The following is a 131,879-nucleotide window of genomic DNA, read 5'->3' on the forward strand; positions in this document are numbered from 1 at the left end:
CCACTCGGGGGGCTGCTGGGGGGCAGGGCTGGGTGGACTTCAGCTTTGTGCAGAGCGAGGTCGTGGGGCCCATGTCATCAGTGGGACCTTGGACTGTCCAGTTCTGGGGACGGGATGGGACGGGACTGGCTGTAGCCGCGGGAGCTCCCTGGTTTCATTCTGGTGGGCTGTGGGGTCCTGCTCGCCTGTCCCCTCATCACACTGCATTTCCTGAGGGGTGGGGCCCCCGAATCGTCCACACATCCCCCCATACCCACGTATGCAGTAGAAGGGCTGAGGTGCTGTCCTGGGGTCCCGGCGGGACCCGAGCTCTCTCAGCCCCCAGCCGGTCGCCACACAGCATGGACCCTCAGGGGGAACGCTCTGGGCCAGCCTTGAGTCTCAGGAGCAATTTCAAGGTGGAGGGTGACAGACTCAGTGGTGTTGTCCGCAAGCAAGCTGTCCCTTGCCCCAGGCCAAAAAATAGTAAGAGACAACCGAAAAAATTTATCTCAATGTGTTCCATTGTTTCCCGAAAGGGGGAACACAGGGCCGAGCAGCCCTTCAGAGGAAGCCTCTACGCAGGGAGCAGGGCGCTGCTGAAAACCGAGGCTTTAACAAAGGTCAGACCCGCATTTTCATTAAGGTTTCGTACTTGGGTGCAAATTCACTTACGATCGCTCCCTTACTTTCCACCTACAAGGTTCAAAAAGTGTACGGCCTCGGCTCAACATACGCAAATCAATCAATGTAATACATCACATCAACAAGAGAAAGGACAAAAACCACATGATCACCTCAATAGATGCAGAAAAAGCATTTGATAAAATTCAACACCCATTTACGATAAAAACTCTCACCAAAGTGGGTACAGAGGGAACATATCTCAACATAATAAAAGCTATATATGACAAACCTATAGCCAGCATAGTACTCAACGGTGAAAAACTCAAAAGCTTCCCACTAAAATCTGGGACAAGACAAGGCTGCCCACTATCACCACTCCTATTCAACATAGTCCTGGAAGTCCTAGCCACAGCAATCAGACAAGAGAGAGAAATAAAAGGGATCCAAATTGGAAAAGAAGAGGTAAAAGTGTCACTATATGCTGATGACATGTTACTATATATAGAAAACCCTAAAAGGTCCACACAAAAACCACTAGAGCTGATCGAAGAATTCAGCAAGGTTACAAGATTAACGTTCAAAAGTCAGTTGCATTTCTTTACACTAACGATAAATCAACAGAAAAAGAAAGTAAAGAAACAATCCCCTTTAAAATAGCACCCAAAGTAATAAAATACCTAGGAATAAATCTAACCAAGGAGGTCAAAGAATTATACACAGAAAACTATAAACCATTGATGAAGGAAATTAAAGAAGACTTTAAAAAATGGAAAGATATTCCATGCTCTTGGATTGGAAGAATCAATATTGTTAAAATGGTCACACTGCCCAAAGCAATCTACAGATTTAAAGCAATCCCTATCAAATTACCCAGCACATATTTCACAGAACTAGAACTAATCATAATAAAATTTATATGGAACCATCAAAGACCTAGAATTGCCAAAGCATTACTGAAGAAAAAGAAAGAGGCTGGAGGAATAACTCTCCCAGACTTCAGACAATACTACAGAGCTACAGTCATCAAGACAGCATGGTATTGGTACCAAAACAGACATATAGACCAATGAAACAGAATAGAGAGCCCAGAAATGAACCCACAAACTTTGGGTCAACTAATCTTCGACAAAGGAGGCAAGAATACACAATGGAATAAAGACAGTCTCTTCAGCAAATGATGTTGGGAAAACTGGACAGCAGCATGTAAATCAATGAAGCTAGAACACTCCCTCACACCATACACAAAAATCAACTCAAAATGGATCAAAGACTTAAACATAAGACAAGATACAATAAACCTCCTTGAAGAAAATATAGGCAAAACACTATCTGACACACATCTCAAAAATGTTCTCCTAGGGCAGTCTACCCAAGCAATAGAAATAAAAGCAAAAATAAACAAATGGAAACTAATAAAATTTACAAGCTACTGCACAGCAGAGGAGATCATAAGCAAAACAAAATGACAACCTAAGGAATGGGAGGAAATTTTTGCATATGAAACTGACAAAGGCTTGATCTCCAGAATACATAAGCAGCTCATATGACTTAATAAGAAAAAAACAAACAACCCATTCCAAAATTGGGCAGACCTAAACAAGCAATTCTCCAAGGACGACATACAAATGATCAATAGGCACATGAAAAAATGGTCCATATCACTAATTATCAGAGAAATGCAAATCAAAACTACAATGACGTATCACCTCACACCAGTCAGAACAGCCATCGTTCAAAAATCCACAAATGACAAATGCTGGAGAGGCTGTGGAGAAAGGGGAACCCTCCTCCACTGCTGGTGGGAATGCAGTTTGGTGCAGCCACTGCGGAAGAGTATGGAGATTCCTCAAAAGACTAGGAATAGACTTATCTATGACCCAGGAATCCCGCTCCTGGCCATATATCCAGAAGGAACCCTACTTCAGGATGACACCTGCACCCCAATGTTCATAGCAGCACAATTTACAATAGCCAAGACATGGAAACAGCCTAAATGTCCATCAACGGATGACTGGATAAAGAAGATGTGGTATACTTATACAATGGAATTCTATTCAGCCATAAAAACCGACAACATAACGCCATTTGCAGCAACATGGATGCATCTGGAGAATGTCATTCTAAGTGAAGTAAGCCAGAAAGAGAAAGAAAAATACCATATGTGGAATCTAAAAAAAAAAACCAAAAAACAAAAACAACAAAAACAAAGCATAAATACAAAACAGAAACAGACTCATAGACATAGAATACAAACTTGTGGTTGCCAAGGGGGCAGAGGGTGGGAAGGGATAGACGGGATTTCAAAACTGTAGAATAGATAAACAAGATTATACTGTATAGCACAGGGAAGTATACACAAGATCTTATGGTAGCTCACAGAGAAAAAAATGTGACAATGAATATATATATATGTTCATGTATGACTGAAAAATTGTGCTGTACACTGGAATTTGACACAACATTGTAAAATGATTATAAATCAATAAAAAATGTTAAAAAAAGGGTGTGGCCTTGTGAATCCATGTCTGTGTGCGTGTGTGCACAGATATTTAAGCTGCCAAGTCAGGTTGGCAGCTTTTCCTGTGGAACATGGATGTTCAACAAAGTCTCCCAGGATGTATTTAATTCACTTTTATTATCAGACTGTCTCCTCCAAACATAACCACCACACAACAGTTCCACAGGAAAACCTAAGTGTAAGGTGAGGCTTTTAAAAAAGGTTTGGAAAGGGGGAAAGGGTGGGAAAGGAATCAGCTAGGCACTGAGGATTAGCAGACACACACTACTGCATATAAAACAGACGAACAACAAGGTCCTACTGCACAGCGCAGGGCACTGCGCTCAGTGTCCTGTAGTAGACCGTAACGGAAAAGAATGTGTGTATAAATGTATGACTGGATCGCTCTGATGCACACCAGAAACTAACACAACATTGTAAATCACCTGCGCGTCAGTGAGAGTACATAAAGGCTTGTGATTTGGTGTCTGAGGAGATAAGAGCTCAGACCTTGGCCTTGTCTTCAAAATGGAGCACCTGGGATTTACTCCGTTTTTGCAGAGACAGGTAAACCCCTAAAGGCCTTGGCGCCTAGGGGAACATCGTGCTTCAGCTGCGACTTCATCCCTCAAGCTGTGGTTCCCTGCACCCGAGTGAGAGGCCCTGTTTGCAGGCCAGGGTCCGTCGGCCGCGTGCTGTCCTGCAGAGCAGAGTGGAGGTCGGACATCACGCACGGACAGTCAGAAGCAGCCTCAAGGCTGGTCTAACGGCCTCAAACGTGTTGGTGGAAACACCCTCGAAGCTCCCCGCGGGGCCGCAGTCTTCACTCCGCGGAGGGTCGCGACCAGCACTGACCCGGTGCCTGGCGTGTCTGGGCCGAAGCCGTGTTCATCACCACCTTAGGGAACGCTCAGCACCCTTGTAACCAGGGATGTCATCGTCCCACCTTTCAGGGAAGCAAACTGAGGGTCAGAGAGGGTAGACAACTTCCCGAGGCCAGACAACCCAGAAGTCTGGCGTCGTTCTTCAAATGCAGTGCTCACTAAGTCGACGCTTCCCGCCACGGTGCTCTGCCGTCCTCCTGGTGCGATGCAGCTGTGGACGCCCCTGTTCTGGCTTTCGCTTCGTGGAGAGCTTGCTGGAACGAGGGGGCACTCTCATTCCTTACAAAGACGGTTGCTACCCTGTTTCCTCCGGGGGGTGTGACTCCATCTAGGGGTTGATAAACACGTTGCTGTGTTAACGCGGATCCTTTCGAGTGACCGTTTCCCCCAGAAACACCTTGGGTTGGCAACGTCTCGGGTGAACTGCAGGGCAAACCCTTGCTCAGTGGAAACTGGGACTCACAGGCCCCCGGACCCTGCCGGAACTTGTGGTTCTGCGTTGACACGGAGGAGGAAGCCAGCTTCACGAGCTGCGCAGATGACAGGCATCAGATCTGCCCTTTCCACTCCCGTAGACGCAGGGGCCATTTGAGTTAAATTTTAATCAGTGAAATAACACAGAGTAGAACCCAGCCCCCCACCCTGCTGGTCGCGTTGGGGGTGCTTACCCCAAGTGGTGGAGGGACCACGCGGGCAGCACAGATGTAGACTCTCCACCCTGGTGGTCGCGGGCAGGTGATTGCTTTTCTGAGTCTAGTGCTCACGCTAGAGGGAGAAGACCCTTCGAGGGGGAGCACAGACGAAAGACCAGGTCTGGACGCTGAGAGACTTGGCTCCTGAACTGGACGGGGTCTCCAGCTGGCAGCCTCGACCCCCCGCTTCACAAAGTCTACACCAGGCCCCCACCTCCTCCCAGGTGCTCAGGGAGGTGGGCTGTGGGGGAGCCCCAGAAGGACGCCCCACATGTGGACTGCAGACCTGTCAGCAGCGGAGGAAGGGGTTCTTTGCCCTTGGTGTTTCCATGTGCATTTTAGAGGCAGTTTTCCAATGTCCAGGAGAGACGTGTCGGGCCCACACGTGCTGCTCTGGGGAGACGTGTCAGGCCCGCACAGGCCACTTTGGGGAGAGTCGGCATTTGTATAATTCCGAGTCTTACGATCGAGAACACGGTGTGTCCTCCGTTTCCGTCCGTCTGTCCTTCACTCCCTCTCAGAAATGTCTCCCGGGGTCTGCGTGGAGGACTTGAACCTCCTGTTGGTCTGTTCCCAGGAGCAGCCGGCTGTCATTGGTTGTGGATCCCGAAATTTGCAAATGTGCCTACTTGCTAAAATTGATTTCCGACTCCAAAATCAATACTTGCGACAAAAAATTGAGTCACTCAACGCACATTTCCAGCTGAGGTCACGTGGGGTCATGGCTGCCTTCACGGTCCAGCTCTCATGCTGTGAACAAGGATCCCTTTCAAAGTCTATTTAGGCCACACTTCCCACATTTTTGTTTTTTTTGTTTTTTTGAGGCAAGGGGGAGTGATTTTGCCATTTAAAATGGCCCCAGTCAGGCTGAAGTGCTGCCCGCTGCCCCAAGTGCAAGAAGGCTGTGACGCGCCGTGTGGAGAAGACGTCTGTGGTAAATGTGCTTTGCTCAGGCTTCAGTTATCCTGCTGCTGGCTGTGAGTCCAGTGTCAGTGAGTCAAAAATATATATTAACTGAGTGTCTGTAAACAAAACACACTCAGAATAAGGTTATGTTCTGAGCCATTGATGAAAGTGTGACCAGAGTCTCACAGGAAACTCAGCCTTCATTTCTCCAGAAGAGATCTGGTGTCTGTGGTGACTGAACGGAGCAGAACCACGGCAAATAATGAGAGCCGACTGCCTGACACTGTCCGTGCGATTCTAAATGTTATCTTTCGAAATTTTCAGTTTAAAATATTTGTTACTGGTACTAAGAAGTCCAATTATTTTTTCACAACTGTAATATGGTTTATTAAAAATATTCAGCGAAGAGATTACATTTGAAAATTACTGATAAATAACTGTAACAATTCTAGGAAATTTGTAGTATTTATAATTATTCCCTTCAAAATCTGTATATTTTATAATATTATTTTGCAAAATGATACAGGGTTTAGACAGATAAAAATTTATCAATCTTATTTTTAAATGGGATTCAAACTTTCTAATGCGTCATTACCTCGGGATCTGTTAAAAAGGAATAAATACTAAGTGTGGTAAAACTTTGTAAACTAACGATAGAACGAATAGGTTGGAAACCTGACAGGTAAGTGTCGGGGAGAAGCCGCTGATGAAGGCGTGTTTTTCCCCCAGTGCGCTGAACGGTTGACCTCGGGACGGTTGGTTATGACCTTTGAGGGGCAGTTCACACTTCTGAGCACTCAGTAAGCTTGATCTTTGGGGGGCTACACAGTTCTATGAATGTTGGCACAGGAAGAGACAGTGTAGCTGCCACCACGGGCAGGACACGGACCAGGATCTTCCTTGTGCTGCCCCGTCACAGTCACTCTGCCCAACCTGAGCAATTACCCATCTGTCCCCCACTTCAGTAGCTGTATGTGTTTGAGGCTGTCAGATAAACACAAGAGGAAAAGACAGTTTTTCACGTCCTGGACTTTGACCATCACTCGAGCCAATCACTTAATTTTATCTCAGTCCTGTTTTTCCTTCAAAATTTGGACAAATGTCATTTCCCTGGAAACCGTCCCTTGGCCTCGGCTCGCTGTCATCAGGCCAATTGTGTGTCCTTTCTCTGGGCTCCCGCAACATCCGGGGCCCCTTTCTCATCTACCTGTTTAATCTCGGTTAGATTCCAGGCTTCTTGGGAGGCAGAGATGACGCCTTATTCAAATTTCTTTCCCAATTGCCCATCATAATATATACGTATATGTATACACACTCGCATATGTGTGTATCATTAATTACTTATCAGACATTTAATGACTGGGTGAATAATTAGGAAGGATGTGAAGAGGGTGGCACTGCATCCGGAAATTCGGGTGTCTGGATGCTGGAGTTAAGAAAAAATTAAAGCACAACACACAGTAACTTTGAAACACAAGAATTTGAGGAAGTTTCTTAGAAAGCCGCCGCAGGTTCCATCATTTAGTAGCTACTGTAGCCCTGCACTCATGCCCATGTGGTCCGGTGCCGGCGGTTGTAAGCACAACGGGAGCCCCTGCGATGCAGCTGAGGCAGGTGGGTGAGGGCAGGCTAACTTCCTCAGGCCAGACGTTTTCAGACTGTCGTCCATCTCTCAGGTCTAAGAGGGGCTTTAGAACCTCCTCCAAGATCAGTGGGACTGGCTCGTGGGCCCAGACCCCTGCCCTCAGGTTTCATTGGAGGTTTGCTTTTGTTTCAATCTGAAGGAGGAGTTCTGCTGCTTGAGAGAGTGCCAGCTGGGGCAGCTCTGCCTCAGGCGGAGCAGCCCGCATCCGGCCGGCGCGGGCCAGCCTCTCCAGACGCGCTTCGGCTGCGGTGTCTTTCATCAGATCATTTTCTTTGGCGTTTGGTCCTATTCACAGTTGGAATCCGCTCGCGTCCTTCTTTCTGGAATTCCTGCCATTAGTTTGGGTGGGTCTTTGGGGGTTTGTCATGGTCTTCAGCCAACTCCCGAGACCCTTCAATAGCCAGCAGGCACTTAGTCGCCCCCTTCCCGCGTCCTCTGCAGTGAAAACCCTTCTCGGTGGATAACCTTAGCGGTCAACATCCTTTCACTAACACGGCTCATTTGTACTCGCAGCGTTCCTTGTGTGGCACTAAATGGTGAGGCATGTAAATAACACAGGTGGCACCACCTGAATTCCGAAGTCAGTTTCATTACTATTATGATTCGACACCTTGGCAGCTGTGATGGACTCAGCGTGTCTTTGACGCAGTGTCTGCCTTTGAGTGGGAAGGGAGGCAGGCGATCACCGTCAAAGGAGGGAGTCAGGGAGGGGAGGATGGGCAGGCTCGGGAGCAGGACCTCCTCACGAGGAGGAAGAGCAGGTTCCGTGGGTGGACGTGTGTGGAGGAGGCAGTCAAGACAACTCCTGTCGGGAGAGGCTCCTCCAGCAGGAAGCTTCTGGGGGTGGAGCAGGTCTGAGTGACAACAAGATCGAGGCTGTGACTCTGCTGGTGGGCGGCTGACGCCAGGCGAAGTTGCTGGAGCTGAGGTCAGCTTGTGAGGCAGCTGCCCAGACGGGCTCCCGATGTGGCTGCTTTGGCCAGTTAGCTTTCTCCCCCAGGAGTGTTCTCGGTGCTGCAACAGGAGCCCGTCCCACTTTCTTCCTGGCAACGTTCTTGCTGGACCCTCTGCCCCCTGTCCTCCGCCGGCCTCCAGGCTGATGCACAGCCCCTCCCTGGAGACCTGCCTTGCCTCTCGGGTCTGTCGGGTCCCTGATTCAAGGACCCACGTCCTCCTTTCTGTGCACTCCTCATTTTGGTGGAGAACATACTTCAGGAAGCTCCTGAGGAAAGGTGCACAGGAGAGCACTGTCTCAGTCCGCTCTCGACTGGTGGTTGAAGGCAGTAACCGTCACCTACATTCTGAGGAGGCTGACGAGAAGCCTGACGTCTCTGTCTGCTTCTCATCACGTCCTGAGTCTGCCCTCAGCTGCGCTCAGTCTAATCCATTAAAGGGCTCCTCTGATTTGACGCCACGTTTATTTAAAGACAGGCAGAGACTTAGGCAAATAGAGCTCCTGCCCCCAGATGGGCGTGTCCTCTGTTAGGTCTTGGAGGGGAGGGGCAGCAGGTCTGGGTTTTGTGTTTGCACCTTCAGACATTCCTCCTCTCTTCCTTCACCTCCGTCGGAGCTCCGCTCAGACACCCCGTCTCGGGGGGGCCTCCCTGTCCCCCCGCCCCTCCACCCTACCCCCGGCTTCGTGTTTCTGCAAGCGCTCGGGACCAGGTGCTGGTCCGTGGGTCTTACTTGCTTTTCCTCTGATTTCCCCACAGAATGTGACCCCCTAAGGGCAGGGAGCTTTTGTTTGCTGCAACATCCACAGAGCCTAGACCAGTGAGCAGCATGTCACAGGCACAGAGGGAAAGCAGGGGCTGGCCTGGAGGTCACCCCAACGTCCCGGGACTTGATGGGGATGTGCACCACTCTCTGAGGTGAGGCCACGGCCCCGGCAGAGCGGGTAGGGCGGAGGGAGGCCTCCTCCAGCGTGCTTCGTGCCACACATCCTGGGTGGGTCGATCCGGTGACACCCACTGACGTTTAATGACCGGTTAGTGCTGTGTTAGGGCTGGCGGGCAGCAGGCTGGGCCCGGGGAGGGGTGTGGCGGGTGGTCAGATGGTCCTCGTCCTCGTGTCTGCGCCACCTGCCCGCCTGCCTCCCTCTGCGCCACAGGCAGGGCACACACTGCTGTGCCGTCTTTAGAGAAGAAATGAGTCTCAGAGAGGCTGGGTGACATTCCAAAGCCCCAGAACCAGTGGGACCAGCCCTGGGCCCTCTGACCCCACTCTGCCAGAGGAGACCTGGTGCCAGCTCCGGCCTGTGCTGCCACCTGAAACCGTCTGGCAAATTGCCTTTGGGGCACAGGACCCTGGCTGCCCACTTCTGATCAAAGATAACCCAGTGTAGCCAGATAAAAACACGCTAAAAGATAATAAAAGGGCTGATCCCAAAGGAGGAATCACACACGTGTCACCTGCGAGCGCCCAGCACCTGCTAGAACGGTTCTGGGGCTTTGGGTGCATTTCCTCCTGAGAGCTGCACGGAGGACGGCAGTGACATTCTCATCCCGCAGATGGAGAAACTGAGGCTCAGAGGGGCTCCGTTACCCACCTCGGTCCCCACTGCTCCAGGGGGCCAGGCTTTGACCTGAGATCTTTCTGGCACCAAAGTGGCCCCTGCACGACAGCAGAGTGACTCTAAGTCAGGGTTATGTGTTTGGCTCTCTCCTCCTGCTTTATCAACACTCAAGAACCCCAGGAGAAGCGTGTGGCTGGAGGACAGACTCTGCCCCAGGCCGTAGCCCGGGCCAGGCCTCAAACACAGAGCGTGGGTCTCTCCTGCCCGTGGGGTTTGGGTGTCATCTGCCTCTTTCCCCACATTCTCTTGCTTGGAGCCTCTTTCTGCTTGCTCCGTCCAGTGGACGTGCCCCTTGAGGAGGAGCCCTGCCGTTACCCGGGCGGACTGGACACTGGTGAGACGAGAATTAGGAGACATGCACTTAAAGCGGACGGTTGTGCTGGGGAGTGTTGACCCCAGTGGCTTTTGGACAACATGCTTCACGTCGGCTGGTTGTTTTCAGTGCTGAGCGCAGCCCAGGAGGTCCTGCCAGGGCCTGCCCACAGTGGGACTTCCGACGTAGCCCTGCTGATGGGCTTCACGACAGGGAACGTCCTTGTGTGAGTTTTAGCAGCCGATGCTCACAGGATCTGGTTGGGAAGACTGATTGGGAAGACAGTGCGGGTGCTGCAGGAGGGGTGTGTGGGTGACTTAGTAAGGGGTGCGAGGCCTTCTGAGTCCATTCTGAACGCAGAGCTCAGGTGACATGCCAACTGCAGGGCTTGCCAAGGGGCCCAGCCTTTCCCCAGCAACCCTGGTGGATACTTTATTTCCGGGGAAAATGCCATGTGCTTCTGATTGTCATTCATAATACCATCGAGAGGCTGTTTCATATGAAACGGTTCCTTTTATCACATGTAACTTCTATCACTTGGATACTTTGGGAAACAGTTAAGAAAAATTTAGCTAGTGTCTTACACTCGGACACAGTGTTGGGAGCTATAAGATGGTACAGACCTTTAAAGGGTTCAGCTCAGGAGATGGAAGACACATACACACACCACACACAAACACCACACACACACACACACGCACCCCCCCCACACCACACACACACCACACACACACCCCCACACACACACGCACCCCCCCACACCACACACACACCACACATACACCCCCACACACACACGCACCCCCCCACACCACACACACACCACATACACACCACACACACAAACACCACACACACACACACCGCCCTCAGTTGGAGTGGTTCTTTGGCTTTGTCTATGATTATTACACGATCAGAAAGATCCTCCTCCTTGGGAAAAAAAATCGATGTCCTCAGTGACACACCTGGTGGACCAAATGCTGAGGTCCCACCCTTGGGACTTCTGCCAGCACTGAGCTGGCTTTCTCCACCCTCCCCAGCTTTCTGAGAGGTGTTTCAGTCTTTAACGCCTGACCCATCCTGTGGGATCAGGGGCAATCTCTCAAAGAATTGGGATCAACACACTCTGTCCACACTGGGGCTGGCGGGCAGGCCGCGCATGGGTGGGGGATGCTGGGTGCCTGGGCTGGGACCCGGGGGTGCACTGGAGACGCACCTTCAGGCTCTTGGAGGAGAACTTCTTTGGAGGGGGCGCGTGGGTTAAGAGGGAAGCAATGAGGCCCCGGATGGGGCTTCTGGGTGGATCTCTTGTTCTTTCATGAACACACAGATGAACACCTGAGTCAGTTCCCCAGACCTCTCGGGAGACCGCCTTCATCCAAGCTAATCAACCAGCCGGCTCAGCCCGAGACCACCACCAGGTCCATGGGAGAGAGAGGAGGAGGGGCAGAGACAGTCCGCAAGGAAGCTTGTGCACTTTGATCAGAGGACAGGGCCCCTGACCAGGGCCTGCGGGTTTAGAATTCCACACAGAAGTGGGACCCCTGGCTTCACCCCAGCAATTACATCTACAGACACAATGGCCCGAACATCAGAGATGTGGGAGGCGTTGTCGGACGCTCCCAGGGGGTCGCTCCCATGAGGTCAGAGTCAGGGACCAGCAGCTCTGACACCGGAACTCAGGACTTGTGTGAGGAGGTGAGCAGTCTGGGTGCCCCAGGAACCCGAGGGCCTTGCTTTGTTCCAACACAGCCTGGTGGGAACTGGGTGGTGACCCGCACCATTAGAGGTGAATTATGCCCATGCCTCACTGTTTGAAAGACGGGATTCACATAATATGTTACTAATATTTTTAACAAGGTGAGTACGACTATTTTCCTTGTTCTTAGAGACAAACCAGCGATCTCTGGAAAATCTGCTTGGGTAGGTCAGGCCATCCTCAGGGAGGCTGGACAGGGCTGTGTCACCGGCCTACAACATGTCATGTTGAGGGGCCTCCATTGCCCGTTATCCATGAGGACTTGCTGAATCCTGAGCCAGGGCCTGAGACGGTCAGCTCTGGGTTTTCAGGGAATGTCTGCAGAGCCGTGAGGGGGTGGGCAGCTGGAGGCGGCTGCTGCGACATTTGGGGACAGAGGGCCTGCACCTGAGCGGGGGTAGGTTGCGGAGGGAGCGTGGGGCAGAGAGCGTGCACTCGCTTGGGCACTCGTGGAATAAGCCCGGGTGACGATTGAGAAGCAGAGATAATGGAGGTGTGACAAGTGGGGGGGACACCCCAGCTGGGGACTTGGGGGTGGGGCTGGAGGGGCGGCACCGCGTCTTGGCGGCACTGAGTCTGGGGCACCCACATGTGTCAGCCTGACTGGGACAGCTTTGGGGGGGTGACAGTACATAGCCGGCAGGTGACTTTGTGGCTGTAGGAGAGGGGTTCCAAGGGTGGGTGTAAGGACGGGAGGGAGAGCTGAGAGAGGAGAGCTTGAGAAGGAAAATGGGGCCATTTCCACCAACTCTGTCTTTGGGTCAGAAACAGGAGTAAAACCCCCATCGCCTCAAGGTCCCTGGAACAGCAATTTCTCTCCCTACTTAGCTGAGCGCCTCACGTCTCACTGAGCATCTCACATTTCACTGGTGACTGTCTTCCCTTGTGCCTTTTAATGCTTTAAATTACACCAAATGCTTTTGGCAAATGGGTGAGGCATAAATTACAAATTATAAGGAAAGATATCAGTTTCTTGATTCTGGTAGATTTTATGCCTTCGTTCCTAAATGTGATGCCTAGAAGGGCCTTGTGTGGAGTTCTGGTTATACCCCAAACATAAATTACAAATTATAAGGAAAAATATCAGTTTCTTGATTCTGGTAGATTTTATGCCTTCGTTCCTAAATGTGATGCCTAGAAGGGCCTTGTGTGGAGTTCTGGTTATACTCCAAACATAAATTACAAATTATAAGGAAAAATATCAGTTTCTTGATTCTGGTAGATTTTATGCCTTCGTTCCTAAATGTGATGCCTAGAAGGGCCTTGTGTGGAGTTCTGGTTATACCCCAAACATAAATTACAAATTATAAGGAAAAATATCAGTTTCTTGATTCTGGTAGATTTTATGCCTTCGTTCCTAAATGTGATGCCTAGAAGGGCCTTGTGTGGAGTTCTGGTTATACCCCAAACATAAATTACAAATTATAAGGAAAAATATCAGTTTCTTGATTCTGGTAGATTTTATGCCTTCGTTCCTAAATGTGATGCCTAGAAGGGCCTTGTGTGGAGTTCTGGTTATACCCCAAACATAAATTACAAATTATAAGGAAAAATATCAGTTTCTTGATTCTGGTAGATTTTATGCCTTCGTTCCTAAATGTGATGCCTAGAAGGGCCTTGTGTGGAGTTCTGGTTTTACCCCAAAGGAGCCCCAGCTGCACAAAGAATCCCAAAGGTGGGGTGAGATGCACCCGGGGCCTGGGCTCATCACACAGATCAGACCTGCCCTCGTGCAGCCCTGCTGAACTGAAGGTATCGCCTGCATACACGTCCCGATGTCAGAACCCAGACTGTTCTCTTGCAGCAGAAAGCGAGCGCCTGAAGCCGGTGGTGTGTGGAAGTGCAGATTCGTGTGGTGTGGCTGGTGCGGCCACCTGTGTCAGGGCTGGGGACCTGTGCCCCGTGCATGGGGGATGCGTGGTCCCTTCTGCAGCCTGGGCAGCGGCCACATGCGTCCCTCTCGATGGGACCACGCGCAGTTCAAAGCACTTTCATCTACTGTTGAGAAAGAGGGGCTTGCTGCAGACCCAAGGGGATACCCAGGTCTGAGTTTCTTCCCTAACTCCCCACCTCTGTCGCCTTATCTCCTAATTAAGTTTGCTTCACAGACAAGGGTGGCCTGGGCTTTGGAGTAGACCCCCAAGGGCCTGCTTGTGGCCCCTGCTCTACTGACGCTGCTCCCCATAGGATGAACCCCACCAACGCTGAGACCCCAAGAACCTGGAATTCCCCTAGCGGGAAGCATTAAACCCCAAGACAGTCCAGATAAATCCTTCCTGCAAAGCACGTTCAGCCCCTTCCACTTCCTGCTTCTGCAGGTAAGAAACTCTGAAGCCACCGCTGTTCACTAAAAGCCAGGTAAAAAGCCAGAAAACTGAAAAATCAACAACTCTCCTTAGAGCCTTGAGAGAAGGGAGGTCATGGGGAAAACCAGTGCCCCCCAAAGTGGGAGAGACCAACAGGAGAAACAACTTACCGGAGCAGAAACCCAGAAACAGGAGGCCGTGGGACCACGCGGAGGTGACGCCCCACGCTGTGCTTGACGCTGGGCCTCCTGGGCATCTCAGCCTCCAAAACTCCAGGGTAGCCAGTGGGGGGAGTGTCCCGGGACAACCCCCGCGTGCTCCCTGCACGGGAAGGAAACGGAACCACTTGGAAACACACCTGAGCGTTTGGTTCCTCTTAACAAGGCCTGATCGCAGGGAAACTAGGAGAAATCAACAAATACTTCGAACTGAAAGAAAATAAAAACGCAACTTATCGAAGTGTGGGGGATACAGCAAAAGCAGTGCTTGGAGAGGAACTTACAGCCTTGAAAGCGTAGATTAGAAAAGAAGAAAGACCCAAAGTCAACCGTCTAAGCTGCCACCTTAGGAAACTAGAAGAAAAGAGCAATCAAACCCAAAGCGGGAGGGAGAAAGGGAGCCAGAAAAACCAGAGCGGAGTCGGCGACACCGAACCCGGGAAACCAACTGAACACAGGAAACCAACAGAATAAACCGACAAGACCAAAAACTGGTGTTTGAAAGGGTGGATCAAAATCAATTAGCCTCTAAGAAAAAAAGGCTAAGAAAAAAAGGGAGGACATACATTTCTAGCATCAGAAATGGAAGAGGGCCACCACTAAAGGTCCCAAGGACGCAGAAAGAATGATCAACACGACCGTGAACAACTGCGAATTCTATGGACAGCCCTGTGCCCACAAACTTGATAAAACTTACATTAAATTAAAACAACGAATGTGGTTTACAAACTCTCTTTGTTATCAAATGTCAGAGGCCATCTGATAATGCTTTCTCTTCTGAGTCCTCCCACTAGGAATTTTTTACATAGTGTCACCTTTGTTTAGTGGAAACTCCAGCGCAAGAAGAGAGAGAAAACAAGGGGAAAAGGAAGCTCCTAGGCTTCGTGTCGAAGCTTAACCTGAAGACAAACCTGCAGCGAGCTGGGCGGAGAGGGTAGGAGCAGAAAGCAGCAACCACGCGAGAAAAGACAGGACGAAAAACGCTTTCTCAAAATGATCACTTTTAAACAACACACCTTTCCTCCTCTGGAGACATTCACACACAAGCACCTGTCTGAGTCCCTGTTTTCCACTCTTTGGGCATAATCCCTGGCAGTGGAATCGCTGGGTCATGTTTGTTTCACTTTCCGAGGTGCCACCAGGCAGTTTCCCTTTCACATTCACACCTGCCACGTACGAGGATTCCAATTTTTCCGAATCCTCAAAAAAAAAAAATCATGCTAATGGGTGAGAACTGAATTGCACACCCAAGAATAGCTAAAATGGCAGATTTGTTATATATTTATTTACCACAACTGAACAAGTAACACAATATTCCAAAACCAAGGAATTGTACACTTTAAATGGGTGAATTGTTTGGTACGTAAATTGTATCTCAATAAAGCTGTTTCTAAAAAAAAAAAGACGTAAAAGCATTAATTGGGTGAAACAAAGGTCTGCTCTTGCTGGACTTCCCGCGCGCGGCCTGCGCGACGGGGGCGGGCGGGGCCTGGGCCTGGGCGTGGGCGGGGCTGCTCCTTGGCCCCGCGGCACAAAGCGGCCTCGCCTGGGCCCGGGGGTTGCCCGGCTCCAGCAGCGCTTTCGCTTTCACAGATACTGCTGAGTCAGGCACAAGTGTCCGCATCCATCTGTATTTTGCTTGGTTTTTGCTTTCTTACAAAAAAGGACAATCGAGACAAAAAAGCAATAGGTCCAATTACTGCTCTTCATTTCACCCCAAAGCAAAACAGGATGAGTTCCCAGTTGCTGTTTGGATGGAAAGCAATGCAGGTCTGATATGACGTCCTCTTCATAAAAGAGGGGCTGGAAATGCCCCAGAGAAAAGCACTTTTCTCCAAGGGCAAGGACTCTACCTGCGAGGGGTTGGTGTCAGTCACTGCAGGGTCTGGGGACAGACCCAGGCCCTGGTCCCAAGAGTGCCCCCTTGTCAGACCGCCAGCTGCAGGATCCCCTAGAGTGCTTGTAATTCTGGGGGCGAGATCGGGAGTCTGCGTCTCTAGCCAGCGCCCCGTCAGCTCCCACCTGGAGAACCTGGTGTGGGTGCTTCCCCTCCTGCCCGCACCAGGCACACAGTGACTTGGTGGCTTGGAGGGCAGCACGGCCAGGGTGCACTGGCAGGATGCTTGTGGACAGGTGACCCAGCTGGAGGGCCCCCCACCTGCCTCCCGCCTGCCTGGTTCCTGATCCGATCCGACTGGAACAACAGGAGGGCGGGCCAGGCTGTGCTCCTGACCTGCCCTGGGCCCCAAGCATCTCCACCTCAGCTTAGGTCCGGGGCTGTGTCCCACCCGGCAGGCCGCCTGTCCCCAGGTGGCGGCCCTGGGAAGAACGTGTCCAAACCCCAGACTGGCGTGGAGCAGGACTGCAGACACAAAGGCTCCACCTCCTCGCCCATTTCCCTCTTCAGTCGCCCCTGGAGGTGCTCCACGTCCCAGCAGAAGTTTTCTGGGATGCAACCTATGAATCATCCAGGCGCCTGCTGACTGTGGACAGTTTCACTTTTATGAATGTCATTTAAAAACTCATTTTTTTAGTTTCTTTATTTTTATTTATTTATGATTGTATTCTTTAATTATTTTTGGCAGGGGGAGGTAATTATATTTATTCATTTTTAGTAGAGGGACTGGAGGGTTGAACCCAAGACCTCATAAAAACTCATTTATTCAACAGATGTTCTGACATCCTGCTTGTGAGGTACTCAGCGAAGCACTCAGTATTCTGAACGAGGCAGACGTGGGCGGCGGGTGTAGACAAGGGGACCGAGTATCCGCCGTGTGCGGGTGCAGAACCGTGTGAGGAGGGGGTAGGGTGCCTGCAGAGCCCTTGGGGTGGGGGCGGGGACTGGTGAACTGTGTCTCGAGGACTCAGGGAGAACTGCTGGAGAAAGTCGCATCTAGACTGTGGTCTGAAGTTGAGCAGATTTTAATCCAAATGGCCTTAGGCCGGACAATTTCCCGAAACAGGAGTTCACTAAACGGCTCTCTTTACCTGTCTCTTTGTGCTCTGAGTTAGAAAGATTTTCTAAAGGAACAATTACCTAAAGGCGAAGCCCATCGAGAGGAACCTAAGGGACCCAGATCGTGGATTCACGAGAGACAGTTCAACGGTTAGAGGACGCGAACCCTCGGGGCGCCACTTGCTTCCGCAGGAGTGGGGCTGTTTCCTTTTTTGGTACCATCATGTCTCTCGCCTTCAGAGGAGCAGGTAACAATAGTCTTTATGAGTTTGTAATTTTTTTAAAAAAGAATTAGCTGTCTTAGGACACTGGACTATTCCCTGTTGGTGACACGCTCTCTCTGGGGAGCAGTTTATCCCCAAGGGAAGGAGCCCCACCAAGGGGAGCACGTGAGGTCACACATGGAGCTGCTTTCACAGCCGCTCTTTATTTATGAGGGAAATACGAGCAGCAGCTTCAGAGTTGAGTCCATGATTATTAAAAAAACCCATCAAACTGAAAGGCCAAAGACACACAGTCCCTCTGAAACAGCTTCTCCAAGATGCATAGCTTACTCCTCGTGCTCAAAAAAAATGCTAAGAACAAAGAAATGAAAGAAAAGCCGCCACCATCTCCAAGTGTAATCTGACCGCCTTCTACGAAACGCGACTCGTTGGCCTCTGCGTCTTTGCTCTCAGACGTCAGAATGCCCGTTTATTAACCCACTTGTCACAGTTTTTCCTTTCTCAGCATCATTCTGAGAAACACCGAAGACCTGGTGACCACAGTCCACCAAGGAGCTCGCCAAGTAGAAACGTCAAACGCTTGGGCCCTGTTTTGCGTCAACGACCACAAAACCCTGAAAACCAGGAAAGCGATGAATGAGCATCGGCAGTAGCTGTGCTGGGAAGTCGCAGAACCACGTCTGCAGGGCCGTGGGCCCAGATACGCCCATCCCTGCAGACATCACGCCCCAGACGAAATGGGGAATGGTCCGGAGGGTGGGCTTCTCCCCGAATCCCGTGTTTCATTGATAATCGATTCAAGAATATCGATGAGGCGAAAGTCTGTTTGGCCATCGAGAACTTCAGTCAACATGTTCTTGTGAATGACAGGTTGTTCTGATGGCGTTTTCACTGGTGTAAATCTTCCTAAATCGGCTGTTGAACGAAACAGAGGGCCTGAGCTTGGGAAAGCCCAGGGAAAGGCAGCCATGAAGCCCCTGCTCCCTGGGGCACCGTGCAGGTGAGGAGCAGTAACGCCGTGGGGCCGGCTCTGAGCACCACACACACTTCCCTGGAGCCCCGAGCCATCCTCAGGGAGATGCAGTTGGAGTCGCCCTCACAGGTGATGAGACTGATTCACTCAGAATCCACAGGTGATGCAAGTTTAAGGCTGGGGTCTGCAGCGTGCTCTTGGCCACCCTGGCTGCTGTTTCTCAGGGAGGTTAGCCGTCAGATGGAGTGGAAACAGGTCTCTGGCTCCAGTGTTGGTTCTGGTGCCAGTCCCTCTTCTGGCTGGATGGCCTTTTGGGCACTCAGTTCTTATGAATTCCCTTCTCCTCTGGCTAAACATCCCCAGGCCTTCCAAGCTCCTCAGACACCAGAAAGACCAAGCCTGTTTGTCACCTGCTTGCCCAGGACACAGGCGGTGACAGCTTCAGCCGGGGGCACAGCCCAGCCACGACCGGGGCGCAGGGCAGAGGGAACTTACACGCAGTGATGGAATCAGGGGGTCGGGGGGCCACGGTCCAAAGTCACCGGCAGGACTCAAATGGCGTCCACTGAAAGCGTGCTTTCCTCTGACATGCCGCACCATAATTGCGCAGCTGGTCTCACGAGCGTGAGTGCGGGACGCGCTGTGGCCACTCACAGAGCACAACCTGATAAATCCAGCACAGAGTTCTAATCTCTCTTAGTATTCAAATCCCGATCCCTTAGTCTCTTGTGTTTCTAGCTGTTGGCGTGTGCAGCCCCACACGGTGGGAAGAACTTAGTTCAAGGTCATCCTAGTTCAAGGTCATCCTAGTTCAAGGTCATCCGAACCTGGGTTCAAATTCTAGTTCTGCCGCTTACCAGCCATGCAATCCTGGGTGGCCAAGGCATGCACTTCACCCTGGGGGCCTTCCTGGACGCAGCTCTCGAAGAGCAGAGAGAGCACCTCCACACCCGGGGTTGGCCGGAGTCTGGGGGAGGCAGAAACAGGTGGGGGGCAGTCTGCTCGGAGGGCAAAGCATGACCAGAGGAGACCAGAATAGGGGTCCAGAAGCTGCCAGGGGGTGGGGACACCACTTTCTGGAACTGCCTCCCCAGCATGGATGAAATCACACCATGACCCCTGAGCCCCGGACACCACTGCCATTTGAGGGCACACTCCTCAGGCCACTGTCCCAACACAGATGAGGGGCCACCCGAGAGTCCCGAGCTGGGTCAGGAGCATTCCGGTCCCAGCGGACCCGCTGAGCTGGTGTCTGGCGTACACACGTTAGTCTCGGGGGGCTTCACAGCGGGTGTTGTCCCCGAGGGGGGCCACTCTGGGACCCTCCACGCTCACCCGTGGGGGGAGGCCTCCTGAGGACCCCCGATTCCTGGGTGGATGCCAGCCTCCTCTCCTCTTCCTTGGACCTGCAACTAGCTGCCTTTTTCCTGCCTGTAAAGATGGAAACACCTCGGGAGACAGGGACACCATGTCCTTGGTGCAGCTCTGGATGCCAGGCACCTGGGCACCCTGACGCCACCGGCACCACCGCTGTCAAACAGCCCCCTGAGGACCGGGCCCGCGCACACGGACCCCTCCCAGCGGCATCGCACCCCCCCCACCGCCGCCCCGGCCCTGCGTGCAGCGCTTACCGCCCTCGCTTCGTCGCTGCCATCCTCCGCCTGCACTGCTCTCTGGCCCGCGTGGTTCTGGAGGGCACCGGGCTGGGGTCCCGATGGAGCGTATTTACACACCTCCCTGGTCTTCCCGGCAAGCCTATCGAAAACAGAAACGGTTTAGGGCGACAGGACCCTTTTTTCCCCAAACAGGATGCACATCAGCTACGTGTGTTTGTAGAGGACCTCGTTAGAAACCTGTCACAGAACGTTTCCAAGATAAACGTAAACACAGGATAGGGTTTTAAAAACCCATTTTTGAAAATTAGATCCCCACGTTCCGAAGTCTGGCCTTTCCAGTTCTTCCCTGTTTCCTACGATTGTCTCTAAAGTTCACAGTGATGGGGTTACGCTGGCCGCAGGGAAGCCCCGACTGCAGCCTGTCCAGCCAGGGGGCTTCGGCTGTTTTAGAGCTGCTTCAGACTCTGTTAAAATCTCTTTAAACCCCAGTTTTAATGAGAAAAACAAAACCCCTACATTCCCTTTTCCCCTTGGATCTACCCCCTTAGGCCATCCTGGCATACTTTGCTTCTTTCCTTTTTTTAAAAGAAAATTCACTCCATTATTTTTATAAATGTTGCTGGAGTTTGTGATATAAAGTACAAAAATGCAGCCCCTAGAAAGGTGGAGCTTTAATTACCCACTTCCACTCCCAGAGATGACGGCTGTTGACACGGCGTGAGCGTTACACAGGCCGCCCCAGGCACCACGGAGGGAGCGAAACACACTCAACTGTCATTATCAATGAGAGTATTCAATCTGATTTTTCTGAATTTAATAGAAGAAAATTAAACTGAAGGTGCTTTGAAACTCAGAAGTTACTCTAAGAGATACTCTTTCCTAAAAATCACCCTCAGCTGAAACGGAGAAATTACGAGATTTAGAGGAAAGGGGTCGGTATTGCTGGTTCTTCAAAGGGTGTGTTCCGGTTTTGGACAGTGTTTGTCAACTCTCGGCTTCGAGAGGTAACAGATGCCCTTTCGTGTACCCCTCTCTCTGCCCCCTGTTTTGCGGCCACGTTCTGCTCTGCCCTGTGCAGGCTGTCGCTCCCCGCGCCGTGGTCAGCAGCGCGGCTGCGGGCCTGCTCACGGGCGGCCCTGGGAGCGTGGCTGCTCCACCGCGGTCCTTCCCCACCTGCTCCCCGCTTCCCTGGGGGTCCCGGGGATGCCTGGGGCCGCCCGTGTCTCTGGCCCTGGCTGCTGCTGTGGGCACATTAGACGTCAGATGGATTTGTTTTTGCCTTGTAGGTGTTTTGATTCTTCTGCCTGATGCCTTAAGAATTCATTCTCCACCTTGAAATGCAACAGCTTAATTCTGTATCAGAATTTCCTGAAATGTGGTTCTTTTGATACAAAGTTCTGTTCATTCTCTTTTTCAGGAAAATGTTTCTTGTGTTATGTCTTTGACTGCATCTTCTGTACAGGGCAGGGAGCCCGGGGGTCAGCGGTCCGGGAGCTCAGACTACCTCCTTCAGGTGAGGGGCCAGGGGTCATACAAGGCTGATCAGAAGGGTGAGAAAGGGGCAATCTGATTCCAAAGACAATGAAGGGCAGTGGGCGCGGAGGTCTCCGACTGCGCCGCACGGAGGGCACTGCCTTGTTCCACACACACACTCTCACATGTACACACACACTCACATGTACACACACATACACACTCACACTCGCACACACATACACGCAATACACCCACACACACACACATACACAGACTCACACACATACACACCCATACACACTTTTAAAAGTTTTGGAGTCACTGCTGCAGAGCTGCTGTCCCCCCATAACGCCAAGAGTGGCCCCCCACACAGGACGTTGGTCCGCTGGCAGTCCCCCACGGGCCCAGGGCGGGGGGTGGTGAGGAACAGTGGCTTCTGGAAACACAAGGATACGCGTGTCCACATGGAGAAAGGCCCAGACCCCCAGGGATCAGGGCGGTGGCGCTGGTGGTCCCTGCCGGCGTCCTGGGGCCAGCTGGGAACAGAGGGAGGCCGCTGACCAACGTGGCGTGTGACTTCTGCCTCTTCCTCCAGCCTTTTCCTGGGCAAGACCCTGTGTTGACCTTCCCGTGCCTTCAGGAGGCTGCTGTTCACAATTCTGAGGGGTCTGATACGGGGACGTCCCACTGTTTGCAGTAAGAGGTGTGAGTGTATGTGTGTCTGTGTGTGCGTGTGTGTGCGTGTGTGGACACTTCAGAGGACGCAGGTGGAGACGGTTGCCAGTGTGCATGGTGGGGAGGGGACCCGCCTGGAGCGCGCAGCCCGAGTCCAAGGGCAGCAGAAGCTGCTCACGGGAAACCTCGCCTCATTTCCACACCCAGGAAACGCTGCCCGGAGCCACCTCCACGGCCCACGGCCGGCGCCCTGTGCGGGTCTGAGCGGGTGGCCTCCACTGGAGAAGCGTGTGGGCAACATGCCCCAGGTGGAGAGCAGGCGCCCACCCGCTCAAGGCCACCTTCTCGCCGGGGACCCCAGGCAAGTTACTTCACTTCTCTGGGCCCTGGACTTCTCATCCTTAATTGGGGTCGTTATACCCACCCACCCACCTCCCAGGGCTGTTGTGAAAGGGTGAGCTGGGTGCTGAATCACCAGAGCGGTGCGGTTTTTATTACTATTATTAATCCTAGTAACAGCCTTGCCAGGCAGGCAGGACACAAAGTCGTTTTGCAAATGAGGAGAGAGGGGCGGGCGGGCCTGGGCTGAGTCACCGGCTGCCGGCGGGGACGGAGCCGAAACCCGGGCTGCGGGAACCTGGTCCAGTGCTGCCTTCCCTCTCATGCAGGCGACCGTCAGCTGACATTTGACTGCTGGGTGATAGTTGAGATGTGGTCAGGGCTGCGAGCATTAGATCTTCATTCTCTCCTACACCTGACGTGAGGCTTGGAGCCATGTATGCCGTTCCTTCCGTAATCGCTTTTCCAGCAAAGCCATACATAGTCATGTTCTCTACAGGGGTTCTGGCAGCCCAGTGGCCAGTGAGGGACCAGAGAGGAAACAGGAAACTCACTGACAAGACTGCTAGTAGTGCGGAGTAGTCACGAAGTCTCTTACGATCATTAACTTTGTAAAACTTCCTTCTTCAAAATCCTTGGGAAAGTGCCTGGGGGTGATAGGTCCTCAGTGACTGCTGATTGAACGCGTTATTAGTGGAGCTGGGTCGTGCGGCCCTAAAGGTGTAAGGAGGACCCGGCTGTGGACACGGAGCAGGAGGTCAGAGGCCTCGATTCCAGCGCTGGCCCTGCCACCTGTGAGGCCCTGGCTCCGTCCGGTTCCACCATTTAGTCTCCGCAGGCCTCCGCTGTAGAAGGAGGGGGTCGGACTCCACGGGGGGCAAGCAGGTCTCCACCCGATGTAGCAGTCGGCAGGGGTGCCGGACATGGTGCCTCTGAGGGGTGGCCGGGCTCCGGGCAGGGTGCGCGGGGGTGGGGCCCCCGTCTCCCGCGGACTGGCCGCAGGGCACACGTCTGCCACCGCCGGACTGACTCGTCTCAAGACCTGTAGTGCGAGGAACCCGTAACCAGCGAGGGGGCTTGGATTGAGCAGACGCTGAATTTAAGAATTAAGTCAGGCAGCGCTGTGTCATTTCTGTGTTTTACGTGGAAAAGCTTCTTTCCCCGTGGTTGTGAGAGGAAACAAAGACTCAGAGGACCGTGCCTCAGGGCAGAGCCGGGTTTGTGGGTTCAGACGGCTTCTGCGAGTTCTCCGACATCTTGAGGACGGAAGGGAGCACGTATATTTGTTGTGTGTATAAGGAGAGGACTTGAGTCCCAAGGGCAGAATCGTCTGCCCCAGGGCATTTGCAGGTCTAGGCACATATATAGGTCACTTAACTCACTCATGCTCTCCTTCCCAGAAAAACGGGTTCTGGCTAATTCAAGACGCGCCCCGTCTCAGCACTGTGGGTCTGCTCACACTGCCTTCCCGGGGACCCTGCATCCCGGCTGCGGTGATGACCTGTGGCTGCTTCTGAGAAAGGCCTGGGTTCGTCCCCGCCACCACCCATGACTCCACCCACCGCTCAGGGCTTTGGGGACAAGCCCAACAACCTCCTAGCTCTCTCGGCTTTTCCTCCTTTTAGCCACAACCCAGGAGGGAGCATTACTGAGTGTGTCATGAAAGCTAATTGGCCACTTTCAATTCTGGGGATGCTGGGTCCTCGGGGAGTGACTGTCGCTTGGACAGAACCACCCTCTACAATGTGCAGAGACTAGGGTCACGCTCCTGGAAGCAGCAGCGCCACCCGGAAGGGAAGTACGAGTGCGAGAGCTGCATTTCCACCTCGGCTTGCCTGTCCCTGGCTGTGTGACTGGGTTTCCTCGTGAGGAAAACGGGAATGAAAGGATGGTTCCTGTTACAGCATCTGAGCATCACAGGGCCGAGCAAGTGCTGGGGTCCTTCTCCGCTGGAACAGGACGATCGAGTCTCACAGCAACTTACACCAAAATGTCCCGAAAGGAAAAACGTTTGATGGTTCCAGCGGGTTGGCAGTAAGCTGGCCAGGCGCCAGGCGAGGGCCGGGGTGCTGGTGGAGGAGACCACTTAAGTGGCCCCCTGTCAGTGGGAACCAGTACCGTGAAGGGCAGGTGCGCCACGCGGGCGGGCGGGAGGGGAGCTGGGAGCTGTGTCACTTCCGCGGCCCGCTGAGGTGTCCTTGACGGGAGCTGAGAGCAGGACGCTCCGCCGGGGGAGCCCTCCGCAAGGGGACAGTTCTGAGGAGCCAGGCTGCCTTTCTGACGCAGGCCCAGCTGTCCTAGGAGCAGGTCTGGTTGACCTGAGAGGTGTGTGGCACAGAGCTCCCGGCTGCCCAGGGCCTGGGGCTGAGGCCGAGCTCCCTCGAGGACGGGTGGGGAGAACGCTGGCCTCCGCCCAGGCTGCACCCCGGCTCGGCCACCTTGCCCCTGTGCTGCTTCCTCCTCTGCAAAGGGACGGCTTGGACTGGGTGACCTCGAAGACCTGTGTGGAGGCTCTGGTTCCCACCAGCCAACCAGCAGGCATTTAAGTTCTAGACGTGCCAGGGTGTGGTCATCGCTGGTGCAGGGTCGTGTGGGATTGTGTCATTTTCTTTATGCATCTTTATTTTTAAACATCTCTATCCTGCACTTACGTTGCTTTTATGACTCTGAGAAATTAAAATTTGCATTAGTCTTTCTCAACTATATGTTGTTGACGTCTTAAACCCGTATAAAATTTGTGTTTGAGAGAATGTATCTTATTTTACTGAACTCTTTCCACAGGAAAGCTGACGCAAGGTAAGACCTTTTACACGCCGATGGTTTCTGCCCGACCCTGAACATAAATCACATTTTAGTGAGCACTGGGGCTACTGCGTGCAGAGTCATCATTGCGTTATGTCACACACGCCAGATTTCTTTGTTAACTCGGATCATTAGTGATTGATTTGTTCCAACAGCAACGCTTCCTCTGAAAAAGAAAACTGCCTCAGAGTCAGACACTTGAGTCTGAATCACAGCGTTTTCACGAACAGCCATGAGACTGGACCCCCGTCACCTGACAATGTTTTATCAGTAAGCATTAGACTGAGCGCTGGTGCCAGGATTTGTAAGGAAAAGTAAGTTGACATGAAATACTATGAAAATCATTATTTTTCTACATTGCCCATTTAAAATCTTCAGTGAGTTCATTACACGCATGTTTCTAAATCTCTAAACTCCAGGAAAACAGGGCACTGCGTGTTCAGGATGTAAATGTTGGCATCATAATTTGTACTGACTGAGTGAGCGTGGTCCTGGGTACAGCCCAGGAGCCTTGCGGGCCTGGGGCACAGGTCTGCAGGGGGCACCGCCCAGTGGCCGCAAAACTCAGAGGCACCCCCGCCACCCTCCCGCCCCAAGCCTGCAGGTGACCTGTGCTCACCTGGGCACTGTGGCGGCAGGTGGTCTGGCCAGTCCCACGGTGCAACTAGGAGGTTCGCGGTTTGAACTCCCTCTTCCTTTGGGAATCAGCACATCCTGTGCGGCCGGAGAGGGTCTCTGCGCTCAGGGACTAGAGCGTCAAGGTAGGAACAGAGTCTGGTAGCGCACCTGCGGGGACACGAGGGTATGGAGGGCACCAGGGAGACGCGATGGGGAGACAGGCGGGGTCCCCGAGACGCGGCAGCCTGAGCGCAGGGGCAACAGGAGGACAGAGGGCAGCTGCGGCTCAGGCGTGTGGGCTCTGCCCCGGGACCCCTCCCCACAGACAGTCACAGGACGCAGGCCAGGGAGGAAGGAGAAAGCCACTCACTGCGCGGGTCCCCCGGGCGCTCAGGGCGCAGAGTGGGAGGCTGGCCTTCAGCTTTCTCTCCTCTTCCTCCTTTTCAATGTGGTAAAAAGTACCGTTTTAACCATCTTTTGATGGGCAATTAGGTTTGTTTGTATTTATTTATTTGTTTCACCGGTACTGGGGTGGAACCCAGGACCTCGTGCACGCTAAGCTTGCCCTCTGCCCCTCAGCTCTACCAACCCCTCGTTTTAACTGTCTTCAGCGCACAGCGCAGGGGCACTGAGTACACACTCACTGTGGTGTAACCGTCCCCACCGGCCCCAGAACACTCACTGCTTCTTTTTCTTCCTGTCCTGTCCTGCCTCCTTTCTAGGCACCCACGTGATCTTAACAGGGTTTGGGTAGACTGTATTGTGGGATGTCCTGCGTACGGTTCTTGGCAATCCTTCGTTTTGAAACCTTACCCCCAAGCCCACGGTGAAGCCACTGTCCGTTGCTTTTCCCTTGCATCTGGTCCTTGGTTGACTCTTTTTCTCCCCAGGGAGAAGGACCAGCCCCTCCCCAAACGTAAATTCAGCTGCTGGAAGCGGACCTGTGTCCGCTGTGCCCCCTCCCAGTGCTCTCTCAGAAGCACGGCTCCCACGCAGATGGCACGTCCTCCTGGACCCGCGCAGGACCCTGCGCGTGTTTACGGGCAGACAGGCGGTGGTCTGATACCCATGGGGCGGTTCCCTCCTTCCTACCCGCTGACGGCCCCGGGAGGGAGACCAGCGGGGAGCTCCGGGACTGACTTGCAGACGCATCCCAGCGTGCGCTGAGAACCGCCGGGCTTCACGCTGGCCAGGCCGCTGGGGGATTGTTTTCCAAATGACAAGTGAGTTGTTTCAACACAGCTTCCAGTGTAATCCATTGTAATAACTGAATGACCTGGTTTTGTTTGTAAATTTGCCAGCTATTTCTACATGAGCACCATCTAGTTTATTGTTACAGGTTTCATATATGATCAAAATGTGATTCTTCGTTGAAGACTTGGCTGGACTTTAAATCCAGATTCACAAGAGCATCCCACTGGGATGCTGAGTGGGATTACATGAAACACTTAGTTTAATCTGGAGTGTTTCTGTTTTTGCAAGATTAAGGTTTTCGTTCAGGGCTGTGGACTGTGTCTTTTCATTTATTCAGGTCTTCTGAAGGCTTGAATTTGTTAAAGACTCTGCTCGTTGATCAAAGAGACATGCCTTTCTCCGTCAGTGAGAAGACTGACAGTCTTAGGAGTAACTTAGTAAGGTGTGGTGAGCGTCCAAAGGGGAGTGTCCAGACGTCCACAGGACTGTGCAGGTGGGCGGCGGGTCCCTAGCATGACCACAGACACGTCAGTGCACACGCGCTCACACCCCTCACTGCTGTTCCCTGGCCTGTCCTGCTCCGGCACCCGGAGCCGCCCTCACTCCCAGTCCTCTTCCCCGCTCCTGTGCAGCCCAGGGGGATCCTTGTCCTTTAAAGACCCCCGTGTTCCCCAACGGTGCTCCCCCCACTTCCCTGCACCCAGTTCCCCTCCCTTGGGTCATTTCTGTGCTGGCTGCACCCCACCCCTGCACCGTGTGCTCCTGGGGTCCGGCTGTGCATGGGGGTCTTCCCTGGGCTGACCCCCTGCAGTCTGGGAGCGGGGAGCTGCCCGACTCAGCACGGCCCTGCCACCCACCCGAGCTTCCTCCCTGGGGGAGGCTTTGGAAGCACCGTGGAAGAGGCGACTGGACCAAGCGAGTTCTGCTCTTTCCCCGCCTTCTCCACCAGGGGAGACGCCACGTGGTCCAGGCTCTGGGGGCAGCACGTGCTTCCTTTCCACTGGCCGGTGTTGTCCTTGGCCGGGCCCGGAGGAGTCAGCAGTCCTGGGGGGCAAACAGGGGTGAGCGGAGGTGAAGGGCCGGCGACCTGGGGTCTTGGGAGTGGACTGCTTTACCTCCAGAACCACTCCCACGGGCTGGCCCTGCCCACCCCGAGCTAAGCTGCCCTCCCCACAGGGGCACAGCCAGGGCCCTTGGTCTCTGATGCGAGCGCCCAGGCCCCAGTGAGAGAGATGCCTGAGGGCCCATCCAAATATTAGCCGTGGATGCGTTCCTAGTTTGAAAACATGAGTCGCTGTGCCTGGAGCCCTGCCTTCCAGAGAACACAACTGCTTCTGTTTTCCTTCCTCCAGGAAGCCGCCCGGCCACGACCTTCCCCTCCCTGCGCCCAGGGTTCGGAGGTCCGCGCTTCTCCCCGCCCGGGCCCAGCGGCAGGAGTTCAGCTGAGAAACGAGGCCACACGCAGGGTCCCTGGGGCTGGCGAGGTCACCAGTCCCTCGGAGACGTGCCCTCCCCGGGGCTGGTGGCCTTCCTGCGCGCACCTGGCGGGAAGATGGTCCAGGCGCAGCTGTCACGGGGAACCAAGCCGACACTCTCCATCTCACTCTCTGATCAGACTGTGAAGCGCAGTTTGTCAGGTCAGGAAAGTGTTGCACTTGGGGCAACGCTGAGAAGGGCTTAAAAAGAGAAAGAGACCAGACCCAGTGGAAGCTTGACTGGCCATCGGGTCTGCTTTTCAGGGTGGATGTTAAAGCCAAGCCGACAAGTGTGTCAAGAACGGCCGGGCCCGCACTCGGCCCAGGGTGCACCTCCTTGGACACGGTGCCCGACCGCGGCAGCGGGCCGAGGTCTCGGAGAGCCGGCGTGGCGGCCCGACGTCACGCACCGTGAGCTCAGCCTTGAACCCAGGTGAGGCTCAGGTGCCTTCTCCCGGGACGGCGGGTGGAGGAAATGCGTTTTGAGTGGTTTAAAGCCTCTGTCATCTGAAAGTGGAAACAGCCCAAATGACCATCAACTGACGAGCAAATACAGGCAACACGTCCAAACGGGACACTGACCGGGTGGGGGCTGCACGCTCCAGCACGGGTGGACGCGGAAACCACGCGCGGGCGAAGGAGGTCAGCGAAGGGGCCAGATGCTGTGCGATTCCGTCCGCGAAGCACCCAGGCCAGGCCGGTCCACAGAGACAGAAAGCAGACTAGGGTCCTGTGGGGGCGGGGGCAGGGGGCTTCCAGTGGCGGTGGGATTTCCTCACGGGCCGAGAAGAATGTCTGAAAGGGATCGTGGCGATGGTCGCCCAACTCTGCGCAGAGACTAAGAACCACTGAATTTTACCCTTTAAATGGGCAAACTGTAAGGCGTGGGAACCGCATCTCGATAAAGCTGCTTTTGAAAAACCTATACAGTTTTTGCTGTTTATGCAGAACCATTTAAAACAACCCATTTGATGTGACTGAGGGTAAATTTAAAAATAAGCTCTTCAAACAAACTCTTCTGTTTTCGGTTTGCGGGAAGGTAAGTATCCAGACTCGTGTCTCAGACGGACCACTTGGTCAGAGTGGAGGTGTTCAGCAGGGTCAGGGGCCTGGGGTCCCGGGGTCCCGGTATTCACACCGCTCCATCCCTTTCCTCGAGGCCAAAGGGACGTGAGAGAGGACGGCCGATGGCCTTTCCACCCGTGGGAAAGGTCCCCTGAGTCCAGCCCACGCCACTGGGGTCCCCGGGAGCAGGGGACGTTCTGGGCAGGCACGGGCTCTCGAGTGCCCTCAGCTCCTGCTCAGAGAAGCCAACATACCAAACACCATCCCTCCCTCAAGACCAGAGAATCTGGTGGGAGCAAAGAGCGTCTTAATTTCATGATGAGAGCTCCTGAAAATCACTAACATTACCCACTGGCCGTCTCAGACCCAGCTGTCCCTCTGCCCGGCCCTCCAACCCTGCCCCTGCTCCCAGCCACCGTCCGGAACTCCCTGTGTCTCCACCTTCAGTCTGTCGAGCCCCCGAGTTTGCCCCACTTCACTCATCCACTTACAGCGGGCTACGTCCCCACCCCAGTCCGAGAACCCCTCCCTCCCACTTGTCAAGCCCTGGCCCTGCCGGGCTGTCTCTAGTGGGTTAGTCCTGACAACGGAGATGCGCTCTGGTGTGCAGCACTCCCCTGTCCTCGGCTGTATCTCCTGTGTCCCCGTCACAGAGTCCCCGGAGAGCTGTGTGCGGTCACTGCGTCCCCTCCTGTTCCTCACACCACCTCCCCGTCCCCACTTCACAGGACCTCCCCCAGTCGCCTCTGCCTCCTGTGGACACGCCCCTCTGTGTCCCTGGGACACGGCCCTCTCCCAGCTCTCCTCCCTCTTCCCCACTTCTGGCCTCCTCTGTCCTCTTCCCCTTCCCGCCTGACCTCTGCATGCTGGCACACCCCTGGCTTTGGTCCCTAACCCCCAGTCCCCACCGGGCACCCCAGCTTCAGGACTCACATTCTCACTGCTGATGTGGTGGGGCTGGGAGGCGGGTGAAGTTTCTCGGTAATCTAGGGGCTTAAGTTTCAATATTTGTGTGGAGAAAGGCTAAGAGGTGGTGGCTCCATCAGACAGGATGCTAGATTCTTCTGTGGCCGCCGGCAGAGGAGTGGCTGGACTCACTGCAAGCAAGCGCTGAGAACCTACCGTGCCCGTGGTTCATGTCGGGGAGGCATCAGGAGACGCTGGAAGACAGCGCCCTGCTCCCCGCACTGCAGGCGGTGTCTGAGGGCGAGTCCCTCGTCAGGCCTGACACTCACACGTCCAGTAACTGGACGCGGGCGCACAGCTCACGGCAGGGCCGGGAGGACGCACTCCTGGCCCTCGGCTTCTCTGCTCTGCCCCTCGGGCTGGGGACGTCTGCTGGGCAACACGGAGGAAGGATGCCAGGCTCCCCCTCTGTGTTCGGAGGTTGCCCCCTGCTCAGTCCCGGGCAGATCAGCCCCCGCTTTGGCGAGGAAGGGCGGGTGAACGTGCTCTCCTGGTGATTAAACTCCATGCAAAGATACGGTCAGTTACCAGCGGAGATCTGTTTCCCCTCTCTCCCAGGAAGCTGCCTTCTGGGAAGCACATGCTTGTCTTGGCACCAGACCAGCCTTGAGAAACCGCAAGTGGGAAGGCCATGGCGCTGACTCTCAGATGCTCCCCGGGGACACGCAGGTGTCTGGGCTGCCGGGCTCGGCTCCAGGGCGGATTCTGCTAAGAGCCATGTTCCTAAGACCCTCCCTTCTCCGAGGGGCGTCCTCCTGTGAGACCTCACGCACCCTCGACTGCTGGAAGTCCTCGTGGCCCACGGCGTGCGGGGCGGCTCCGTCCTGGGCAGTGGGGCCTCAGCCACCGGAGGCTGGTTTTAGCGGAAGAGTCACTGCAGGACAGTCAGCAGGTCACGGCGCACGTAAGGCTGAGGAAGCAGACTCACGGGCAGCAACGATTCCCAAAGCCGCCTCTCAGAACAGGCCACCGCGGCCTGGACACAGGAGCTTCCAGCCCAGAAAGCCTCTCGGGCCCAGAAGCCACCACCTCCCTCCCAGCTCCAGCCCCGTCCCGCTGGTTGGGACCTGCAGCGGCACATGGGTGCCCCCAGCTGCTGGCTCGCCCCGGGCTCTTGCTGAGGGAGCCCCCACAGCCCAGCTGCTGGAACACAGCTTCCCCCTCAGCTCCAGCCCCCCCAAATCAGACCAGACCCCCAGTGGCAAATGGGCTGGAAAAGGAGACACTCGCGCTGGTTTTGTGCAGGGCGAGGACAGGAGGAAGAATGCCAGGAGCCCGGCCTTGTCTCCACCGAGGACCTGCCCCGACTCAGGAAGTAGGGGGACCACGACGCCTTCCTTGGTTTGGTCTGGGCAGGCTGGTGGTCCCTCTGTCCCCCACCCCCGGCTGTACGTGGGGCATCAGGACTCCCTCCCACTTCCCTCCACTTGTTGAAGTCCTGGCCATGCTTCAGATACCGCCCACGTCTTTCACGCCTCTGTCCTCCCGAGGTCTCTCCCTGGGTCTGTGCCCCACCGTCACCTCCAAGACACTTGGCAGCTGTGTCACCCGAGTGTCCGAGGACGTTGGGCGCCCTGTCCTTGCTCCCTGTGTCATGGTCTCAAGTCTCTGACTGGATCAAACTCCTGGAGGAGGACGGGGACCCAGTCGGTGCCCCTGTCTTCCTGACAGTCTGCAGCTCAGGGCTGAAGACCGAAAAGCTCCTCGAGTCCGAAGCTCAGGAGAGTCCGTCTCCTACCCCGTGTCAGGGGTGACGATGCCAGCCTGCGTCTGTGCCGGTGCTCGGACGGCGACCGAGGCTGACTCACGGGAGAGGCCCTGTGCTCTCTGCCCCTGCGCTGCCACGTGGGCCCGTGCCTCCCAGTCGCACTGCAGACGAGCCCGAGAACCTGGCCATGGGTCTCCTCTCGGGCTACCCGGCCCCCTGGAGACACGGCCGGTCTGCCCATCTCGGGTGAAGTTGACGGGAGGCAGGTGAAGCACAGCCTCAGACGGGAGACACCTGGCACATGGTTCGGGCTTTGCTGGAGGGATTAATTACAGTCGGTGCAAACGCCCTCTTCTCCAAAACAAACCGTTGGGTAACAGGCTTCCCTCAAGGCTTGGAAGCCGAGCTCTCCCTTCTTGTCTCCTGGGAGGCCCCCCAGCAGCCGCAAGGTGGTCGTCTTGGCGGAAACCCCCTGCTCGCCCAGCAGAAGGGCCTGGCGGTCCCCTTCCAGGCACCTGCAGAGCCACGCGGGGGGAGGCTGGGAGGGTTCATCCCGGGGAGGAGGGAGAACACAAGGAGCCTCCATGCTCCCCCCGAGATCACTCTCCGCACCCTGGAGACGAGGCGGGGGCAAGCTGAGTCCTGACGAGGTCTGCACGTCCATCTCCAACACAAACCCAAGTTCATTCAAAGCCCCTTAAACCTGCTCAACATTCTCAATGTCAACTATTTTCCCAGAAGAGTGGACGTGGAGTCGCCTTAAAAAGTACGCCTGAAATAAGCAGAAAGAAGTCACAGGCTCGTCGGGAGCCTGTCCAAGACGGCGGAAGCCTGAGTTAACCGGCGTCTGGGGTTTGAGTGCAGACTCCGATGCGGACGAGGAACCAGAGCCCCGAGGCTTCTCCCGTCCCTCCCACCCCGATCTGTACTTATTAGGACAAACCTGTGGTTCCTCAGGGATCAGAGCTCAGCGGCCAACTGTCCTGAAATCTGTCCCTTTCACTTGCTCATTCCTGCCTCATCTATGCGAGTTCTTACTTGTAGTAACAGCACCTCCGACTCCTGGCTCGTGAGCGATTAATGCAGCAAAAGGCTGTGTTAGTGGCTGTGAGCGAAAACCCAAAGGCAGGCAGAGAAGGGGAGCAGCTGTCAACCATTTTCGGACAGCCATTCCCCAAAGCACCCCGGGCTCAGAGACAACTGTTTTTAGAGAAACTCCTGTCCACTCAGCGCTGGTGTCAGGTGTAAGTGATCCTCGAGGCTGCTGGCTCCCGGAAATGTTCCTCAGCAAACACTGGCCTGTGGCTGCGGACGGAGCGTCAGGACCCGCAGGGCCCAGCACAAGCGGCCCTTCCTGCTGGCTGGGGGCCTTGGGGTGGAGAAGGGACGGCCTCTGTCGCCGCGTGCTCATTTTCCACCCGGGTCATTTCCTCTGCTGCCCCCGGTTAGCCCCCCCCAGCGATAGTTTGCAGACTTTTCAGGGCTGGTAGTTGAAGGCAGTTGCAGGTAAGTCCAAGCCTTACCGCAAGGACTCGCTACAAATCTTCAGCTGCCATCGCATGGGAAAGGCCTGGCCTGCACGTAATGAACCCTGTGTTGCCCTGATGACTTATTTAAAACATTAAAGAAAATTTGGGGGGGGATTTACAGTGTTGTGTTAGTTTCTGGTGTACAGCATAGTGATTCAGTTGTATACATATATGTGTACACACACATACACACACACACACACGCTTTCATAGCAGGTTACAAGAAGACATTGACCATAGTCCCCTGTGCTGTACGGTGGGACCCTTGCCCAGTGACTCCTTCTAAGTGACAAAGGGTGATGGAGGGAAGGCCATGATCTCCTGAACCGTGTGTCTTCGTAGAAAGAACAGCACCTCCTGGGAGCGCCGCAGTTGCCACAGTCGACGAGCTTCGGCGAGTGCATGTGCGGGGAGCCTTCCCGGGAGCATTAGGGGAGGAGGGAGCTCGCCGCAGGCGGGAGACGGTGTCTGCAGCACACGTGGTCGTCCAAAGGCTCCTGTCCAGACACGCAAGGGACCCACTCACAGAGCAGAGAAGGGCTCACAGACGTGGAAACACTCATGGTCACCAGGCGAAGGGGTGGGAAGGGACAGACTGGGGCTCGAGATCTGCAGACACACGCTGCTACATATAAAACAGGCAAGCAACAAGGTCCTTCTGCACAGCGCAGGGAACTATATTCAACATCTTCTAATAACCTTTTATGAAAAAGAATATGAGAACGAATGTATGCATGCACATGTATGACTGAAGCATGCTGTACGCCAGAAACTGACACACTGTCACCGACTGTACTTCAGTTTTAAAAAATGAGTTTTGCTATTAAAAAAAAGTATGTAAGGAACTTGTACAAATGCATGATAACAAACCATCCATAAAAACAGGACGAATGACCGGAGCAGAACTTCACAGGAGATGCAAGTGTTGCCGAAGAGGACACGGACACATTGTCTGCAGTGCCACCAGAGAAGTTCAAGTGAAACCCGTCCAGGTGCCTTCACACCCGCTGGAACGGGCTGGGACATCAAGCACCGGCGGGGACGTGGAGCTGCTGGAAGGGACGTGAGCTGGAGCAGCCGCCCCGCGAAACACACCGGCCACTCCTTGTAAAGGTGAGCAGACTCACCACGTGATTCACCAATTCTACTTCTAGACAACAACACTGTCACAGAAGGACACACACAAACGTGCATGGGAGCTTTATTCATCAAAGTCAAACCCTGGGGGGAGAAGAAGTCCTTTTTGTTGCTGTTGATGGACGAGCAGGTGCCCACTGACAGGGGAATGGATGAGCAGTGGTGTGGCCAGAGGACGGAAGCCACGATGGAGAGAAGGAACGCTGGACACACACACCGCAGGACGACCCTCGAAGGCCTGTCCCGGGAGGATGGAGCCAGACACACGAGGCCTCTGTCTGCCTGGACTTCCCTGGAGCCCAGAGCCAGGAGCCAATCTCGGGGCGGAAGCCAGCGCGTGGTCGCCTGGGGCTGGGCTCGGGGTGGTTTAGAGGAGAACAGCAGGGCACAGGGACCTCTGTGTCACGGGAGGACATTCTAAGTCTCAGCTGGGGCAGCAGGTACAAGGTGCACACACTTGTCAAGACCCACAGCTCCAGACATCAATGTGCACTTTACTGCATGTGGACCCTGCTTCCATGAAGCTGGGGAAACCACAGAGTTGCCTTCAGGCTCAGTCGTCTGGGGAACCTCCACCCCTTCCACGCTGGCAGCTTTTCACATAGACGTGACGGGAACTGGTTCTGAGTTTGGCGACCACCATGAAAGCACGCTGACCAGGACCCATTTTTACCCGGTTGCAGTGTCTGTTCCTCCTGGGAGTCAGGGAGATGCTCTGATTTTTCAGCAGAGTCCGGACGTAACCCGAGAGGCACCTGGAGGCCTGGCTGTAACTCCTCCACGCAGCGCTGCTCTGCCTCGGAGGACCTGCTGAGTCTGGGTCCCAGCTCCAGAAGAGGGCCCTTGGAGAAGGAAAACCAGGAGGAACGCTCAGGACGCTGCACTGCAGAGCTGTGTGTGGTGAAAGTTTTGCCTCGATTTACATCATACTTTCTACTTAGCAGTGCTTTGAAAATACCTACAGATGCCGTGTTACTGCTCTGTCATCAACCTACTCGTGACAGAGGAGGGACCGAGAGTACCAGTCGGCTCTGCCGATCACGCCCTGGTCTCACGGACCTGAGTGCACCTGCCCTGCTCTCCTGCTCTTTCACCACGAAACAAGGAGGGTGCAACGTGGGTTTTTTTTAATCTCATCTTATTACCTCATCAACCATCACAAATCACTCCTAGGATAAACATGGCCATGAATTCTGGAAAGGCGATTAAGGAAAGGTCACCGTGGCAGGGAAACTCGCAGGAGGCGTAAGGCAGCTGGCGGGGCCGCGCCCACCTGACTGCAGGACAGGTGTGCTTGCCGTGGACACGGGCACCCCCTCCACTGTCCTCGCGCTGTCGCTGTCCTTCCGGGAGCCCACGCGCGTTCCGATGGACAGATGTGAGACTCGGTAGATGTAACGTCACCAAAAGAAGGACGTACTAGAAGTCAAACTTCCGAGCCCAGAAGGCTGGCTTAAAATAAAAACAGCCCCCTAATTATTTCCCAGTGAGAAATCTACCCACAGCTCTGGTGCCCCACATCACGGACACCGAGGGGTGTTGTCAATGGGCACCAAGATTTTCCAACATTGCTGTCTTCTTACAACCTAGTTCCTCTTCTAACGACTTGCTCTCAGTCAACAGCTCGAGCCTTACTCAGCATTAGGTACAGAATATTTTACGCAGCGTAATTTATCATAGTTAAAAAGCTGACAGCACCCTAACTATCCGACAATAGGGGAAATTCCAAAGTAATTACGGCGACACGACAGAGCACTGTTCACTCAGAGTCAAACGTGCGGCGCCCCCTCCAAGCCGTCCTCCCCGAGCTCCGCAGGGAAGCGCGCTGCTGCCCTGCAGGTCTGTGGTCAGGCCGGCCCCTCCTGGGCGACCTGGCTTCGGCCCGTCCCGCGTGACCTTGGAACGTTGGCTTACCTAACCCTTGGTTCCCCGTATGAAAATAACACGGCTGCCACAGAACCAAGAATAATTAATGAAAAGAGCTGATACGAGGTCTCAGTAAACGTTTCCAGTAACCGTGGCCACCGAGAAATCCCCGATGCTTGGGTTCCACACCCAGAAATTCCGATCTAGGTGGTCTGGGGTGTAGACCCAACACCCTGATTTTTTCAAAGCTCCCCTGGTGGGTTCTGATCCCAGTCGTGGGAGGGGAGCTCGTCCTGCACTAACCATCCTGATAACAAGACAAATGGGTCAGAGCAGCACCACCAGCAGTTTGCGGGTGCGGGACAGGGGCAGCCCCTCCCTCACCACCCCTTCCCTGGGGCCGCCGTCCAGGGCCAAATGCAGAGCAACAGAGGGGTCGGGCAGAACAAGGCCATAGTGGGCTGAAGACGGAGGCGAAGGCTCGGCGCTGCCGCAGCCTCTGGAGGCGAAAGAGGGACGTCCCAGGAAGCAGGACGAGTAGAGGGAGAGCCACAGAAGCAGCGTGACCCCAGCCACTCATCCTCGGTGATGCAGACCCGGAGCACGTGGCAGGGGTGGAGGGAGATGCCGGGAGCCCAGCGGGAAGCAGTGACGCGGTCAGTCCAGGTCAAGTCCCAGCAGGCTGGCGAGTCAGGGCTCAGGGAACCCAACGGGCTTTTCCTGAAAGACCGGACAGACCGCAGCTCGGGAGGAAGACTGAAGTCTGTGGCCGGGACAGGGCCAACAACAAAACTCACAGGACACAGGTGTCCGGTAGCTTAAGGGCCTTCTTGAACAAAACGCAACTCGTCTAGAGGATGATGACGTGATTCAAAGCCGCTACAGCGTATCACTCGCAATTCTTAAAACAATAATAACTTCTGAAACTTGTTTCCTGCTGTTGCATTAGTTTTTTATCCTGGGGTTTTTCTCTTGTTCTTTTTTTTTTTTTAAATAGAGGCACTGGGGATTGAGCCCAGAACCTCATGCATGCTGAGCATTGCTCCACCGCTGAGCTGGTTCCACCCACCCTCAACGAAAAGTAATTTTTAAAACGGCACTAGACAAGCAAAATAAACCAGAAAATGTGGCCCATAATCAAGATAATAGAACTGCTCCTGTAGGTGACTTACAGTTCGAATTCAGCAGATGAGTGATTTGTTGACCAGCTATTATAAATACGTTCAAGGGCTTGAAGAAAGATGGAAAGAAGTGGGCAGAGAGATAGATACAGCGTTGAGGTTAACGACGCAGCAGCCGGGCTGCCGCAGACGACAGAGCTGAGAAGGGGGTCGCGAACTTGAAAACAAGGCAGCAGAAAGCATCCACTTTCTGAACCACAAAGGGGAGAAGCCCTGTGGAGGGACGGCAGATGGTCCGTCTCACGTACGCTCTGGAGCCCAGAAGGGATGGACAGAGAGCATGGGGCTGAAGGGTATTTAAGGAGATAATGGCATTTTCCCCAAACTGACATAAGACAAGCCCAAGGATCCAGGAAGTTAGCAACCCACACACATGGCAAGTACGACGCTCAGCCACACTTTTGAAGAATAAAGAGAAACATCTTTGAAAAAAGACTAATAAGCAAAAAGGAGATACGCTACCTTCAGGAGAACAACAAGAGAAGGATGGCTGCCATCTGAGCAGAAGGAGCAGAGGTGAAAAGACTACTGGAAGCGTCTTCAGAGAGAAAAAAATGCCACCTAGAAGTCTGTGTGCAGCAACGTCTCCTTTGACAACGCAGGCAAGAGAAAGGCATTTTCAGACAAGCGAAAACGAAGAATTAATTGCTAAATGAGGTTCTTCAGGTTGAAGGGGATAATCCTTGATCTAAACCAGAATCTGCAAGATAGAGTGAGAATCACCACAAATGGTAAATCTTCAGGTGCGTAGAGAAAAACTATTTTTCTTCAGTTCTTTAAAAGTGTGTTGTCTGTCGTAAACGTCAGCAATGTGGAGAAAAGGGACCCCTACACTGCTGGTGGGAATGCAGTTTGGTGCAGCCACTGTGGAAAACAGTATGGAGATTCCTTAAAAAGCTAAAAACAGACTTACCATAAGATCCAGGAATCCCACCCCTAGGCATGTGTCCGGAGGAAACTCTAATTTGAGAAGATATGTGAGCCCCAGAGTTCACAGCAGCACGATTTACAACAGCCAAGACACGGAAGAGTCTAAATCTTAAAAAAGGACACAAATGAACTTATTTACAAACCAGAAACAGACTCACAGACATAGAACACAAACGTATGCCAAATTTTTAATAAATTAGTTCTTTGAGATTAACAGAGACACACTACTGTATATAAAGTAGACAAACAACAAGGTCTTGCTGTGCAGCACAGGGAACTACATTCAGTATCTTGCAATCGCCTATAATGAGAAAGAACATATGTGTATATGCACAGAGTCACTGTTCTTTATGCTGGAGACTAACAACATTGCAAACTGACTAGACTTCAATAAACAAATAAATGAAATAGAAGAGGAACTGGGGTGCTATGTAGAAATAACGTAACAAGGACTACATAAAATTGCTAGATTAACGCACAGTTGGCTATTGACTTACAGGAGTATTAACTGTAACTTCTGGGTTATCTTTTCTACCAATTATCTGAAACTAAACCAGATGAAAATCTGTAACTTAACATGTAGAACCATCCTGCTGGGGAACCTTAATAATAAACAATGAGTCAAAATGTTCGCTCTCGTCAATAACCTTTAGGTGGAACTGTGACTCCTACGGTACTGAAAGGACATTAACCCTCCCCTCAACACACATCCAGGTTTTTCCTTTTTTCCTCTAATTTTGGAGAAATCACTCACACACACACCAGATAAAATGTATGCCAAGTACCTTGCACAGCTTTAAAGCAGGAGTTGAAACAAGTATAAATGTGAAGTTATTTAATTTATATGAAAGTACGGTGTTTATAAACACAAAACCAATCTGTGATAGGCAGAATTCTAGCATGGACTCTGAAATTGCCCCTCCCCTTGTACATGGTGGTACAGTCTCTCTATAACCCCTTCCACCTGAGTGTGCGTGCAGGCTCGGAAACACGATGAGAGTTCTCTCCTCGATCAGCTTACCTGGTATTACAAAGGTGCAGGGATTCTGCAGGTGTAATTAAGGCCCCTAATAAATTGTCTCTGAGTTAATCAAAAGTGAGATTACCCTGGCTGAGCCCGACTTCATCACAGAGCCCTTCAAAAGAGGATCAAGCTCCTTCCTGAAGAGAGGAATTCAGAGCCAGAGAGATTCAAAATGAGAGGGATTCTTCTACTGGTCTCCCCACTTTTGGGGGGAGGTTAATCAGGTTTGTTTATTTACTGACATTTTTAATGCAGGGACTAGGTTTTGAACCCAGGGCCTTGTGCACGCTGAGCACTGGGCTAGTCCTTCCCCTCCTGCTGGCTTAAATGAGCAAACACCATGTTGTGAGCAGACTGTGGTGATGGCCACATGGCCGCTCACTCTCCAGCGAGAAAACGGAGCTCTGTCCTCTAGCCACCTGGAACTGAGTTCTGCCGACAGCCTGAGTGCGTTTGGAAGAGGATTCATCCTTAGTCACCTTTCCAGGTACTACTGCATTCCAGACCACACCTTCACTTCAGTCTTGTGAAACCCTGAGCGGTGCACCCAGTTAAGATCTATCTAGACAAGTGACCTACATAAACTGTGAGATAATATAAGGATGCAGTTTTTTTTTAAAGTATGTTGCCTATAAGATGTAAAAATAATAAAAACGTGTTTATTGTATGATTTACATGTCAGTAGAAGTAAAATGTGTGCCAATGTAGCATAAAGGACTGGAGTACAAAGGGAATTAAACTGTAATTAGGTTCTTGCATCGAGTGTAAAGTGGCAGAGCATTAAAGTTTGTGATAAATTGAGAAAGTTCCTACAGCAACCACTGAAACATGGCAAACAGAGTTAACTTCACAGTCAGTTAAGGAGTTGCAACACTGAAGATTACTTCTCAAGGTAACCAAAAGGAGGCAGGAAAGGAAGAACAAACAGCGAACGAATGAAAGAAGGTGGACTTGACCCCACCGACTGAGGTGGGTGTGAACGCGCTCGACCTGTTCCCAGCAGGACGGAGTGACTCTTCCAACTCGTGTTCTGGTGCCGACAGTAAGCAAACTGGACAATCACACAACAACTCTTTTATACAGTGGGTGACAGACGGCACGTGACTGTCTCAGAAGAGAAGGGACCAGGATGCTGTAGCCTCCTGCCCGAAGCCCGCGTCAGAGTGTGGACCGGAGCGGCTGGGCAGTGTGCTGGTTCTGCCGAGCTGGGAGGGAGGGGCCGGGCCCTCGGGGAAGGTCAGACACCCTCGGAGAGGAGGCCTCCCAAACACCAACTGGACACGCCCAGAGGAGACGCCACAGAGCCTCTGGAGGGAGTGAGGCCCCGTCGACGTCTTGCTCCTGGACTTCTGCCTCCAGACCTGTGAGAGAATAAATTTCTGAGCTTTCACGCTGCCTGGTTTGTAGTAAACTCTCCCAGCTGCCACCCTGGGAAACCAACACAGGTGGCAAAGCTCTGGGTTTAAACCCACCACCCTCTCCTCCTGACCCTGCATCCAACCTGTCAGGGGTTCATTTGATGCCCTGTGTCCTGAAACAAGTTATTCAGAACCAGAACACTCATGTTCTCATTGTTTGTAGCCACAGAACATCCGGCACCACACGTTCTCCCCGGAAGACCCAAATTTGGGGCGTGAACTGTCCGACTAAGCCCAGCTCCTACCAAACTTCCACGTGACTGAGCGCCAGTCACACGTAATTATGCCCAGGATCTGGTAAAGCACAGAATCGGCCAACCGAGGAACACGCTGGCGTTAGACGGTACCACCCACAAAGTCACACGTCCTTATAGTCACGATGCCCCACCCCTAAGGGGGCTCTGATCCGAGTTGTCTGAGGACGGACAGTGCCCCCCAGGCAGTACCCACGGCCTGATCCTTCCCACCTGTTACCCACACGGTGCTGGGTGTGGGCTTTTGCGTTACCTGTGTGTCGCTGCAGCTTCAGCTGCGGGGACCTACAGGGAGCAGCCTTCCCGGCGGGGACGTGGGCTCCACGGATGTTCATCCCTGATGTGGTTTTTCAGAAATTCTACAGCAAAGGCTCAAATCAATCAAAGAATCTCTGAAGTAGCCACTTTGGGACAAATCCTTTGCCACCTCCTTCAGTCTTTCTACCTCTTTCACTCAACGCGGCCTGATTTGGGCAACCTGGGCAAGCAAGTTGCATCTACAGCAAAAGAAGTGCCGAGTCCCTGAGAGCAATTCCTGGGAACTCAACTGGGAGGGCACCTGTCCCCGGAGAAGAATTCACTCACAGACGCACAGGCCTCGACTGACGGGAAGAGCAAACTGGACAATCACACAACAACTGTTTTATACAGTGGGTGACAGAAAGCACGTGACTGTCTCAGAAGAGAAGGGACTGGGATGCTGTCCGCTGGCAGGTGGAAGGCAGCGAGGGAGCCGTGCGCACCCTCCGGAACCACCCTCCCCAGGCTGCCTGGGTGTGTGTGATAGGGACACGTCTGCGCTTTTTCTGAAAGTAAAGAGCAGTGAAGGAGGGGAGAGAAGAGCCTTTGGAGCCAGGCAGACTTGGGTTCTGATCTCCTTTGCAAAATCAGCAATGAAGGTGCCTCTTTCCAGGGCTGCTGCGTTGGCCCAAGACGCTGTGTATGAAGTGCCCGTCACAGTGCTGGGAACGTCATCGGTGCTCAGCAAATTGGCAGATACTGTCATCTGCGGCAGAGAAACCAGACACCAGACCCAACTCCACCACCTACTAGCTCTGTGATCCAGTATCTCAGTTCCATCTGCAAAACAGGAATAATAACAGTGATGACAAATTAGACCACAGATGATAAAAGAGTGAACACCGTACATCACAGGGTACTATCCTGACCTTTGAAGTTTCTTCTGATTCCAGCAGTCCATAATTTATGATCTGATAAAGGGGTGATCTTGGTGGCACCCTGGTTCCCAGTGAGATGAGAAGGTTTACCAACTAATGGAGCTTGGTTGCTATAGCAACTCAGGTATCATTTTCAAAGTAAGAATGTTAATGTTCAGATACACATCTTGTATGATGTCCCAGGGGCTTCTGAACTGTAGATAAAGACATAGAACAAAGCTGTATTTTAGGATCAAAGCCAGCACTAGAGGGGAACTGATACTCTGCTAAGCTGGGAAAACCAGTACTTGCCGTGGCTTTTGGTAACACGACGTAAAGACACTCAATGTATTTTGAAAACCCCAAATTCTCTTGTAGAAAATGTCAAGCACTATCAAGCCATTGTGCTCTCGCCACCTGACAAACACCCTCTCATCACAAGCAAGCAACTTTTCCCCATTATGGATTAAAAATAAAGTAAATGGGATTAAAAATAAGGTGAAGTGGTTCTATTGATCTAATAACTTCTGAAGCTGTTGAGAAAGAGGATGTGATATGTACACAGAGAGGAGAGAGGGAGAGAGAAAATGTGTTATATATAATGCCATATATAGTGTGTAACGCCATATGTAGTGTGTAACTCCGTATATAGTGTGTAACGCCGTATATAGTGTGTAACGCCGTATGTAGTGTGTAACGCCGTATGTAGTGTGTAACTGTATGTAGTGTGTAATTCCGTATATAGTGTGTAACGCCGTATGTAGTGTGTAACTGTATGTAGTGTGTAACTCCGTATATAGTGTGTAATGCCGTATGTAGTGTGTAACACATCATATAGCGTGTAACGCCATATATAGTGTATAATTTGGAGAGAAAATATGTTATGTATGTTATTTATAATGCCATATATAATATATAATATGAAGAAAAGCATTATATGTAGTCACATATGTAACATATGGGAGGGAGACAGCTGGATAGCGAACAGGTTACATACTGGCTGGAGATCTCCAGGTACCGGTAGAATGAAATGCCACCACCCGCCTGGAAGAGTTAAGAAGCTCCCCGTGTGCTGAACAGGGCACAGTTCACTCAGCTGCGGAGGCGGTCTGAGTGGAATAAGCATTTTCTGAAGGATTTATTGCGTTAAGCACAGCGGGCTCCTACTGTTTGAAAGGGTGCCTGGTTCGGGTGGCTTGTGTTTTCCTACGCTGTGTCAGGAACTGCTTTCCCAGGTCCTAGTCTCATAGAAGAACCACTGGTTCACGTTTCCAGGGTTCTCTAACACCAGAAGCTGAGCTTTTCTCAGGAAGCGCGAACTTTCTCGCCCCGTTGAGAGCGTTTTCTTCGCGCGGCGCGGCGTGGGCACTGGTGTCCAGATGCGAGACCAGTGAAGACGAGCCTCTCTCACACGCTCTCCTTCCCAGGCCGTGTCGCCAGGGCAGCTCTCTGAGCCGGAAACGTCAGGCTTTGACCTGGATCCAGCCGGATACGGCGCCCAGGGCAAGCTGGGCTCGACAAAGAGCTCCCACATACTTACTAGCATCCCAGTAGTTTGGAGGACTCCCTTTTCTTCCTGACGGAAAGGACCATTTTCTGGAAATACAGCTGCTCTGCCAGTTGCTCAGGGAGAATCACGAGGTCGTGACAGAGGACCCTCGAGTCTGTTGGGGGGAGGGGTCCTGTCGGGGGCTGAGGCAGGGACGGAGGTGGCTCACCGACCAACCGGGGACCAGCGGTAGAGGCCCTGGGAGGCAGCTCTGACTCAACGTAAGGAAGAACAAAGTCAAGGTTCCCAAGGGTCCACCAGGCACCCTGGGAGGGGGCCTCTGCTAGGGTGTCACCTCCCCCCCAGCCTCCCTCCGTAGCTCCTCCGGAACCGCACGCTCCCTAGGGACAGCTTCCAGCCCAAGACCGCGGTCTGGCTCCGCGTGGGCAGGCGTGGCACTGGTTCTATGAGCCCCAGTGCCTGCCCACGGCAGATGATCAGTAATGTTTGAGAGATGACTCGACTAAGGGAGGAAAACGCATCTGGTTTAACCTCAGTCTTGCAAGACTGATCCATGAGAAAGGTGCCTGATAATCCCTCAGCTGCTCTCAGAAGCAGTTTCTGAACCTCCGGGCTGAGCGAGGATCAGAGGGACCACAGGGACCCCTTCTCTAACCCCCAGGGACACCGTGTGTCACCTGTGTCTCACAGGAGAGGGGACTGCACAGGCACTGGGGACATGGGTGCAGCGCTGCCTGGGGAAGGAGCAGGCTGAGTCCGTCGCAGCTAAGACCCTCCAGTTGTCAGGAGGGACTTCTGACTTCCTGAGCTGACCGCCCCTCAGACCCTCAGCCCGGTCAGGCCCCGTTTCTTCGGTGTGTTCTGACCACCGCTCGGCCCTGGGCCCCATCTGGATCTGGTCCCAGCTCCAGGCTCCCCAGAGGGCCCTCCTTTGGGCCCAGGGAACCACTCCCCCTGCCGGGAATGCTTCATCCGGCAAGTGTATCCCAGCCACCCCCAGGGGCGGCTGGTCGCACAGGATCCCAGGAGCAGCTCCCCCACTTTATTCTCACGCTGCGCTGTCCTCCCGGAGGGCTCCAAGGGCAGGGACCGGGTGCTTGATGCCGGGGCACCCCAGCTGTTCAGGTGGCTGAAGCGTAAATGAACCTGATGGAGGAACATGGCCAGAGCCATGACTCCTCCTCTGTTCCTAAAGGGGTGCAGGTTCCCACACACCGCAGCCCTGGCCCGAGGAAAGGCGCCTCCCTCCCGCGTGAAGCTGGGGGCCGGTCACCTGAAGTGGAGCGCGCCACGGGGCATCAGTGATCAGCGGGTCCGCGCGGTGCTGGCATGCGGTGTTGGGAGCTGGGACGCTAGTTCCTGGAGCACCGGTGGAACTGGTGCTGGACCAGACCCTGTGTCGAGGGAGGCGCTGGGCTGAAGTCAGAAGGGTCTCTCCCCTGCAGAACCGTGCGTGGGATCTCGTGTGTCCCGCGTGAGAGCCAGGGTGGGGCCGAGACAGAGCCTCCCAGACACACCCGACCGCGGACCCGGGGCAGGTGGGAAACTGGCCCAAAGTGTGGGCTTTCGCTGGTGACAGACAAAGGCCGGGAGCAAAGAATCAGCCTAAGACTCAACCATCGCGGCCCCTGGAAACACGCCCATCGTCGGGACCGCCGTCTTTCTCAGAAGGCACAGAAGACACAGGTGTCTCTATGGGATCAAAACCTTTTATTTGGAATAAACATCAAGAAAATGAACGTGCTGGTCTCATAAATGCTGGGCCATAGGGACCAGCACGAGCTCAGGAGATGATTGCCAAGATCCGTCGCTTGATTGAGGTAACTGGAAACTATAATCACTGGCTATAAAATGTAGCCACATGTAATCACACTAAGACTAAATGGTCAGACCTTCAGCCACTTGTCCCCCTGGCTTGTCTGAGTGCAGGGAATCAAGCCCTCAGACCCGAGTGCGGCGGTGGCCCCGAGCCCAGGGCATGCTGGGAAGCGACCACGGCCTACCCTCCACCGCTGTGCCCGCCACCCGTGGGGAGCAAGTCGGACTCTGTCCACCAATCACCCTGCGCCCCGCGCTCAGAGCGGTTGGACTAAGTGCTCGTTATTCCAGCAAACGGCCTCCAGCGAGGGGGCGGCGGGAGGCGGGCAGGCTTCACTGGGGCTGCACCTGGCTTTTCAGCTTGGCCAGTCTCATGAGGCACCTGTCCCTCCACTCCCTCCTGGCAGCTAAGTGCGCTGGGTCATCTGGGACTTTCACACACATGGCCTGGGAACAGGAAAAGAGAAAGAAAAGAGGAGAAAAGGAACAAGAGGCATGAAGAGGAACTGACTGAGCAGGAGGGTAACAGCTCCTATTTAGGAAAACTGAGAATCTGCTTTCAGGGACAAAAGAAGTAAGGCCAACATTCAATTAACTTTTTAAAAAACCTTCCAAATCCAGAGCCACTGTTCCTGGTCACACTGCTTGCAGGCCCCCCACGACCTGGACGGCTGTGGACGGGCAGGGACACAGAACCTCGAAGTTGGGGTGAGGATCCTGGCTACAAAAAACAGCCCGCCACCCCGCCCCAGGCAGTGGGTCTGCACACCTGGTGCACTTTCTCAGCTGTGGCCCCGGAAAACTCTGGAATGGGTCCAAAAGTCTTCAGGACACGTTTCATGCCTTCGCTGTATCTGTCACAGTAGCTCAGCATTCCTGGGAGCACAAGAGAACAAGCCCATGCATCAGGGAACAGAGGCTGTGCGCGCAGCACCAGGGGAGTGTGCGGGTGTCCCCGGGCCGAGAGCAGGTGCCCCGGGCCGTGCACCTGGCCGCCGCTCCAGCCTCTCTGGGCAACTCAGTCCTGCAAGTCCTGAAAAGCGTCCGGGCCTGCCATCCCACCTCTCACAGCCCGTGTTCCTGCTTTGACTCGAGTGTCACATGAACCCTGTTTTAACCCAAACGCCTTCTTCCACAAAGCACCTGCAAGGTGACTTCCGTACATGGCTTGAATGTATTTCCTAAGAACCAAAGGTGTCGCGCTCTTAAGTCCCACTTCACTCTCATCCATGAAGCCTCGTTACTGCTTTGCTGCGTGTCTACGGTTATTTATCCCAGAGGCAGGCCCGGAGTGGCCGGTGGGTTTGAGCCCCGCCAGCCCGCAGCCCCGGGCCCTGGGGAGCCCGGGGAAGGTGGAGCCCTGGGATTCTGGGGAGGAGCACACGAAGGAGCGGCCTCTGCTGAAGGGGCTGCGGGAGCGCGGGGTGCGTGCAGCTGAGGCGGGTGCGGAGGGGACCGCTCTGCCGCAGCCCCGTGCACCCCGCACCCGTTCCCGCCGCCCCGCCCCCGCCCGCCAGCAGCCGAGGCGGGACGGGCTCCGGGCAGTCCCTCGGGAGCCGAGGACGGGCTGCCCGCCCTTTGCCCACCGCTTTCAGCGCGGGGGGACTCAGCAGCCGGCCAGTCAGGCTGGAAAGGGCACAAGGAACCGGGCAGGCCCCACCGCGCCGCGCACGGCGGACTGCGCCCAGTCACGGCGAAGCTGACCCGCGCCGGCCCCGCCGAGCCCGGCGCGGTCCCGGCGTCCGCGCCCCGCGGCGCCGCCCCGGCCGCTCCCCTGCTCTCAGCGCGGTGAGGCGACGCCCGCTGCGTCCGGGGAGAGAGGCCGCTCGGAGGGAGAAGCATTCAAATACAGCTCGTCTGACATCACCGCTGCCGCCGAGCGGCAGCCGGGGCTTCCACGTCGGTTCTGGAGTGACACGGGGACGGGCGCGAGCTCGGGCCCGGGGCTCTCACAGGGCTCGGCGCCGCTGGGCCACAGAAAACACCCGGGGCTCACCTACTCCTGGAAATTAACTATTTTCTTCACTTTGCCTATTTCTTTATTTCTTCAAACTAAAGGTGATAAAATCTAGGCACAAATACACTTCATTCTTTTTTAAGGAGCAGAGATGCAGGATGGAACGTGTTGGAAATTTCTTAAATGAGAAGAGAAGGGGAGGGTCCCCTGCAGCCGTGAACTCACCCCCTTTTGGGGGAAACAGGCTGCGCTGCTCCCCCTCCCGTGAGCCCCAGGCGCCACTCAGGTATCGTATTTCACCTCGGGGTTACTTCACGCTTTGTGAACGAGTGTTCCTCTTTCACTGTCCCAGCGAAGTCATTTGAGGCTCCCAGGGGCTTTCTAGAACCTTTTATCCTCACTGCCTTTTAAAGAATTTGTAGTTTTAAAAGGGCATTTATTTCTTCAAAGCAGAATAAAATATGGTGAAGCTTTACAATGTAATTCATAATTTCCCCCCAACTTGTTCAGAAAACTAATTACAATTTCAGTCTTACTAACATAAAAACACTTTTTATAACACGCACTCAGCTCTCGGGAGAAATGCAGTTCCTGGAGGGGCTGGGAGCCTCCCTGCCAGACACAGGAGTCGGTGACTTACAGTCAGGATCCGCCTGGTGCTCATTATTTACAACTTTCCAGGGAACGTATCGCTGTCACTGTTGTCAGCGACCTCTCCCCTTCCATTCAAGAGTGAAAAAGGAGGGTTTCAATTTACTTTCAACAATAATTTTGGCTTCTCTACACCATGAAAGGAGAAATGAGTGGGAATTATTCTGGAATAACAATTTCTTTGGAAACAGAAAGAAAAAAATCACTTTACCTTTTATCCCACTGGTCTGTCCTCCCCCATGTCTTCTACATGTCCATGCCCTCTGCTCTTAATATCCACTCCGAAAACTTGTAGAGCTAAGCTTTTTAGAAGACTGAACTAACTTAAGAGATGCTTATATGGAATAAGAAAAGACGGCGGTAAAAACCAGATTCCCATGAGTTTAGATTTCTCTCCCCTCACTGGCTGCTACCTTGGTTCCTTATCCTGAGCCCAGTGGGAGGGGGAGGGGGAGGTGAAGCCCCGGGGTTGGGGGAGGCCTTCCGGACCCGCAGCACAGCCAGGGCAGGTGCATGCGTGGGGCCTCCCGGTCTGTGCACGTGCAGCGGCTGGGGCTCTCCGGCGCTCAGCTTCTTGGGGAGCCCTCACTGTTGCTTACCCGGAGGGGCCTGGTTCTCACACAGCACAGGATCCCATCTACATGAACTCGCCCGCTTCTAAGAGACAGGAGTTCATACAACTTACCAAGGAAGGTCAAAAAGACCCCATAGCACAGAGCAACCCTATCCACTCCCACCTGAGGCAGGCCGCACCTGAGGTCAGGGCAGCAAGTGGAGACAGAAACCACCGGGGCCCCTCAAATCCCAGCCCCATCAGTTCACAGGCTCCACCACAAATGCAAGCTCCACACATGTGAACAAAACCCAGGTAGGTGTCTCGATTCAGGAAAGAAAAAAAAACCAAGCAGAATCCACACAGGAGGGAGCTTAGCGAGGTGGGTGGTAAACATTCACTTCATCCGGGGGCGACTTCCAGGGACTGTCAGGTCCTGAGACCCAGTCACCTCCCCGGTGGAGCCAGACTCGGAGCACTGGGCAGCCCTCTGCGACCTACAGTCTAAAAGCTTAGTGAAGAGAACAACCAGACGGTGGGACTCTGAGAACTTCACGATTCCACAGAAAAACATGTCCTCATCTGTCATTTATTCTCTCTCAAGCACTTGTGAATCCTTTTGGGAGAATAAAAAGAGTAGTGAACTCACAAAAGAGACAAACTCTGTATTACTGTGACGTGAGCTACGGGCTTACACGTGTGGCCACCCAGCCAGCGTCTCCACCTGGTTTGCTCTCACACCGCCCTGGAGTGGGGTCACTGCTGCTACACCCACTTTACAGGCAGGGAAACCGAGGCGCAGTAAACAGATGGCACCAGACCACCAGCTGGCGAGTCAGCAGGGCCCCCGCGGCTGGTGCCTCCCGGCGCTGCCTCGACAAGCAGCCGAGGGCCAAGGGAGCGTGCCAGCCTCCTGCTCCTCAGGTGACATTTTATTAGACTAAAAACAAACCCTAAAAATATCTTTACCACTTCTAGATAAACTGTAGCTTTTAAGACTGATAACCAGCCTTAACCTGAGAGGCTGGCTTTATGAAAACTGTACCAGGAAGAAAAGAAGAATTCCGTACTGCAGTCCTGAGCTATTCGGGGTGACAGCGTCAGGGACGCCCACATCCCCGCTGGCCCCAAGCCAGACCTCCTAACTGTCCACCTCTGGGCTCTGGAATGCTCTGAAGTCAAAATCTACATCCGTCCTCCAGTATCACATGAAGCCAATTAGGTTTCCTTATCACATCTGCTTTGCTTAAAAAATTGTTGTGGGCCTCCTTCCTGTCTGCACACTATTTGATTCCTGAGTTTCTGGTTTCCTTGGCTTCTGTTTCTATTTGTTTGGGAGTTAGAGCTGTTCTCAGCCTCTCCCCATCAGTTTCTCGATACCTGAATTATCTTATTTTTCTCAAGGAAAAAAAAAAGGAACAGAGAAACATGGTGGTTACCAGGCAGTGTCTACATACATTTCAAATGCTTAAATATGTTCATCACTTTTAAGACGCTGGTTGAAAAGACATTTGAAATTACCCAGGGGCTCGTTTTCACGGACTTGGGAACTTCCGCTTCACTCCTATGAGGCCTGTTCCTTGCATGCCCCCTGCTCAGGGCTGCCCCACCACAAAAGCCTGGCGCCCACGGGGAGAGCCGCGTCCTGGAGGGAGAACCAGCAGCGACGGGGCCGCTTCTGCAGACACACTGCAGCCCACTCGGAACCACACGAGTGCCCCCGGGGCGAGAGTGTGTCTAATAGCACTGCTTGACTTACTCACTGAAATTACCTCATTAATGACTGTGGTGAAAACTGACTGAACTGTGGAACCACACCAAGTAAGCCCAGTGGCTCCCGGGGTCCCCCACTCCGACCCCAGCCTCGCTGCAGGAGCCTCCCGGACCTGAGCACCCTGCTCACCCCGTGCAGCAGGGCCCCCTGCACAGCAGCGCCAGGCTCTAGAAAGTTTCCCCTGCGGGATCCAGTCTTCCAGCCTGGTTCTGCCCCACAAGGGACAGGGACAGACAGACATATACTACTTTGGTCACCTTCGGGAGAAGTTCCAGTTTCTTAACGTTTTTGTCAAATGTAGGCCATCGAGCTGAATATAAGATTTATTCTCTTTCTGCATGTTTTACACTTAATAATGTAATAGTTAAAACAATACACAATAATTGTAGAAATTTATGACAACACAAGAGCAAAAGGATGTTACTTATAATTTCAACACCAAGAGACAGCAACAGCAATAACATCTTGTGACATTGTCCCAGAGCTTTATGCATAGCTTTTTTGAATTATTTTGTTTTAATTTGTTGTAGGTTTTACTGCTTGTTTTTCAAATGATGTCTCCTTTTTGAATCGAGTGAAGTCTGGCTGAAGGCTTCATTCCTGGGAGATGCTAGCCCTTCTCGAGTTCTCTTTCTCTTAAGAGTCTCAGGCTAACCTCTTTCCCGGGCGCTGGAGGCCGGGCCGCCTTGCGCCCCCGCAGAAGCCCCGCCCCAGCCCCCCCTCCCACGGAAGGAGCCCCGCGACACACCCAGGAGCCGCTCCTGCTCGGCAGATGCTCCAGCAGAGGTGCAGGCGGTCCCTCCTCCAGCCCTGTCTGCTTCTCCTGCCTCTGCACAATCTCACCAGCTTCCTCAGGACACGCAGCTGTCTCCCCGAGGCTGGGGCTCCGCGGCCACGTCTCCGCGTCACCCGCTCCACTCTCACGGGGGTGCTCTCCGCCGCCCGGAGGCACGTGGCCTAGTGGCCCGGCATCTCAGCCGGCCGTCCCAGCCCCTCCCTGTGAATTACCAGGCTGGCCTGTCTCCTGCACGATACTGTTTCTATTCCGTTGTAAGAAAAGACCCAGATTGATGTTGGCAAAACCCACGAAAACACTAACCAGCACGGAACTCCCGCCGCATCCCGAGGGAACCCCAGCGTACCTTCCGCGTTGAGGTGCATGGTCTCCAGGGGCCCGATGAAGGCGTACCGCATGCCCAGGCCCTCTGACATGACGAGGTCGAGGTCACCCGGCGACACGACGCCCTCCTAGGCGAAGACAGGGCAGCGCGGGTGAGTTCGCTGGGAAGACCACTGCTTTACCACCCTTTCACCCTCACTTCTCTAGGGCGGGATCCCCAAACACCCTCCAAAGCGCCGTAACGGACAGTCATCAAAGTTTGCACGACAAAAACTGTCACACAGAAACGGACCCTGAAAAGAAGGTATCTTGTGACATGGCCACGCACCAGTTCACCTTTCCCCGGCGGCGGCTGCCCCCGCCTGCCCCCCACTGTGCCCCCTCCTCTGACCTACGGCCCTCGTGTCCTCACGGCTGTGGGGGCCTCAGAGGACGAGGACGAGGACGAAGACGAGAAGGTTCTCCACACGTTTGCCTGAGGTCTGGGGCCGTCAGAACCAGAAAGTCTTTCTCCAGGCCGGGCCCGCCTGCAACCCAGCCCTGCTCAGCTTTTAGTGAGTTTGTAAAAAAAATAGTCTTTGATGAGATGCGGCTTAGAATTGTGTGTGTGTTTGCCGAGGTAGGTCCTAGAATCTTCCACAAAAGGCCTGCTGCTCACAGAGCCTCCACCTCACAGGGCCTGGAAGGAGCAGGGATGTGGAGTCCACATCTGCACGATGGTGCTTCTCAGTCAGGACGTTCTGCCTAGGGCACCTCTGCCGGTGAGGCAGACGGGGGCTGGGGGGGCTCATGTTTCCCCAAAGTCTGCACCGGCCAGACAGCAGAATGGCCGTGAGTCTCTTTGTGGTCCCTCCCACAGACAGCACTGCCCCAAAGCCGGGCCCAGTCCACCTCCCGCAAGAGGCCACTCAGTGTGGCTGCCATGGCCCCGCTGCCTCCCCAGGTGCCCCGTCTCGGGAGTCTGGGCAGTGTGTGAAGGGGTCCACCTGGACCCAGCCTACCCGTAGCCCCAGGGCCCCAGCACACAGGCACCACCAGGCCCAAATAGGCTGGATTCGTGGCCCACCAGCCACAGCCTCTCCTCTCCGGGTGACGGGGCAAAGCCATCGCCTCTTCTCAGAAAGGTTGCCGCTCATCTCACTTGAGGGTCCATGCCGAGGGGGCTGTCCTCCGAGGGCTGCCCCGCGGGCCACAGGGAGGAGCCCCTGATCTGGGGTCTGGGCCAGGCCCTCCCGCTCCAGAGTTGGAGGACATCTCCCTCCCCCGGGGCCACAGGGACCCCCTCCAGACTCCGGGTCACCCTTGAGGTCTGCGCATCCCATGCCACCTGTCACCCAGCTGCCAAGGGAGAAGATGTGCCCTCAGGTCTCCATGGGTGTCTGGGCCACAGACATGATGGGGGGAGGGAGATGGGGGGGTCGGCGCCACCACATAGGGCAGGGCAACTCAGGTGCGACTCAGAAACGTGGGATGAGAGGCCCCTCCCGTGTGGCTGTGTGCGCGTGTGTGTGCGTGACGTTCGGGTGCACACAGCCATGGAGGCTGGAGGACTCACCGGGCAGCCTGCAGCCACACCTGAGCCCGGCTTCCTGACTCATCGGTCTCCCTCCCCCGGGGAGGCTAACAACCTGGCTTTTGTAACAACCATTTCTCCACATTCCTGAGTAACAGAGTTTGCATTTGGCCTGTTTTCATCTTCCCGGAAATGGACTCAAGGCTTCTGTGCTTTTCAGATCCCCCGCAACCTGGGCTGCTGCAGGGCCCCTCCTGGTTGGTGTGTAAAACTCAGTTCACGCATCCAGCCTACTGTCCACGACCGCCAGGAGCCTCACCGGGGCGACGGGAGGGCTGGTCCCAGGTCCCGAGGGGCTAAGCGTGGGAGCTGCGGTGGGGGACTGGGGAATCGCGCACAGAAGGGCCGCGTGCTGCCCAGAACCACCACGAAACGCAGCAGGAAACGTGGCTTCTGGTCTCGGCCCCTGCCGCGGCGTCCCCACTCCCTGAGGCTGGGAATGTGGGGAAGGGCAGCCCCGCGGGGGCCTGCAGACCCTCCCTCAGCCCAGTGCCGGGTCAACATTCCAGGGCCTGAAGTTCTTGCTCCAGCTGAGAAGGGCGCAGGCCTGGAGGCCACCTTCCGCCCGCAGTGCTGTTTGTCTTGGCTCTTTCCTTCCACAGTTGAGTTCAGTACTTTCAGAGCTGGCTTCAAAAGGACTTCAAAATACCAAAGAGGGAGCCACCCACGAGTAGTTAATTTTTGATCTGTAAGCACCACATGAGCTAACGGTGACCTGATGAGACAAAGCCTCAGAGGGGCCTCAGCACCCGACGTGGCCCCAGGCGGGCGGAGCCGCACTTCGTCGGGCCCCAGGCGTCCCAGGTGTCCTGGCTTCACCTATGACGGCCGCCAGCTGTCATCAGGTGCTATTCAGCCATCGACAAGTTAGAAAAGGGGAAAGTTTTCAGATCTTCTCTTCCTCACTGCTCCCCCCGCTCTGGACTTTATGAGGCAGGCTTCTCTAAGCTTGCGCTTCTAACCCAGAAGCTAAATCCAGGGAAGAGAAATGGTCATAATTCAGCCCAGATGCTCACTGAACAGGACCCCGCACCCCTGGGGCAAACAGCCGGTTCACCCCGCGGCGCTCAGCACTGAACTGAAGCTTCACGTTCAGGGTATTCTGACGTTCCAGCTGCCTGGCTGTGCGGTGAGCTCCACTCCAAAAGCCTGGTGGCACCTGTGGCCTCCGTGTGAGGATTACCAGTAACCGAATAAATCACCGCAGTGGCACCAAGGGCCAAGAGTCGGAGCTGAACAAATCTGGTGACACCTCTCAGAGACAGGACGCCATACAGCAGTCTGAGGGCTGAGGCCCCACCTCACTGCTGTGTCTGTGGTCCGGTTAACATGTCAGAATGGCCATCGGTACTTCCTCCCTTTCATGGTAAAATTCTCAAGCCACACATACAAGGAAAAGCCCCAGGTGGTTAAAAGTTTCCCAAGTCCCAGAGCAACGAACACTGTGATCAGCGCTAGTCAGAAACTGGGCGAGGAGCGCCCAGCCAGAGTGGAAAGGAGCCCCCTTAACTCAACACCTTCCTGCTTCCACTTCTGTTAGCAACACACACTCAAGGCCTGGACACACACCCCACACCCGGCCTGCTCAGGCTGCCCCACGAGCAAGGTGCAGAGCTGACACGCTATGTGTCAGGGCCCCCGCCAGGGAGACAGAACCAGTCAGTCACATACGTGCAGCGAGATTTCCGTCAAGGACTCGGCTTGTACAACTGTGGGCAGCGGGAACCTGAAATCTGGGGCAGGAGCTGCTGGTGGAAACCTCACTTCTGCTCTTAAGGCTGTTCAACTGACTGAAGTTCACCCAGATTACTGAGAATAATCTCCTTTACTTAAAGTCAAGTGACAGTAGACACTACCACATCTATAAAATACCTTCTCAGAAACAGTAGTGACAGCAGCCTGTTTTGACTAAGCGACGGGCACTCAGCCGATCTGTACAGGGGACAGCACTGGAGTTCAAAGCTTGGCGTCGAGGGTCTGGCACTTTGTGGGTGGGGACAGGAGGGGGAGACACATCCAAAGTAACAACCGTGGTGCTTGGCCTGGCCCTCTTGGGGGACGTGGGAGGAAGGGGCAGGGGCGGGGGTCTCACACAGTTCAGGAAGGCAAAATCTGCTGAATGAAACCTGTGACTATTTCCTCTACTGATTATCAGCTACACAGAAATATTTTTCCTTTTCATCATCCCAGCCTCACATGGAAGCTCTTTATTCAGTGCACGGGTTTGCACGCCCTCAGTTCATCTGCCTTTCTCACGTTCTTCATGCCAACTTCCTTGGCTAATTTTTTAAACTGATTCCCAACTTTTAATCTTCTGTTCTGTTTTGCTCGCTTTTCACCACACCTAGTCCTGAGTTGTCAAGTTTTTCCTGTGCAAACACTTCTTTTCTTCAGCCAGCACCAGCACCACCAGGAACACAGACCGACCTGCCCCCAGGAATCTGCAAGGGTACACACAAGTTCCCCACAACAGGAGCTGTCGAGGCTTCAATCCATTGCCTTAATTGAGAAACAGGAGCCAGAAAAGGTTCTGCTTGGTTACATGTCAGGAGATGAAATGCAACATCCAAGGGCGGGGAGGAAGCCGCACTGGTTCAGCATCACCCTGTCAGAGGCCAGGAGAAGGGGCTACAGAAAGGCCGCCTCAGTCTCCTTAGTGGGAGGTGGGAACGGGCTGGAACCCTGATCCCCAGAGACATTCAGCGGGGAGCCAGATGAGGACCACCCCAGGGCAGGAGTCAGTCAAGCATGGGTGAGGGTACCGGACCCTCCCTTAGAAGGTCCACCCCTGCAGCCCTTACGAACAAATGGTACAGAGAGCAACGTAGTGACTGGTGGTGAAGCTGAAGCTAAGAACCACCATGATGAGTCACCGTCTTTCACGAGAAAGTAACTAAAGCAGGAGTCGGTCCCTCACACACTGACATGACCTAGTTTTCTACGCTCCTCACTTCTGAAAGAAACGATCAAACAACTGCGTCTCCCACACACAACAGGAAACCAGTTCCCGAGCAAGAGTGAAAAAGACCCGATGTGCCCATCCACATGCACACCTCCTTCCGGGAAAAAGGTGAGGCAGACACAGCATTGTAACAGGTGAAAAAGACAAGTCGGCCAGGTGCTGCCCACTGTCACTCAGAGGCCGTGCCAGGTCTGTGAGCTGCCAGGCACCACGTGTTTTCTTGGAAGTGGGGCACCAACATTCCTGCAGAATGACCCGGGCAGACGTGCACGCTCGGGAAGAGCTGACTGCACACGCCGAGCTGATGCAACCAGAGGCTGAATCACACCTCACGCACAGTCCAGAGCTTCGGAGCGGACGCCAGGGGAGGAGCTGAGGCTCGAGGTGGCGGGTCCCGGCCAGGCTGCTGGGAGGCAAGCCCAGCACCAGCCAGGGCAGGGGACGTGGCCGAGTCCTGGGACGGCAGCCAGCCTCCTGCTGCTCCTCCGACAGATGGCCCACAGGATCAGACCACGAGAGCCACCGGGGAGCAGATGTTCTGGAACTTTTGCTTGAGCCTCAGCTTCTCCTACTGGCCACCCTCCAGGTGAGCCACAGCCTGAGGCGGCCCTGCTGTTTTCAGCATCTTCCCTCTGAAGACAGACTTCTGAAACAGCCCCACCTTCCCCACCTGGAAGCACCACTTTGAACAAGCTTTCTCTTGTCGGGGCCTCAAGCACCAGGCTCCGCACCCCACCTGATCCCAAAGCCTGTGAAGCACGTCACTGGGCCTGACCCCACCTCCTTCTCCCCCTTCACTGCCCATGTGCACAGTCTGCCTTCTGGAGAGCACCCGGCAGGCACTCAGTCGCAGGGTCCCAGTCAGGGCGACACTCCTGGAAAAGCCCCCCCAGACCTGGGAGAGGATGGCCATGGAGGCAGCTCCCCATCTGACCCAGCTTCCTCCCCAGAACCTGCGTGTGTGAGAGGGAAACGTCCCAAGACTAACTCGGACTCTGAGGCCAGGGCCCACGTGTCCACCCGCTTCTGAAACAATCAAACAACTGCCTCCCTCCATGCGTGCACTGCCCAAGGGAGAGACCTGAGGGGTCCGCAGAGCACCCAGTCGACATTAGGTCACCTCCCCCAACCCTGTCTGGACTCATCGGTCCCCTGTGTCGCCTGCTGGGGTCGACGTGGGGCCCACTCACCTGCCAGCAGCACCGGCCTGAGAGCCATCTGACTCCCAGCGGCCATAGGGGCCTCAGGCACAAGGAGGCCACCTGCTTGATCTGGCTGTTCTCTGGGAGGGACCCTGTGTTCACACAGGCCCACGACCAAGACGAGCAGAACCAGACTACAGTTTGCATCCCTGCTCCAGAAATCAAAGGGTAGATGCGGAGGCCTGATGCCGCGTGTGGCAGCACGACGAGGAAGCTGCCAGCCGGGCCCAGGGAGGCCAGCTTCGCTCTGCAGAAGCAGTGAAAACCTAGCATTTGTTCATTCTGATATGTTCCTGTTTTAATTAAAAGTGAATGAAATCTTTTTTAAAAATTAACCTTCACATCTTTTTTGGGATAACCAGAGATATTCAGTGTCATAAAGCTAGGACTAGAAGTCATGTCTACCAAGGGACGACGTACGAGTCTTTCCACTAAGCAGAGCTGGTTGGAGCTGCACATTTATCTGTTACGAGCCTTTGTCAGAGATAAAGAGGGTCAGAAACAGACACAGAAAAACAGAGGAGAAAAGACAAATAAAAAAGATGGTAGAATACACTATCTCACCGAAGTTAAGACTCCATCAACTGGAAGCTAAATTCGTATTTATTGTTCCATTTTGGAAGAAAAATGCTGCCAATAAAACTAAAATGTTAAAAATTTAAAAATGAAAGTGTATTTTAGAACAGCTGTAATTTGATCCATCAAGACTGAGGCCAAGGTATCAGGGAGCAAGCCAGGACTTCTCTGCCTTTACTGCACAAGTGAATCCCCTGGGGGGCATGATAAAATGCATAGTCCAATCCTGCAGGTGGTGCATTTCAAACGAGCTCCCAGCGAAGCCCAAGCTGCCATCCTGGGCCCAGGGCCTCCGCAAACGTCACTGACCCTGTCATCACTATAACCTGTAGCATTGACTAAACCATTACTGTATGCCAGCCCTTAACATTCACAACCCCATCCAATCCTCATCAGACCCCAAAAAGGAACAGTCCACTGTCATCTCCACTTACAAATGCAGACGCTGCAGCACAGAGGGGGCACAGGTCTGAATCCCCACCAGACCATGCAATATGATCAAAGCATTAATTTGTAAAGGCAAAAATAACAGTAGGTCTCTTATTCGTGCTTTTAAGTTCAGATGATCTGAAAAAAATCTGAAAATCATGAAAAATGTAAAGGAAAGTACTTTGTAAACTTTAAAATACTGTCCAAGCTGAAGTTACTGGTGAGTAGACAAAGCTCAGAGGCTCGCTGGGCTGACTGTTAATTCCTGTGTCACACAGCTAGCCCTCAAACTCAGCCCATCGTGGATCGAACATATTCAGTTAAAAAAAATCCAGAAAGTTCCAAAAAGCACAACATGAATTCGCTATGAAAGCCAACTATTTACATAGTATTTTATATTGTATCTACAACTATCTACGCAGCATTGTCATGGTACTAGGACGGAAGCCCTTGAATGACTTTACCACAAAAAGCCTCATCTGTGAATTTCACCACGTGATCTTTTAGACGCATTTTATTAGCTGAAACAAGTCCTTAAACAGCTGCATCCATGTCAGAATAAACCTGAAGGACAAAGGTCTGGAATCTCTCAGAGGGTCCTGTGCAGACCACAGACCATCCCTGACAAGACACCAGAGGGAATTTCTGCAGATCATGGCCCGAGGAGCAAAATCCAGCTTGGAGCTCACATTTCTCAGGAGGAACAAAACCCCAGGTAAGCAGTTTCCAAGCTCATCATCACTAGCACATTCCCAGCGGCTGAGAGTCCGCTGCCGGCGGCTCCGTGGTTCACCGCTGCCGCCTCCGCCCACCTTTCCCCGACGGGGCAAGAATTTACCCGCAGCACAAGCTCACTATTGTCTGGGAGGAAGTTATCATCACAGCACCGCCTCCCCTACTGTGCTCATTAATTCAAGAACATGGATTGCAGATCACCTTCCCGGCCAACAGGATCTCGTCACCCGGGCACCGGATCTCGGGCTCCGGGGCAACCGCCAGACTCATCGACCCGGCATTTCCAAGCCGACAAGTACTGGTCTGACCCGATGCTGCGGCCAGAGGAGCGTCAGGGAGCCCCGTGTCCCTCGGTGCGGGCCCAGCGTCCGGGAGCCCCGCGTCCCTCGGAGCGGGCAGAACACATGGCTGGGGCAGCAACAAGACCGCGTGTGTCGTGCCGGGTGCAGGACAGACAAGGGGCTCCCCGCTTCCCCCCGCGCTCGGTCGCTCCCCAAACCACAGCCCCGCCTGTCGCCTCCGGCATCCCTCCCGCGCTCGGCTGCAGGTGGTAAGGACCACCCTCCAAAGTTAGTGAGGCAAGCCGAAACCAGGAAAACCAGAGAGAAAAGTCAACGAAACGGGAATCCTTTCGTTCAAGAAAGCGGTGAAACTGAGCAACGTCCAGCAAGGCCGACAAGACAGAGGTCCCCCTCGGGGATGAGCCCAGGGAGGTCGCTGTGGGCCCTGCAGCCCCCGCAAGGGTGAGAGCAGACGGCCGACAGCTTTATGCCCATACAGTCAGCGACTCGGGGGAACCATTTCTCAAAAACTGCAAACCACCCAAACTCAGTCAAGACGGAACAGACAATCGGAATGGTTCTAGAACCATTGAAGCATTTGGCTTCGCAGTTATAACCTACTCAGAAACAGGTTCTCCAGGCTCAGGTGGTTTCCCTGGGGAATTCTACCCAACAGTTAAGGAAGTTAACAAGACTTGTCCAGCCTCTTCCAGAAAACAGAAGAGGAGGGGAAACTCCCCTACCCATTTTATGCGTTATTACCATGACACCAAAGTCAAGAAAACATAGTTCAAATAGAGATCAATATGTCTTCCCAACTTAGATGCAAAACGGCCTAACAAAACTGGAGACATCGGACGGATCCAGCAACGTCCAGGAGCCGTCACACCGTGTCCAAGCGGTGCTCACTCGGGTCCGCGAGGCTGGTCTGCAATGGAAACCTCTGCCACCCGCCACCCCTGGGCACAGGGTCCCGCGTCCCCCGGCCCAGGCCGCCCCACAGGCCCCGCCGACCAGCCTGACCCGGCAGAGGGTGCAGGCCTCCCGCGGGCCTCCCACGCTGGGACCCGGCCCGGCCGCGGAGCGGGAGGTCCAGGCCGCCCCAGGGGCTCCTGGAAAAGAGACGCGTAGGTTGTGGCGGTCTCCGCTCCCCACGAGGCTGCTTATACTCTAAGTGGCCCTTACACTTGCTGAGCTGAACTCGGGCCCGACCCTGGTACGCACACGCACACGCACACGCACACGCCACGCACACGCCTCACGTAGGCACGCGGCTGCACGCACGCACAGACGCTGGTGCACGCAGACGCACACAGTACACATACGTAAGCATGCACGCACACGCCCCACGAAGGCACGCGGACGCGCACGAGGAGGCGGGCTGTGCGCGGCGCAGGCCTCCCTGACCTCCGTACCTGAGGTGGGCGCGCAGCACCAGCGGCGCGGTTTTCTTCCAGGAGCCTGGCAGCGGGCGCCGGAGCGGTGAGTAGGGAGGCCGCCCTCAACGAGCGAGCCCGGGGGAAGCGGCCGGTGTCTGCCCTCGCCCCGCCTGCGGGCCCAGCGTCCGCAGCTGAAGCGCCGTGCGGGCCGGGTCTGCGCGCATGGCGGGGTTGGGGACGCCGGGGCTCTGGTCCCCGCCACCCCCGCCCAGCCTGGGGACGGGGACCTGCCGCAACCCTGTCTGTACATAGTCTTTGTTTCTTAGGTGAATTATGTTCTCGACTTCCTCCAAAGGCGGCTTGGGGGTTCGGGGTTCTGGTTCTACTTTCTTAATCTCATTTCTGTAGCCTGTTCTGACTTTGTCACGTGCACACTGCACCTGGTGGACTTTAGGTCTGGGCTCCTGGTGAGGACTCCGCCAGGCGTGGGTCCCACAGTGGCCAGCGTCCTTGTTTTGTCTCGGGCTGGGATCGCTGGGCATGCTTGGGAGCCAAGACGGGAGCTTTGGGTCCATCCAGGCAAAGATGGTTTACCCTGGGCCCCCTTTTCCTCGCTCACTCTGCCCGGTGGCGGCAGGATAGGTGCCGGCCGAGCACCCTGCTCACCCGGGCAGAAGCCGGGAAGCATCAGAAAGTGGGTGGTGGAGACCTGGCCGGCTGAGCCTGGACCCTGGGCTCCACTCCCAGGCCTGGAGCTGCTCTGACGCCTACCTGCCAGGGACCAGGCCCCTCAACTGAACAATGCAGACGGCAGTGCACGCAGCCAGGCAATTGAAAATTGCGTGTAAAATCTTTTAGTTAAAAGTTGAGGATGTAAATAATCTTCTATTTATACGTAAGAGCATGTTACTAACAAGTTTAAAGGTCATTCACTGTTTCTTTCTCAAGATCGTGAAATAAATTGGGTTCTTTAGAGGATACAGGTTTACTCAAAATATAAATTTTCTCCTGAAAAAGTATAGCACTGGGGGGCAGAATCTGAGACTGGGAAAACGCAGCAAGTCACGGAAATAACTACTTGGTAATGACGAGAAAGGGCGAGAAGGAAGTCTGCCATCACACCTGAATAGCGGGTGACTTGCCGTGCAGAGGATTCTCTGAAGTGCTGAATTTGCTACCTGACATTTGACTGCCATTGCCTTTTGACTGAACCTGAGGGAGAAGTTTGCCTGTGGTCTCCAGAATAGAGCCAGTGGGATGGAGCCTGTATGCCTTTCCCACCCCGGCGGGGACCCCCAAGACTCCCGCCTCTTCTGCTCAGCTGCAGGGACAGAGGGCAGCCCACGCACCTCCACGAGCCTCCAGGCCTCGCTGATAACTGCATATTGGAGGCGGTTCAGAGCGAAGCCGTCAATCTCCTTCATGATTCTGACCGGGGACTGTCCAATCTTCCGCATCAGGGCGTGAGTTCTGTCCACGGTCGCGGGGGCGGTCTCTGGGTGTGGGACCAGCTCAACCAATGGGACGTGATAGGGTGGGTTTACCTTAGGAGAGAGACAGAGGGGAGAGAATCAAGGGGATGGCTCTGGAGTTTGGGGTGTCGTTCTGGCAGACCTGGCCCACCTTCCTGAATGGTCAGTGGGGGTGGGTTCAACTTTGGAATGAAGGCCCCTCGAGACTCAGCATCCAATGACAAGAAGCTTGAGAAATAAAGTAATTCACAAATGGGAGGAAAAAAAAGTGAGTACAGAACAGCATGGTTTTGTTAAAGAAAAATTACCAACGTCGAGCTTGAAATTTGAAGGTGCAAATGACCGTCCTGTACAATTACAGTTGATCTCCAAACCCTTGACCTCCCATGGGGTTTCTATGTCTACCAGCTGTCCAGACCTCCTGGGCTTCTGCCTGCCCCGCCCCCACGCCCCAGCCATCCTCTCCCAGCTAGTCATTGCCATTCTAGTGTGTCAATGTTAAAAATGATCCTTAACTTGTCCGTGTTGAGCCTCAAACATTTGCTTCCCCAATCACATCCTACCTAGAAATCACAAAATATCAGAAGCCCTCTATAGCCCTTATGTGACGGTGCAGTCTAAGACAGGAAGAGACTGTCCTCATTGGAAGGAAGCATTTGCCTGCCCAGCACTGAACCTTTGGCTCTGGTTTTCTTGGTTTACTTTGGGAAGCCGTTCTTGACTCTCAAAGAGAGTTCTACATGTGAAGAGGCTGCTGGTTAGCCGCACCAGTGAGCAGATGCACACTAGACTTCCCCAAATCATGCTTTTCTTTTTCCTCCACACGACTGAAAATTGGTAGATTCTCACATTTACCAAATACGACAAGAACCATCCACTTAAAAATGACTTCTACAGAACAGAGAAGAATTTCTCTGTCCTAGGGCTGCCTGGAACAGGCAGCTGGTCCACGCACTTCAGAGGAAACCTACTCTCAGCCCTCTCAGAACGCAGGAGAGGATGGCTCCTGTTTCAAGTAAATTATAAATCAGTGCGCCTTAGTTGAATCACTTGTTGAATCCTGCCTGTAATCACTGAATTCTTACAGTAATGTTTGTTTAACTTCTGGCATTTTTAAAGATCAGAATTCTAAGAACTGGAAGCACGTCTGCCCTAGGTGAACTTCTCTTTACTGTAAAGCAGGGATATTGGGCTTAGGGAATCTTCGGTACTGAGCCTGGTGAGGAGCAAAAACAGATTAGGACAAACAGTTAAAGGGCATTTTTATGTACAGCTTGCTCACACATCCTTCCCACACTTTCTGGTGCCCCCAGGCCGCCGCCGCTGGCCTCCCTCTGTGCCGCTCTCAGACTCGCCTGGGAGACTTCATCAGCACCAAGGGCGCTACTGCCAGCAGGATGCTGAGGTCTCACCACCCGCTGCAGGCCCATGTTTGTAACTCTGCACTGGATGCTCTCCCCTGGGCACCCCACAGGCACACACTCCACCTGTCATAGGTTAAACTCACGTCGGAGGGAGTCAGAGCACCTCAGTCCCGTGACAGAGAACAGTCCCTGTTTCAGGCTCAGAGAAGGGTCCTGGAGGTTACGGCAGGTGCTCCTAAGACGTGAGAGGAGGGAAGGGAGAGAAGACGAGGAAACCAAAGAGGCTCTACGGAAAAGGAGGGGAAAGGCCGTCTACTGACACGCTGTTCTCTCCCACGGGGCTGGTAGGTCGGGGCCTTCGCTGTGAGAAGCATGCTCTCAAGAACTGGGGGAAAACACGGAGAAGAGGAGACGGCTTCTGGACGGTTAGGGAGGTGGCCCCGGGGCTAGCGGAGAGCGGGACCGAGCGTTGCTGGAGGCACGGGGTGGTGGCCTGTGAGGCTCAGCGCTCAGACAGCCGGGCAGCGGGAGGGGGGATTTTCCGCTGACCAGGGTCTGGAGCGGAGCCTGGGGCACGTGATCAGGGTAGCCCCGCGGCCCAACAGAAGCTCCGCGTTCTGTGCAGCGGGTTAGCCACGGCAGGCTCTCAGGGAAGGAAGCCCGTCCCTTCTCCCAGGAAAAGGCGGCTCCGGGTTGCGTGTTCGCACGTACCCGCGGCGGGCCTCCCCCTGGGGGCTCCTCTTCCTCACTCCCTCGGTGTTGTGACCATTCTCAGAGCACAGCCCTTTCATCAGCGACACCCGCGCCGTCCTGACAGAAGCGGCGGGAGCTGGCAGCGCGCAGGGGACGCAGACACGGAACATTCGCGTCGCCACCGACACGAGCGCCCGTGGGAGGCGGCGTCGCGGGCCGAGGCCGGGCCGGCGCTTGTGGGCGGGGCCCCGCTTCCCTCCGGGCGCGTCCGCTCTGCGGCTGCCGAGCAGGCAGCCACGCTGGACTGCGCGCCGGAGGCGCTGCCGCTCAGGGCCGGGTCGGCCGCCTCGCCGCGGAGCGCGCGTCAGAGGAGGGGCGGCGCTGAGAGCACGTGGGGCCGCCCGCGCCTCCGGCTGAAGATGGAGGGAGCGAGCGGGGTCTTCGTGAAGCGCGGCCAGAGCTGCCCGTGGGGACCTGCGGCTCTGGCTGATGCCGCCATGGAGCCCGAGTGCCAGGAGCGCGCGGTCAAACTCGGCTCTCAGTCGTCAGCAAAAACCTCCAGCCACCCGTGGCCACCCTGGGCCCCTCTCCCCTCACTGGCAGCCCAGAGGCGCTGGAGAGGAGGGCTGTCGGGGCATCCCCCGCTTCCTGAGCGCGGCCCTTCCTGGAGCCGGTCTGTGAAACACCTGGGCGCCGGGAGGACCCGAGAGTCCCCACCCCACCCCACCCCACCCGGAAAGGCACCGAGGGCGCGTGGGTGTGGCCGGTGGAGACGGCAGCCTTCGCCCAGCACCCACTGCCAGGTCCTTCAGAGGCGTGGGCAGGCTTCCTTCTCCTTTGCTCTGTTTCCTGTCGGGCAGAGAACCCCAGTGGCTGCGCACCAAGCAGAAGGCAGGGCGCCAGCCTCTCCTGCCTGTCTGGCCTGGAGGGGGACGGAAAACTCTGTGGCTCCTAAAAGTCATAGATGGTTCTAGATTATCGAGGCACTTTTCCCCCAGAGGTCAGGAGATCCAGAAGTAGGCAGCGTGAGCCAGCAGGGGTAAAATTCCAAGGACAGTCAGTTTGAGTGATGTGATTTGCTTTGGTTAATGTCAGTTTTGGTTTAAAATTATTTATAAAAGTAATGAGGGATTAATTTTTAAATTAAGGCCTCACTCTGTGCTGTCTGTGTTTGATTAAGTAAACGCGAGCGAGACCGGAAAGGTGTGAGGGAGACAAGCGCCATGCCGCACAGTTACTGCGGGGGGCCGGCCCGCAGGGCTCGGGCTGCCTCGGGCAGCAGAGAAGGGCAGGTGGGGCCTGGCCCGGCCCAGCGGGGGATGAAAGGAAGGGATGTGGAGAGAGTCTGGGCAGAGGACTTAGGAGGTGTTTTGGGGACAATCTGATTCAGTTGTTTTTTAAACTGACTTAGAAGTAAAAGCACTGGTTATAGACGGAAGCTCTTGGCCAAGAAGCTCACTTTTCACTGAAGCAACCAAGTGACAATCTAGTGGCTCATGCTTCCTGAGAGCCCTCTGGATGGACACACACGTCACAGAAGCGAAGACGTGACACGCCTCGTGGGCTCTGGGGTTTGGAGGCTCCAGTTAAGGCCCCCTTGGTGCTGCTTTCCGCTGGACTGAGTGGTGAGGAAATGCTTGGTTTCCGTCCCTGTTCTCTTTTTTTAAAATAATCGTTTGTTAGACTTTCTGTTAGACTTCAGCTCAGGACGTCCAGAAGCAGTCAGGCGTGTCAGTGGTGGCCCAGGCTGTCCCTCTTCTCAGCATGGAAGACCCGACAGGCATCTGTGACTCCCCTTTGTTTTCACGCATGCTTGGAACACTGCCCTCAGGTTCTGTGAAGGAGCTGCCCGCCTCTCGGAGCCATCTTCACTGCAGAAAGGACCTTCGGCTTATCCTCCAAGGGCCCGTTTCCACCGCACCACAGCGCTGCTCTGTGCCTGAGCAGTTCTGATTGTTCAGAGCAGCTCTCATGGTTCCCCGGCCCCAGTATCACCAGGCCTCCTGTCACCATCCTGCTGCTTCCCGAGTACGAGTGCCCTGCCGGTCACGCTGCTCTCCTGGCAACTCTGCATGCCCCATCCTGTGCTTGGCCAGCTCTCTGCTTATGCTCCTTCCAGCCTCTCACAGCAGCCCAACCAGGTCCGCCCCCATTGGGCAGCTCTCGGTGTTCTCAACCTTTAACCTCGGTGGCCGGTGGTGCAGAGGGTGTGGCATTGTCATATGCATCCTGTTGATTGTGGCTGGAGCCGCGTTCGCTTTTCTGTCCTAGCAGGCTGTCCCGGCTCTCCACTCAGTTCTCAGACGCCCACCAAATGATCCCCCAATCCCCACTCTTAATTCCCCTTTCTTGACTTTAACAGGTTAACCTCAGAAAGATTGAGTGCCTGCGTGCCAACACGCCTCCTCCCAAGGCACTCCTAGTGAGTAAGCCAGCCAGTCAGTGACGAGGCCTGGTGGGAGGGACCACAGGAAGGAAGGGTTAAGTCAGAGCTGCTCCCCAGAGCCCCGGGTGGAGCCCATCAGCACAGATGACCCCATTCTGACCTGAGCTCAGGGAAGCACACAGTGCAGGTGGCCCGCCTGCAGAATCCCGCTTGGCCTGGACTGTGTGCTAGTGTAGCGCCCTTTCCTTGGCCGTGCAGTTACTTGTTTAGCAGTCTCTCTCCTCAGCTGGAACGGGAGTTACTGGAGTCTGCTCGTTCCACCCCGTGATGCACGAGATACAAGATAACAGCTCAAGGAATTTTTGGATAAAATTCCTTTAAAAAATGCTGATACTGTACACCTCTCTAAGTACACTAAAAACCACTGAATTGTACAAGTTGATTTATTTGATCTCCATAAAGCGGTTAAAACAAAGTCCTGCTGTATATATAACACAGGGGGCTGTATTCAATATCCTATAATTACCTATAATGAAAAAGAATATATATGTATAACAATCACTTTGCTGTACACCAGAAACTCACACAACACTGTAAATCAACTATACTTCAATTTGAAATAAGTTAAAAGTACTAGCAGATAGTTAAAATGTGTTGCTCCCCAAAACCCAAATGAGAGTCACCCTATCTCAGGTGGCTCGATATACTCACGGGGTGTGCCACGAGGCACTGCTTCCTGTGCGCCAGGCCAGCGAACAGCTTGGAGGGCAGGAGGCAGGAGCTGGAGCTGCTCAAGACCACGTCATCGTCCATGATTCCATCCAGCTGAGCAAACAGCTGCTGCTTCAGTTCTAGGTCTTCCGGAACACACTCCTGAAAAGGACACCTTCAGGTTACCCCTCAGGGTCACCACACTCAGACCCAAGCAAAGCGCCTCACATTTGACTCCTTCCTAAATGAACCAATTAGAAAACCGTCAGCAACATTTAAGAACAGAACAAAAGCTGCCCGAAAATGACAGACCTTGGTACCTGGAAACTGGATGATGCATACGTAGGAATTGTACTTTCTGGTTTCGTGTCAGTTGTCAGTCTGAAAGTTCTCATAATAAAAAAATGCGTGGGGGTGGGGTCACAAAGAGAGCGCACAACAGCGCTGCAGGCACCGCGCCGTAAGCCTCAGCAGTAGCCGCGCCGTGCCGCCTACCTTCCCCGTCTTGCTCATCAGATCAGCTTATCTTCAAGGAAGAATCGTATCTTCATGAAATGAGCAAACATGTTACATCCACAATTCCCAGAAGGCTTTTTAAGAATTCATTTCTAATTGGAAATCATTTGAAAAAGACCTCTGTTTCTAAAAACCTAAAATTAATAGGGGTAGGAGAGGAGGGTTGAGAAGCAAATTGGGATTAAAGACATAACAGCCGCTCTGAAGTTCTGATTATGTGTGGAGCTCGGGTGAGTGAGACGCCATCGTCAGACACCCGTGTGCAGGCGCACAGGTGAGGCGTGTCCTGGGGACCGCGATACTCAGGGCGGGTGCTGCCCTGCTGCGGATGGGAGCGGAACAGAGCAGGACGTCACTGGACGTTCTGGGCGTCCTTCCCTCCTGCCACTACCTGGGAAATCACACTGGGGTCACTCCTACCCAAGAGGGTCTGTGAACGCCCCTGTTCCCTGGTGAATTGGAAACAGTGGTTCTCAGTAAGGTCTGACGACAAATCACTTGTTAAAGATGCAGATCCCCAGACCTGCTGAATCAGACTCTGGGTGTGGGTCCGGGAATCTGCGTTTTTAATCAGACGTTCTGGTGATTTTTGCTCACTGAAGTTTGAGACCCAGTATTCTGAGCTGTGATCCAAAGTGTTGGCCCCACTCCCAGTGGCCTGAGACCAGATACATCCTCAGGGGCCTCCCCCTCGCTTCCCCGCCGGACCCCGGCGGAGTGGGGCCTGGGTGGTTACCAGCCCTTGCGGTAGAAGTGGCACAAGCACCAGCAGGTAACCGGAAGGGCGCCAAGCCGAGTGCAGAAGCAGGGCCACCAGCAGGGCCACCAGGGTTACCCTCAAAAGTAAAGTATCTGCAAGTTTAACACCTAAGCTAGTATCTGATGTGGTGAAATCAGCTGTGTAAGCGTTGTGATACGAGTCCCATTTCTATACCATCTACGAGATTTTAAGCTTTCCTCTGAGGGTGAGGAGTCAACACTGTGTTTGTACTTTTAAAAAATGTAATCAAACCATGTGAAATTTTACTCAGAACAAAAGGTCACATAAGCACCACCTCTCAAAGACGGGGGGAAAGGGAGTCATTTAAGAACTGTGAAGCTCATTGTGTTAAACCCCTTATCAAAGGGGAAAAGCTACAGTAGCTGGCTGGTTGTATTGAGTGGTTCCTGGATCAGTTAAGTCTGCAAGATGGGTTAAGTTTAAATGGAGCCTTGTAGCAAAGCCAGGGACTACGCACGGTGCAGATACTGTGGAAGCCAATAAAGGAGCCCTGTGAATAGCCTCATTGTGAGCCTGTCCCGCAGATTCTCCCCTGAAATTCTACGCCTTTCTTCAGATTGTCTGATTATCAAAGAGGCAAGAACACTCGAACCTGAGGAAACCCAAACCTGCTACAATTATGTAAGGGTTTTAACGGCGCATTTGCTTAAAGTTCTGTTGTTGTTAGTAGTGACCCGGTTGTGTTCTGTGTGCTGGGCCAGGGTCGCAACGCCTGTGTCCACGTCAGGCCTTGAGTCCATCTCCCCGCTGTTCGTGCTTGTCTGAGAAAGGGGGTCCACAGACTGTGTTACTTGGGACGGACACCCGTGCGTGGATCACGGAGGTGGGAGAGGCTGCGGCCGCCCTGCCTGTGGAGGCAGCGAGGAGACACGCAGGGAGACAGACACCTTGCTCTGTCTGGGCTGCAGTGGTACCCCCAGGTGAGAACCCCCGGGCTCATCCTGTCATTCCACGGCCTGGCTCAGGAAGGCCGCCAACTGTGAAGTGTTAGCGAAAACGCTCTCACTGCTGAAGGTAATTAGCTTGACTTTGCTTAATTAAACTCTGGCAGCATTTTCAAAGCAACGGCTGTTTGTTTGGAGGTGGAAGAGATGCAGCCCATAATAAGTGGTAAGCTCGTGCACAACCACTGGCTCGGATTCTGACCAGCAGAACAGAGCTCTGGGGACAAGGAAAGCACTGAGTACTTCCCAAATGTCACAACTCCTGACGGCACGTCAAAGGAGGCGCTCACTCATCAGGGCAGCGTCACACAAAGCGGGGGTTACATCTAACACGTCTTTCCCCTTCCACTCTTGAGACGGAGAAACTGAATGACGGTATTAGAGGCCTAATTTTTCACTCTCATTTACTTATGTTTTAAAAAGTAAATCACTTATATCCTTTAGTGTTTTATCATCAGTGAAAGTTACCAGCGACAGCACTTGACCCAGCGGGACTGCTCTGGAAAAGCGATATGAGCGCGAGTCAGTGTGCGGGGTAACTCGCCGCCAGAGGAGGCCCCGGCCGGGGGTGCCCTTCTGAAGTTTACCCACTTGCTGGGCAATAGCGTGCACTTTCCAAGACAAATATTTTCATGGGGAAAATGAAATTTCGTTGATTTTTGAAAATCAATTCAGGCATTTTAAGTAGGTGTCCTGTTGCTAGAAAATCTATTTGCTAATGCCAGATATCTGGATGTGATCTTCAGTGTGTTTTCCAGAAAGAAAGAAAAACTAAATTAGAAGATTTAGGTACTTAAGTAAGTCAGAAAGAGAAAAAAAAATACCATATGATATCACTCATATGTGGAATCTAAAAAAAAAAAAGAAAGACAAATGAACTTATTTACAAAACAGAAACAGACTCATAGACATAAAAAACAAACTTGCGGTTATGGGGGGGATAAATTGGGAGTTCTAGATCCGCAGATACTAACTCCTATATATAAAATAGATAACTAAAAACATGTTTACACTGTACAGCACAGGGAACTGTATTCAATCTCTTGTAGTAGCCTATTATGAAAAAGAATGTATGTGTGTATATGCATGAACTATTGTGCTGTGCACCAGAAATTGACACAACATTGTAAACTGACTACACCTCAGTGAAAAAAAAAAAGATGACGCCTTTGGTACTTAAGGTATTTTACGTGCAGAGAAGTTCAGTTAGCCAGTTTTAGCAGGAAGACATGACAAGAAGAGAAATTTGAGCTAAAATCCTATTGCAGTCATGGCAGAATGGAATTCATTCTCAGCTTGAAGATGAACGTCATCTACATTGTAAGTTCTGTCTCAGCACTAATTAAGTCTCTTGTCTCAACCTGTTTGATCATCACCACCAACTTCTTTTCACTGTTTCTTCCGAGAACATAATCTTTAAAATCTATGACATCAGCAGACTGCTATGACTAAACTTCAAAAGATAGACATCATAATTACAAAAAAAAGACAAACCTTGCTTTAGAAGAAATAGGGCATGTGTTAATAAGAAAGGAATATCGCAGACAATAAATACAGTACACTATGCCCTAACCAGAGGCCCACATTTTTCCTTAAAAATCAAAATAAAGATTTTTTTTAAGCATATTATAAATCCTAAGCAGAGTTCTGCAGTAATCTAGAACCTGTTACACGCAATCAAGAGAGACCTTCCCAAGTGAAAGCCAGTGCAGACCGCACTGCGGAATGTGACTCCCTGGGGTACAGACGTCAGAGTTGCCAGGGTTACTGCTGTTTGCTTGAATAGCAGCCCTTCCTCAGGTGACCACAGGGGTGAGAAGCAGCCCAAAGTGGCACAGGCGCCAGCTGCTGTCCTGAGGATGTGTCCTTCCCACCCTCATTCCAGCAATTGTTTTGTATCTTTTGTGAAATTATTTAGAATTGACTTAAAATGCTTGACACGAAAAAGCAATAAAATTTAAAATACTCCACTTAAGCCCGCAGTTAGCATATAGTTTTACAGCATTTCTAAATGATACGAGGGTACGCTCCTGGGGTCATACCCGAATCACCGGGGTAGTGACGGTTGCCCTTCCTGTCCTACTAAACATTCAAAGCCACCAGCTGGTCTGCTGCTTGCCAAACACTGTACTAGAGCCACATCCTGTCACCCTGGTCCTTAAATGTGCATCTTCCCCTCCCACACTGGAAGCGCTGGGGAGGGGATGGTGGGCTCACTTGCTCCCATAACCTGCAGTCCCAGGCCACACGGGACTCAGGCACTTGGCCTGGCTCTGCTCCGCAGGAGCCCTCGTGTTTACCTCCCATTCAGAAAGGCCAGCAGATGCGTTTAGAAAGATAGTTCATGTAAATGTATATATGCTTTTGTTTGTTTATTGGCTTGTCTGTGTGTTTGTTTCCTAAAAACTGACCCGTGGCTGACAATAGAATTTAATTAAAATAGGCCCTCATCAGATTTCTCCAGTTGGTACCACAACATCTGTTAAAAAAAAGAAAATGTTTATAACCCTGAAAACAAAGGTGGATAGGCAAATTTATGCTAAATTTTTTGAAAGTTAAAGAGAGTATGTATGCTATTAAAAATTCTGCCCATAAACTGATGAAGACTCCTGGTTCCAATCACGTGATGGGAGACCTGAAGTCCTCCCTCTGCAGCTGCGTTACTCCCTGCAGACAAGCCGGCCTCTCAGTGGGCGGCTGCGCTCTCGGGAGTGTGCGGTACAGCACAGGCAGAGTGAATGAGGGAGCCGCAGACCAAGCAGCCAGCACTGGAGTGACGTGTGCCGTCGGGGCGGGGAAAGCGTGCGGGCGAACTCAGGAGGGGCTGAGCCAGAGGCTGTGGGATCCAGGGTCCATCAGAAGGCTGTATCATCAGTGAACCAGTAGACTGGTTTACACCAAAAAAACAGCCCGTGTGCTGAGGGACAAGACAGGGAGGCCTGTCTGATCTGGGCTCCAGCTGGGAAGGTTATCCGGTGGAGGAAGAAATAAACTAATACACTGAATTCATATTCATGGGCCTGGCTTTCACCAGGTCTGGGGTTCAAAATTACACTACACATGTGGTCTGGACATTCACAGACTGAGAAGGTTACATTAAAAATAGCTCCCACGGTGGTGATAACACCAGGAGACACACACTCGAGAAAACTCCGGAAGGACACCTGCTGAAGAGGCCTCACCTCTCCTTGGATTCACAAGTGAAGAGCCCCACTGAAGAGAACTCACCACCCAAATTACAAACACCTGAGACTGTCTGGACAAAGACCAGAGCTGCACATGCCTGCAACATAGCAGAATCTAGTAAAATAATCATTTTTTAACATTTTTTATTGATTTATAATCATTTTACAATGTTGTGTCAAATTCCAGTGTTCAGCACAATTTTTCAGTCATTCATGGAAATAATCATGTTTAAACTGATTAACAGGATAAGGAATCAGACCCAGAAAGACCAGGACAACTTGGAAAAACACAGACTAAAATACCTAGAAACTGGAATTAAAGTTACCCAGTCAGTTAAGCAGCAGGATAAATGCAGCTGAAGAGAAAATTAATGAACTGCATGCAAGACAGAGCCAAGGGAAGGACCCAGAAAGCCGTATGGAAAGGCAAGAACTGACAGGTCGGTCATCAAGGAGAGTCAGACAAACCTGCTGGGCCATTTCCACACCCCTCTCTCAGTTACTGTGAAAAAACATTCAGAACTTCAGGAAGCATGGAAGCACCACAAGGAACAAGCTTGATCTGCTGGAGACAGACTGAGAGAGAGCATGGCCTCCGCTGCTGGAAACACACCCTTTCCAAACACAGAACAGTCCCCAGCCCTGCAGATGCATCAGGTGCAACGCAGGGTTTACTGGTCCAGAGGACTCGTTTTACATAAGCACTCTGCCCAGCAACAGTGCATTTAGGACAGAAATCACAAACACAGAATTACCCAATACACTTGGAAGATGGAAAATTAACTTCCAAGTAGTTCCTGGGTCAGAATGAAATCCTAATGGAAATGAAAAGATCCTGAAGACTGAGCAGTGCTGAAATGCTGCACCTCAGTATGAGTGCAACTATGACATGTCTTAGAAATTTACTCTTGAAAGGTTTTTTAAGAAAACCTTAAAATATTAACAAGCCAAACATCCAGATTAAGAAATCAGACCTAGAAGGGAATAAATCTAAAGAAAATAGAAAAACTCTAATAGAGATAAGACCAGAAATCAATATTAAAATCGGTCCCGGAAAGGCCGGTGACAGTGACAAACCTCTGGAGAGGCCTCTCCTGCCCGGTCACGGAGCAGCAGCCCTCTCTTCACCCAGGAAGTCCTGACCAGGCCCGCGGCTTAAAACACTTGCTGTGAACTTGACCCACATCTGTGTCTCCTTCTCTGACCGTCTTCGTTTGGAGGCTTCAGATTGACCTCGCCTGGCCCCTCGTCTAGTGCTAGCTGGTGTAGACTCGCTGGTGTAGAAACAGCCTTGACTGCGCTGCCAGTCAAATGACCTCCAGAAAAGCAACATCATAATTACAGTCCCCTGCCTGCAAAATCTCTAGGTTTTCCCTACTGTCTCACCGTTTTGCAGAATGTTTCTAAAACGTCGGGTTTGTGTGATAAAACAGACTTATCATCAGCAATGTCGTCTAACAACAGTTTTTTACTAAATAGCTGCCACATGCTTAGAGATGTCATAAAGCCATTTCCCCCCAGAAGCCGTCTGACCACATCTGGGCAGAAGTAAACATGGTGCAAACTCCAGGGCTGGGGACGTTTATAGCTCAGAAAGGTCGTCTCAGGAGATGCAGGAGAAAATAAGCGTATTAAGAGAACACTGTCCGTCTTTTGAATTGACATTTAAAAAATGGCTGTATTTAAACACACATCAGTACTTGGAAACAGGCCTACGAGAGGAGTGCGTGGGAGCAGGAACGGCTGTTTTGTTCCTGCCCCCCGCCCGGCTCGAGAACAGTATCTGACCCAGAGGAGGCCCTCGGTGCCCCCTTGTTGAGTGAATGGATGGCACGCTCTGTGACGTAGCAGTCAACTTACAACACCCGCAGGGGCATGTACTCACTCCCGTCTGTCCTCACGTTGCTCTAGAGCGACGTCTAAAGCTGGCTGAAGAACTGATACAGGACATCTGCTGCCCTCAGGCAGCCCAGGGACGATCCTAGCCATTCCTGGACCTAAATGTTCAGACTCCCACCTACGGACCGAAAGTCTCTCCTCTCCCTGAGCATTTTCCCGACGTGAACTGACGCTGCGTTGAAGTCCAGGTGCTTGTCTGCAGCTGTGACCGCCTCGCGAGCAGGACCCCTGCAGCTGCCGGCGCCTCCCATGCGCCCAGCTGCTAGGCACGCTGCTGCTCCCGCAGGAGGATCTCCACTGTGAGCACCGCCTCTGGGGTTTGCTAATAGAAGAGAATCTGCACCTGCATCTGGTGCAGATTTATGGTGTAAAGCGTAACACTGTGCCCTGTCGCAGCGCAGCCTCTCTGGGTACCTGTGTTTGTGTTCTGGTCTAGAGGATTTTGGAATCTTGAGGAAGCAGATCCGCTGAGGGAACTCTGGGAAGATGGGAGTCTGAAATGGACTGACAAGGCAGAAGACATGAGCGTTAACCTGTGCGTTTGGACCCAAGTCTGCAGAGGAACCAATCTACACACGGAACTTCGCCAGGATGCAGAACAAGACACAGGCCTACTTTCCAAGAAGCACGAGTGCTGGGGGACCAACGCAGATGTATGTGGCCATGACAGGGCAGGCAATGTAACAAAAGCAGGCAGAGTGACAGGACAGCCCTGTTCCAGCAGGCACGCCGTCCACTTAGCTTAGGACAGACACACTCACAGTGGGCTCTGGTCAAAGTCACAATACTAATGTAGCAGCACGAGCTGCTCTTAAGTGGAATTACTGGGAGAAAACACAGAACAGAAGGAACAGTAAAATGTCCCTGTTGGGTCTCCAGAAGGTCTCACTCACCGCCATGCCCCAGGGCCCAGCACTGCACAGGAGGGGACAGACAAACACCCACTTGTAGACAGTGTTCCATTTGGCCACAGTAAACTGGATTGTTTGGACAAGCCCTCCTGCTGAGAACACCTGAAAAAGCTGAAAATACATTATTTTAAAAATCAGTCTGAAGTTACGAGAAGGCAACCAAAGCAGTGAGGAGTAGCAGGTCGAAGGGCAGCCAGAGATACAGGCCTAATGTTTGACTCCACTCTCATCCTCAGGACACCTTTTTCAGAATCACAGACGAAATGCCTGAAATGACGAGCGAGCTTCTGGCAGACTTAGAGCCACCAGGGAGGGTCAGCACTCAAGGCCAGTAACTGCCGGGCTTGCAGTTCGGACCCTCAGGGGCTGTCCCCTAGGAGTGACGGTGACCAGTCTTCGCAAGCCTCAGCTCACCTCCATCCACAGTCAGTCAGGGGCACGTCCCCCAGCCCGGCCTCCTCCCCGGGGAGCTTCTCTGGAGGAAGAGAGCGTCGACCAGAGCCTTAGCTTTTCCTAACAGTGTCTCACACTCAGACGAAACAGAGTAGGTAGAGGAGCCTGGAACAGAAGCCAGGAGAGAGAAAGACTTGAGAAACAGACCCACAGGACAGCCAGGTTGTGGTGTTAGCAAACATGAAGTTGGAAACAGCTAAAATTAATGTTTAAGGAACTAAAAGAGATTAAATAATTTTAGCATGTAACTAGAAATATAAAAGTAATCAAATGGAAATTCAACAACTGAACAATACAGTTAAAAACTTCAAAAGATTTAAAAGCAGATGAGACTTAGGCAAGTAAATAAAAATTTGGAAGATACATTAGGATCAAATATCCAGACTAACGCACTGAGAGACAAAGGAACGGAAAAGACAGAAAATAACATAAGAAAACCACATCTGCCCATTGTTTAACCCAGCAAGTGTCAGGAAAATTCCATGGTACTCCTGTGTTACTATTAAACATTAAAATAGTGCTTACTAGGTACTAAAAAGAAGGAAGTCCTCCTCTTCTGGCAAAACTATTTTACAATTTAGTTTTTAAATTTTTAGCAATCGTTTCTTTTAAGTCTACATTTATGCCAAAACGATTTAACCTGCAACTGAATTTTTCTGTTCATGTTACAATAGCTTTCGGTGCTGAGAACAGATTGACAGTATTACTCCCAGCGCACAAGGGCTTACACAGTCCCACAGGGACGTGGTGAGGCCCACTAATTTTCCAGAACTTAGGGCTACTCTCAGACATCAAGTTCTCAAAGTTCAGATGTCGACAAGAAAAACCTAAGGAACAATTGTGGTTCAACGTCTGACTCATTCATGTGACTGGAGGCAAAAGCACAAAAACCTTCCATTACCGAAAACCCACTGTAGGCAGGGGAAGGGAACTGGGGGAGGAACAGGAATGGATGCTAGCCCCACTGTACACCCAACACCCCCACCGGAAGGGCCAGGAGCACTGGGGAGGCCACATCCCCAGGCCCCAGGGACACAGTCCTGCCTGAGACTAAGGCTGAGTCAGAACCCCAAGGAGAGACCCTGCACCAGGCCAGCAAGTATTAAGTAACCAGTAACAGAAGAACACTTCTGGGAAGGGACAGAGCAGGAACGTGAGGGCAGTGCAAAGGGAGACTGAAGGCTGAGGGTGGAGAAGATACCGGGGGAACCCTCTGGCCAGCCAGTCCGCATCTTACACACAGGTATTGCTAAAGGAATCTGAAACCTGTATGCACCGAGGGTGACCCTAGCAATGTGCAAACCTTACAGCTTGCCCAGCTCCTAACTAGATTAACTCAAATCCCCACAATAAAAGCCTCTCAGAAGGAAAGGCATGCCCAATCCCAGGCATAAATCTGCTGTCCTACTCACGACGTCTGGCTTTCAGAAACAAAGGATTGAGGCATACGAAAAAGCACACACCCAGGAGACAGAGTGATCTTCAGGACCAGGCTCAGGTGGTAGCACAACCCGACACTGAATTTACAGGAACTATGACTAACACATAAAGGGCTCTAATGAAAAATGTGGACATCATATGGGTAATTTCAGCAGAGAAATAGGAGCTATAAGAGAGTATCAAAGGGATTGCTAAAAATAAAAAATGAAGGAACAAAAGTGAAGAATGCCTTTGGCATCAGAAGACTCAGCATAGCTGGGAAAGAATCAGTTAACTTAAAGATTAGTCAGTGGAAATTATCCAGAATGAAGAAGAAAGAGCAGAAAAGACTAAGCAGAGCATATAGAGCATCCAGGACCTGTAGGAAAAATGTCAAATGACCTCATAGGTGTGTAATTGAGATCCCCAAACTGCTAGAGACGGGGAATGGAGCAGAAGGAAAAACTTTAAGAAACAATGGCTGGGAATGTTCCAAAACAAATGAAAGTCATTCAATCACACAGGCGAGAAGCTCAGAGAATATAATGCAAGATAAATACCCCTCTTTACCCCCAAATCCACACACATCTGGATATATTATATTCAACTTGCTGAATATGGAGGACAGAGAAATACTGAAGGCAGTCAGAGAAGAGTCACATCGTATATACGAGAGCAAAAGTGAGAACTGCAGGACTTCTTGTCAGAGGTCGCAGAAGATGAAAAGTGATGGAGTGAGTTTAAACGCCGAAGGAGAAGAGCCTGTCAACTCAGAATTCCATAGCCAGTAAAAAGATCTCTTGAGAATCAAGAAAAACTTCTGAGAAAAGTACCAACTTAGAGTCATTCCCAACCAACCTCATTAATCTATGAACAGGAACAAATTTTAAAGGAAAGTCTGTAAACAGAAGGAAAAAAGTAACCAGACAGCAAACTGTATCTGCGCCAAGAAATGAAGAGCACTGGACACGGGACAAACGGGCATAAAACAAATGTGCTGTTTTCAGTTGCTCAAAATGTAGGCGAATGTCCAAAGCAAAGACAGTGGCAGTGCACTGTAACGGGTGACACCACTTTATTTTCAGGTCTTGAACCAGCCCTGCATTCCTGGGTAAGTCCCACTTGGTCATGGTGGGTAATTTTTTCTGTATTTTTTTGGATTCGATTTGCTAATACTCTGTTAAGGATTTTTACATCTATGTTAAGGAGAAAAAAGTCTTTCTTAGACCTCCTCCTCATACCTAAAATGCATTTTTGTCGGGGAGGGTGTAGCTCAGTGGTGGAGTGCATACCTGGCAGGCACGAGGTCCTGGGTTCAAGCCCCAGCACTTCCAAAACAGATGAATAAACCTAATTACCTCCCCTCCAAAAAAGATTAAAATTTTAAAAAAATGTGTTTTTGTAATAAAGACCAGATATAAATGCTAACACTTTGTGTAAGTCAGTGTGAAAACAGCAGCGTTGCATACACGTCCCCCAGCCCCGGATAAACGTCTCTGAAGGAAGTAGAAGAGAAGTGAGCAAGAAGAACGTACCCATGAGGTTCTCAAAGGAAACTGTGACCTCAGTCAGAGTTACTGTTTAACCAGATTGTAACCAGAGATCACACACGATCACAACGCGATTAAGAAAATTTGAGCCAAGATTTAAAAATCAGAAATAAAAACTCCAGTTTCTCACTTGCTTGGTTAATGTGAAAAATCAGAAGGTTCTGCCAATCCTAGGTGTCCTTCCTGAGCCTGAGTGCCACCTGTCCCTGTTGGAAGGGATGTCAGTTCACTGCTGCCCACCTAGCCGAGTCACTCTTCCTGTCACCAGCTGGACCCCTGCAGGATTCGAGTTTCGATTCTTGCTCTGAACAGCCAATTAGCCAGAATCATCATGGAATCAGCTGCCAATTCTGAAGAGAATCCAGATTAATCTGTGATGTCACACGGCACATTCATGGACAGTTTACTCAAATATATCCCCAGAGGTTTGAAAACCAGGGTACCAGCAGGACCACAGGGCACTGCTCTGGGCAGAGGGGGCAGCTGGGACCACAGCCGACTGGCCCAGCTCAGGAGGACAGGAGGCCTCCTCACCCCCCAGCCCACCCATCCAGAAATACGTGAGTTACACAGTTCTCAGTTTCCTAGTAGCCACATTAAGGAAGTACAAGAAACGGGTGAACTTAGTCTTACCAGTGTACTTTATGTAACTCGCCATACCCAAATGTCAGTGTGTAACTGGCACTAAAAATTGAGATATTTTACATTTCTTTCTTTTTTCCATAGTCTTTGAAATCCAGTGGGAACTGTACACTATTTCAGTTCCAGCCAGCATGTCTCAGCGCCCCGGGGCCACAGGGGTGGGCAGCTCGGGGCCCAGTGGACACCTGGTGCCCAAGTGGCCCCCAGCATCCATCTGCCAGCAGCTACAGCGAGAAACCGCAGTGCACGTCTCTCCAAAACCAGTTTAAAAATGTGTTCGGTCTCTCCATTTTAAAAAATACATTAAAGAAACAGACACTGCAATCAAGTCAGAAGTAGGAAGTAGAGGTCCACCTGCCTTTCTCCTCCTAATACAAGCTTCACTGTGAAAGCAGTTTAGTTAGGTTTCTTTTCCCTAGTTTCTACAAACGTGCACACACATGATTTTTCTCAGTATCTCACAAGCACCTTGAAGAACCCTTCCCACTCTGTCCGCAGACGCTGGGCAGCTTCCTCCTCTGTCCTCACTGGCCAGGCTATGGCAAAGCTCCCTCAGGGCAGATTTAGGGGCTCAGGCTTCCCTAGGTGGTGCCCAGGGGCTGGTGGGCAGTGGCCCTGGTGCCGCCTCTTCGTCTTGGCAGAGGTGACAGGCTGTGCTGTTTCTTTCCTCAGAGTCAGTAGTTAAATAGCTTGTTGAAGAGTAACTTACGGGTGTGTGTGTGTACACATCAGTGTGCAGCGAGTGACTTCACGGCGTGAACACGCGTGTGCCAGGTGTGCGAGTCCTCACAGCCCCTGGGCCACCCCAGGGGCCCAGCTGCAGTGTCCCCCGCGGGCAGCCACCAGCCGCCATTCGAGTCGCACCTGCCTGAACGGAACACGGTGCGCCGTCGTCCACCTGCTGCTGGTGGCCCGGTGGCCTCTGTGCGCTGCCCGTCCCCCTGCTGGGCTGCCTGCCTTCTCCGGGCGGGCTACGGACTTTCCGTGACCTGGGCGCCGCGGGCGCAGCTCTGGCCACTGCCCGCCTCTGTGTTTCCTGTGTGGCCCCTCTCGCCCCACAAGGACTCGGCTCCCCCGGTGCCCCGCGTGCGCCTCCCACTCTGTAAGGCCGCCCGCTAGGTCAGCATCAGGACCCTCCTGCCTTCTAGAACATGACGTATCTGCCCCAGCTCATGTTTACTGGGGGCCTATTTCTAGTCCTTATTAATAACGTGGTGTCGCGGGTACCATCTTCCTTTAGATGTCCGGCCGGAGCGCCAGGCAGACACGGTCCTGCCTTCAAGCAGCTCGTTTTTGGGTAGAGAAAACCAGTTAAACCGACTCCCACAGTGCAGCCTGGTCCACCCAAGGCAGGACCCCGTGAGTGTGGCGGCAGCGGGGCGAAGCCTCGCTGGAGTGGGCGGGGAGCCTCAGGGAGGCCCCCCCAAAGCACAGGAGTGTTCACAGACCTTCCATGAGCTCGGGGGGCAGCGGGGAGAGCAGGGAGCAGAGACCATGGACGCGTCAGGGGGCTCAGCTCACAGCCTGTGCCCAAGGACGTGACTGCGGGTCTGGATCGGGTTCGGGGGGCAGTGTTGAGAGCGTGGCCACTCAGAGAGTCTGAAGCAGCAGCAAACGGAACTGGCCCGAGAAGCAGGGCCACCACGGAACGCGGGGGCCTAGGTGGGAGGTCAGGTGAAGACACGTCTGGAGTCGGGTTGTGGACGGCGCTCTCTGAGTAGGTGAGCCCCTCGGCTTTCCCACGGTGAGAGCCTGGAAGCAGCAACTAAGCAAACCGTGGCGGGCCTGTGCACCGCCTGAGGAGGGTTCTGGAGCCCCGCCAGCCCCCTCGGGGGCGGTGATGCTTCCGTCCACTTGCCAGTGGGAGCGTTTCCTTGGCAGCTCCGCGGGCTGGGAGGCCATTACGCGCACAGAAGCTGTCCTGCAGCCTGCGTGTGAAGTCATCGCCGAGTGCTTGTTTCACTCTTGGCCGCGTTTGCGGGGCGAGAGCATGGTTTCGCCCGCCCAGCTCTGTGCAGAGGAGGCTGGACGGAGCCTCGGGCTGGCCAGCTCACCCAATTCTGGACCACTTCCCGGAGAAGGCTACCGAATCCATTCCTCCCTGAAGCCAGAGACGTGGGGTGGTTTTTCTATGCTTGTAGGAACCGCATATTCAGACAAACTTTGTAACCAGAAATACAGCCAAAGTTGCCTAACTTGAACTGAAATATAAAAAAGCTTAAGAAAAACAGTTGGCAGCTGCTTTGCTGCAAACGTAATCGAATTAAGACAAGGCCACACTGGAGTGGAGTGGGCCCCAGCCCAGGGCCTGGGGTCTCCATGAAGGGCAGGAGAGTGGGATGTGGACACAGGGACACGGGAGGCACAGGGGAGAAGCCACCAGGAGACAGACATGGGGGAGGACCCTCCCCGACGCCCTCCAAGGGAGCACGTCCCCGTGACACCGTGACCTCCGGCCTCTGGCCTCCAGTTACGGGAAGGTCACCGAGTGTGTGGTGTGTGTTAACAGCGGCTGCAGGGCCTCCCCGCTCGCCCCCCAGACCACCCAGAGTGGGCGCTCCTCACTGCACTGCTCTGTCAGCCTCCGACCTCCCAGCTTGGTGGGAAAAAGACAGGTCTTCATACATTTTTTGCTTTTGTACGTACTTGTGAGTGACTCGGCAGTTTGCAGCGTGGGGCCACTTAACGCAGGCTTTCTTGTCGTCTCTCTGATTGGCTGCAGTTCTTTACACATCAGCCTTTTGAAAACGTCCTTCCTTCCGTGACTGTCCCCCTACCCCGCCTGCCACCTTGCATTCGCTGTGTTGCGAGTTTTAATCGAGCGTAGGTGCCTTAGATTCCCGCTCGTGCTCAGGGAAGACGTCACAGCTTTCAAGGACATAAAAGCCCTTCTTTGGGACAGAAACGTCCTGCACGGCCACCTTCACTGCGGCCCTGACAGAAAGCTTCTCGTTGTCAGAGCAGCTCGCACGGTGCTGCTGACTGCCCGCCCCTCGACGGGGGCCCTTCAGTCAGCGGAGGTTTCTGTGCTTGCTTCACAGTCGGTTTGCTCTCATTTTTAGGTGGTTTATGCGGAGGAGCAGTTTATTCAGCGTGTCCTTGATGAGCATTTTAAGGCTGGACATTATCTACAGCTTAAGGGACATCAGACTTCTAAACACTACAGCTGTTCGCTAAACACACCAGGAAGGTCCTAGAGGCCAGGTAAACACAGTTTCATGGCAGGAAACAGCTTGGAATTAAGCCGAAAGCTAACCTGGGCGTCACAGAAACCCGCACGCACTGCCCCCAACCTGCCGCGTGGTCCCAGGCACGTCACCTGAGCTCCCTCCACGCACCTCTGAACGTTCGAGAAGCCAACAGTCACTTAAGCAACGAACCAGAGTACGGGATGTCTGAGGTGCCTCAGGCTGGACGTGGATGAAGGCTCCCAGGGCCCCTCGGGAGGGATGTGGAGGTCAGGCCCACACGCTCCCCGTGAGGGGGGAGCCACAAGCCAACAGCTGGACGCACCACCGCGTCTCTCATCTCCAGTCCGGTCTCTGTTCTCCTGAGATAGAGAGGTAGTCCAGTTCCCTCTCCGTTTTAAGAAAAACAGGGTAAAAACATGGTATCAGGCAACGGCCCCCTGGCCTCAGCATTAGGGAAGCGCAGGGAGTGACAGGAACAAAGTCTCACGGTTGCCAGGAGGCTGGATAGTCGATTCTGAAGAAATGTGCACTGAGCCTGGAAGTATCCTGGCTTTTAAACACCAGTCATTCAAAAACAACTTCTGTTTTTAAACTGTATGTGGCCAGATTCAGCCTTTGGCACCCGCTGGGGGCCTCTGTGCTGACCGTCCCTGTGACCCCGCAGGACAGTGGCCACACAGCCAGGGAACCACGCCCGGCCCCCAGCCACCACAGTAACACAGTCTCTTACAGAAGCAGGGATGTGACAGAGAACAAGACCCTCGGTTACCATGGGGGTGTGGAAACATGTAAAATTTCACATAAAATTCCGTAAGGATCAAAAGAAAACAGGTTATCTGTGAGGGCAGCAGCACTCAAGACAACTCACTTCTCACTTCTCATTTTTAGAACAGTGACCCTCACCTATGGTAACACTGCGGGAATGCCGTCCTGGGAAGCACCAGAACACATCAAGGAAGCTGAGTGTGAGCAGCAGGGAGACCCGGTGGTCCCCACGACGCTGTGAGGAACGGGCCTCACTTTCCACCTGTTCATCTCTGAGGAAGGGGGTTCCCTGCTGGGTGTTGACCGCAGACTCGGGGTGCGCGTGGAGAAGCTCAGAAGGTGGGCTTGAGCTCTGCCAAGAGCAGCGTTTGGGCCTCAGCCGCAGCTACTGAGAGCTGCTCCACCTAAGGGCGTCAGTCAGGGTGGTAAGATAGCTTCCACGTCTTTGTACACTTGCAGCCCTCACAGCGGCTCTAGTGCATAATTACCGCATGGAGTGCCTCTCCTGTAAGTGACTGTCACTGCGAGCATTTTTCCACAGCCGAGCCACGTATTCCAAGGGTCAGCTTAGGAAGGACAGAGGAAGACTCAGGGGTAGGCACAGCCTCCTCCCCCCACCGCCCCGCCCAGTGCTGGGCCCCACGTTGCTCAGGTCAGCTGTGCCCAGAGGGGGCTCTGAGGTTCTGCTTTCCCCTCCAGCCGAAACCCCAGCCCAGGAGGACATCTGGAGGAGCCCCCCAGGCCTCTCACCGCCCCCCCCCACCTGGGCCGCCCCCGCCTCCCGGGAAGCAGGTGGCTTGGCGACCCCTCGCCCTTGGGCTTCTCTTATCTGATCTCAAAGGCGCGGGGCAGGGCCACTCAGACCCCTGCTCTGCTGTCTTCTCCAGCTGCGGACAGCCCAGGTCCGGCCCCCTGCGCACGCTGAGGCCCTGGGCACGCGGGGCTCGCTCGGTGCGAGGGGCCTCCTCTGGCAATGCTCGGAGTCGGGGGGCCCTTGGGGGGCGTCCCACCACCACCACCACACGTGGTAAGACAGGCAGTCGCTTGTTCAACTTGCAAACAAAGCAGGAAAGTGGACAAGGCCCTGGACACACTGATTGGGAGTAGAAAGAGACGCTAAACAGGAGAGGATGGTGTGGCCGTCCTCAGCCAGCATGACAGGTGCGCCGTCCCGGAAGGCCACCCACCCAGCCTGGCTGGGTCCCCGCCTGCACCCACGCCCTGCGCTCCGCACGCGCTACTGGTACCAAGACAGCAGGGACAGCCACTCAGGCCCCCACGACATGTCCCCGGTACAAACGTGCGATCAGAGTGCTCATGACCAGTGCCCTGAAGGACAGCCACAGCTCTGCCCGGGCCCCAGGCCCCACCCAGCACAACCCAGCCCTGAAAGGTGACAGTCACTAATGTGAAAGAAGCCTTTGGATTTTTCCCCCAGTTGTCCAAACAGATCTTTGACTATTGACTTTCAAATGAGAGTAACAAACACGGCCTTCAGAGTAAGCAGATCTGAGCCCCAGGGCGCCCGGGCCAGGAGGGAGCAGTGGGAGCCGGAGGGCAGGAGGGACAGCAGACACCAGGCGCGGCTGCGCCCCCAGCGCTCGCCGCGGGACGCTGGGTCCCTTGGACGGATGGGCGCTCACCACCTGCGCTTCCGCCCCAGGTGTCTCTGCTTTCTCATTAATATTAAATGCCCTGACAGATTCCCTCCTGTGCCTCACAGAACACCTCTTAGAAAGGCAGGACCGTGCCATGTGCTGTGTGGTGGCAAAGGTTCTCAGTAAATAATGACCACCCACCACCAGTGGCAAAGAGGGAAAACAACCAGAGGCTGATGTAACTGTGGAAGTATTCACTGGTTCCCCAGCGTCAGCCGTGCAGGCCCGTGCTGCTCTCCAGTGGGCTCGCCATGATTCTAACTGAGCGATAAGATCGAAGAGTACTTCCCTCGGTATTTACAGACTCGTTTAACAGATTTCATAAAACAAAAATGCTTATGTTAGACACTTGCTTATTTTGACTTTGGGCATTAATTTAACAACACACAACGTCTAAGGCAGAGAGACAATTAAGTTTCTATCTATAGAAAGATAGGTTTAGATATGTATAAAGATTTCGATCTACATTTATATTACATACACTCAGTATTATGTCAGGTCTCCAGCTTTTGTTATAATGTTGTCATCCCGTCTTTCTAAAAGGGCCTGCAGAGCCAAGCTTCTATTTTTTTTTTCTCAAGTTTAGGAGGAAACATTCAGTTTCACCAGTTTCACAGTAATTTTAGAACCAAGTTAAGAACGTCAATGTTGAAACAGTGACATGTTTGTTGTTACAGACTTGGACAAATTTGGGTAACGGGATATCTGTTTTCATTCGTCAATTCAGTAAGCATCTGAAAGAGCAACACCGGCAGTTTAAAGCCCAGCCATCTTGGTGGGCTGTGCTCACTAAGGTGCCGGCCATTCGCAAGGCCCCTCAGCACAAGCACCAGGAGCCAGAAAGGGGCCCACCCCTCGTGATTCCATTTTTGATGAACATGCCCTTAAAAACGTAACTCAAAATACGGAAGAATGATACATAGATAATCACCCAAGTTTCATTTGTAAAACCAAAGTACGAAAACAGCAGTAAGATCTTCATTTTCTAAATGGCATTTGATTTAGAGTCACTGAGTCCCACCAGGTCAGGCGCCTCGCAGAGAGTACGAGGGACAGACATGGACGGACGGGTGGGTCCCCTTAGAGCCCTGGCTCGGGGCATCCTGACATCCAGACCTGGGCTCGGGACACCCCACTGTGCGGTCCTGGGCTCGGGATGCCCCGCTGTCTGGGTCTGCGCTCTTCTGCTATGAAACTCTTAGAGTGACATCATCAAGACGGCAGACGAGGCATTCCCAGACATCATTTCCACAGACACAAAAACAGAGCAACAACCTACGGCCCAGAAACCCTTTGTGAGAGCTCCAGGAGCCGGTCAGGAAGTGGCAGGACCAGGCAGGCACACAGCTGAGCACAGCACGTTGAAGTGGGTCAGAACCGTGGCGTCCTTCCCCAAAGCTGGCGCAGCTCAGTGCCACCAGGAAAGAAGGCCAACTCACAGCTCCTCCTCGGGCAGGACGTCGGACATCCACGTCCCTGCTCCCGGGGGGCTGCCGAAGGGGGACTGGCTGCTGTCCCACCTGGATGGGACCCGCGTACCTTGGATGCCTGGGGGCCACTGAGAACAAAGGGGCTCAAGCCAGCTTATTGAGGGGCCAGAGATCCTGCAGTGCCGCACACAGACACCAGAGGGGGCAAGAGGCAAGGTCCTGACAGACGCGGCAAACCTAACCGGGAAGGTAAGGGGGCACGTCCCCGGGAAAGGACTGAAAGCCCCCAGCCCCCAGCCAGGCTGACCGCCGAGCCTTTCCCTGGGGGGCCGGTCCACACCGGGGGGAGAGGCGGCCCGACCAGCACTCCGGGCGGGCGCAGGGGCAGGGGCAGCAGACCAGAGCCAGGTCCAGTTCAGCCCACGGCCCACAGCTAAGAGTGACTTTCCCATTTCTGAAGGGCTGTAAATATGCAAGAGACTGGACGCAGCTCTCAAGGCCTGAAATATTTAGTCTCTGGCCTTCCATCGAAAAAATGTGCTGACCCTGTAATAGAGTAAGCTTTCCTAGCACACACGCCTCCAGAGGCCAATAAAATGCTATGGATACTGCCTTAATGTTCATTCTCAACCTTTAGACCATAAAGACTGTTTCAATGTGTTAAATGAATGTTTTATTTCTAAACATTAATGTTCAACTGTGAAAACACATTATTTAGCTAATCCTTGAACAGTGCACAGGTAAATGATTTCCCAGCCCACAGAAAATAGGTAGGTCTGTACGTGAGAACACAGAAAAAGCAGTCATAATGTATTATTAAGTACAAAAATCAAGTCGTAAAGCATCATGTCATGACAGGATGCCTCGTATTAAACGTTAGGTCTGTAGTGCATGACGACAAGGGTTCCAGAAGGATCAGCACACCCCAGACTCCGCACAGCGCTCCTCCCCAGGGGCTGGGGGGCGCGGGGAGAAGGGAGTTCACTTTCTGCTTTGTTTAATCTTTATGCTTCTTTTTCCCCAGCAAATGTGAACCACTTTTGAAATTTCTAGGACAACAATAAAATGTTTGAATAAATGCTTTTCCTATTTTAAATATAAACATTCTGTTCCAGTTTATAAAAATAAGGATAATGAAGAAACTACAGGGATGTAAAAGCAGAGAGCTTTGCTCCCACCCTAAAAACAAGAAAAAGCCAGATCAGTTACACGATCGTAACTTTTCTTGAAGCTAGCTGGGATTACGGAACAACCAAATGGCCTGAAGCCCAAGGAAGGACCCCCCCGCCCCTCGGAGGGGAGGCTAGAGGCAAGGTGCCGGGCAGAGCCCGGGAGCGAGACTCAGCAGGTGCCTCGAAAGCAGGTAGGAAGGCGGCTCCAGTGGCCCGCCAACAGCTGAAGGCGGAGTGCGAGCTGGCGTGAGGGTGTAAACCGCCGGGAGGCGCCGACGCAGCGCGGCTCGCACCCACCGGCAGGGCCCCCGAGAGGGGCCGGCGTGCACCCGCAGAGGGGAGGGCACAAGGCCCAGCCGCCCGGTCCCCGCCCGTGCGAGGCGCAGCAAACCGAAGACCCACTGCCGCCGGGGTCGGGGCGGGGTGCGGGGAGGGCCCGGGCGCCGGCGGCGGGCACAGCAGCAGCTCGTCCCGACCGCCGACTCACTTGCGCAGACCTGCAGTTCAGCAGGAAGGGGCGTGTCCACTTGCAGGCGCGACGCTGCTCACCCTCCGTCTCTCCTACACGATGTCAGCATCCCGGGAAGACTTCCGAGAAGCAGAAGAGCAAGGCAAACCCTCTTGTCAAGAGACAGAGCAGTCAGCAGAACGAGGCTCGCAGGTAACTCACACACTAGAACCATCAGGCAGAGAGTTTAAAGTAACCGATTCAACCGGTTACGTCCTCTAATGGCACAGAAAACAGATGCGGACTCTCGGCAGAGATGGAAACTACAAGACAGGGCCAAATGAAAACGACAGCGACACAGACAAAACCGCCTTCAGCAGTGTGGTAGCTAGCCTCAGGACAGCCCCCCGGTCGGGAGTCCCTGCCTCCTGGCGTGCCTGCCCTCGTGTGGGCCCCCCGCCAGGCTGCACAGGCCTGGCTTGGAAAATGACAGTGTGTGGCTTCTGGGCCAGGTCACAGAAGATACTGCAGCTTTCAGCATGTGCTCTGTGACATCACTCATCTGGGGGAAGCCAACTCCCGTGTCAGGACACTGGCAGATCTGGGGAGGGGTCTACATGGAGAGGGACCACAGTTTCCTACCAGTTAACTTGGCAGCCATGAGGATGAGCGATCTGTCTTCAGAATGAACCTCCAGCCCCATCAAGCCTCAGATGAGGGCTGCCCTGGCCAATGTTGGAACTGAAATATCAGGAGACCCACAGCCAGAACCACGCAGCCAGGCACTCCCAAGGTAAAACAAGCGTATTGTTGTTTTAAGCGACTCGGTTCTGGCGTAATTTGTTACACAGCAGCAGGTTACTAGCACAGTTTCATTAGTAGACTCTACAGAGATGAAAAGTAAGGCAGGATCAGTAGAAGTACCCAAACAGGAGCACAGAGAAAAAGACAGGGGGAAAAAAACAACAGAGCCTCCAAGCGCTGTGGAACACGCTGGAATACTTTAACGCACAAGTGACAAGATCCCAGAAGAAAGGACGGGCCCAGAACAACTTGAAGAGACGATGGCCAAGGCATTTCCAACGTGAACGTGAAACTACACTTCCAAGAAGCTCAAAACCCAGGAGAAATTTGGGTTTACAAAAAAAAGCGGAGGAGGCTGGAGTGGCGGAAAAACACAAAGTTTAATTTTAATTGCTCCAAATGTCGGTTGAGCGCATGAAGGAAAAGCAGCGGCACCACATGCGGTGCTGCGGGGCAGGTGAAGTGAGCCACCACCACCGCACAGGAGGTGGGGGCGGGGCCGTGCTGCCGTGAGACCCTGCAGCCTGAGGGCCGACCGCGCCTCGCTGAAGAAGGGCTCACAAACCCTGTGGTTATCACCAAAAAACATTTCAAGAGGTATAAATAATAAACAATCATGGAAATAAAACGAAATGGAAAAATATTCTCAATTCAAAAGCCAGGCCAAAAGGAGGGTGGGGGAGAAGAAAAAACAAATGGAACAAATAGAAAACAATAAGCAAGACGGTGGATTAATCCAGCCATACTAACAGTTACGTTAAATTTAATGGACTAAACACGCAAATTAAAAGACGGAGTCTGTCAGGTGGGATAAAAGCGTCGACTCAACTGTATGCCTGGTCTGCATTCACTGAGAAATGAGTCCACAGTTACAGCCGTCGGCTCCAGTGCTTTCCCTCAACGATGGCAGAGTAAGAAGACGGAACACCCCTGGGACAGAAAGACCTGAATACAACCGTCAAGCAGCCGGACTCGGTGGTGGTTACAGTCCACTCCCTCAGCAGCAGCAGGACAGAACGTTTTTCAACTGCACGTGAATATCTACCAAAATAGACTATATCCCAGGCTTTAAAACATTCCTCAGCAAATTACAGCTGAAATCATGTCAAGTGCGTTTCTGGACTATAATGGAATTAAACTAGGAATCAATATCAGAAGGATATATGGAAAATCCCCCCCAGTTGATAAATTAAACAACCCACTTCTAACTATAACTTGTATCGCTATGTTCTAGCAGTGGACAACCTGACGTTGAAAACTTTTGAAAACACCATTTGCAATAGCACTAAATCATGATATAGTTGTGTATAAATCTAACGAAAATGTGACCTCTGTTGAAAACTACAAAACATACGAGAGAAGAATTTTAAAGGCTAAATAAATGGAGAGATGCACAGTGTTCGTGGACTGGAAAACTCGGTTTTGTCAAGGCGTCTGTTCTCCTCCAGATTGATCTGCAAACTCACAAGTCTCAGCAGGGCTTTTTTTTTTTTTTTAAGGAATTGACAGGCTACTTCTAAAAAGTAAAACCAAGGAATTAGGCTAGCCAAAACAAGTTTGAAAAGAACTTGAGAAATCACACTGCCTGGTTTCAAGATTTCCTACAAACAAAGTGTCACAGACCCGTAGACCAGCAGAATCGAACAGAGTCCGTGGATACTCCCCCAAGTACACAGTCAGCTGATTTTTGACCAAAGTTCAGAAGCAACTCAGTGGAGAAATGATAGTTTCTCAAAATGATATAAAAGCAACTGAACGGTCCTTTACCTTGTGTGAAGGGTAACTTAAAATGGGCCATAGACTTAAAATACAAAACTCTGAAGCCTCTGGAAGGAAATAGGGGAGAAAAATCTCTGTGGCCTTGGCTTAAGCAAAGATGCCAAAGACGGAACAGAAAAAGCGTACTCCACAAAGGAGACGTTTGGAATTGAACTCCATCAAAGTTGAAAACTGCGTCTCAAAAGTCACTGTCAATGAGACAAATACATCAGGAGAAAATCTGCAGAACACATCTGATTAAGGATTTTTGCCCGAAATATATTCATAAAGAAATCTCAAAACTCAGTAATACGAAACAGAACAACCCTACCCCGGCTCCCTCCCACCAGCAGGATTATTCTGAGCCTCAGCGGACCAAGGCCAAGGTCCAGCAAGCTTCCATCCTTTAAGAAAACATACAGACTTTAAAATGGCATCCGTATTTACGAGCACTGCTTCCTGTAGTTACTGAGTCTGAAAGTCCTTATCGAAATGACTCACACTTTTCTAAATTTTAAAGGTAAGGTTCAGATGCAAATTCTCACATTCTACATGGATAAGCAGATTTTTACTTGTGGATTGCAGCTGTTGCCCTGGTTGGGTAAGGAAAGTCCATTTAAAGCATATAATCCTACGACTGGTCCCAAGGCTTGAATTCCAGAGATTAGATGAAGCCTCTGTGTCACAGATAATGGGCCTTGATGCTCCTCCAGTCAATACTTGAGACAGGCTTTTCAGAGTAAACTTACTTTTCCGGCTCAGTAGATTTTCTTGCCAGGCAAGGTTTGATTTCAAAATTGCACTAAGTTCTAGAACTTCAGGTTCCGTTTTCACACGCGCCCACATTTCAGCAGAGCGTTAGGAAACCTCCCGAGCCCTGCTCCCACGCAGACTCACACTCACGTTTCTGGGGCTGCGACCCTCAGGACTCGGCAAGTCCCACCGCAGGTGGTGTGTGGCTGAAGGGCTGTTTGTGGTCAGTTCACAAGCTCTGCCCCCTGCTTTGAAGAATTCCCTGAAGTAATGGTGATTTTCTTTCAGTAAAAAGAAGTCTCCAAATATCCTAGATTAATTTGTCTACGATGAGAATTTGCCCCTTATACACAGGAAAAGGGGCCACGGAGTGTTGTGAGAGACGCAGGTCACGTGGATTAAGAAGAGCACCTGGCACACAGCCCGGAGGACAGCAGGGACAGAGACCTGCTCAGAAAAGGGACTCAGAGCGTCCCCCTGGTGAAGCAGCCCCGGGAGCCAGGCACCTGCCGGGAGTCTGAACAAGCGTGCTGAGCCGTGCAGTGGCACGTCCCATGTCCACACATCAGGTCACACGATACGTGTCATTACAAACTTCCATTTCCATCATGTAAATATTGTGTGAAACTGACCCCGGAAAGAAAGCTCCCAGTCTTGTCCTTGGAGACAAGGGAGCCTGGCCTTATGTCCCTGTCCCGTGATGTGACCGCCATCCAGTCACAGGTCACGCCTGTAGCCAAACCAGGACTGGGACTCAGAGGCCAAGAGGCTAGAGAGAGCCCCTCAGCAGCTCAGTGCAGAGTCTGAACGGACCAGCCCCTGTCCCTTGCGCCCTTGTCCTTGTCCCCCCGGGCCCCCGGCCCAGCCAGGAGCCCCTGCTAGTGCCCGGAGCAGCACAAGCCACGCTTCCTTCCGCCCCTAGCAGGATCGCAGACAAGCACACGCTTTCCTGAGGAGCCAACTGAACACGCATGAAGAGCCTCCCCTGGGGCCGCGCCCTCCGCTGCGGGCGGGGGAGCAGGACCCAGGCGCCCTCCACCACGGCAGGAAAGAGAGCCAGGAGCGCTCCACATGCCCCGCGTTCCCCAGCCCTCAGCGCACGAGACGTGGAGGCCCTAGAGAGACAGAGAGTGGAAAACGGTCCGCTGCCTCCGTGCTGCCGGACGCACAGCTGCTGCAGAGCAGGACAGGCATCAGAGCCTGGGCTTCCCGACCGCAGGGCGCGCTCAGTCCCCTCGGTTTGCCCCGCATCCCCAGCTCCACTGTCGTCACAGGAACAAGAGAGTGTCAACACAGGCTGTACGGGGCGGGCGGCTCAGGGCGCCAGGTGGCAGGGGCGGGGGTCCAGGAGTGGTGCCGCCTCTGTCTCGGGCAGAAGCGCTTAAGCCCTCGGCCGTGAGTGCGCCCTCTGAAGCCAGGGCTGCACGGGGCCTTGAGTAGGGCGGGCGCTGTGCGTGGGCTCCAGGAGGCGTGGGTCCCAGGGGCGCTGCCCTCACGGCCACTCGGCTGTGGGAACAGCCCCCCCCGAAGAGCCCTCTTTGTCCGTGAATTTGTTGGAAAACCTGAATGCAGACACTGTGAGAAGCGAAACGGTTTCCTTTCGGTGGTTTCCTTGAGCTTCCACACAACCACGTGCGAGAACAAGGGTGTAATCTCCCGTCCAGCAGGAAGGTAAAGTACGTGGTGGCTGTCGAGAATCTCTGCTTGCTTAGAACTCTCGCCGCTCGGAGAGGACACCCCAGGGGTGCAATGGGCTTGTCTAGGAGGCCCCCTAGGACGAGGATGCGGACGAGGTTTCCCGTCACGGAAACTGATTCTGACCTTCAGGTTCGCAACGTCCACACCTTCCAACTGCCTCTGACCCTCCCCCGTTCCCGAAGGAGCCAGAGGACAAGCTCTCCAGGCCCTTGGCCGGCAGGTGTCCCCGGCAGGTGTCCCCGACTCACCTGAATGTGCATGGCGCCCTCTACCGCCTCCCGGATGTCGGAACAACCCCCGATGAGAGACAGCTGCTCCTCCGCGCTCAGCGCGCCCTTCAGGGAGCCCGACTGTGCCAGCAACGTCATCTCTTTCCTAGGAAGAGGTGGGGAGCGATCACTGTGAGTGTTCAGAAGCAATTCAGAATCAAACAAAGGTCTGATGGGCAGGGAGATACAAATCAAACCCACTCCACATCCACTAGGATGGCCGTGACCCAAGGAAGAGGGAAGAAACCACGGTGGGCGAGGGCGTGGAGCAGCCGGGGCCGGGACGGGAGAGCAGCAGATGCTGGGAGGCTCCTCGAAAAGTTACAGATGGGTCTGACCGCCCTGAGCCAGCAGTTCCTCCTCTGGGTATACACCCCAGAAATTAACAGCTGGGACTCAGGTATCTGTACCCCCATGTTCATAGCAGCATTGTTCACAGCGGCGGAAAGACGGAAACCACCCAGCGTCCACAGATGGGTGATGGAGACACCAAACGCGGTCCATCCCCACGACGGAAGTTACTCAGCCTGGAAGAGGAAGGGGGTCCCGACAGGCTCCTCCGTGGATGCGCCCGCCGGACCCTGTGCTGAGTGAGGTGCATCAGTCACCGAAGGACAGGCACTGTGATTCCTCGTGAATAAGGGACTCGGACAATCAAATGCACAGAGACAGATGGGGTGGTGCCAGGGGCGGGGGTGGGTTGTTAACCGGGACAGAGTGGTTCTGAGAGAGGAAGAGAGTTATGGAGATGGACGTTTGTAGGACAGTGTCACTGAAGTGGACACTGAAAAATTACTAAGATAATAAATTTCGTGTTATGTGTATTTTACCACAAGTAAATTAAAAAAAATTTTTTTTAAGGTGAAAGAAGCCCGTGGGAGGTCGAGCTGGGAAGCCGTATTTCTTCGTTTTCGGGCTCAGCCAGTCCCAGGAAGAGGCTGAAAGGAGGCACCTCGTACCAGGACCTGGGCCCAGGGTCGTGGTCGTGCTGCTCAGCGCTCCAGACGCATCTTAAACCCTGATGAGCCCCGAGCAGGGGCCACGCTTCCCTTCGTCTCAGCCCCGCAGACTGGGTGGTGGGTCCTGCTTGAAATCCACTCTGAGACCTCAAGCACCCACGGGGAGCATGCGTGCAAACAGTGCTTCCCAGCCTCCTCCGGACTGTCTCACCAGTGAGCCGGTGACTGTCATATGGTTCCATGTCACAGCTTAATCTTCAGGCCGTCAGACGGAACCACAGCCAGGAGAACACACCACAGGCACAGGGTGGTGGGTGGGGGGGCGGGGAGACCCTGGGGGGCCGGGCTCAAGCGGGGCCGCCCATCTGGAGGAAAGGGAGGCCCTGGGCAGACTGGCATCGCAGTGCCCGCGAGTGTGGACAGGGGAGGAAGGGCGGCGGGGGGAGCAGCAGCTTAGCTCGGGCGGGGGCAGGTGTCTGCAGGCTGCCAGGACCTGCTCCCTGCGAGCCTGTCCCGCCGGGTCCCGGAGCGGCCGTGCCTGTGACCCCAGGGCCGCGCGGAGCTCAGCTGCTCTCTCGTTCTGCTGCTTCTCTTCCTTCAAGCTGAGCATTTCCTATTTCATTTGAGCTGCAAATTGAGGAAGAGAAACTCTTTTGCTATCGCTGCCGTGAAAAAAATAGAAAGATTTGCTGAAATGCAGATTTCTTCATCATCTTGAACAAAAAGCAGCTTCCTGGCCAAGAACGAGTCCACGAATGGCCAGAGGACGTGGCCTCTCCTGCTCGGACAGCTGGGCGCGGCGCCAGCCTGGGCCATCACCATGCCTGGGACTTGACCGTAAGCTTTTTTTAAGGGAGACACAGAATCTATGAGATTTTTGTCCTATAAATGATTCGGAAGATCCATAGTCTATCAGCTAAAAAACAAAAAAATCCACTTAAAGCAGGGCAGAGAATGGCTGCTATTTTGGAGAACATTAGGACAAACACACAGAAGTGCCCCTCGATCTCACCGCACGAAACAGCTCAAGACACCCCGACCACCAGCCCCAGGAGCAGGCGTTTTACAGAGGTGCTTATTACACAGAGCAGGTTCTCGAACAGAGGCTTCCAAAGTCAGCTCCTGGGAGTGTGCAAAACACAGTCTGTCTCTTAGCCAGTTCGCCGAGGAGTTTATCCGAGCTGTGCCGACCACTGCCTGGCGTCCTAGCAGCAGGTCAGAAAGTTAAGACACATAAGTGACAGCTAAGATCAAGAACTGACTTAGGTTAAGTGCCAGCAAGTAGATATTTATACACCCTTGAAGGAAATAGAGCAAAAGAGACACAGGAACAGGTTGACTTACTGAGATAGAAAGGAAAGGCGGGCGTTCACTAGCCTGGGTCCCGTGAGCAGCGTCAGTGATGTCCAGCGACCCCGGACACAGCGTGCCTTCTTTATCTGAATTACCGCCGAATTATCCAGAGATCATTTGTTTTTCATTTCACAACACGTTTCTGATCCATCTTTCAGAAATCATTAAGAGTCACCCCACTCTGTAAATACACTAAAAACCACTGACTTGCACACGTCACATGAGTCAAGTGCATGGCCTCTGAGTCTGTCTCAACAAAGTGGTTGTGCTGGGCTCCTGCTGGCTCTGTAGGATGTCACCACTAACTGGGCGGCTTAAACAACAGAAACACATTGCCTACCTGCCGAAGGCCAGAGGTCCCAGCCAGACTAACGGCAAAGCCTCGAGAGGCTGCCCTCCTCCTGGGAGCTCTAGACCCAGGTCCCCGTCTGGCCTTTCCTGCCTTCCAGGGGCCACGGCCGCCCTGGCTACGTGGCGGCCCCGTCCTCTCAGCCAGCACCCTGGTCACTCCGACCACTGCTCCTGTCACCACATCTCCTGGGACATGCCTGCCTCTGTTTCCCTTATAAGGACCCCCGTGATTATATCGGGCAAATTCGATAACCTCCCCGCTCTGATATCCTTAACTTAGTCATACCTGCAGAGCCTCTTTGCCACGAAGGTAACAAGTCACAGGGTCCAGGGATCAGGACTTGATGTCCGTGGGGAGCCATTAGCCTGCCTACCTCCCCTGTTAAAAGACTTCAGGAACAAACAGAACGTGTGATGTACACAGAACTCCTACAAAATTACTGTCAGCCTTGCCGCTATCCCCAGCTCCCCTGCTGAGCTTGACCCTGGACCACGGCCCTGTGTGCCCAGCAAATCCACGGGCTCCTCTCAGGGTTTCCCTACCAACAGGCGCACAGACTGGGCCATGGGAGCCCAATACTGTGACTCCCAGGGACGACTTGGGGTAGGAACTGGACCCAGGGACGTGCAGGGGTGACCCGCAGCCCAGCCCAGCGGGAGCCGAGCTAAGTGTCTGCCCTGTGCGGCCTGAAACACGGGCTGGAAAAGTAGCAGGTGCACAGCAGGGCCAGGGCCGCCAACACGGTGAGACCAGACCCCGGGTCAGAGCAGCCAGCACTGACGTCTGACCATCAGACTCGGGGAGCCCACACAGTGTCCCCCGTGTCCCCGTTCTGCAGAGGCGGCTGCCTGCACCCCCTGCCCACAGACTCACAGCAAATCCCCGGCGGATATAACCCGCTGTACTTATGACTTGAAAGGCCCGTCCGCTGAGGGCAGAGGGAAATCACAGCACAGCTAAGCTACTCGGTTGGAACCAGAGGACTTATATGTTAGACCTGCAGCCGCGGCTGAGGCTGGGAGGCGGGGATACCGGTGATGGTGACCACGCTGCCCATAAATGCGACCGGACGAAAGGGATCGTTTCTCCGAAGAGCTGCGTGTAGCCACCAGAGAGTCACTCCCATTCTTCCAAAGTATCTGCTGTCACAGGAGTGGGGAAGGATTTAATATACTGCCCCGTCCCTTTTTGAGAACTACTTTCTTCTCACAACTTATTTTGAGAAGGAAAAAAGGTAAAATAATAAACATCCTGACGTTTCTGCCATGAGAACAGCAACTGGTCCTAATACATTTGCTTCTTGTCATTTTTCAATTAAAAAAGACACTGAGGTTCATGTTCCTTCCGCCACCGACCTCACATGACCACGGTCTGCCAAGCTCAGGCGGGTTCTCAGACGTCAGAGCCGGTAACAGAAGGGAACTGTCTGTCCCGTTAGGGAGTCGAGTCTGCGCAGGGAGCTGGCACTGGCTCCAGCTGAAGCTCGGGGCCAAGGCTCACTCTGGACTTGCTCCCACACTTGCTGAGTCAGGAGATCAGATAAATGGGGGACAGAGGCCTCCTGTTCCTCAGAGGAGCTTCTGGTCCTGGCCTTCCGGGGACACCCCAGCTCAGCAGGGAAGGAGGGACCCGTGGAGACACCACACCACGGCTCCAGCAGATCAGACCCAGGACCAGAATCCACGAGTCCCGGGTGGACACAGGCAGAAGGGACAGATGTGCACACGGTCACCTGCTGCGCAGAGACCCTGGGGGCTTTCAGATCCCTCACGTCCTCTGCAACTCAGCAAGTCTCTGCCACGAGCCAAACCCAGCCGTTGGGCACTTCTGAACCAGTTACGGTAGATCCAACAGTTTCCGCTGAGTATTTTGGAAGAACTTCGGCCTCGCTTTGCAGGGGACATACATGAATACCTGGAACAGACAAGCCTCTCCCGACCACTTCTCAGCAGCCGCCAAGAACCGGCCTCCAGGCGCCCTGGCAGGTGGCTGCAGTACACCAGCTTCACCTCTAGAGGTCAGCCTTTCACCGGGACTCGGAGTATTTGCATTCCAACTTCAGCAAAGTTAAATTTTTATTTTAAATCGAGAAAAGGAAAAGTGAACAATTACCATTACGGGGTACAATGTGGGGCTTTTTATATTTCTATTTTTGAGGCTTCATTCTAAAGGAGTATTGGTTAAGGAGTAAGTGAAACCCTTGTGCACTGTTGGGGGGCTGTAAATGGCACAGCTGCTGTGGAACGTGCTGTGGAGGTTCCCAAAGAACTAGAAATGGAGCTCCCATAGGATCTAGCAATACATACTTCCAGGTATACACCCAGAAGAGATAAAAGCAGGGGCTCGAAGAGATATGTGTACACCCACGTTAATAGCAGCAGCATTCACAGTAGCCGAAAGGTAGACGCAAGTCAATTGTCCATCACCGGGTGAGTGGATAAACGTGTGGTGTAAACTTCAACAGAATGTTACTCGGCCTTAAAAAGGAAGGAAATCCTGACGCACTACATGGATGAACCCTGAGCACATGAGGCTCAGTGAAATAAGCCAGCCACAAAAAGGCAAACACCATGTGACCCCATTTACACGTGGCTCTTACAGCAGTCCAGCTCACAGAGACAGAAGGTAGGTGGTGGGGGCCGGGGATGGGGGGCTGGGAGTCAGTGCTCGGTGGGGACAGAGGTTCATTCTGGGAAGATGTAACAGTTCTGGAGACGATGTTGGGGACAGTGTGAATGTTCTTAACACCCCTGACCTGAACAGTTAAAAATGCTAAGGAAGTAAATTTTATGTCACATGTTGTTCTTAACCACAATTAGAAAAGATAAAGACAATATATTTTCTTTTTTAAAGGAGAAGCTGCTTCAACTGACATGTGAATTTTGTTTAAACTTAAATCTTCTTGAAGGTAAAAGAGGACAGAAGTCAAGCAAGAACAAAACTCCATATGAACTGGAATTCAGAAACAAACTGATCTAGGGACCAGCTTTTAGATTTCATAGAACAACACAGAGAATCATTTTACCTCCAAAGTATATTTTCAGTTAATTGACGTCATAATCTAGGCTTTGAACTTCCGATTACACATGGTGGATAAAACACATATATTTATCTCTGTTCCATCCAAAACCTGACTACTGGGACTCTCTTAACCAGACTTACTGTGGTGATCACGTCAAGATATATACACAATTGGATCATTATATTGTAATGTGATGTGTCAGTTATACCTCAGTAAAGAAAATTTAAATATAAATGTTTAGGCCAACAAAGTGAAAGGCACCTGGAGAAGATACAGTGGACAAGAGATCTGAGTTTTTGGAGACGGAGAGCGATGGAAAAGTGGCGAGGTGGCGAGGTCCGTGACTCCGAAAGGAGAAAGCTGAGATTCAGCGCGGGGAAGGAAGACAGCCGTGCGAGTGTGAGCGCCCGGGGGGCCCGGCGAAGGTCAGAACCTGCGGACAGCAGACACGGCAGACGGACGGCAGACACGGCAGACACGGCAGACACAGCAGACGGACGGCAGACACGGCAGGCGGACGGCAGACAGACGGCAGGGCGAGGTGTGTGGGGAGGCAGCGAGGCTGTAGCTGAGGAATCCTGGGCCCCCCCCCCTCAGTCATCAGCCCCAGTCAGTCCCACCGTCTCCGCTGGACTGTCGGGCGTCAGTCCGGTTAGCAGGAGTCCTCTGACTTCCTGCCTGTCGTTGGGGGAACGTCCACGGGGGATGTGACCAGACTCACAGGTCCCTGAGCCCACACCCTGAGCTGCCTCCGCGTGGGCCCTCACAGCCCCTCGCTGCAGACCCGTGGTGCACGCGCGGGAAGCCAGCGGGATCGCGGTGTAGGACCCCCAGACCCGATGGCAGCCGCTCGGTCCTCGCGCCCGGAGACAGTCAGAGTCTCCTGATTCCTCCCCAAGGGTTTAAACTTGCAGCCGGCAGGTGTAACTTTCATAAATCAGAGAGAGCAAAGCTGCTCCTGCTCATGAAGAAGAGTAAATACCTGAGGTGAAGCAATCACCTGAACCGTCCCAGTGACAGCCAAGGAACAGACGGCCTGTGAACACACAGACACGCCAGGGTCAGCGACCGCCGAGCCACGGCCCCTCGGCGTCAGCTTCTGGCCTTCAGCCCTCGGGTCACTCCAGCTTCTCGGTCCAGGCAGGTTTGGTCACCCTGTCCTGCACCCTCCTTCCGGGGAAGCGGCCGCCAACACGGGGGACCGGCTCCTCCCGGGAACAGGGTACCCGTCCCTCCGTTTAGTCAAGTCTTCTTTATTGGCCTTCAATACAACTGAAAAAACATTTCTCCACGAACGTCTTACTCATTTTTCTTGTATTTACACCTAGATTGCATACATTTTTCGATAACTGTGGCTGACCTGGAGGGCCGTGATCTGTGGCCATTCTGTGATCTACGATCCTCCGTTATTCCAGCCAAACTGTGTGGTTTCGAACCAGGACAGACCAATGCAGCGGAATCCGGATGAAAACCGGGTTCGAGATTTTGAAGCAAGTGCAGCGATCTGGGTGGCAAGTTAAAGACCAGTCAGGGGCCCAGTCCTGGGGCAGGAAGTGCAGTCACTCAGAGAGCTGCTGTGTCTTCAGTCCACGTGGACGTAGAAAGCAGGTTCCTTCGAGAGGGCTCGAGTCCTGAAGGAGCATCGCACGCGGCGCAGAGGTGGTGGAGGGGAACTGAGTGGACGGGGCTTACCCGGAGACAGCAGGGTCACCCTGGGACTTCAGCCAGACCGTGTGGGGGGGGGGGGGTCGCTCAGATGTCACTGTGGCGCAGGCCAGGGTCCTGGTCCCCTGGGGCTAGAATGGCCCCGTCACCACGTGGAAATGAGACTGCATCCGTCGTGAGATGGAAACACTCCTGTCCGTGGCCCACATTCCAACTCTGTTTACTTGATTTTTGTCTTTCTTCTTAAAATACATATATCCTCTCAGATTCCCACCTGAGGCCTGATATGTGCAGAGCATTGAGCCCATGATGGAGAACAAACACCTGGTGTGACGCGTCTGCCGAGAGGGCTGTCCAAGGCCGAGCTGCCTGTCTGTTAAGAGATCTGTATATGTGAAGTTGTAAGTTGCTCATTTTGCTGCCCTGTTAGAAGGAGGCTAGTCTTAGGTGACAGCTTTTCGATTTTTTTAATTCATCAAGATCTCTTGGCAGGATGAGTTGTGATAATAATTTCTTTAATCTTCTGAAGTTTAAATATCTCAAAAATCATCTTTACCCAGTTTAAGTTCATTTTTAAAAGTTCAGAATCAAAAGGTACTGTTTCAGCTCATTTAAGATCTGTGTTTAATAGGTCGCACACACAGAATTTTCATGCAGAACTAGTGAGTTTCAACATTTTACTTCTTCTAGCGCAGAATGCTCGGAAGACTGAACACGGGGAGTCAGCCTGCAGGGGTAGGAGGGCTGGCAGACGGTCCATACAGAACACAGCCAGAGACTCTAGAGAAGGTTCCCAGGACTCAGGTAACACGATTACTGAGCTGGTGCCCGTTACGTTCCAGGCCCTGGGGACAGGAATGGTGCCTGACGCTTCCCTCTGAGCCCATCCTGGCCACCATGTAACATCTGAACGCCAAGGGAGGGAAGGGTACTGCGGAACCATGGCTCAGTCCACATGGGGGCCACAGAGCCGGGGCCCCAGAAGGGCGCTCTGTGGGCACAGCTGTGACCCACCGGTCATTCCAGCCACATCAGAAAGATACTCTGTTTATGCTTCTTGACAGAAGGATGAAGTTGGTCCTTGCACCTCGAGCACAGTCTGGGACATTTCATCTTGGGTCCTGAACGTCTCGGGAACACAGCCAGCACCCAGTGTTGCTGTTGCCGTGACAACCACCTGGCTGTTTGAGGGTTTCCTTACTGAATGAAACAGTGGTAATTCTTTCCCGGCCGAAAACACTGTGAAACTCAGAACTCAGCTTACTGCCCCAAACTTTCACAGAAGTAAGGTTTGGATTCAGTCCTCTGAACTTGGGCTCTCTGTACAGGACGGCACATCTGAAAACCTTGTGATGTAAGAGAGGGAAGCAGGCAGCTTTACGTGAGCCACAAGACAAAAAATCCAGGGCATGCCCCCGAGGGCAGCGATGAGACAGGACTCGACCCAGTTCTCCTGATACACCCCCAAATTTGAGACAAGGCGGGTCACATTACACCCTGAAATCCCCACTTCCTGCCAAAGAGGCACAACCAGTTCTGCATATTTAAGTTAACTCAGCTTACGCGTCTGTGGTTATAAAAATAAAGCCACCGTACTAAGGAAAGATCGGTGTGTACGCCTCAGTCTAAGATACGTAAGAATTCAGAACATTTGCTTTTTCTATAATAAGGCTGCTAATAGCAGTCAATGATTTGGGTGGGTGTTTTTTTTCCCTTTGGCTCAGAAATCTTACAGACCGATATCTAAAAATTCAGTCTAATTGGGCACCAGTAATACTAAGAAATATTAGCTCTCAATTAAGCAAAGTAGTGGAACAATAGGAAAGACTTTAATCTGGCAAAAAAAAAGAATAAAAAGAAAAAAACCCTTTATTTATAGTTTCTCCATGTTCTCCCTGAGGCCTGAAAAGACTTTAATGACACACCCTGAAAATAAGGGCGATTAATACAAATACCCCAAGAAATAGAACAAAGCACTTTTCAGTTAGGAATCTTTAAAGTTTTCGCCTGGTTACAGCTGAGCTGGATTTGGGTCTACAAAATACAAAATGAAAAGATTAAATAGTAATAGAAATGAAAAGTGCAGGACAGAGGTCAGCAAGCATAGTCCACTGGTTCCACACAGCCTGAGATGGGGGTGAATTTTACCTTTTTAAAGGTTGGAAAAAAAGAATAACCATACTTTGTGCTGGGGGAAAATTACATGACTCCAAAGCTAGCATGAATTCACTCAGTGTGCTGGGTCCCGGCCACCCCCGTCTGTGCAGCTTTCACCCCCAAGGAGGAGTGGCTGTGGAAGTCAGAGGACGAAAATCTCGACCGTCCAGCCCTGGTCTGGCACCCACGCTGGGCTGGCTTGTGGCCTCCCCTCCAGGCTGTGCTCCCCTCCTGCCCAAAATCTCAGCTCCAGCCCCTCGCCAACAGTCTCACCAGAAAACCCATCAACAGCCCAGGGCTGGAAAGGTGGGCCTGGCCCCCAGCAGGTGAGGCCCAGCATCGCTGTCAGCCGTCTGCAAGAGGGGCCCTTGTGCCCCACTGGGACTAGCCAGTGTGGGGCGGGGGCGGGGGGAGCTTAACACAGCCGGTGTGCTTTCCCCTGCTTAGGGGTACCACGCGTGCCCGCGGGCTCCTGACAGCTGTGTCCTTAATGGTTCTTACTGTCAGCAGAGTACTTCCCGTTGCTCCCCACAGCCCCTTGAAGTAAATTCAGTTTATGTCAGCGATGCGGAGCAGGACCCTGCGGGGTCCTCCCTGTGCAAGTTGCTCCATGTCCCCCATCTCTTGTTGGTAGGAAACAGGCTTCGTTCAGCCTCCTTGACCTGCCCTGACCTCCAAGGGCAGTTTAACAGCTGCTTGTCAGGGAAGGGAGGGCGTTCAGAAACGGGGGGAGCCAAGGAACACCAGGCAGCCTTGCGGCGGGTCCTGGTTCCTCCTCGGGGGGCAGACAAGTGTCTCCGAGCTCTTCTGCGGGGAGTACGGCCCTCGGGGGGGGGGATGGCACCCCAGGCCGAGCACAGGTTTCTGGAGCCCCGCCCTGCTCCCTCCCCACCAACCAGTGGGAAGGAAGTCACACGCCCTGCGGCCCCCACCCCAAATCCTGCCTATAAAAACTCCTCCCCAACCGTCAGGGGGTTCGGGTTTGGGGGGCACGAGCCACCCGTTCTCCTCGCTCGCCCTGCAGTGAGCCGTTCTCCGCTCCGAACTCCCACGTTCCCGTTTGGTTGCCTCCACGGCGCACCCGGCACACGGACTTGTCTTCGGTGATGGGGGTTTCAGGGCAGTAACGTTTCTGTGTGATGTTGCAGTGGTGGACACACGTCGTTGCTCATTTGTCTGAACCCACAGAATGTACAGCCCTCTTTCAGAGTGAGCTGTGGCGTGAACTGTGGGCTTCGGAGGATCATGACTGTTAACTGTGACAAACGTGCCGTCTGGGGGGGTTGTTGATAATGGGGGCAGGGGCTATCGTGTGGGCACGGGGGGTTCCCTGGGAAATCCCTGTACCTCGCCTCCATTTTGCTGTGAACCTCAAACTGCTCTAAAAGATAAAATCCCTTTTAAAAAGAGGGACAGCAAGGCCCTGCTGTGCAGCCCGGAACGGAAGGAGCAGAAAGCGAACCTGGTGGCTCCTGAGTTGCTCAGGCCCGTTCTTCCCGCTGAACTGACCTTGTGACTAGCCCCCTCCCCACCCTGTGCTCTCTTTTCTTACAATAACTTATCCTTTTACCCAGAGGTCTTGAAAGAAGGTCGTGGGCTGAACCTCAAGAAAATGGGCAGCCCCTCCTCAGCTGCCCCACGACAACAGCAAGCTCCTGTCAAGGTGAGAGGAATGTCACACCCTGCGAAACGCCCTGACTGCTGTCACCTGCTCTGTTCCGTGCAGTTTGTCTGTAAAACCCCAGGACCCCGACACCAGGACGGGCTCACAGGCTCTGAGGCCCGAGCCCGCTGTGACCCTGCTGCCTGCAGAGCAGTAAAGCTGCTGCGTTCCGTCCTCCCTGGCTCTGCCTGACTCTCGCTTCAGCTGTCGGGGGACAGAGCTGTATCCAGTGTCTTGTGATAATGAAAATGAATATATGCATAGGTGCATAACTGAATCACTGTGCTGTACACTCGAAACTGACACAACATTGTAATTGATACCACAATTTAAAAAGAGAGAACTTAGGAGTTAAAAAAAAGCTGTTTCATTAAACAATGTTTATCAGCTAAAAATGAAAGAACTGAGGGGGGCTGGTAGAGCTCAGTGGTAAGTGTGTGCTCAGCATGCACGAGGTCCTGGGTTCCATCCCCCGTGCTCAGACAGCACAGAAAAAGAAAGAAGCCTAATTACCTGCCCCCTACCCAAAAAGTACTGCTTTAAAAATAATCATAAATAAAGATAAAAGGACTGAAACGAACGAAAGGCAGGTTGACCTGCGGTAAGTGCCCGAGACTCCGGTCAGGATGCAGGGGACACGTCAGGCCCCAGTCAGTCCCCAGACCTGGGAGGTGGCAGAGAGAACCCAGGGGGGAGAACCAGGTCCAGCGCAGGCCCAGAACTTCCACAGCTCGGGGCCGACCACGTTCCAGCTCACCAAACACAGGAGGCAGGAAGGTTCCCTCACCCCAGAAGATCCGCCTGGGAATCAGGGTGGTTCTGAGCTGAAGGCAGCCAGCGCCAGCAGGCTCAGGAAGGGGGCCTGGCCCAGGAAGGGACACACCCGCACAGCAGGGCGAGCGGGTCACTCCTCTCCTTCTGGGGAGGGGCCTGCCTTCCTCACGACCTGACCCCTGTCCCCGGAGGCGCGGGCTCTGGGGGCTCCCGCACGTAGGTGGTTACTTCCGTTTTCCTCCTGTTGACCTGCCTTACAGCAATTCAGCTCTGAGACCAGCTAAGGAGCCTAGAAGGGAAGAAGCGCACACTTTCCAGCCCCCGCGGCGATGCACCACCGCACAGTTCATCTCCTCTCGGCACCCATCACTCCTGCGAGGGTGTGACTTGTGGATAAGAAGTCCGGTCCTGGTCTTCACAGAGCTGCTGAAGCCACTGGAACTTCTGTGAGGAGGGCACTCAGGTGCCTTTTGTCATGTTAGGGGGACTGGTTCGTTTTTTGTTCTGTGTTACTTTTTTCTAAGTTTTTTCTGTGTTTGTCATACGTACATGTACATTTATTCCTTTTCGTATTCGTTTTCATCACAGCTCACTACAAGACACTGAATATGGTTCCCTGTGCTCTACAGTAGGACCTTGTTGTTCATCTGTTTTATACGTAGTTTGTATCTGCAAGTCTCGAACTCCCAGTTTATCCCTCCCCCCTTTCCTCACTAGTAACCGTAAGTTTGTTTTCTATGTCTGAGTGTGTTTCTGTTCTGTAAATAAGTTCATTTGTGTCTTTTTTAAGATTCCACATATGAGTGATCTCATGAGGTATTTTTCTTTCTCTTTCTGGCTTATTTCACTTAGAAAGACGATCTCCAGGTCCATCCATGTTGCTGCAAATGGCATTATTTCCTTCTTTTCTATGGCTGAGTAGTGTTCCATTGTATAAATGTAGCACAACTTCTTTATCCAGCCATCTGCGGATGGACGTTCAGGTGCTTCCGTGTCCTGGCTGTTGTAAACAGTGCTGCTGTGAACACTGGGGTGCACAAATCTTTTCGAATTAGAGTTCCCTCCAGATGTGTGCTCAGGGGTGGAATTTCTGGGTCATAGGGTGAGTCTGTTTTCAGATTTTGAGGAATCTCCATTCTGCTTTCCATAATGGCTGCACCAAACTACATTCTCACCAACAGTGTAGGAGGGCTCCCTTTTCTCCACACCCTCTCCAGCATTTATTGTTCGTGGACTTTTTAATGATGGCTATTCTGACTGGTGTGAGGTGATACCTCATTGTAATTTTGATTTGCATTTCTCTGATAATTACAATATTGAGCATTTTTCATGTGCACATTGGCCATTTGCATGCTTCACTGGAGAACTGCCAGTTTAGGCTGTTCTGTGACTTTTGAAAGCACCTGAGGACAGGGGCTGGTTGCCTTTGAAGTCAACCAAGAAATGACAGGGTCGGACCTCTCAGTATCCCCCCCCCCGACCCTGGGGAGAGAGAGAAGTCGAGGGCTGAGTTCAGTCACCGCCCGCCAGCGACTTAATCCATCACGCCTGAGTAACGAGGTGCCTTAAGACCCAAAGGATGGGCTCAGAGAGCCTCTGGGTTGAACAGGTGGAGACTTGGGGAGAGGGGTGCACCCAGAAGGCGCGAGAGCCCCAGGGCCCTCCCCGCACACCCTGCCCTGAGCATCTCCAGCACCGTTTGCACTAAACCGGTGATTAGTGAGCAAGCTGGCTTCCTGGGCCCTGTGAGCCCAAGGCGGGGTCTGGGAGCCTCTGATCTGCAGCCAGTGGGTCGGCAGCACGGGGGAGGATGGACTTGGAGCTGGGGCCTGAAGGGGAGGGGCGGTCTTGCCGTCTGAGCCCGTCCGCCGCAGGACAGGACGCTGTCTCAGAGTGAGCCGAACGAAGGGCGCGGCTGCTGTCGGAGAGCGGCCTGGTCTGGGGAGACCTGAGCGTCAGAGCGGAGGTCGGAATCTCAGCTGCTCAGCGTGAGAGTCTAGAAACTTCTCCAGAGGGCCGCACAGGAGGTTTGTGGCCCCGTGAGGTCTGTTCCACATCGGTCTTGTTTTAATGGGAGACCCTCGAGGTCAGGGAGCTCAGTCTGTTGTGTGTGCTGTTTAATCTCCAGCTAAAACGCGCCCAGCACGTAGGAGGCGCTCAGTCAGTGTTTGCGACTGAATGAAAGTAGGAATAAGTTGTCGGGAAAAAATGCTTTTGCTTTGAGCTCCCCGGTGGCTTCCGAGGTGGAGGCATTGCTGCCCCGCTCCCAGCTGGGAATTCTCCGTTGCCCCCTCCCGGGGGCACTGCCTGGATCCAGAGGCCTGGGAGTTGCCCCCAGTTAGGAGTGTGAAAGGCCAGCCTGTCCCAGGGGTTGAAAACTCTGCTCCAGGACCAGCTCAGTCCCGCGGAGCCTGGACCGCCTCCCAAAAGCAACCTCCATCTTCCCACCCTGACCCCAGCCCCTCGCCGGTTCCTCCTGGAAGCACCTTCTTAATAAACCACTGGAATCTTTATCTCAGGATCCGATTCTAAGGAACCTCAGCTAAGACGACATCAGGGGTTGGAATTATCAGCTCTGTACCAGTATAAACGCATATACAGTCAGCCTCCGGGAGGAGACAGACCCAGCAGTCTCACCCCTGGGCGTGTTCCCTGCAGACACCCTTCCAGGGATGTGGGCGAGGGATCAACGGCAGCATTGTTCACAACCGCCCCCAAATGGAAACAGCGCCAGTGTTTGTCAGAAGGGTAAAATACACGTACGTAACAGCAGAGTCACACAGCAGGAAGGACCTAGAGATGACCATACCAAGTGAAGCAAGTCAGACAGAAAAGCACCATGTGACGTCACTGCTATGCAGAATCTTAAAAAAAAAAGAGAGAGAAATGAACTTACTTACCAAACAGAAACAGACTCACAGACAGAGAACAAGCTCATGGTTACCAGGGGGGAAGGGGGGGGTGATAGAGGGATAAATTGGGAGTTTGGGATTAGCAGATACAAACTGCTGTAAACAAAATAGATAAACAAGGTCCTACTGTACAGCACAGGGATGGTCAATATCTTATAATGACCTATAATGAAAAAGAATATGAAAAAGGTGTGTATGTGTGTATATAAATAAAACTGAACCACTGGGCTCCACACCAGAAACTAACACATCATCGTAAATCAACTAAACTTCAATTAAAAAGAAAAGTGACACAGTAGGACCTTATGTAGCAGTGAACGCAGTTGCACTACAGCTGTGAGCCGCAACGTGGATGAATCTCAAAAATGGTTTCATAAAGCACAAAAACAAGCAAAACTAAACCACATATTGTTTAGGGAAACACTTACAAAACTTTTTTCGGTGAGGTAACGGTAAATGCAAAATACAGGATTCAGGCTGGTTCTGGTGGGGAGTCGGCGGAGTCAGCGGAGTCAGAGCCAAAAGGCGGACACCGGGCACTAACAAGACCGGAGCGCAGCTGGGCGGCAGGTTCACGGACGTTCGTTCCCTCATGTTCTTCACAAGCGACCATAAATGACCTGTTCTTCCATATATACTTACTTCTATATGAAGAGTCATCCTCGTGGCATCTTTACAGAACAGACAGTATGGACGCGCTGAATATGCCTGGCTTGGCATGTCCAATAAACCGGGGCTGGACTCTGCGCCCTGCTGTGTGTGTGAGCGGCCTCCTGACCACTCATAGACCGAAGTTCTCCTGAAACAGCAGCAGTGAGCCTGCCCCTGGGGCTCGCGGTGGGCAGCAGCGCAGCGAGGCTTCCAGGCTCCATGCTCCAGGCCGGAAGGAGCAGTCGAGTCTTGTTCGTCCGCGCACCCCCACCCCAGTGAGCAGTGTGCGCCTGGACACCACGTGTTCACGCCAGTTCCTCTTCCTCCCGTGACAGCACAGGGCAAAGACGGCGGCGGGGGGGGATGCTGGTTTTGTCTGGGGGGCTTGCTTATGTTTTTCAGGCGGTGTCTTCCCTCGTCACGGCTACCTGCCACTTGGGACCTCGCTGTGTTTTGGGTGCTTAGCGGTTACACCACAAAACTGGACAAAGCTGTAATTTCCTGATGCCTAGAGCCTGACATAATAATCTTTTCAACAAGTAAACAATAAAGCATATTTTGTTACACAGAAAGACAAATCCAAGTTATGCCCCGAAGGAGACTGACCGTCTAAACGCGCCCCCGGAGGCCGTCAGAACTGCGGTCGGGATGGCATCTCGGGCCGTGTCGTGAACTAGCCTGATTCTTGTGTCTCTGGCCTCTGTGTTTTGGCCTTTTTCCTTTGGTTCCTACTCTTCTCCTTCCTCTGACGGTTCCCAAAACTCAGCCCTCCACGAGCTGAGCGCTGGGCGTTTGGTGAGTCCATCTACTCTCACGCCTTAGACCCTGCTATCACAGTCCATTCTGGTCCTGCCACCATCGGGTAAAGGGTCAAGACAAACCTCAGGACGTCTGTTCCTAAAACGCACAGCCAGCGCAGCTCCGGCCATGTGACACCGGAGAGCCGCTCACTGCCTCACTCAGCTGGACGCCGAGGACTTAACGCTCAGTTCTGCCACTGCCATCACCTCCCAAGTCCCCTCTCACAGTCTGAGTCCCTCCCTCGGTGTCAGTCCAGTCCCCGGCCACCCAGCCCTGGCATTTACAGCCTCATGGAGACTGAGATGCAGATTTGCAGCCTGGAGAACTCGGGAAGGGACCCCGCGGGCCCTGGGAGGGGCCAGCTGACTCACCGGATGTTGTCCAGGGCGCCTGTCACCTGCCGCGGATCCACGTCATAGAGCCTCACGGGGATGCCCCCGGCCGCAAACAGCATGGCCCAGCTGCGCCCGATGAGTCCGCTGGGGAGAGAGCAGAGGGCCGTCAGCATGGAGACCGGCCGCTCCCACGCCTGGCCACAAGAAGGCTGTCACAGCGTCCTGCTCTCAGAGCATCTGATCTGGTGAAATGACACACTTGGAGAGCTGTCTCTATTTAAAACGTTCCCATGCAGAGCTCCTGAGTCTCACTCCAGTGCCCGTGTGGCGCTCCGGCCACCGCGCAGGGCCCACGCAGGGCCAAGACAGAGGCCACAAGGTGGGGAGGGGGCGGCAGGGTGTCCAGGCGAAAGGGCTCTAGGGACTCCCAGCTGACACTGTCCTGGGCAAGTCACTGAACCTGACCAACAGAGAACACCTGCCCTCTCCTCCTCCAGTAAACCAGTTCGCCTCCACCACCAGCACTGGAGGATGTACTGGGTGCCTGGCAACATTCCCATGGCGCACGCCTTACCCCGGCCGACCTCACAGCAGCCCTCTGAGGGAGGCGCTGTTACGAGATCCGCTTTACATGTGGGAAAACAGGCATGAGGGGCCAGGAGGACGCAGGCTCTGGGCTTTGCAGGCACTAACTACTGTATGTAAAATAGACAACCCGGTCCCACGGCACAGCACAGGGACCGGTGTTCAGTACCCGGTGGTCGCCTATAATGGAAAGAAGTATGGACAGGAATCGGTGTATGTACATGACTGAGTCACTGTGCTGGACACCAGAGACTAACAGTGTTGTAAACCGACTATACTTCAATTAAAATAAATAAATTTTTTAAAAAGCCTACACAGGCTCCAAGTGCCATGAGATGGACGGAGCGGCCTGACGCCTGAATCACACCTGGTGGCCCCCGCCCGCCACGTCAGACCTACCAGGAGAGGGAAAGATGAAAGAGACGCGGAGAATTCACACGCGGCTGCCGCAAGGTTAGACATGCGGCGTGGGGAGCCCCTAGGGCCCCGAGCACACACGACAAACCCAGAGCAACCTGCAGATCCAGGAAGTAAAGAAGTGCTGAAAACAACCGCTGGGACAACCCCCGCCTCCTGGCTGCATCCTCAGAGGACCCGTGAATGCTCCCGAGGCCCAGGAGTAAAGCCGCCCTGGGCCGCAGACCAGCGTGAAGTGAACACCCACAGCCCGTCCATCAGAAATGCGTGTTTGCAAAGTAAAGTGAAAAGAGAGAAGCCCACCTCCCTGCAGAATGGCCCCCGACAACCTGTGTTTGCTCTGCCTGTGGGGACATGTGACGCCCCCGACCCGTGGGCCGGGTGAGACTTCCTCCCAAAGAGGGCAGCACAGAAAAGGGACAGAGCGACTGCAGAGGAGACGCCGGACAGACAGCCCCAGGCCGAGGGTGGAGGTCAGCAGCAACCTTAACAAATCAAGCCCTCCGTGTGTCCCCTGATCCGACATGAGGAGGACTCGTGCCTCCTGGGGTCTCCCTCCCCACGCCGGCCACGCAGACTGATCGGGGCAGGAGCGTCCCACAGCCCGCAGACCAGCGCTCCCAAAGTGCCCAGACCACTGAAAACAAAGGGGGTCTGAGAAACCGTCAGAGTCGAGAGGAGCCTGGGAGGGCAAGAGGGCGAATAAATGTGCTCGGGGCCCTGAACACCAGAGGAAAGCTGAGTCAAGTGTGGATGTCCCCGAGCAGTAACACGTCGAGGTGGATTCGTGACTTGTACTGGGCGTGCCCTGCTGGCCTGGGTGCTAGGACTGGGTGAGCGGGTGTGGGAGCTTGTGTACTCTCTTCCCAATTTTCCTGTAAATCTTAAAAAATAAAGTCTATTTAAAAAAAATGAATGTTTCTAGCAGCAATTCCACTCCCAGTTTCTGCACCCAACAGAAATGAAAATGCATGTCCCAGAGCCCCACCTCGGACAGTGTGTTTGTGTCGGCGTTACTCAGAGCAGCTCAGCGGAAACAACGCAGAGTCCACCAACTAATGAGCGAATAACGTGTGGTTCCCCAGCCACACCAAGGGTGCAGGGCTGCCACGTGGCCGGCCTGGGAAAAGACGCTCAGGTAAAGAAGCCACCCAGGAGGGGCTACACGGCGGATGAATCCATGTACACGAAATGTCCGTACGTACATAAAGTAGACTTGTGGTTGCCGGCCTGGGGAGGAGGGAATGGGACTGTAAATAAGCTGTAAACAACCAAATTGCACATTTTAAATGGATGGATGACACGGCCTAGGAAATACACCTCAATAGAATCTGTCATTAAAAAATGAATGTACGTGAAATGCTTTGAAAGCCAACTCCTGCCACACAAGTGAGCGTAAAGCAGTCTTACTCAGAAGTTCTTAGTTCTGTTGAGCAGAAGGAAGGCCCAAGAGGAAGCAACGATCACGTTTGGTGGAAGGTAGGGTCCCCTCAAAGCAGGATGAGAATCATCCCCCAGAAGTCCTCGTCTGGTGAGTGTTCAGACTGACGTGAGGATGCGGATGCGTGTCCCCTCACCAGACATCGATGGCCCAGATCTTCAAGGGATTTTTCCAGAGGCAGTGGTTACGGGAAGGCAGTTCCAGAGCCAGATAGGAACTAACCAATTCCGTCTCTAATCCCAAATGCCAGCGCCACCTCTTCACACCTGCAAGGGTCCCCAGCTGGCCCGCCTCAGCGGGGACAGACCTCAAGGCCCTCTTAGGGGACGATGGGCTAACAGACACGCTTAAACCTCAGCAGCCTGCTGAGCGATCCAGCTCTGGACACAAAGGGCAGTATCCACACTCAGCATCTCATGTTTTTAAAAATCAGCACTTACTCAGGCTTCTTTAAAAGGAAGGGAATGCTGACAGGAGCGACACACAGCACGGAGGAAATGCAGGAAGCCAGTCAGAAAAAGACAGGTACTGTGTGATCCCACCGCTGGGCGGAATGCAGAGCCGTCAGATTCAGAGATAGAGCAGGATAGAGGTCGGGGCCGGGGGCTGGGAGTGGGCACTGTTTCATGAGGACAGAGTTTTAGTTTTGCAAGAGGAAAAAGTTCTGGCGGTGACAGTGGTGACGGCTGCACAACAGTGTGAATGTACTTACTGCCACTGAGCTGTGCACTTAAAAGTGCTAAGATGGCCAAAATGGTAAAATATTCATCTCACCACGGTTTTTTGGTTTTTTTCCTTTAAGTTTAATGAATATTAACTTAACCTGTTGCTCCTGGGTTTGGATGAGGCTTGCCTGGCCCATCAGGGGGCAGCTGGGCTCATCCTGCTGGCCTGGAAGTAAACAGACAGCACTCTCCCAGTCTCAGCTCTGCGGTCCCCACCCTCAGCGGTGCCGCCTGTCCCTTTGTTCTCCTGGGGACTGTGTCTCAAAAGGTCCCCTGGGCCCCCCTGCAGGTCTGCCTTCCCCAGACAGCACTTCTTGCTTGCAGGAATATGACCATGCTGGCTTCCGCAGAGAGGTCACAGCTTAGCACCATCTATGGGCTGAGAATCAGAGTAAACACAATGCGTGTCTGTGGTGTCACACTTTATCCTCCGGAAACACTGTTCTGTAAAGAGAGCTGCAGGCTACCGGGAAGGGAGGCTGGGGACACCCCTCCTGGATACCTATCTTACTCCCAGGTTCCCAGGCTGCCTTTACCAGATTTTCCCGCAGCCCTGGACCCAAGGGAGTTTTCTCTCCTTTCTCAATTCTTCAAAAACACACTTGTACACGCTCAAGCTCACCACTCTGAGGGGGCTCGCCCTGGATGCCCTCAGGAAAGCTCAGGGCCTGAGGAAGAGTGGCCTTGACGGAAAGATGGGTGGAAATTAACAAAACAGAGGCAGTATTTCTAGCAAGCACTGTAAGAGCAAGTCTGGTCACTATTAAGGAAAAATTGGGAACACAATGGCCCAATATGTTTCTGAAATTTTGAAATATGTATGTTTTGGTCTGCTGAAATCCAAGAATGAAACTCAATCAGGTTCTAGCCAATTAATTTACATTCCCCAGCCTCATCTTTTGAATGGATGTTTCTTGGAATCACCTACGGGGCCAGTGGTGGGGAGAGAGAAGAGAGGGGACACGAGGGGACAGAGGGAGGCAGGGAGGGAAAGCAGGGCCACCCGGAAGCAGAGATGGGGTTTTTTAGGTGCTAAAGGTGTGAGGGAGACAAGCCTTTCCATCCCAATTCCGGTGGTCCTTAAAGTTTGCCAGCCCTGGTCTAATTCCTTGTCAGCCTCCCCTGAGGCATCAGAAGTAAACGGACGCCACAACCGCCGCCCCTTCCTCAGCGAGCAGCTGACCCTGAAACGACTCGGGTTCGGACTCCACCGGTCCGCGGACACGCAGGGTTTAAAGCAGCAGCAGCGCTGCAGGACACAGGAGCTGCGGCTGGCTACCTGAGGCGGAGGGACCGCGGGCACGGCGGCCCACCGGGCATTAAACCGGACTTCCCACTGCGGTGGACGGTGGGCGCCCCCAGCCCGCGGGCTGTCCAAGAGCCGCCCGTGCAATCAGCTCCCAACTGCACCTGACCCTTGCGGGTGGCGGCAGAACACCACTCCGAGGCCGAGGCCGGGGTTCACATACAAAACTCCAGCCTTGACCCTGGACAACGCAGGCGCGGGGGAAGAAAGATCCCCACGCCCGGCACAAAGTCCACGTTCTTACATATTTTTATGTTCTTTCATTAGGTAGCGGCACACCCCCGTGCTTGGAAAGGACAAAGGCACAGATAACGCCAGTGCTCCGTGTGCAAGAAAGCTGTGTAAACACAGAGCATCCTGGCCGCCTCCTCAGATGCGCTCTAAGGAGGCCCAGACTCAGGCCCGGGCCGTGACTGAGGGTCGGGCAGGCCAGCCCCTCGGCGCGCAGCCGGACGCCGGACACCAAAAAGGCGCAGCAAACCACCACAGTAAGTCCGGACACGTCGGCTTCCCCTTATAAAAAAAAAAAAGAAAACAGCAAGAGCTGTAAAAGTCCGATGGGAGCGCCAACCAGGAAGCCGTGGATGGAACTCAGGCCGCTACCCTGACGCAGTCGTCCGGGCAAACTGGGATGCCCTCCGGGAAGGACGCCCCCGCCACGAATCAGACGTCGATTCGGATCGCGCGGCCCGCCCCCCACAAGCGGTGGTCCGGCCACAGCCTCAGGCCGCAGCGCGCCCTGCGGCAGTCGGGTCCCGCGCGCGTCACCCTGCCGCCGGGCCGTCCCCGCCGCGCCCCCGGGCTCGCCCCTGCGACGGAACCGGGACCCGATCCCACTGCATCCACTCGCCGCGCCAACATGCCGCTGTCCCTGCTGGGCCCGCATCGCCCAGCTCCGCCGCAACCGCAGCGCACCGCAGCCTGGCCGCCTCTGGAGAGACACGGGGCCGCGCCCCCGCCGGCCCGATCCCGGTCGTCCTCCCGGGCGCACGGGCTCGAGCCTTACCTGCCGATCACCGCCACCCCGCCGGCCGCCGAGGACTCGGGGGACGCCATGGCCCGCGCGGTGCCCGAGCCGACAGCCGCAGCGCGCGCCTCGCGGGCACTGGCTCCGCCCGCCCGGGAGCGGCTGCAGGGCGCGGGGCCCCGCCCAAGGGCGGGCGCGGGCGGAGCCTCCACCTCGCCACGCCCTGTCCACGCGCGCGCGCCGGGCTCGGGGCCGGGCGTGGGGGCGCCGCCGGCCCGTCGGGGGCGCGCGCGGGCGGGGAGGGGCCCGGGGACCCGGAGAGCAGCCACCTGAGACTCCAGTCATTCACTTTCTTTTGATCCATTTCCAGCCGCGCCCGAAGTCAGTGCGCGGGGAAGGGGCACCTCCAGGCCGGCACAAGGCACGACCTCTAAATGACCCAGAAATGATCACCAGAATTTCCTTCCCGGTTGCAGATGTTAGCGCCACTTCCGTCCACACCAGCTCAGGCCATAAACAGCACGGCATTGCTGGGTTCACACTGGTTTCCAGGAAGACCTCGCCCTTCTCCGCAGAGGAGACCGAGGCCTTGGAAACAGGGCCTTGGGACCAGGGACCGGGGACGCTGGGGTGGGCTGTGCGCCGGACCGGAGGGCCGCGGAGCCCCACGGCAGGGAGGCGAGAGCCGTGGCTGGTGCGTCCTCCTGCAAGAGGCCGCGCTGGCTTAGGTTCCCGAAAAAGGAAGTGCCCCCGCGCCGCCGCCCCGGGCTCTTTTCGGAAACAGACCGGAGGAAAGTCCTCGCACGTCCCGCGACAGCAGTGTCCGCACAGCGGACTGGAGGGAGACACCGGTCGTCCAGGTCCAGACGATTAGGCAGCGCTCGAGCAGAGCCAGAGTGGGCCTTCCAGAACAATTTCACACGTTATCAACAGACATTGGAAAAGGCACGCAACTCAAGAGAAAAGTAGTACAACAAAGATGTCATCTTTCACCCGTCAGACTGGCTGCAACTCCGAAGGCTGATGACATTCCCGTATTGGCACTGAAGAGCGTCGGAGGTACAACTCTGTCCTGCACGGTTGAAGACAAGCTTACATTGGCACCGCCTTTCTGGAGAGAAAAGTTACAGCGTGTCGTGGGGAGGGGTCAGCTTCTGCACCCGGTGCTGAGTGCACCAGACTGCAGGGCTCCCCAGCTCCTGACCTGAGCAGGTGCTGCGGCCGCACAGGCAGCTCGCCGGTGGAAGCGTGCACAGCGAGTGCCCGGCAGGGCTCCCTCCTGGGGTGGCAGGGGCTGGCCCGTGTGCCTCTTTGCCAAGAAGGGGCTGGTCCCTTGGCCCAGGGTGGTTACCTAATGGTACCTCTTAGGTAATGAGGTACCATTGGGATGGCTACTGTAAAAAGAAAACAAGTATTGGTGAGGATGTGCAGAAATTGGAATTTGTTTTGCTGCTTTCGTGCTGCTAATGTAAAATGGTGCAGCCACTATGGAAGCTAGTATGGTGGTTCCTCAAAATTTTAAAGATAGAATTATCATATGATCTAGCAATCCCATTTCAGGGTTTATACACAAAAGAATGAAAAGTAAATTTTAAACAGATATTTGTACACCCATGTTCATGGCAACATTGTTCACAATAACCAAAAAGTAGAAGCAATACAGCGGTCGTCAGCGAATGGAATGGCTGAACACAACGTGGTCCAACCATACAGTGGAGTATTATTCAGCCTTAAAAAGGAAGGACATTCTGACACAGGCTACAACATGGGTGACCCTTGAAGACATTATGCTCAGTGAACTAAGCCCGTCACAAAAGAACAAATATAGTGTGATTCCAATTTTAGGAGGTCCCTAGAGTTGTTAAATTCATATAGGCAGAAAGAATGGTGGATGCCAGGGGCTGCAGGGAGGGGGGAATGGGGACCTGTTGTTCAATGGGAATGAAATTTCAGTTGGGAAGATGAGAAAGTTCTGGCAAATGGATGGAGGTGATGGTTGCACAGCAACATAGACGTACTTAATGCTGCAGAACTGTAACTTTAAAATGGTACGGTAAATTTTATGTTGTGTATATTTTATGACAATAAAATTTTTTTAAGTTTTTAAACTTTGTTGTTGTTTGTGAGAATAGAGTTTTAGCTGTGCAAGGTGAAAACAGTTCTGGAGATGAGTTGCACAACAATGTAAATGTATGTAACACTACTGAATGCTCACTGAAAGGGTTAAAATAATAAATTTTATGTTATGTGTACTTCACCACATTGTTTAAAGGCCAGAAGATTTAAACAGATATTTGGTGAAAGAATATTTATAACTGGCAGATAAACACATGAAAAGATGTGAATATTGCTAATCACTAGGGAAACGCCGGCCAAAACCATAATGAGATACCACCACATACCTAATGGAATGGCTAAAATTAAAACAAAACAAAACAAAAACCTGACAATTCCAGGTGCTAGTGAGGATGTGGAGCCACAGGAACGCTCATTCATCACTTATGGGAATGCAAAATGGTACCGCCACCTTGGAAAACAGTCTTAACAATTTCTTACACACTTAAACATATAATGGTATATGTAAATTACCATGTAGGATTTCTGCCACTGTCCACAAAGTGCCAGAATTTTTATTCTGAGGTATTTACCCAAATGAAATGAAAACTTAGTCATACAAAAACCTGTAGGCCGTCATTTGTGTCTGCTTTGTTCATAATCCCCAAACTGGCAACAGCCTAACAGCCCTTCAGTCGACAAATGGGAAAACAATCTGTGGTAAATCCATACAATGGACAATAAAAGACACAAACTTGGCAATAAAAAGGAATGAGCTACTGGCCTACACAATGTGGCTGAAGCCAAGTGAAATCCACTAATGAGAGAAGCCAGACTCAAAAGACTGTACACCATGTAATTACATCTGTATGAAATTCTAGAAGTGGCAACATGACTGGGGTAGAGAATAAATCAGTGGTTGCCAGGAGTTGGGGTGTGGTGAGAGGTTGAATGCAAAGGAGCAGAAGGAGCGAACTGGGGGTGGAGCAAGATGGAACCTTCTGTATCTTGGTTATGGTGCATAGCTGTTCTATGCATCTGAAAAAGCTCTTAGAATTTTATGTGTATTTTAAAATAAATTTACAAAATTACATTACGGTGGGGAAGGTGTAGCTCAAGTGGTAGAGCACGTGCTTGGCATGCATGAGGTCCTGGGTTCAATCCTCAGTACCTCCTCTAACAATAAATAAATGAATAAACAAACAAACAAACCTAATTACCTCCCCCCACCAAAAAATTAAAAATTTAAAATAAAATTTTTAAGTTGCTTTAAAAACTTACATTATGGGATGCAGCTGTATAGTTCCTAATACACCATGAAATGCCAATGTCAGAAAAGAAGATCTCAAACCTATGATCAAAACCATCCATCTTCAGAAACTAGAAAAAGAAAAACAAATTAATCTCAAAGTTATCAAAAAGGAAAGTACAGAAGTCTATGAAATAGAAAACTGAGTACCAACAGAGGAAATTAATGAAAGCAAAAGCTGGTTCCTTGGAAAGATTGATGAAATGGGTACATTCTTAGCCAGATGGACAGAGAGCGCAACAGAACACAGACATCGCCAGTATCAGGAATGCAGACAGAAATAGCATTACACATCCTACAGAAAACAAGAGCAATAGTGGACACTTAAGAACAACTTTATATCAGTAAATAAGACATGCTTATGAAATGGACAAATTGCCTGAAGCCTTGAAGGAAACAAACGACCAAGTCTTACTCACGAAGAAATGGATAACCCAAAAGGCCTCTCCGGGAGAGATTTAATTTGGAGTTTAAAACCTCCCCAAAGGAAGTTTCAGGTTCAGATGTCTTCAACGGTAAAGTCTCCCGAGCATTTGAAGATTAAGTGATACCAAAAGCATGAAAACCCTTCTAGAAAGTGTAAGAGGGAGAGAATTTTCCAACTAAATTTGTGAGGCCAGTATGACCCTAATATCAAAACCTGACAAAAACGGTAAAGGAAACGGCTTATACCCCGCGTGGACGTGATGTAAACGTTATTTTTAAAGTAGCAGCAGATTGTAAATCAACCATATTTCAATAAAAAGAAAATACTAGCAGACTGAGTCTAGTAATATATAAAAAGGATAAAACATCATAACCAAATGGTTTATCGTAGCAACATGAGGTTGTTCGAACACTCAAAATGTAATTCACTATATAAATAGGCTAAAAAAGAAAACCTGTATGATCATCTCAAAAGATGCAGAACAAGCATATGACAAAATTCATTAACCATTCATGATAAGAACTATTTAAATCTAGAGTTAAAAGGGAACTTCCTCCACCTGATAAAGAGCATCTACAGAAAACCTATGGTTAATATCATCCTTAATAGTGAAGCACTGGGGGCTTTCTCCCCACTGCTGAGAACAAAGCAAAAATATTCACTCTCACCATTTCTGTTCAAAGCTGTAGTAAAAATTCTGTGCAATGCAATAGTTAGGAGAAAGAAGTAGGAGGCGTAAAGATTGGGAAGGAAGAAGCACAACTCTGCTGATTTGCACATGACATGATCATATACTTATAAACTCCTAGAGAATCTTAAAAAGCTGGTAGAACACATAAGTAAGCTTAATACATTCGTAGATACAAAGTCAATACACCAAAATGAATTCTACTTACTTATATGTAAGAACAATGAGCAATTAGAAATCAAAATTTTAAAACAATGTCATTTGCAATAGCACAGGAAACATTAAAAGCTTACGAATAAATAACAAAATATATGCAATACCTAACCCAAAACTATAAAACTGCTGAGAGAAGTTAAAGAAGATGTAAACAAATGAAGAGGTATAATCATCATGGATCGAGACCCAATATCAATATTTCAGTTTTCTGCAAAACGATTCATAAATTCAATGTATTCTCAAATTCTCATAAGGCTTTATTTATAAAAATTAAAACGCTGATTTTGAAAATTATATGGGAATGCTAACGACCCATAATTTGGAAGATTTACTCTAAAGCTATAGATATTAAGACATTATGACAGAAGGAGGAATCCGGAAACAGACCCATGAATACATGTCAATTGATTTTGATGAAGACACCAGGGTAATTCAAATTAACAAGAAGAGTCTTTTCAAGAGTGTGCTGGAGCAGCCAGATACTCATATGAAAAAAATTCATTTCATGCCATATTTAAAATTAACTTGAAATTAATCTTAGATGTATATATGAGAGCTAAAATTACAAACCTTGTAGAATAAGAAAACAGAAGAAAGTTCACCTTTGTGACCTTTGATTAGGCAAACATTTTTTAGACAGGACACAAAAAAATGAATCATAAAAGCAAAAATTGTTAGAGTAGACTCTGTCAAAACTAAAAACTGCTCTTCAAGAGACACTGTTAAGAAAATATAAAACACCAACCACACATTAGGAGACACTGCTAGCAAAACACATATCTGGTTAAAAGCGTGTGTTCAGGATGTAAGAGAATTCTTGCCACTCAATAATAAGGAAGCTGTGAGGTGGCTTCATCCACAAACCCAGTCACTTGGCCAACAAGTACTTGTACTGCATTCCCAGCAGCGCCAGACGCTTTGCTGGGCGAGGAGGATTAAGCGCACAGGGGCCTGCGCCCACGGAGCTCAGCCCTGGGGAGCCAGCAAGAAACGAGTAAACAGGTAAGATCATGGCAGAGAGTGGTCGCTGCCACTGAGGAAGTGAAAAGGACAGAACGGCGCTGCCCAGCAGGGTGCTGAATTAGGCTGGGCCGAAGTCCTCTCCCAGAGGGTGATCTTTTAGCAGAAGCCCGACTGATGAGAAGGATCCAGGGATACAAGGCTCGGCAGCAAGCTCGCGGTGCCAGCGTGCGCAGCACGGAGAGAAGGGGTCCAGAACGCAATCCGAGAGGCAGGAGGGGCCAGCTCATGGCGCTTGTCCTCATAAGGAGTCTGTATTTCGTTTTAAGTGCAATCAGTCAATCAGGAGAGGGACAACCCCATCTAAATGTGGGCAAAAGATTTGAAGAGACTGTTCACCAGAGAAGATGCATTAATGGCTAGTAAGCAGTGAAAAGATACTGGCCATCAGGACCACGTGAGTTACACCGCAGTGAGATACCACCGCACACCCACGGGGCTGGCTGAAGTTAAAACCTCTGAAAGGACCTGCGTAGGAAAGGATGTGAAGCATGCATCACTGCTTGGCAATAAAATAGAACTGCTGATGCCTCCAGCAACGCATACGACCCCCAGACGTTAGACTGAGCCAGAGAAGTCTTGACACGCCTTCGTTGCATATTTCTGAGATTCTGATTAGTCTTTGGAAGTTCAATTTGTGTCGCCTGAGACTCAGGTATGAAAGTGGTTCTGTGGTTCAGAAAAGGAAGCTGCTAACTCGATGAAGTTAAAGTTGCATCCAGCACCTGAAAACATGGAGCTCCTAATACAATTAGAAACGGAATGTTACTGGGCAGAGTGGGTTTGCACAGTCAAAGTTACATTATTACAAATCTTGCACGTATGACCAAGTATTCAGCCACTGAAAACAGCTAAGTTAAACTTGGGACCAACACCAGAGGCTGAATTTCTTGTGCATTTCCACTCATCTCATAAAGTGAGTCAGACTGGATTTCTATACTTCTTTAGCAATGCAATTTTACCACCAAGAAAAGGCGACTAGTTAAAAGTTTGCCTCTGTCTGAATGCCAGCGCTTCAAGCTGAAATGTTCTTATGTAACCACACAAAACAGCAATTACAGGAGACTCCGGACATCAAACCTACTGGGACATATTCTAAGGACAGGAAACGCTACAGAGAAGATCTTGAACTTCATTTTGCAGTTTCATTTTTCATAGCCATATTATTTTTATTTTAAATATTTTTTGTATTCTAGATAAATCAAGTAAATATGCTGATTTTGTTTAGCAAGAAGATTTCAGCATCAGAGAAATAAGGTATAATTAGAGAAACAAGCAGTTTAAAGAGGAATGCTGTGATATTAGGATTGAATTGAAAATATCAGTAAGAACTCACACCTTAACAAAAGAAAGAAAGAGAGAGAGAAAGAGAGAAAGAGAGAAGAAAAGAAAGAAAGAAAGAAAGAAAGAAAGAAAGAAAGAAAGAAAGAAAGAAAGGAAGAAAGAAAAGGTATTTTCCAGCTCTGCTCCCTGAAACAGCCTGGGCTCAGCAATACCCAGTGTCTCAAATCTGACCTGAACCCCTCATGCCCAAATCTTGGTCGTTAAAGCCATTTTCACTAAAAGGAACCAAGACTCCATGGACAAATGGTTGACCCATGGTTGGAACAGGAAGGGTGCCAGGTTGGCTTGTGTCCCCAGAGGTAAGAAAGCTTTCAAATATCCAGGGGACAGCATCTCGGAGACCTGGGGTTAAGCTACAGGGCCGTTAGCAATGAGAAGTTTCAATGGGGATAGCTGGTCAAATGCTCTGCCCTTACCTGGCCTCAGTTTACCTTTTTTTTCCTTTCTGGGGGGCAGGTAATTAGGTTTACTTGTATTTACTTATGTTTTTTTAAACAGAGGTCGTGGGAATTGAACCTACGATCTTGTGCATGGTAAGCTGCTTACATGCTCTACCACTGAGCTATACCCTCCCCCATTAATTTACTTTTAAGAATTAGATTATTAAAATATTTCAAGGGGGCTCGTGAGAACCCAAGTGTGTTAAGTAGGCGAGGAAATAAGGGTCTTTCCTGTTTTCATAATCACACTTGTACCCACAGTTAGAGGCGCCCAGGGATGCTGAGTTACAATAATGATTTCCACCAGCATCGTTCTTCCAGGGGAAGTAATTTTGCTTCGTCACCTCATTTGAGCCTCACAATCTTTCAGTTGTTCTCCATTTACAGATGAGAAAACCGGAGGGCTCTAACAGGCAAGTCCATCAACTTCCATTTACTTAAAGGATGCGTGACATGGCTGGTTTTTTGTTGTTATTTTTAATGGTGCTTCTGGGGATTGAACCCAGGACCTCATGCATGCTAAACACATGCTCCACCACTGAGCTACACCCTCCTCACAAGAGCTAGCTTTCATTTACTTAACCTCATTCACTCAGCATTTATCGGGCGCTTGCTGTGTGCGTCAGGGTTCTGCACTGGCCCGTCCAGCAGAACTCTCTGAAGGGGAGGAGTGCTCCGTGTCTGCACAGTCATGCTGACACTCGGCTGACGTCGCCGATGACATCAACCCTACTGTATTTCATTTCGGTTAATTCCAGTTTATGTTAAATAGCCACAGGTAGCTGGTGGGTACTGTATTAGACAGCCCGATTCTAGACGCTGGAGACAGCAGTGAACATGACAAAGATATTCTAGCGAAAGACGCAGAACGTAACCAAGTAGACAAAAAAATGAACGGTGTAATATATAAGGAAATAAAAATCCAGGTCACGGGGAGTGCTGTGCGGAAAGTAAAGCAGGGCAAGGAGGCTGAGAGTGGTGGCGGTGAGGGGGTGTCTTCTGAAGTCGGTGGTCAGGCAAGGCCTCTCCCGGGTGGGAAAGGCTTTCGGTTACGTAACTGTACCGTCTGTGACGGACCTCCAGCTTCTGTGTGCTCTTCACCACAAATGACCCAAAAACGTCTCTTCTTTTAAACAGCCAGGCGCCACGTCCTCTCTGGAGCTCCGCCTGCTGCACCTGGGGATGGGTGACGCTCACTTCTCTGAGCTCCTGAGCTTGCCGTAAGCCCTGCTTGGCACACTTAGCCATTCATTTACGCAGTTTTTATTGTGCTGGCCACTGTGTTAAGAAGTGCTTAATGTTTAGTCTTCAACTAAGTTGTGAGCGTCTCCAGGTTAGGCCCGCGCCGCCCTTCTCCCTGCTAACACATGGCAGGCGTGCTCTTTGCCATGCCTCTCAAAGCTTTCTTCCGCTTATTTCCAAAAGCGAGGGAAGAAGCACGTCATTCTCCCCATTTCCTTGTGTGTGTGTGTGTGTGTGTGTTTCAGTTTGATGTTGACCTGGACAACACGGGACACAGATCCCAACTTCAGCTGAAAGCATTAGACTGTTCCCCCACCGCCCCGCACGCCCGCCGTAGAGGGCAAAACCGAACTGGGACATGGAGAAAGAGCAAAGGAAGTTGTATTCCAACACAAGCGGAGAAGTCAGATTCAAAACAGTGAAAAATAACTTGTCTTCCAGAGCCCTGGCTTAGACACAGAGAATGGAACTGCTTCTGAGGAGCAGTCTCAGAAATGATACAACGCCATAAATATGATAGGGACAAAACATTAGCAAACTATCAGACCGCTTTAATGTGCCACAGCATTATAAGTAAAACGGCTGGAAAAAACTGTTCACACTGGACGCATTTTAGGTGTGGTGTATGTTATTGCAAAAGAAATTTCAAGATTTGTAAAATGTATCATTTTCATCATAATAAACATTTTTATTTAAGAAAGTAACCTGGAGAACCCATTCATAGAAATCAGCTGTTTAATGTGAAGCACTTGGTACAGCACAGATGAGGTTCACTGAGCAAGAACAACGCAGGGGTGGAATTGAGTCGCGACCTTATTTTTGTCCCCTTCCCCACTTTAGGTTCCCCGGGCAGGAGTCAAACACGAGCCCTTTTCCTACCAAGCCTCACTTCTCTGAGTGGCCTGGTCACATCCTCTCGTCCCTCTGGCTGCCCACAAGCCCCCGCAGGGTACAGAAGAGTCCACAACAGCTCTTCTGCAAATCTACGCACCTGCTGGTCTGAGTCCCAAATCTCCACCCCTTACCCCAATGCTGGGAAGAAGTCAAAGAGTTCTAAAACATTCTTGACAGCCTACTTTGAAAAATAATGGGACTTTGGTCTTGCAAGTCCACTTTACACCTGACGCCTGGTGTCTTAAAGTATTGTCTGTAACCCCCAGTGTAACACCATGCCACGTGGGTAACAGGATCTCAGTCGGTGTCAGGAAGGCAGAGGAGCACCTGGGCTCCAGGCTCCAGTCTCAAGCCCTCCTTTCGCTGTTAGTGTGATCTGGACGGGTTAACGAATGCCTTAAAACTTAGTTTCTTCCACAATAGAATGGGCAGAACAATGGTTCTCTCTTAACACGGTTACTGTAATGGCTGACATACGCATTTTAAAACGTGCCCGTGGTCACTATTTCCATAAATCACATTTATATCCACGGCCCCAGGAGGCCCAGGGGAGCGTGAATTACACTGTATTAGTCATACTATATGACGCAGATAATATATTGATATTATTTTAACAAAGAGTCAGCATTTTGGAAGCTAAAATTTCAAAATATATCCTTGATAATTCTTTTTGCTTTCTTTACCTTAAACTGCGTTGGTTTATTTTCACTAATAAAAGAGGGTGGATTTAATATAGGACCTAGAGCAATGAAAACCATCCCACACCTTTGTGTAAATAAGAAAAAGGCACCTCTTCCTCAAGACACTGTATTCCCATCGGCAGAAAATCGTCATACTATTGATTTTTTTAGAACAAGATGCTTTAATGCCATCTTCTGGAAAATTGTTTTTATTATTATTATTAGGACCAGAGCTATGATATCTATTATGCGAAAAGCACCACCTCAGGGTTAGGGTTGGGTGAGACAGAAACTTACCGTCTTCCCAAACCACCCTCACAACCCTCGGAATTAAGCAATCTCACCAAAACACAAACCAAATGAGTGGGGCAGCACAGCGTGTCAGTGAAGTGACTTCTGGCTCTTCATGAGGGAGGTTCTGAGGAGCACGTGTGACGGTAACATTCATTCATTTCTCAACATTGTATTGTATTACTATAGACATTTAGAAGAATGTATCTCATACATCTTAAAAAAAACACATTATCAGTCACTGGTGATTCCTTAGACCATGCCCTGGGGCTTACAAACAAACACAGTTTATTCAAATTGTCTCAGTGGTGCAGCCAGATGCGTTTCATGCCTCTGCACCCCCGAGCGTAGACTCTTCCACGACGATGGGAATGTTCTGTGCGTGTGCTCTGCAGAAACACCCTCTGCCTATCAAGCACTTGAAACGTGGCTAATGAGACCAAGGAGCTAAATTTTATGTTTGATTTAAATGGAATTGGTTTAAATTTCATTTTAGCTGGAGAGTATAATAGCTCTGTGGTAGGGCACGTTCTTAGCATGCACGAGGTCCTGGCTTCCATCCCCAGCACCATCATTAAAAATAAATAAATAAATAAGCCTAATTACCTCCCCCCAAAAGAAAACAAAAAATTAATCAATAATGAAAAAATTTTAATTCCATGTTAAATAATCACCTGCGGCGAATGGTTACCAAATCACACAGTGCAGCTTACACACGCTCTCCCGCCTGCCAGGGGCGCCTTATTTCTGACACCCACTGGGGAAAGTCCTGCGGACTGGGAATGAGTGAGTGAATGCGTGTTACTGTCAGATGCTGAGTGGAGCCTACGCAGAGCAGTAAAACTATTTAATGCTGACGGTATAATGCACCTCATTTCACTGTTTCATTTCATCAAATACCCTTGCGCAGTACCCTAAGGGAGTTTTGGTTATTTGAATGTACTGTTTTGTGTGTGATTTTGGTTGAAAGAGTGAGTTTACTTTGGACTGGATAAAATTTGTTTTTTTCCAACCACATTCCAACCATCACTTAGGAGTTAAAAAGCTAAATCCACATCTGTTACTATGAAACTGATTTAATCACAGGTTCATGCACATAGAAAAAACCAACCTGTCAGACTAGGGAGTAAAGCTTTTTACAGCAAACTCCTCCAAAGGCAGAAAAAGGAAAGCCAACGACGTGAAGGAAATGTACTGCGCACAAACTGCCCTTTCAGAACTCGGCCTTGGTGACGCATCAGAGCCCGGGCTGCGACAACGGCGCAGTGTGCGGGGCTCGCGGACGGGCCAGAGCGTGCTGCGTTCCGAACAGACCCTTTCATCCTGAGCACAAGCAGGACCACGCGGGCGCGACTGGCGCGAACCTCAGTTCACCTTTTACTAGTTTCCATCCATAAAAGTTGTCTGAACATTTAGTAGTATTTTCCCAGTTTTCTTTTTTCCACCTGCTCCACTCCCCCGCTTTAATCAACAATCTCCTTTCACGCTGAATACAGATTTATTACCTTAAATTGCGGGCACGCTACTGATTTCTAAAAAGAGAGATCTGTGTAAAGGGAAATCTTACTTTTGAACTTAAATATAAATTAATAATAAGGAAGTTGCCCTTAACAATAGTTACATAATTATATATAATTATATTTTTCCATGTATTACTTTATAAGAATTTATAATTAATAAGGTCATGGGAACTGCTACTTCTCATGCTAGTAGATGTGGACTTGAATTGTTAAATGCACTTTGGACTCAGACAAACAAGCTTTATGGGTCAGATAAAAGAATATGCAGGTCCAAACATTTTACTGAAGCTGTCTGCAATCCCTTACAAGTAAAATTTTTGATCTGAGTATTTTTTTTAATTTCTGGTTTTCTTTTTACAGTTGGAAAGCTAAGACAAAACAAAATTATTCCACACATCACAGAGGATGCCGAGAAGTACACGGCCTGGCCCCTGCTGGCAAAATTAAGCAATAAACAAGCTTTGGTGGGAACAGAAGAGGGTTTTACTTGAGCCAAACAGGACTGCAGCCCAGGCAAGAGGCAAGAAGCGCCTGCGTTGTGCTTCACCAGACTGCAAAATGCGGGAGACTTACAAAGGCAGAACCTGCAGAACTGCAAAGTTGTTTGTCAAGAATCATAATCAGAGGTGCAAGAAGTGAGGGTGACTGTTAAGTAAAGACTGGTTGGGGTCTGAGACGGATGTGTAGTTATGAGCAGAAATCTCGAGACCATGAAGTTGCAGCTGGCGGCCACTGGCAGGCATTCTGAGAACAGCTTGTGGTGTCCTTGAGTCCCATACAGTTCAGAAAATTTCAGTCCTCAGCTGCACGAATGTGTGTGAAACCATGTGCACAATGGCCACCCAGCTCCATTCCGGATGCCTGAACCACAGTTACTCCACTCTGGTTTTTAGAATTGTGCATTCTTTTTCTCAGTGATTAAAGCAGAGACCGTGTGACAGGCCAGAAAGCAGACTGTTCTAGCCAGCTTAAAGTTGAACTTAAATCATGCATAAGGCAGAACGACCTCCCCACACCTGCATATGTGAGTATTTCCTCTGTCACCCCATCTCCAAAAGCTTGCAGTGGTACTGTTAGTGATGATGGTGGTGACGACAGTGTCACCAGAGGGGTGCCCAGGACGTTCCAGGACTCAGAGACCCAGCTTTCTCAGCTGACCCAGCTCCCAAAGCCTCATCCCTGAAGCCCAGCTTCTGACCGGGGCCAGGTTCCCCTCTTGATAGTAAACCTCTGCTCTCTTCTTCATCTTTGCTTCCAGAGTCTTTATTTTTCCTTAACAAAGAAAATGAGGCCAAAAAGCCAGGTAAGGCCCCGCGCAAGGACGGCTTTGAGTAAAAGCCTGAAAGATCGTGGCAAAACCGGGAGGAGTGGAAACTACACTGGAAAGTGGTCAACTCAACACAGCTGGCAGAAATCTCTGAAATCCCCAGTTAACTGAGGCTTTTTTTTTTTTGCCAAAAAAGCTATTATTTTTGGATGGAAAATTAAAAAGAAAATTGAAGAATTATGATAAATATGGATAAATCTGGACATTAACACAAATCAATTCAATTATTAGGCTCCTCTTTTTTTGTACACATTGAGAATTTTTGGTAGTAATAAGTCTAGGAGTGTGATTGTGGCATTTTAGAACTACATTTTTCAATTAAAAAAAAAAGAACTACATACAAGTGGAAAGGTTTTTTGTTTGTTTTTGGCCAGGAAAAAGAGAGAGAGAGTGATTCAAAAGAGAAAGAAGAGGTAGAATGCTCAGTACTGACCGCATGACTAGCACACCAGTGATTCTGTAGCCGATATCACGAGTCTTATCTTTATGTGCACCTTCACACTGGGTTACTCTGCCATCAGAAGGCAAGAGGTTGCCTTTTCATCCTTTAAAAGCTATGGTAATACTTAGTCATTAGCTATCTTGACTGACTCCTCCCTGGCAAACAATGTGCTACAAAATCAGCAGCTGGACTTGAGTGAGCTGGTTAGAAGCTAGGGTTCCTTGGGTCACACTGTGCTGCCACCGGCGCAGGTGACGGTGCAGGTACAGCCTGCAACGCCCAACACCGTCTTGTATTTTCCATGTTGATTTTAGCTAGTTCATGACTGTGGCTTTGGTGGTGTGAATGGACAGAGGATAATTCACAGTCCGATGTCCATTTATTTTAGAACAGATTGAAATTATTGGCAGGTTCAAGTTAATTTGTAACTTGCGGGTAGGAAATCTTGCAAGCCTGAGCACAAACTGTGAGTGGACGGTCCACCCACAACTTGGGGTCTGAGGATCCTCCCCAAAGGCCATGAGGATGATTTCTCCGGACTCGGTTGCCAGCTGGAGAAACAGCAAGAATATGAATCTCACTTGGTGGCTGTGAGGGGAGACAGTACAGTGTACTTGGTGGACAATGTGCAAAATTAGGCAGACTCCCTCTTTTTCTTGCACCTTTCAGCCCAAAGAGAAGCCCTGATGAAACACCTGGTGGGGTGTAGTTTGTTGCTGTGTCACACAGACAGTGACAGAGTGCAAAGAGGGTCTGGAATTTCACCGACTGTGTTTTCATGACACCGACTGGTGGTTGTCCTCATAAGCAGCAAAAGGATTATAATTTTTACTGGCCTCATCATTAGCCTCAGGAAAGAACTGGTCTCAGTTACTTAAGACATGAGGGGGGAAATTTGCTTTTAGCTTTTAGAGTTAAATATTTAAAATCATCATGACATTTTAAAAAAAAGTAATCACTGCACTTCACGGTATTTTTCTGGGCAGGTGAAAGGTTTTCACAGTGCCTAATAAATTACTTATTAGATCAACCGAGTCCTGCCAAGCTGGGGTGGGATCCAGCAGTGACAACACCTGTGGTGTACTTGAGTACACTTTACGAATAAACAGTAACTGTACAAGTGTGTTACAAGCTCTGGTGGTGGCGGATGGACACGGGTGGTAGGGGTGGCGTCATGTCCCCCAGGTTCAAATGTGGAAGCCGTAGCCCTTAGCCCCCAGGACCTCAGAACAGGACAGTGTTTGGAGATGGCTCCTTTAAAGAGGGGTTAAGCTAAAAGAAGGCCTCAGGATGAGCCTTAATCCAATCTGACTGGTGTTAAGAGAAGATTAACACACAGAAACGTAGCAGGGGTGCGTGCACAGAGACAACCACGTGAAGGGGTGGCCAGAGAGCGGCCAGACCAAGGACAGCGGCCTCAGAAGCCAGCAAGCCCGCAGACACCTCGACCTGCAGCTTCCAGGCTTCAGAACCAGGAGCAATAACGTTTGGCCATTTAAGCCGCCCAGTGTGTGGTACTCAGT

The 131,879-nt window shown here is 52.4% G+C and overlaps 1 protein-coding gene and 1 long non-coding RNA gene across 11 annotated transcripts; one reads left to right on the top strand and one right to left on the bottom strand.

Moving 5' to 3' along the window:
• Positions 1-39,294: 39,294 nt before the first annotated feature.
• On the bottom strand, positions 39,295-116,628 carry CRYL1 (crystallin lambda 1). 6 transcript variants are annotated; one of them, XR_012079795.1, is made up of 13 exons: positions 116,501-116,628; positions 111,057-111,164; positions 94,356-94,482; positions 76,349-76,477; positions 68,131-68,292; positions 62,854-63,048; positions 52,390-52,495; positions 47,082-47,188; positions 46,661-46,759; positions 45,768-45,888; positions 44,525-45,623; positions 42,997-43,199; positions 39,295-42,907 (listed from the first exon to the last, which is right to left on the bottom strand). XR_012079795.1 is itself a non-coding variant. In XM_072975960.1 (10 exons), exons 1-10 carry the CDS (start codon positions 116,548-116,550, stop codon positions 45,917-45,919), a joined length of 1,230 nt encoding a protein of 409 aa, XP_072832061.1. In that variant the 5' UTR covers positions 116,551-116,628; the 3' UTR covers positions 45,898-45,916. The 6 variants fall into 6 exon arrangements, 5 of the variants coding, with proteins under 5 accessions (XP_072832061.1, XP_072832063.1, XP_072832065.1 ...); XM_072975960.1 differs by lacking the exons at positions 39,295-42,907; positions 42,997-43,199; positions 44,525-45,623; positions 45,768-45,888 and adding an exon at positions 45,898-46,063; XM_072975962.1 differs by lacking the exons at positions 39,295-42,907; positions 42,997-43,199; positions 44,525-45,623; positions 45,768-45,888; positions 76,349-76,477 and adding an exon at positions 45,898-46,063.
• On the top strand, positions 89,190-103,331 carry LOC116283372 (uncharacterized). 5 transcript variants are annotated; one of them, XR_012079797.1, is made up of 5 exons: positions 95,700-99,665; positions 99,894-101,721; positions 101,994-102,128; positions 102,418-102,531; positions 102,792-103,331. It is a non-coding gene; the product is annotated as an uncharacterized lncRNA (long non-coding RNA). The 5 variants fall into 5 exon arrangements; XR_012079800.1 differs by lacking the exon at positions 95,700-99,665 and adding an exon at positions 89,190-89,887 and having other exon boundaries at positions 99,894-102,128; XR_012079796.1 differs by having other exon boundaries at positions 99,894-102,128.
• Positions 116,629-131,879: the final 15,251 nt, after the last annotated feature.

This window comes from Vicugna pacos, chromosome 14 (genome assembly GCF_048564905.1).
Source record: "Vicugna pacos chromosome 14, VicPac4, whole genome shotgun sequence".
Taxonomy (NCBI): Eukaryota; Metazoa; Chordata; class Mammalia; order Artiodactyla; family Camelidae; genus Vicugna; species Vicugna pacos.

What these genes read in the sequence shown, in the direction of transcription:
- CRYL1 (XM_072975960.1), bottom strand. Translation starts at nt 116,550, where the DNA reads ATGGCGTCCCCCGAGTCCTCGGCGGCCGGCGGGGTGGCGGTGATCGGC. An exon ending in AGGGCGCCATGCACATTCAG is followed by an intron (nt 76,478 to 94,355) that starts GTGAGTCGGGGA and finishes ATGTATTTTCAG; the next exon opens with CTTTTTCAGGTGTTCTCAGC. An exon ending in CATGCACCTCAACGCGGAAG is followed by an intron (nt 47,189 to 52,389) that starts GTACGCTGGGGT and finishes TTGTGCTCCCAG; the next exon opens with GAATGCTGAGCTACTGTGAC.